This window comes from Amblyomma americanum, chromosome 6, assembly GCF_052857255.1.
Source record: "Amblyomma americanum isolate KBUSLIRL-KWMA chromosome 6, ASM5285725v1, whole genome shotgun sequence".
In the NCBI taxonomy this organism is placed as follows: Eukaryota; Metazoa; Arthropoda; class Arachnida; order Ixodida; family Ixodidae; genus Amblyomma; species Amblyomma americanum.
The window spans coordinates 22,150,519-22,255,695 of NC_135502.1; the positions used below are offsets into that span (position 1 = coordinate 22,150,519).

Below are 105,177 nucleotides of genomic sequence, written 5' to 3' on the forward strand. Positions count from 1 at the left end.
CGACTCGATGTGCGGCCTAGGCTTTATTTGAACGGATGGCGGTTTAATGCTTCTATAACATATTCTCTCAAAGGCGCGTTCGCTCGTGCATCGAGCAGTGCTATTCAGTGTGTAGGTGATTATTTGTCTCAACTTTAACTGTTTTAGTGCAGGAAAGCTTGGAGATTATTTCGGAGTTAATATACCTCGGACACCTCGCAGGCTACCGTTAAGAATATCGGACTGACGGTAGCCACGTAATGTTTGTTTGTAAATAGGCGAATACGATGCCCTAGAGTTACGCACTGTAACATGGTTGTGATCAGAATTTTGATGTAAGGTTAATAGTTTGGGTTGATTAACAGCAACCAAAAAAGGCATTTAAACGCTGTGTCGTGAGCAGCTACAGCGCCGCATGAGTCATTCGAATGCTGCTTGTTTTATATAATGCAAAAAAACAGCGCGAACAAACGGGGACTAGACGAAGAATACACAGGAACAAGCGCTGACTCTCAACTAAAGTTTAATCACAGGAAGCACACTTATAAAAGGAAACAGAAAACGAAAAAAACACAAAATCAGAAGGCATGTGTTACTATGTGATGTCCAGATATGCAACCTCACAGTCACGCAGGAGCAGGGATGGTTGGCTGACGCATAATCTTGGTTTCTTTGTCATGTTATACGCCTCGATAATTTCCCTGGTCAACTGGTCGGGGTGTTTGTACAAAATGTCAGTAAAATGCAAGGACGGAAAACATGATTGACACTCTCGGCAATGATCGACTAGATTAGTGGAGCGATTAGATTCTAATGAATTGAGATGTTCTCCGAGTCGTGTGTTAATACAACGTCCCGTTTGCCCAATGTATATCTGACCACAGGATAGGGGGATTTTATAAACTACCCCTTTGGAGCACGGCACAAAACTTTTAGCGTGCTTAACACCACAGGACGCTACAGATTTCTTGGGGTTGCGGGACTTATTTTCTACTGCTGAACAAATTTTACTGAGCTTATTCGGGGCCGAAAAAACCACATCAACTTTATACCTATGGGCCACATTTTTAAGACCATGAGACAGGCGAGGAAGGACTGCGAACTTTTTCCGTTTCTGTTCTTTCTGTGAAGACGGCAGCAATGTCGGCGCTTTAAGCTTTTTAATTATTTTATTGCAACCCAAAGTGATAAGCTCAGCTGGATATCCTGCTTCCTTTAGACTCTTAGCCTGATTATCAAAGCTTTCTTGCATAGCATGGTGACAAGATTTTGACAACGCAGATGACAAGGATGAAACAATTCCACATTTCACTACCTTAGAATGATGTGACTTATAGTTCAGCAGCGGTTTGTTGGCACGTGGCGCGTAATTCCAACACATGTGTCCCTTCCCCTCAGTCAAACATAAATCTAAAAATTGTATCTGGTTATCGACCGGTACCTCAGTGGTGAACTGTAAACCCCGTGCATTAGCTTTAAATGCTTTTAACACTGTAGACATGTGCTTAGCATAGTCCGTTTTTTCAATGAGGATTAAAAAATCATCGACGTATCTGAAAATTCGGTACGGCATTCCACACAAATCTTTCTGGATAGCTCTATCCACGAATGACAGAAAAATATCACTAAGCGCAGGCGCTACTTTAGACCCAATACAAACACCCGCTTTCTGGGTATAGAGTGTGCCTTCCCATTCAACAAAGGTAGATTTAACATAAAAAGACAACAGCTCAAGGAACCCAGATACAGCAATACCACAAACACTTATAAACTGTTCATCATTGTCCGAAGTGATGCAATCAGAAACAGCAGTCATCATTTCCTTGTGCGGCAGGGAGTAGTATAAATCTACCACATCAATGCTGAAAGCCGAGCATGAACCTGGGTTATGCGCCTGTAGAAACTTGACGACACACTCAGAGTTTGGTACCTTAAAAGGATCATTAATAGATAAAGCTGCCAAATGTTTCTGCAAATATCCAGAAATTTCGTGTTGCCAGGTGCTCTTTTCCGTCACTATGGCCCTAAATGGTAATCCCGTTTTATGTGTCTTAGCAGAGAAGAAAATCTTTAAACAGCTGCTTTTTGCCTTAACTACACTCCCTTTAAGTCGCTCCAGATTCAATTGTTCAAGCAATTGCACCGCTCTGCTTTTTACCTTCTGTAACTTCGCCGAGACCGGCTGAAAGTTCTTCTCGATGGCTACTAATGCTTTATCCGAAAATAATGATTCAGGTATGACTACAAAACACCCTTCTTTATCCGCAGTTACCAGTCGCAAGTTATTCGAGACAAGGAAGTTAATCAGACAAGTTAATCGGACAATGATGAAGAACAGTTTATAAGTGTTTGTGGTATTGCTGTATCTGGGTTCCTTGAGCTGTTGTCTTTTTATGTTAAATCTACCTTTGTTGAATGGGAAGGCACACTCTATACCCAGAAAGCGGGTGTTTGTATTGGGTCTAAAGTAGCGCCTGCGCTTAGTGATATTTTTCTGTCATTCGTGGATAGAGCTATCCAGAAAGATTTGTGTGGAATGCCGTACCGAATTTTCAGATACGTCGATGATTTTTTAATCCTCATTGAAAAAACGGACTATGCTAAGCACATGTCTACAGTGTTAAAAGCATTTAAAGCTAATGCACGGGGTTTACAGTTCACCACTGAGGTACCGGTCGATAACCAGATACAATTTTTAGATTTATGTTTGACTGAGGGGAAGGGACACATGTGTTGGAATTACGCGCCACGTGCCAACAAACCGCTGCTGAACTATAAGTCACATCATTCTAAGGTAGTGAAATGTGGAATTGTTTCATCCTTGTCATCTGCGTTGTCAAAATCTTGTCACCATGCTATGCAAGAAAGCTTTGATAATCAGGCTAAGAGTCTAAAGGAAGCAGGATATCCAGCTGAGCTTATCACTTTGGGTTGCAATAAAATAATTAAAAAGCTTAAAGCGCCGACATTGCTGCCGTCTTCACAGAAAGAACAGAAACGGAAAAAGTTCGCAGTCCTTCCTCGCCTGTCTCATGGTCTTAAAAATGTGGCCCATAGGTATAAAGTTGATGTGGTTTTTTCGGCCCCGAATAAGCTCAGTAAAATTTGTTCAGCAGTAGAAAATAAGTCCCGCAACCCCAAAAAATCTGTAGCGTCCTGTGGTGTTAAGCACGCTAAAAGTTTTGTGCCGTGCTCCAAAGGGGTAGTTTATAAAATCCCCCTATCCTGTGGTCAGATATACATTGGGCAAACGGGACGTTGTATTAACACACGACTCGGAGAACATCTCAATTCATTAGAATCTAATCGCTCCACTAATCTAGTTGATCACTGCCGAGAGTGTCAATCATGTTTTCCGTCCTTGCATTTTACTGACATTTTGTACAAACACCCCGACCAGTTGACCAGGGAAATTATCGAGGCGTATAACATGACAAAGAAACCAAGATTATGCGTCAGCCAACCATCCCTGCTCCTGCGTGACTGTGAGGTTGCATATCTGGACATCACATAGTAACACATGCGTTCTGATTTTGTGTTTTTTTCGTTTTCTGTTTCCTTTTATAAGTGTGCTTCCTGTGATTAAACTTTAGTTGAGAGTCAGCGCTTGTTCCTGTGTATTCTTCGTCTAGTCCCCGTTTGTTCGCGCTGTTTTTTTGCATTATGTATCACCAACTCGCCCGCTTATCTATCCTGCTGCTTGTTTAGATGATTATCATCTCGGGTCAGCATATGCAATAATGGCTTGTAAGAGAACATTGCCTTCCCTCTCGTAATTTCCATGCCTAACGCACAGTATCCTGGACTGCCGCAGTTAATCATTTTCGGTCGAAGTAGCGTGCAAAAGAAAAACAAAACTCAAATGCTGAAAAATCAAAGCTCGAATTTACTCAGTTCTCCCTGAAGCAAACACGTTGGTTCGTTTAGGAAGTTGCTTGATGTGAAAATTGAAAAAAAAAAACAAGGAGAAAATAGAACGGGTATGTCTCCCATATTTCTGCTGAAACATTGTCAATGCCTCGACACCAAACTTTTATAAGCTCACGTGCTTTAAGCAATTATACCTTTCGGACAGTTATGAGAAATATGTTATTGTAAGGTTTGTTATGGTAACAAGCAAACATGTGATTCCAAAGTAGTACGTCGCGTGTTAGATTCCGAGCCTTCCCATTCCTGGGTGTGGGCCACTTGCGATGCACAAAAAGGCTTTGTACTGCACCTGGCCTTAATTTCTTCATACCGCAATCCCGAAGGACATGCTCGCAAACTGGTCTTCGGTGAAGTGATCCTAAGACAAATAAAGTAAGATTTTGTATGACACAGCTTTACGGGGAACCATACAAAACACGAAAATGTATAGAGAGGGTGATCTTTCATAACTTGAAAAACATGACAAGTGTTAACACGTCAGCAGGCCCCAGAAAAGTCCGTAAGAGCTTTGCCAAAGTCGGACGTTGGAAACCGTCAGGATCAGTGCGCGCACCCCTGCGTTGGTGATTCATTTGACACCACCCATCCTCGTTACAAAGTTCCACGCAGCGTGATTTTTGCACGAATTTATTATCCACGTAGATATCGGGTATTCAAGCGATAGCTGCGTTACTGTGTCTAGGCACAGTAACGCCCGATTTTGGTATGAACCCTGCCTGACAAACACGTTCAGCAATGCGCGCAACAAGAAAGCTAGACCTGAATAGCGAGCAGCATAAACAGCGGGGGCTTCAACAGCGATAACCACCTCTTTGGCGTCGAGTTCGTGAGCGACGGAGTCCAACAGCAACAAAACAAATACGTCCAGAGATGCGCCCAACATGAAAGATAGACTTGCACCGCGAGAAGCATGAACAGCGTAGGCTCAAACAGCGAGAACCGCCCTTTTACAATCGAATTCGTGAGCGAAGCAGTCCATCTGTAACGACACAAATACGGCAAGCAATGCGCGCAACATAAAAGCTAGACCTATATTGCGAGCAGCATGTACAGCGGGTATCAAACAGCGAGAACCGCCTCTTTTGTATGGGGTTTGTAATCGAAGGCGTCCAACTGCAATAAAAATTCCTGCAGCAGTGCACAAGGTGAAAGCTAGACCTCCAACGCGAGCAACGTAAACATGGGCTCAAACAATATGAAGTGTAACTTTCGAGTCGAGCCTGCGAACGAGTCTGACTGCAACCACGTCGACACGCCACGAAATACGTGCAACATCAAAGCTGCACCTGCAGAATCTAGCAGAGCTGGCACGGTGGGCATAAGACAACAAGAAGCATAACTTTCGTAGCCTACGAGCGAACGAGTCCATCTACAACTACGCCAAACAGCATTTACTGCGAAGAAAGACTGCAGACGCTCTCGCTTCGCACCAAATCACCCGAAGAAAGAAAAACACGACTGACAACTTAAGAACGGCCACTCTCCTCACAAAGTCGCGGATCCAGATAATTATCGAAGAGTGCCCGGCCGGTCTTGTGCAGCCAAACCTTTCGGCGAGCCGCGTTGCGTTTTGCGCACGGAATTACCAAAAATCTTTTCCCACTGCCTCCTCGGTTGTTGCATCCATACGCGCAACAGAAGCTCGTCATCGCCGCAACGCGTAGACGCCGTCAAAGATGGAAAAGCACTTCCCGCCAAAACTGTTGCACAGAAAGAAAACGAAAACAGAAGCGCGGTTCCTACCCCCCGACAATGGCGCCGGCGTCTGCTGCGGAGCAAAAAAGCGCGCGCTAACACGTGACCACGGCGCCTCGGCCAGTGGGAGGCTCGATTATCCGGCGGCGCGCTAGGGGAGAAGGGAAGCCGGAAAGTTCAAAGCTTTGCGTTACTTATGCTTCATTGAGGGGCTTTAAGGGTGGTAGGAGACCTCACGAAATCTCGAAACGTGATGAGTAGTTGCTGCCGCAGATGGCGCTGTCATCAAGGGCCGTAGCAGACCCCACGAAATCTCGAAACGTGATGAGTAAGAGCTAACGCTCTTAAAAATTATGACATCATCAAGATAAACAGGACATGTCTGCCACTTCAGACCTGTGAGTACGGTGTCCATAATTCTTTGGAACGTGGCAAGAGCGCAGCAGAGCCCGAATGGGAGGACGCGAAATTCGTAGAGCCCGTCCATTGTGATGAAGGCGGCTTTCTCACGGTCCCTCTCATCGACTTCTATCTGCCAATAACCACTCCTGAGGTAGACCGAAGAGAAGTAGTTGGCTTGGCGAAGTCGGTCGAGGGAGTCGTCGATACGCGGCAGCGGATACACACCTTTCTTGGCCACACTGTTAAGCTTCCTGTAGTCGACGCAGAATCGCAGTGTTCCGTCTTTCTTAACAAGGACGACAGGAGACGACCACGGACTGCTTGACGCCGTCCGTGAGCATCTCTTAGACCTGTGTTTGTATAGCATCTCGCTCACGAGGGGACACACGATAGGGCTGCTGATGGATGGGTCGAGCTTCTTCATGCGTGATGATGCGGTGTTTAACAATCGACGTTTGTCGCACTTTAGACGACGACGTGAAACACGCACCAAACTCGTGCAAGAGGTCCTGGAGTTGCCTCTTTTCAGCGGCTGAAAGGCCTGGATTTATGTTGACGTCGTTGAGCGCTTCCCCGCCAGCTCCAGTTGTGCCCTCCTCGCAAGCAAAGCATTCGGCGGCCTCGCCTCCAAAGGTCACCGGAGCTAGTTTTCCCGATGAAGGCTCGAGGAACCGCGTTGCTCTGAGGCATAACGGGACCCAGAAGGCGAAGACCGGCGTGGAGAAGGCGAAAGCGACTCGCGGCAGGGAACTACGCTGGCGGGTGACATACTCTGCGATGTCCTGAGGGTGCTCTCCTGGTCGTGGACGAAGACTGTCCAGAGAAAATCCGCGCAGACTCATTTCGCGATAAGGGCACCGCCGGTAGAGATGTCCGGCATCACCACAGTGTAGAGGAGCGGGCTTTGATCCGGAGTGCGCCAGAAATCAGTCTTCCGCGGTGCCTGGCGCCGATCCGCCCAGTAAGGAAGCGGTTGAGCAGCGTGCACCGCGACCACTGGAGGGGTGTAAGGCGAAGGCCCAGGAAATGGGGCTGGGCGGCGCACGACGTCCGCGTACGTGACTGGCTGGACAGGGCCTGGGTACGGCGCGGGAACGGATGGGGCCGGCTGCGGCGCCGGCACGACCGCAGCGGCTTGTGCCCCGAATGCCTGCTGGACTTCCTCGCGGATGGCGCTCGTAACGGAATTGACGCGAGGGTTAAACGTTCCGTGAAGGTGCTGCAGCTCCTCGCGGACCACGGAACAGATGAGTTCGCGAAGGTAGTTCGGATTCGTCCTGTGGTCGAACAGGTCCAACGTGGACAGCATCGGCACTGGACGCAGTTGTCGGGCGTACTGATTGGACCTCTGCTGCAGCAATTGCTCCATGTGCACGGAGTCGGCCAGAAATCCCGCGGCGGTGTTGGGCGGGTTCCGTACGAGGCCGGCAAAGAGCTGGTCTTTTACGCCGCGCATCAGGTGCCGCAGCTTCTTTTCTTCACTCATGGCCGGGTCTACGCGATGGCAAATACGCGTCACACCCTCTACGTACATTGCAACACCCTCATTTAGAAGTTGAATTCGAGAGGTCAGGGCACGCTCCGCGCTCTCCCGGCGGTCGCTGTTGGCGTACGTAGTCAGGAGTTGACGTCGGAAGTCCGGCCACGTAGACAAGGTAGCCTCACGGTTCTCGAACCACGTGCGGGCAGAGTCTTCGAGGCTGAAGTACACGTTACGTACGCACCTTGGTAGCGTCGTCCCAGCAGTTGAAGGTCGCAACTCGTTCATAGTGGCCCAGCCAGTCCTCAGCATCCTCGAACTGGCCACCGTGAAAGAGCTGAGGTGTTCGTGGGGTCTGAAGGGTCAGATAGGCGGGGCTGGCCGAAGGTAGTCATAGTCGCGGCGGGCAGTGGCGTTGCCATGAGCGGAGTGAAAGTCGAGGGTCCGCCGTCACGAGAGAAGATCTCACGGGAACAGGTCTCGGATCCTCCGGCTGGCACGATGGACAGGGGTGGTCACAAGAGGCGTGCGCGTAGTCTTCCGCAGGAGAAGGGAGCATCGGTCGCATCTCCACCAGTGTCACGACCTGAGGAGCCGTGCAGGTAGGCGTCGGGGAGAACCCAAGACTGAGAGCTTTTAATTAGAGAGCCAGGGTCCAGGTCACAGAGCCAGAGCGCCTAGAGAGCCAACCACCGCATAGTCGTCGTGACGACTAAGCGCGGAGGCTGCGCAGCGCGTTAGGCACGTGGCAATATTAAGTTCACGAAAAACCTGCTCATAACTGCAGGTTGCACAGATTGATTTTAGATATCCAGTCTAAACCTGTGTAAGTGAGGTTGCATAATGATTAATTATAAGCTGCTCCATCTAAAAACAGATCTTTCGTATGTACAATTTGATATTCGAATTCCACACGCACGGTCAATAGGAAGATCAAGGTCAAAAATTCGGCAGAGACACTTAAAACCGCTTTTGTGTAAGAATGCGAAACGCTGTCGTGCTTCTTCGGCATTTTAACATTTGCGCGGACGACCATGTTTCACTTCGGGTGGTGCCGATGTCTGTTCATTCATTGCACGAGCACACACATAACCGGCCGCAATGAAATCCAGCGACGATGTATAACACCACCCACATGCACATGCGTATGATGCCACACGGAACGCTATACAAGGAACGGTTGCATCACAATTATGATACAAAAGTCTGGAAAGGCCTATAATTGAAGGGGCATATGTCATCGGTTCGAATACCTTTCCCAAGTTAGCCTCTAACGTGACTAGCACATGTAAGCTATATGCAACGAGAAACCGTATGACGCCTCCCGGGATGCTGTACAACAAACGGTTGTCATAATTTTCATATGTGAATGCCTGCAGCACCTCGTAATGTGCTGGGGGTTCATGTGCAAGACACAGAGACGCATCAGTGAGAGACTGAACGCTGTCACATATTCATATGCGTTTATTTTTCTCCAAAGGCTCCACTTGAAGGACGCTTAGTTTCTTGGAAAGATATGCGCGCGACAAGAAACAGCAAAAGGTGGAGAAAAATAAAAAGGAACACACTGCGCACAGCGCAAGCACACGCTCACTTTGTTCCCGTGCTAGCAATATAAGTAACACGTACACATTATACATATTGGCTGTTTAAAAAAAAATTACACCAAAGGAACAATTACTTCCTCATTTTTGAGTTGCACACGACTAACAAACACACTGCGGCTGATAAAGAGATAAGATGGAAAAACCGCAGAGACCTTGTATGAAAGGCGACCTGCCGATTACTGGGTCACCCAGTCAACGCACACAGAAGCACGCATACACACACACACACACGTGCACGCACGAGAAAAGTCGGACTAGCTTTGTGCTTTTCTTTTTTTTTTCTACAGCTCTGCATCATTGTTCACTGCGTGGGTAAAAAGGCGGGCAGTCCAAAGACGGCAACTGTGCCAGGAAGCAACAAGCACTCAGTTCGCACGGGCTGGTCACCTGACCAGCACGATTTGGAAATGGCAGCAGCAATGTCACAGCTTCTGAATTTTGATTCTCAGGAAACACAGAGTGCATGGCAGGCCCCGGACAGAAATTAATATGTGAAAAATAATGGAAAGGAAGTGCTGCTCGCATTCCAGGATACAATCGAACAAGCGCGGTGCTGGAAGCTCTATCTTTGCAGCTAGCAGAAGGAAGACACTGCGGAAGCCATTTTTTAAAAATCCCCATAAAGCAGAGAAGTGTCATTTAAGGTGATCGCACATCGTATTCTTTAATAATCCAGTAAAGCTTCATATGCTATCCAGCCAGAATCTCTGTCAGCTGAATGTAAATTCTGCATGCATAATGCAGATTTGTACCATATGGTACAGACCTGTCAGGCCAATAGTGCCTCAGATACCATAGAACAGCCAACGTGGAAAGTATGGGAGGCAGCCCTGTCCAGCTCGGCCCTTGAGGAGCAGCAAGCCCTCGTGAAAAAAGCCAGGGCGTTGGCCTTAGCCAATGCAATCTGTCTAAGGATCCGACCAACCTTCCCTTAATTCCCCTTTCTTTTCCCTGTAAATAAAACATTTTCATCATCATCATCATCATTGCGAGCTGTCTAGCTGGATTTGTTGCGTCAGGTGCTTCTCATATGAATTATTAGCAACATGTCATCGCTTACATTTGGGAAAGTTTTGCTGATGTGCTTGCATCGCTAATGGAAGTGAGTTAATGCACGCCTCTAAACACACCGTCATCACATCTGCAACACACAAATGTGCTCTTAACTTCTCGTTTCAGTAAGCAGCTCGCTGGTCACAGCCCGGCTCATATCTTCCATTATGTTTTGAAGCTTACTCTAATATGAGCACCTATGCCTGGCTTGAAAGTTACGATAAAAATAATTTATTCTGTATTCTCCCACCATACATCAGAAATGTCGAGCCAGCCTCACCTAAATTTTGCACACCCTAATAACAGCGGGACAGTAAATATTTCAACCAGAATACACAGCCGCAGTTTGTGTTTTTTTCCGGTGACAACAGCAGGTATGCCTGTGATGGAGTAGCATGTTGTTCAGCACTTATCCCATCCTAGTTTCCCGGATGGCTAGCAGTGCCACATTTAGAGCACCACACACGTGGGAAAGCCCCCTTCCAAATTATGAAAGGGGTCCACTACCACTAGACACCAGCATTTAATTCCACTAGACTGAATATCTGCACTCTATCCAAGTGTGTCTCACACAATCACAGCTTGTGACCGTTGCTAAAAACCATTCTGCCTAAGTATGATTGTAAAGAAAAAAGAAAGCTGCTTTTGGCGCTACAACTTTGCATTGCTCTGTTGGCCGAGCATATGGCACCTATGCTGCACAGCGGCAACCTCCTGGCCTTCAGTTAAGTGTGATTTTTTTTTCCATGAAACTCTACACAGCCTACTGTGATGCCATGCTGCTCAGTGATCCAGCCAGCAGGTAGCCCTGTTGTTGCACTTTTGCATTCTGTCTGGGGCCTGCCACAGCTTCAACGTGGGCACTCCCCGTCAAGTGCAGCCACAGAAAGATGCGAATCAGAGTAACAGATTGGGCACTGAATGAAGCACACGCGTGTACACTTTGGCAGCTGCTTTAGAAGAAGCAAAATAGCCAGCCATCAGGGGGCACTTTCGTTTCAAAATCTTCTCCGGGCAGTCTTGCACATCAAAGCTATGCACATAAGGCCTGCTCCTAAGGGTCCGAAATTTCTTCGCAAGGCATCATGTTTCATCACAAGGAGACAAAGAGAGAGAGAGAGATCACTTCCTGGAAGCAGGCGGAGAAAGCGAGTCAGGCTGACATTGAGCCGTTCACCGAAACACTGGGTCAGTATGGAAATAAAAACACTTGGACTGCAGGTACACAACACACCAGTGCTCGCTACCACCAGGAACAAAGAAGGAGACCCAACAAGACAGGCTAGCCATATGCATGACACGAAAAGTGCCAGTGGCAGGCAGTCACGGCAGACTGGCAATCCAGTGTAGGTGCTGACAGATGCGTCTCTTTTGACGATTGGTGTTGAGTGTACCACAGACTAATTTGGACTCATTTTCATGTAGAGTGGGCATTTAGCAAAAAATTTTAACACACTTGAGAGAGATATCAGTCTGTTTTGTCCAAAGTATACACAAGCAAGCATCACTTGCAGTAACCCTACAGCAAAAGAGCCAAGTTTTGAAAAGAAAGAACACTGGCACCACCTGTTGCTATGAAAGTGAAACAGCCACCACAGAGAAGTGACTACAAGTCCTTTGAGGTGGCTGTTTCACCCATCTAGCGGCAGACATCACCACCCAGCTCACTACTGCGATATTTCAATCCATGGTCTGGAGATGACACTTTGATCTGATAAGCTCTGAACAAAGCAGACATGCACCGCACCAAATGTGGTATGCAACAAAACTAACTTTCTTTGGGTGAAACCCCACTGCAATCCAGCTAAAGATTTATCTTGGTGACATTTGTTTTTATTACTCTAGTATAAACAGTAGTCAGCATTTTTTCCTTCAGTAATGGCTCGAAGCTGCTACGCATATACAGGGCTGCTTACAACACTTTCACAGATGCGCAACAACACCTTGCCAAGAACAGATTTCCAGTCGGCCATAACTGTCTAATGCAACATCAAAGAGACCTTGGTGCTATGAGATGAAATCATACATACCCATCATATGCACGAGAAAAGAACAAAATTACGATATGTGATCCACTCTTACCAGTGGATGGCTTGGGTATATGCGCGAATACGAGTCCCGTGAACATTCCTAAACAGGAAAACTCAGCTTGCCATGCACACTTGAAAACAGATCCATATATATTGCTGTGCAAAGGCCATCGCTACAGAGCGGCTCCTTCAAGACAAGAAGCCAGACAGGCGCAGTACAAACTATACGTGTACTCAGTCTTCGCGCAATATGAAAGGTTCATCAGCATTGAATATACGAGTACTGCATGTAGCAAAAGCATCTTGAATGTGCTACCTTGTTAGAAACAGTCAAGGTTATGTTGTAGTATTCTGACCAAACATTACCTCCCTCCATGTTCATATCTGTAACTAGGCCATTCATTTCGTTGAGCATGTATGCGAATATAAAAAACTTCTGTACACTAAATACACCAAAGCTATCATTACCAGCAGTGAGTTGAACAAGACTGCCAGACAACAAAAGAAGCGAAATTAAACATTTTTTTTTCAACAAACTAACACATATTTCATCAAATACTGTCACTTGCAGAATTTGATGTGTGCCAAACTAATGTACCCAACCAATCATGTGTTTGATAATCAACTGTACTTAGTGTTGCCAGGCAGCCACTCAGTTTAAAAAGTTGGCTGTTGACAAGTTTTGATGCACATGCAACACAAAGATTACAACTGGCCAATACACCCCTTATTTATGTGAACAAGCGCGATCCGAATGAAATGATGTCAACAACAAAACTGAAAATTTTAGAGCAACACTTGAGACCTTGAGAATTTTGCATGCAGACAGTCGCATTTGTCTGCTGGGTTTCCCTACAAGGCAAATGCGATCCATAACAGGCTGAATGTATAACAAAAGTGACACATCCTCCAATGCAGTTCAAAAACAAGGGCATATCAAATTAACTCATAGAGTGCTCCCCCCCACCCCAACACCTCTTCTCCCCCCTCTTGACACAATAGATCAACCTTTTATCTCTGAAATATCAAGCACTGATGACAGTCAACAAAGTGCCGCACACCTAAAGTGTTACACTCACAAGTGAAACAGACTGGCGACACACTTTAAGTCTCTGCCAGCACTCGCGTACAGGTACTGCGACCACCGCAAGCTTTACAAACATACAAGAAAATGTACCCCACACGCAGCTTGCACCTACCAACACAGCTGCTGCTCCTCGACAAGGGGAGCACTAGCACCTACCAACAAGAAGTGTGCCCAGCCACCATCACCTGTCGAGCAGGAGGCCCCAAAAAAGCCTCCTTGTCTCTGCGGCGCAGCTGTAAGGGCTGCAGGCACAGCAGTGCAACCCTGTTGCCGAGGGGAGGCCAAGCAAACGGCGCGCAGTGCACTTCCAGGACCACTCCGGAGCTACGTAAGCCTAGACCCCAGCATAACTGCCCACGCTAAGCTGCTCAGTCCTAAATGTAGGAGGCACTGACCCATGGAGCACCACCAGTGTGAAACCTAATCTACACATACCCTGCCATGTCGTTTCGGAAGCAGTTGGTCAATTTTCAACAGCCTAATGAGCTGGCATTTGAAGTCCCAAAGCCTTTTGCAGGAACCTTTCGCCTTTTGAGCAGATTTTACAAAGCTAATACAGTTTTCTGAGAGTTCTGAATGGACCTGCAGGCACAAATGCCGTATAAAATCGCTACCACGTCAGTAGGAAGATCAGAAAGAGCCAAAAGGCATATAGCCAAAAATCAGGACACATCTTCACACCTAAACTAATGCTTCTGCAGCATTCCCTGCTACTGAAACCAATTAGCTTCTGATCAGTAAAAATGCAACAAAAGCTATTGCCAGACGTGAAAGAACTGACAACTGGGGAGAAAAAAAGAGTTTCTTGTGGATCCCGCTGCCACACGCCTCATGTCGGAGTCCATCACCAAGGAATTGTAATGACATAACAGCAATGCTGAGCAAAGCCTTCTTAAATGTAACCATGGCAATAGGAAATGTGCTTGATGTCGCATGTCATGTATGTACCATACAGTGGGGCGGAAAAAAAGGAAGAGGGAAAAACAGACTGAACTTGGGCTCCTGAACACAAGAGAACACAAAACCCTCTGAACAAAAATCGAGAAATCAAGCTCTTCAGTAACGTAAGAAACCTACATAACAGCTGACCTAGGAAGGTGGCACAAACTTCCTTCCCATTCTGCCTAATAAGCAGTAAAAGCACCAAGCAATATGTTCTAACTTTCCATTAAAGATTTAAAAAAATAACACAAATGCGAGGACTGATTTTGGGCTGAGGCTAAAAACAGCGAGCGTAGTGTGTAGAACAGCACCATCTCCACGTCCTGACACAACTCAAGTAAGGCTAAACAAAAACTGAAGTGCAGCTATAGCTATGCTAGTCTGCTTGAGAATCTGTTCGATAAGAAAGCAACCAAGATTATTTAAAGGCAGCAAGCACGCTACTTTATATCAATATGACTGCCAGCAAAGAATGAACATTCCAGTTAGAAGCAAAGCCTGCACTGCAGCTGAAAGTGGGCGCACGCACTGAGTGGGCAAATAGTGAGAAGCCTCTACATAGAGTGCTGTAGTGCACTACACATCTCAACAGTAATGAAAATGGTCGCAGTTTTGTGAGAACCGAAGACATATGAACCCCACGACAGGAGATTTCTTTTGGAATTCCACAATAAAGAAACATACTGCTCCATTGCTCCCAGCACATACACATTTTTGTTTTTCCACCAACGTGTGTGTCAGCAGATGCGAAGAAAGCTTCTTGTTCCTTTGATGTCCCACGCATGTGTCATGCGTGATGTCGCACATCAAGCCAATTCTCACTAAAGAGCACAAATAAGAACGCACAAAGTACGACATGGATCACATGAGGTAATAAAAGCATTTGACAATTATCTATACCTGCAAGAGGAGAATGGAGCAGAGTGAATCTGCCTACAGGCAGCTAGCATAACTTTAAAAGCACACCACAATTTGTTTACTCTGAATGCAGCAAGAAAGCCATCAAATTTATTCACATAATGAAAACACTCGCATTTCAAACACTACCATTATTTTGTTCGTCGAAATATGAATTTTTTTTTTATTATACAACCATGCGTAACAAATGCAGCACCCAAAACTTTGTGCAGTCTTGGTCAAAAGTGATGAAACTTCTAGTGCTTGCAAACGAGGACGAACATGAAGACAACACATGCACTATCGCATGTGTTGTCTTCATGTTCGTCCTCATTTGCAAGCACTAGAAGTTTCATCATGACATACCAACTCGCCTGAACAGTCACTCTGATTGGTCGAAAGTCGTAAGGCCAAAGTGCTTTGCTTTTCGCTTCAGCCACATAACAGAGCCATTACTGCACTATTAAAGACCGAATGATCTTGAAATGCTAGCAGAAGGTTTCTTCTTGCGGTAGAGAAGCTTCCTGCTTGACTTGTGTTTTGAATGATCCACTACACGAAACATTCTAGGAACATTCATCTTGCTGCAGCTGAAAGCTGTGGCCTTAAGACTTTTGACCAAGACTGTATATTATAGAAAAAAAAAAAAGTGTTCGTTCTGCTAGCAAATACGACAGGGCCACTGCTGTTTTGTGGGATTATGCCTCAACATTCAGCAACACTGCGCTCCATCTACAGGGGCAAAGTGGTGGTCACATTGTGGCCCTGCTGTAGATGAAAGTAAAATCACACATGAGTGCCTCTTCTGCTTGCCTAGCTCTCTTGGATTAGGGAAAACCCAGATGTGCCAATCTGAAACCCTGGAGCTATTTTTTTTTTCTCCACAGCAAAGCTCACACCTGACATTCTGGCAGCGTGCATGGCTACGGACAACACTGAGGACCTCTAGGCCCAAAGGCAGTTGTGTTAGGTATACCACCTCAAAAGGAACAAAGGCCACTGTGCGCCAAACAGAGGGCCAAATCTGCATCCCACAGTTACCATAGACCAAAGCTAATGAGGCGGATGTGCATAATCAGAGAGACAACCTGGGTGCCCAATCCCATAGTACATCATAGGCAAGGAGTGCTAATCCACTGAACAGTGCCGGACGACATACCAGAAAGAGACTGAGATTCATTAAAGGAAGCGCAAGCGTCACAACAGCAAGAATGGAAAAATTAAGCCAAGAAGAGTGGCACTTGAATGCTTTCCCCTCTATTCCTCTACAGTGGGAAAATCTTGCTCCTGTGCTCACCAGCTGCAACAGAGCGGCATACAGTACGACTGTAATGAATACAATTAGAGGTGCAACAAGCCCAACAAATGGAAGGTAGCGCATTGCCTATTAATGCTTACTGCTCAAGTACCACATAACTTTTACTAAGATCCACTGGCCAAATTCTCTTGACGTTCCTAGTGTAAAAAACAAAAGCCTTCCTCTCAGTAATAGAAGTGTGGCTTGCAATTGTAGCGTGGTTGCAGAAAGGCAGGCCTAAATTTTTGATCTTGGCTATGCTGCAGCTGCTAAGCACATCAATTCAATTTGTTTGTTTTTTTCACATTTAGCATGCAGGCAACTTGCCCATGGGTGCTTTCCTACCAAGCAACAGCAACCAGCAGTAGCTGGTCATTTAAAACTCCTCTGCGCATCATTTTCTTGTAGCGATAGAATTTCTTTTCTTGTGCTACACATCTTACTGTGATTAAGCGGTGCAGAGAGCCAAGGGGCTTCGCTGCAGCTGCCAGAAAAAAAAAAAAGGCTATGCTTGCAAGCTGCACCGCTAGAAAAGCAGCCTTAATGAAAATGCCAAGTAAACACGGCACAGACCCGGGGGTGCACTGCGCCATTTGGCTGACGACAGCGGCGGAAACACTGAATTGCGATTCCCTTCAAAAAAGTGCTTCTCCTAAGAAGACAGTGAGAGATATATGCATGCGTGTGTGTGTATATATATATATATATATATATATACACAAACACACAGGTGTATACTGAAACAGCGCAATACTTCCAACTTTCCTAGCCGAGTGTTTCAAGGGGGGGGGCACCTCTTGGAAGCGCAAGGCAATGTGTGCAATAACGTTGTTGTATCACTCTCTCTCCCTCTAACGCTGCACGCATGTTTTTGCAGAGCTACTGTGGCACTCGGTGATGTGTTGCTAAACCTTCCTACTCCTCCTCCTACCTCCAGCGAACCACTTTTTTGAAGGAACGCCTTCCAAAACACACACCACTCGTGCCAACAAAGCAAGGCGTACTTCAAGCGACGGCACCACAACACCTACACACACGGCTGCTGCAGGGGCGCCCCAAGCAGCCACACGTGGGCAGACCTCGCAGCAGCACCCCTCCCGGTGTTCCAAGCATGGAGGGCAGAGGGCAGCCGCCAATCCTCGGAGAGAAAGTGAGGGGTGCGACCATGCCGCAGAGGTCAACTAGGAGGTGTCCTGTGGTTGCGGGTGGCGCTCGCGCACCCCGTTCCAACCGTTTTGGAAGCCGTTCTCCCGCTTGATGCCGTCACCTGAGCTTAGAGGTCGCAGAACGCCTACGTCATCGCTCCTGCAAAAGTGGTAGACGTACTTGCAATAAATCAGAGAGCCGTGCAACAACCAAATGCGAGCTATGTGCCTGGGTTCCTTCATGGCTAAAGCACCTGACAGCTAGAGCTTTTCCCATTGAGGCCACTTGTTTGGAACACTTTGTACCCCATCTGTAAAGTTCTCTTTACTTTCATTATATTCACTTATCAGCATCTGTTGAATGCAAATTTATTTTTATTTAGTTACTTGAAGTACCTTGCAGGCTCCTGTGGCATTTGGAATGGGCAGATTTTCAGCAAAAAAAAAAAAACAGCACAAAAAGAGACAAATACAAAAAAAAAGAACTACGCAGAAAACAAAAATATAACATTATGCAGATAACGAGCATACTAATGGTCATAAAAGACTTCACTATCTGTGATGGAGATGATGGCATTGGGAAGATCATGCATGCGTGTGTGTGCACGCGCGTGTGCATCTTTTTTTCGTTTTTTTTTCTTCTTTTCTCATGCAATCCAAACTCAGTACCAAAATCAATCATTAGCTCGAGAAGTCTTATTGAAAACTTCCTTTTGTGTACACCTCTCCCTCGCCTTCACAGTGCTGGTTTCTGCAATAAAGCATTCAAATGGTGTTTTTAGAGCTAAAGCTCTGCTTCAGGACCAAAGCTGCAAAAGCTGTGCCATTGCTGAAGCCTTGACCTTGAATAAATAAGTACATAAATAAATAAAATAAATATTGCCATGACTGGGATTCAAGCCCGCAGCAACGCAAACAGGCCAGCTTCGCTGGCCACTGCACAAGAGCACTATGCTGCTGGCGCAGCCGATCACACCTCGTGTTAAACTGCAACACACTCTCGCGCTGCGCATCGCGCATCGTCGTCTTCATCAGCTTCCACCTGCAGCTGCGGCACGAACAGATCGGATCAGCATAACCTCGATCAGAGCTTAACCTGAGTCTAATATCGTCGCCATATGTGCTGACGACCCAGCAAAGCAAAACCATGAGCCAATCAGGCTAAACACATGCTTTCGCATGTCTACTCGGTTTAGCTATGTTAAAACCCTACCATTTTTTGGACAAAGGCAGTCACTCTGAAACCTGCCTGCTTATGCATCACGCCACTACTTTGATAGCTGAATGCCTTGCAAGAAGCTATTCTCAGCAACAGCTTTTCTTAGCAATGAAGGGAAGGCTACAGAGGCGAAGCATCCGTAACTGTGTCATTCAGGTGTATAGTTTGGCCGCACAATAATGTGCCCAGCCGCTTGGAGCATTGCTCTCTCCGTGGTACCTTCACACCGTCGCTGGGGCAGCTGGCACCATCTGTGGAAGCTTGTCGTAACTAGAAGTGCTTAGAAAATTTGTTGTAATCAAGAACACTATTTTTTTTCCTTGTCTTCCAATGTTAAAAGTGCACAGTTGTGTTAGCAATATGCCTTAATAACAAATATTGACAATGTATATTAAGTTTTCAGAGAAACTAATAACTTCAAGTAGGGCTTATATTCCGTTGCGTGGGAAGAAGGGTTGTGCTTCAGCTCTTAAGCTTCCGCTCCATTGCCAGAAAAAGTTGTCATGGAGTATACAGTCGAATCCATTTATAACGGCTGCAGTTATAACAAATGCTCGCTTATTACGACAGAGGGCGGATCTACCATCAAAATATGCACTAAGGCAGTGACATTTGCATCTCAGATACAATGAACAAGTGTGGCCACACAACTCCATCACAGTGAACAAGGAGGCACTGTAAACTCGGCCCTGAGGTCTAAAACCCTTTCTCTCTGGAGAGGAGAACAACAAGCTCCTCCGTGACACACCCTCCCCTATTTCTAAGTAAATAACGAAACCCCCAAAAAACAATAAAAAACTACTAAAGTACAGGCTGTATGGAATGCTGACAAAGGTTTTAGCCAAATTCGGCCATCAAAAGGAGGCACCTAGCTAGCGCTGATGACAAGTGCAGTAAGCTTTGTGTTACCTTCCTTCAATGCAAAAGCTTACGACGACAGCGACCCGTGGCTGCCATGATGTCTTCGGGAAGATGCTTGCTTCGGGAGAAAGCAAGGAGCAGTGCTTTGAAAGCTATGTCTGAAAGCCATAGGGCTCCAGCCGATGCACAAATTTTTTTTTTGCAACGAGTGTGTTACTAGGCATAAATTTGCGACAGCTAGCCAAGTGGCTTCAAAAAATTAGGTGCAGTTTAAGTACTACTGAACCTCGTTAGAGAGCGAAAGCTCTGGTGTATCGGGCATGTAGTCATATCTTGGCGTCTGTAACGTTGAGTGCGTTCGCGCACTGCTTCTGACATGGCAGGACAAATGGGACCATATATGGGCACGAAAAAAAATTTGGTGGATAAAATGTTACCAGTCAGTTATCTGCCTTTGTGTTGCTCTGCGTGTCCATTCATTTTTCTGCACTATGTGAGGTCTCAAACCTTTTAAAGTAATTAACACTCCCCTGTTGACACCATGAAAAAGAACATTTCTCGCATTGCCACTGCTGGTCATCCAATATGCTTGATAGACTATTCAATGCCACTTAGAATGCATGAATAAGAACTCTCCGCATAAAATTACTGGGAACATTACTGCATACAGGTGGGCGGGAACAGTGGTGTGGGAACACTGCATCTGATAAAGCACATCAGTAGAAGCATAGTGACAGTGCAACAGGAGATCATAGTGTGCAATGTGACATGCAAAAATGTTCCTTTCGGACACATGCCCAAGAATGAGCTCTGTATGGCTCTAGTGTGGCTGCCAAGAAGGAAGGCCCAAAAACTCACGCTGCGTGGCGGCCGTTGCTGGCAGAAGTCGAGGAGCAGAGCTTCTCCGCCACGTCGTACTCGCGTGTATCATCCAGCTCCTGGATGTCGCCCGTCAGCACTCGCACCGTGAACAGCACAATCAGCTGCAGTGAACAACAGCACAAGGACGCAAATGTTTTCAGTCAGCATACTCTGCCTTGCTAAGGGGAGGCGGGGCTTTGAAATTCCAAAAAATGAGCAAAAAATTGATCTTTTTTAAATTGTTGTATCCACTCGTATGTCTCTTTTTTTATGCTGTTCTGAAGTTTCACTGCTGAAATCAACCAGGAAGTACTCTTATTAGCAGGTAATTTTTAGTCTTAGAATTTCGCATGTAACACTTAGCTACAAAACGAATAACTGCATTTTACCGCCATTTGATTTTCAGACACTGACTTTTGCACCGGAACTTTTTTCCTCTGCCAGAAAATTTCGCTTTTGCAATTTTGCATACTCTCAAACCAAATGTTTTGAAATGCATCAATGTCTGAAAAAAGATATACAGTCGATCCCAGATATGCTGAACTCAGATATAACGAATTACTGCTTATATCGAACCACCGGAACATTCCCTTGAAAATCTCGAGAAAAAGTATAGCAGTGTTTTTCGTGTTTATTGAACTCCCGTTCAGCAGAAAATTCAATAAATTGAACTCTGCACTGCACCCCTGCAAGTCATTCTTATCCTAATGGCACTCTCGTAATCACTTTCGCGCACAGAGCCTGGTTGGCTGCGCTGCCTTCGGCTTCTGCTGACTGCACTAGAGCTGTAAAGGCTGCTGTATGATCGTTTTTTTTCCGCATGCGTCCTTGCGACCATGCGCATGGGCACGTGAGGGCGCGTTGCGGATAAGGTGCTATACGATCAAGTTTGCTGCATTCGACCGAGCGGATGACTCCAGTGTTCTGATTGGCCCGCTCGTCAGTGCCGCCCATGCGACAGCACAGGCATGTGCAGCAGCAAAACACGAAGATATCTTGCCGTACGAATACACACACATCGATATTATGGCTCACCCGAGACATGTTTAGCTGTGATATTTTTCGTAGCAGGCAAAACCGGGATCGGCTGTGATAGCCATGGATCTCAGCGCGGCCGATTCTGACGTCCACAAACGAAGTCGCAACAAACTTTGCAACACCGCAGGAGAGGTTCTAAAACAGCGTCGCGGGAAACGATTAACGTTAGCGCTATTTCTACTTCAGAAAACGAAAAAAAGGCATCACACCGCAATCGTGACACAACTCATTCGACCACTAATCAGCTAGACTTCGCTGAAGACCACCCATATATGCAACCGTTCTAACTATGATCTAAGATTTTTGCCTCCTAATATTTGAAGAGTGCCCCCATTGAAAGTTACGCTATATCCTAACATGCAATAACGATTTCAGAACGACGACGCGATTCGTATTGCGAATTCTCGGAGCCAAGGATATGGGACTAGAACAAGCTACAGGTTAGCAGTACATATTCAATCGTTTTTAATTATATAACAGGGAAATTCACATAGCTAAGCTCAGGCGCAAGTTAAATCATCAGTTATTCAAACTAGCACACTGCAGTCTTTATACATGTATTATAATTGCCTTTATTTTGTAGCTATTTCATTAATCTATTCACACTTTAGTTGTCATCTATAAACGTTGCTTGTCACTGTCAAGTAAACAGGCCTCCTTGTTGTCTGCCCACTTAACTGTTATTGTAAAAGGCACTAATCTATTCATCGATATAAGAAGTGTATGTCTGAATTGTGCATGTATTAAAAATTCCATATTTTAGCACACTGCTGTCGAATACGAACCCAAATGCACGAGAAAATTACGACATTCTCAGTACTAATTTGGAATATGTAAAATCAGTTGTAACTGCAGCAGTTGTGCATTTCACTGAAGAGTGACCGTGCAACAGTACTGATTTCTCTCTGTAATGTTATTCGGTCCGTTAGAAAAGCCAAAATAGATAATAGCACAGTGTGGTGACAAAGGGGCCAAGCCATCTATCACTGTGCTGAAACGCATGGCTTTGCTTTTTCCACAGTGACAGTGGGCAACCAGTTAGTTTTATTTGAGCAGTCATTCCTTAGCTCATATTGCAATGAGAATTGCACAAGCTGGAATGCAGCAGTGCAAGCGAGCCTACAGAGTTGTGCTCAGAGCCAGTCAATGGTGACACATGCAGAAACAAGCTGGCATGTTGTCTGTACAACTCCAAAAAATTCTGAAAGTGCCTATGCGAATGAAAACAAAGTGGTTGCTTAGTACTTAGTAAAAGGCCATACATGCCTTTTACCTTCAGTGTAAACATAACATGATGTGGGAGTTGGTAAACTGGCTTACATCTGGACGGCTCCTGGTTGAGGTTGGGAAAGAATACTTCATATATTCAGGAAAACAGGATGCACTGACCATGCATAGTGGTTATCTCAAGCATAATTTGTAGAAATATATTTACAAGGTGAAAGTTGTGATGTAGCAAAACAGAATGAAATAAGAAATAAGCATTTAAGTGTGTGTAGGGTATACATGCATATATCCTCTCATATAGCTTTACAGTAATATTTAAGAATTTTTTCTGACCAGAAAAAAAAATGAGGGATTGTAACAGTGATTCTGGTTCCCAAAACAGCAGATAAAAGTGAGCGTTGTCTGCACCACTTGTCAAGTAAAAAATTCTGGAACGTGCTAGCTGTTGTTATTAGCAACATCTTCTGCAAAGTAAAGCTTATTTCATTGCCAGTTTGGTTTTCAAACTGCCAAAGTTCCGTTTAGGCATACCTTACGTTAAAATGACTTAGTTGTTATTCTAACTGCTTGAAGATCTTTGCCTAGGCTATGCCTACTTTTCGGCTTCATACAGGGAGTGTATGTGATTAAACAGTCCTAGAAGGGCTGCATGTAGTAGGCAAACAAATGTCTCGTTTTGTGGCCTCCTTTTACAAAATAATGCACCAAAATGATAATCCTCCTCCGGGCCTTATACGAAAACTCATGTTACTAATGTAAGGAAAACAGCAACTCTATGAATAAAATATTATTGAGTACAGGTTTGTGCCTTTCCATGCGTTTCACTGCCATCAATGTAAGAAAATCACATTCGCGCACAAAATTCACAGCAGCTGTAATCTGACTCCATTGATGACGACAGAGCTGTATGTGAAATTTAGCTTTATTATAGAAGAGAAGGAGGCACCCTTTTATAAATACTGTAAATGCTAGCCCCATAACATACCTGGCTGGCCATTTCAGATGAGGATAAGGATCAAATGACACACGCACATACGCATGTGACTAAGTCTCTGTGTTGCTTCGCTTAAAACAGGGTAGGATACAAGCACAAAGGAAATACTGACACATATCAGCTCATAATGGAGACGGGTATGGCTGACAGTAAAAACTATTAATGCAGTCCTATTAACATTGGCAAATAGGCCATTCTCGAGCACGCAGACGGTTGTTCTGGAGGGTAGGAATGTTGACATTGATAGTGGGATGGCAGACCATATAGCAATCAATGAAGACTAGTTAAATGAAACAGTGAAAGGAACATCATTAATGAACGTAAGAAAAAGGGAAGGGCCAAGTATGATATCTTTGGGGTCGCTCGAGATTCCAAAAAAAGAAAGGCAGGATGAGCAAGAGTTAGCATGGACCAACTGCTGTTAGCTGGCTAGGATCACTTAAATCCCGCTCAGAACAGAACGATGCAAGGCATTATTCTATAAAGGATTTTATCGCATGCTTTCTCAAAGAGACTAAGGTGCAAGTGTATGTCACGAAGAACGAAAAGTTGGCTATTGCAGGAATGCTTTTCAAGAAGCGTACTGATTTGGAAAAAACAATTTAATGGGCCACAACAATTTACCAGTGTGAAAGTACATAGTGTTTTTTACGATTAGGAATGCATGCTAGTCATAAAAATGGTGCAATGATTTGGTGCTTGTGACATTATCAGAACTAAAAAATTTACCACATTCTGCTATATGCAGCCATGCCTCGTTAATATCCACCGTGCAATATGATGGCTTGAATTATGGACAGCTTTCCTGGGGATGAAGCTTTATCAAAGCATGCATGCCTTAACATGGAAACTTGCTGTTTGGACAACTGAAAGGGTTTAAATGCACAAAGCCCACTGGGACCCGCATATTTTTGTCGTGTAATATGGACTGCAATGCGAACGTCTGGACTGTGGTAACCAGATACTCTAACACAGCGCAAGGGCTGTTAGAAGTGTTTGGCGACAAATACAGACTGAATCATATGGCTGTTGCACCCTGGAATTGCCCTAATACCACTTGCAGCATAGCGTGCAGTTTTTGTTAAACCTTGAACTGCCAGGCACGCCGACTCTCTCCGCTTGCACTTTCGGACTGACAAAGCACTTCTCTTTCTAGTGTCAAAATGATTGGCAATGAAAGGCTCGGCGACTCATTTCCTAACGCACTTTGTTCACTGCACAAATTAATTAATTAAGCCGCTCACTGCCTGTATAACCTTTTTGTTATAATCTCACAGCTGTTTGCTTGCACCACTAAGTTAATGTTTTTTAAACAGAGCACACGGCAAGAAGAAAAAAAACTACTCGAGTTAAAGCATGTCGGGCATGAGGAGAACTCAACACAGGTGCAAAGCAGGGAATCTGCAAATACAATCCAAGCAGTAAGGAAATGGGCTGAAATTAAATGTGATCTCAACCTCGACAGGTCGATGGTTGAACCGGCACTGTAGGACTTTCAGAAACGGCACAACATCAGCATTGCAGGGCCAATCACAGTGCAATAGCACATAGCACATTTTGAAAAATCAAAATAAACCTTGCTAACAGGTTTTGGCAATATGCACAAATATGGCCCTGTCACGACCATACGACAAATATGAACAGATGTGTGTCCACAGAAACCTATAGCTGAGCATTGTGGAAGGTGCAAACAAGCGTCTACATTCAAGCAAACAAATTTAGAAATGCAGCAAATGCAGAGAAGGCGAAGGAAATCTAGGAAGCATTCTACATTTCTTACAAATGCATTCTCATAGGCCCACCATCGCCTTCATCCAGCAGGCAAATAATGTTCATTGCAGCCAGTCACAGGTAAATGAACGCAGCATATGCATGTGTGCATGTGTATTGATGGCATATGCTTCTAAAGGCTTCGAGCATGTCTTACACAAGCCGGTACAGCTTACTTAAGAAGCGCTAGTTAACAACTGTTTGACACCAATAAAGCCAAGTTGTTGAGCACCTCGGCGACAGCAGTGTAGTGAAAGCAACAATAAATATGGGATCAGGTGCTGATTCCAAGAGTGCAGTTTCTATCTCGATTGTCATGGCTCACGGAGCACTTCGAAGATCGCTGCATTTTACCAATAGCCATGGCACCCACGATAATGCACTTAATATTGCAAGCATCTGTCTTAACTCCAACTTCTTTCCACACTGCTAAGCAAAAAATAAATTGCAATCACAGCAGCTTACTGAAAATGCTTTTCGTTTTTAATCACGATTCACTATTATGGAAAACTCTGTATGTACAGCTCTGATCCAGAACCAAAGTGTTCATATTAATAAGGCACAATTGTAGATGGGTTGCTTGCTTTGAGAAGCGTAAGCATCTGCTGTGGTCTTTTTCTTTCTTTTTCGGCATCAGATAAAATGAAATGCTCATGAAAAAGAGCTGCACTAGTGGGCCAAAATTAGAGACTTCTGCATAGTGAAACACCGGTGAATGAGTTGCAATAATGGTTTTTGTTCGTACATAAGTGTTCCTGATCTTGTGATAACATGTTACAACCCAAGCTTAACACTACTGCTTTGGCTCGGACCATGATCACATGCAGGGGAAATTAGATTCATTCAATTTGTCACACAAATATTTATTGCAGATATGGCCCACTTAGCCGGCAGGAAATAAAAAAAGATGCTCCAGATGTGAGAGTTTCCATGCACACCGATGTTTTCACACAGATTTCACAGTGCCACCGGCATACCATCATAATCCGGCCACTCATAGTCGCAAATTGCACTTAATGGAGCACAATGCCGCAGAATGCTGGCAATGCTTCTGTAGTCCCAGCAGAAAACAACGAAAACAACGGCCGTGCAGCGGAGGTCGTTTCGCATACGCAAAACAGAAGTTTCAGAATGGTCTCGTCGCACTCATGGCGGTTGTCTAACACAGTACACACGAACTCCGATCGATATCGGTGATGGCTACACCACAGCACGACTTATGCTCGCGATCACTGCAACCGGTGGAACGAATGCGACTCGCTGCAGAGCACGAAGTTCATTTCGTTACGTCGCACTCCCGACAGTTCTCAAACTCAGTACACGTGCGTGCACCCGAACCAGGATCTGCTGAGCAGCTCCAAGTTCATTTTAGCATTCAGAAAACAAGGCTTGCGTAGTAAGCTTTTCAAACATAATTATACTTGCAGGCAATATCACTAACTGACGCAAAAGCATTCGTTCCGACTGCAATCACTTTCACTACACCGACACGTCACAGCGCTGTGAAGCTTACTGTATGCACAGGAAATTCACCCTGGGGAGCTGCTTCTCGCTGCTGTTCGTGAAGATCGTCGCGCGAATAACGAACACTTGTAACTATCACGAACGATTCCAAATAAACACTTTGCGACATGGGCACTGTTATGTCTTGCGTAGACAGCGTAGGTTTGAAGGCCATTCGGTCAAGTCGGTGCTGACGGCGACAAAACAACTTGGGGGAAACTGCCGCTTGCCGCTGTTGCACACGGTGAAGCTCGAAGTCGCTGTCAATACTCGTAATAGTTACATGCCGCCAATATTAAGTCTTTCTCGGCACAGCTTCCACCTACTAGGCCCGATTTCTCACTCCGCATCGCGGGCGGCCATCTTGCTGAGGAGGCACAGCCTGGCACCACTACGCTGCTACGTCACGGGACAGCAGCCAATAGCGTGATGCAATTATCCACTCGTGCGCCAAAAAGTTAAAGTTGACCAACTTCGTGCGCACAGGCGGATGCGTTCATGCGCCCCATTGTTCGGCCCTCGTGCGCTGTCGCAGCGACGCGTGCACATGCAGAAAAAAAAGCAATTGTACACCGGCCTTAAGACTGCGTGACGAAGTGAACATGAAATATGCTTTGGAAGTGGCCTTTTGTATGGCGCGCTCATTATCAAGGTGACACTGATGTTTTGCGGGGAAGCCAGTGTTCGCTGCACTGGGTGTCATGCGGTGAAGCCAGTCTAGCTGACCAAAGGATTGCAGTGACTCTCGCATGGCCTGCTTTGCTGCTGAAGGCAACGCAGAAATCAAATGTGCCCCTTATTTTGTTTGAGATATTGCATTTCCAATGTACTGGTAACAGAATAAAACCAGTACATATGCTGGTGAGCATTGCTGTAGGAAGCAAGTGCGCCACTAGCATAGGTGCACCACATTCACGCTTCAGGGTTACAGATAAGATTTTCTGCCATGTTTTATATACCGAATTATCGGTATACCTGACTATTTCGCGATCCTCTTCGAGTTCGGTATATCCTGGATCGACTAAATGTATACTTTTGAGTGTGCTAAAGCATGTGTTGAAGTGCTGTGTTCAGAAGAGAAAAAAAAATTAATGATGCCTGCGCTTGTTATGTCAAAAAAAAAAATTCATTGATAGCAGACGCAAAAACTGTTAATTTAAAATAATATCTCTGCCCAATTGTTCCCTTTCTTACTCCCTTCCTTCACAGCACAATCCAGGTGGCTACCCACTCTAACACTCCGTTAACCACGCCTTTACTTAACCTATAACTACTTATAATTAGGGGTGTGCGAATACTGAAATTTTCTAATAGGAATCGAATACAAATATGAAAAAAAAAAATACCTTCAAGCATCAGATCGAATATCTAATTTCTGTTCAGCACAGAAAAAATATTTCAGAAATGATAAACAGGCAAATGCTGTTTCAAAATGGAGTATGGTGTTTGAAACTGAAATAAACAAACCTATACTGACTCAGCACCATATAAAAAAAACTATGTGCACAAAAATGTATACTGCTTGATTAGACAACATAACAGTATCCAACCTGCTAAGTTGTCAAGCAAAATGAAATCCATAAAATAAAACACGACTGGAAACTAAAACTACTGTATTTACACGATTGTAAGTCGACCTATTTTTCAAAATTTTAAAATCTGAAGTGGGAGGGTCGACTTAAAATAGAAACCAAAGCATCGCACCATAAATAAAGACTAGACAAACGAGATATCAGGCATGCTACAGTGTGGTTGCATTTTTGCTGCGTGGTTCCGTCGCATCACTCTTGGTGCTGGCCTTGAGCAGCTGCTATGTCAACGCGCAGAACCGGCATCCCCATCCCGCGCGAGGCGGCCGATGGTGGCTGTCGATAAGCAGCAAACTGGCACCAGCCCACTCCCCACACATGGCCGCAGACTGCGTCTGCTGACAAGCGGCAGCGATTCTATAACGCGTTCACATTCTACTCTTAATAGGCGTCGTCAAAGTTTTTTTTTGTTTACTTTCAACCCCGCACTCGGTGCTCAAGGGAGTGTCGACAGATGGATGGGCTGCTGTTACAATTGTGGCGGCACCCCCACTCAGAACCGCAGCGGTGCCGGGGACTGTTGGTAGCCAACGGAAGAGCCGACGCCCCTCGCGCGCAGTTTCTCTTTGGCTCTGACGCATTTGACTACTGCCAGCCGCGTTTCACGAGTTTTTAATGTAGTCATGCTTCGTAATTTGTGCTCCGGGTCCGGGAAGCAACCGGAGCTTGTTCACGGCTACATTCAAGATGGCTGTCATTCTTTACGCCGAAGAAACGAACTCACACCGGGCCGCAAGTGGGCAGGTGTGGCTGGTGATAAGCAGAGGCCACAGAACAGTGCTATCGCGTTCTATTACTAAAGGCCAGGCAAAAACAACCTCCAAGTCTGTCTTTTCTTTTAGAAACGTGATGTGGGGGGGAGTCAACTTACAATCGTGTAAATACTGTAACATGATGGCTAGAAAAACCTCACTAATTCAGAGCTCAAGGAACCAAAAGAAATGCCCGGATTATTTGAGGGTCGAGTTATAAAACGTCCCGCGCCAATCTAAAAAAAAAGGAGTGCCACACATGCAAAAATGTGGTAAAGCTTTATAGAAGGGTCATTGCACAAACACCGAAATGCCTGTGATGAGCGTGCACTTTTGCCATGTTGGAAGAACAATGCGGACGTGAGAAAGGGGAATGCACACTGATATCGGAAGGGTGAGAGGGCTTCTAAAAAGGAAAAAGAACTGATCAGCAACCAGCCAGTCGGATCAGAAAGCAGTGTGCTGGGTTTGGACGACAGGCGAATGCGCAGGCTGACGACTTCTGTCGCTGCGGGCATTAAGTATGTAACGCATTATGAAAGAATAATAAAACATGGCTCGTTTTCTTGTCTAATTGTTCAAAGCAGGTGGTCGGCCACCTTGTTCTCATCATGTGTCAAATGTGGGAAAGCCCACTTGTAGAATTTCATACGAGGTCAAGCCTAGCAGCGTCACAATGTGATCAGTCAACATGAAGAAAGCGAACAGGACCTTTGTATTGTTTTCCTGGCACCTTAAACTCGATCACAGAAAAATTTGCACAGATATTATGGTTTTGCCATGGTCGAATTTATGAAAGTTGGTGCAGTATACGATCGCTGGTGAATATTCTGGAATTTTCTGATGTTCGCAAATTCTCGAATAGAGCTCAGACCATTTATAACGTAACCGCTTTTATGCAGGATCGCATTGTATGCGGCTTTTTGTGACAACCGCCTAGCTGCCCAAGGAGTTAAATGTATTGGTGTACTGCTTAATACGCGGCAGCGCGTAACCGAAGACCGCATATAATGCGGTTTCTTGAAAGCCTGGCAGCCCGCGTACCAGTGCAGGCCCGTGGGTACTGGTGGCCGCGAGGAGCATGCTTCCCAGATTGCGCAAGAAGGGGGCAACAGGTGGAGCGGGGAGCGCTGTCAGCGTGGGGTTCAACGCAAGGCTGAAGGCAGGAGAAGATAGAAAAAAAAACAAGTCCCAAAGCAGGCGTTCTTCCTCTCACTCTCCGATGGGCCTCCATTGGGCACATTGACACTGATTGGACAAAGCTGGGAAGCACATGATGGCACGGCCAGATGAGCACGCTGGAGCGGCAGCCGCAGCCGCATGGCATGACGCTGCAAGCGCTGCTACCACGCGTGCGTGCGGCAGCATCTTTTCACGCCTGAGCCCATGAGCGCGATATGTGTCGTCGTGTGTAGCGAAAAGTTGACAACGTAGGCAAGTCTACCAGCCTCGGCTGTCTTCAGTTCAGATGGCGTCTGCGCCTCCGAAAGCCAGGAAACGGCAAACTCTCGAAACCAAGCAGAGCATTGTGAGGCACGTCGAGAGCGGTTTGAAAAAGGCTACGGTGGAAAAAAAGTATGGTGTCGCCGATGCTACTGTGTCCGCCATATGGAAGAACAGCGACAAGTTGCAACAACAGCTGCAGAAAGACTCCGCTTTGCTTGCAAGGAAGCGGATTCGTGCGTCGAAGTAAGAAGATGTCGCCGCTTTGTTTGCACGGTTTCGTGAGTTCCGGGCCCAGAGCGTTCCTGTGAGTGGCTTGATATTGCAAGCTAAGGCCAGGTGCCTTGCAAACATTTAAGGGCATGATGGTTTCAACCCATTGAACGGTTGTATTCAGCATTTCAAGGACCGGCACGAGATAAGCTCATCGTCACCGCCGACCCCGACGGCATTGTGTGTGAAGTAGCCGCCCCAGATGAAGACATCGTGGCAGTGGTGCGCGGTCGCGTTGAGCCTCTACCCAAGGATAAGCCTGATGAGGTGAGTGAAAGTGCAGCAGAAGTTTCATGCAAAGACGCGCTCTTAGCGGTTGCAACAAACTGCGCCTCCACTACGCTCAGAGAAACCTCAGCGTGCAAGCGCTCAAGTGCCTCACTGTTTTTGAAGATGAAGCCATTGGCAACGCAGTTCTGTCACAGCGCCAGACTAAAATATTGTCGTTCTTTCATTCATTACAATGCTTCAACAAAAAGATCAAATAAACTTCTTTGTTGCCTGCGATTGCAGTGTTGTGCGTCTGATGCGTTGTCAGGTGCACTTTTAAAGGTAGGCTGGCCGTTCTGAAAACACGAATGCATGGAAAACCTACATTTTGGTTACAGTGCAGTACCGTTTATAATGCGGATTTTTCCAACTCCCACGGTATGCATTATGAATGGTCTATGCTGTACCAATTCCTTGAATATGAACATGAACAGAATATCAAACATATTCTATCCGTTTTCAAAATTTCGAATATAGGCACACCTCTACTTATAATCCTTTGCAAACTATGCCGACTTGCAGTCTATGTGGCTTTAGCAGAATCTGACGCTCATCTCGAGCTATGCTATGAATCAAGTGTGAAGCATCACCAGCACAGACAGCGAATACTGCTATCGCTGTTTCGCACATTACGTAGCATGGTATAAGTATCAATTTTTGCCTATGAAAAGCGTGGGCACAGACTCGCACACATTATCGAGCAGTCTGTTTGTGGGAAGCATTCCGAGTGTGTGCTTCTCGTGGTCAACGAGCCATACGTTCGCGACCTCTGGTCTCCCACGCAACAGGAAACTCCAGAAAGGTGCTCCGATGCTTCTGATAGCATCTTACGACCACAGAACCCACCCAAAGACAACAAAGGTTGCAGGTGGCACACGGCATGAGCTGCATGCACAAGATGGTCACATGATTGCGGGTGAGCACATGCTCAACCCAAGAATACAAAGCAGACATTTCCTAGACATTTCTTTCCTAGACATTCAATGAATGGTCACTTTATCGCGGTTGGAAAAGAGCTAAGGCATACAGCCGACCAAACAGCCAACGTGTCTGTTGCCATTTGCAACAGCTGGTGAAACGGACACAAGAGGAGGAAGAGGCAGTTGCGGCACGTACCAAAAACCAGTAGAGGTTCATGAGCAGGAGCAAGGAGAGCAGCCCCAGGAAAAGCAGGTAGTGTGCCGGGAACACCTGCTTCACAAACAGGCCCGTGCTGGCCGCGTACATCACCTTGCGTGGGTAGTAGTGCAGCCGCATCAGAAACCTGCAGGTCAAGCCAGTTCAACCTCAGTCCATGTTGCTTTTTCCTTTTCTAACACAAAAAATGCACAGTCGTCCCAAGGCAGCAGCAAAATAATACTAATATTTTACTGTCAAGCATATTCTTCCTTTCATACATTCAATGCCACTGTTAAAGGGGCCACAGCACCCAGCATTGGAACTTAGAAGTATTTATTGCATTTTATTCCCCATATTACAAGCTACAAGTCCTCAAAATATGAGCTTGTGTTAATATATTTTTAACTGTCAACAAACTTTCAACTTTAAGTTCAGCAGATGTGGGAAGGGGGGGGGGGGGGGGGGGGGGGGGGGAGCGCGTGGGCACATTCCACAAGGAAAATTTATCAGTCGCTGGACTACTCGTCCATACTTGTGCCACCGTCCTCATTTCAGCAGTCCCTTAGCATGTCGTTGTCCAGTAATATCCTACGCTTTGCAAACAACTTGCACCCCAACACCGCCTGAAGCAGCCACCCATGCCGAAAGCATCTAACTGCACACAGCCTTCAGGAAAGCTCTTCTCACATTACCGGTTGGTGTAAGTTCATGATCTTATGCCACCAGCCACTCGTACTCACGACAGAGCAGGTCCTCGCTGCTGGCAAGAGGTTGCAGCTGCCTGGCAAACCATTGGGAATAACAAGCATGTCCACTTTCATTTTGGCTGTGAGGTAGCCTCGAAAGGAGTCCAACATAAGGAGGTTGGGAATGTGATCTTTGAGGGACGCCCATCACTTTGAAAGACGCCCATCATCGTTCCAAACATAATCGTTCCAAAATAACCGAATGCCGTGGATAGAGTCATACAGAAAACATAACTTTGTAACCAAGCTGTAGCGTCCCCACTTTCTCAATTTTCTTGGCTTTATTGGCAGTGCCATACTTGGTTTATGACTGTAAATCAACCGCTCTGCTTCGGACTTTCAAATTTAAAAAAAAAAAAGGTTGACTTGCAATTGTGTAAATATGGTATATAAAAAAGAACACAATAAAGTTTGATTAAAAAATAAGCTTTAGCACATATGTGTTGTAGTATGCCTCAGTGGAGTTGCACTACAGCACTACACACTCCAGAAAATTGTGCTGTGCACTGCAGCAAATTGCACATTGCATTCAAAGTGGGCTGTGTTTGCAAATATGGGTCATGTCTCATGAAATGTGGGTTGTAAGTGAGTTGTAAGTCTTCTCAGCTGGGAGAATATTCCTCAGGGTACCTCTAATGAGTCGCCATCAAAGGGGCCTGCACAGCGTGCCCGCCATATTTCTGTCATCATCGTAGCTTCTGGAGATTACACAGAAGGGTGCGGGGCGAGAATATTACCTTCTTCAGCCCTAAAATGGCTGCATTTTCCGTTCTATATAGAAGGCCATGGTGATCACGCAGCATGAAGTATTGCACAAGAGATAAAGGCAAGTGCTGCAGCTGCTGCCGTTCTTTTAATACGTGGGTGATTGCAACAACTGTGATGACTTGCTGCGACTCTGTTTCTGCCTAGGTGGACTCTGCATCAGCATGTGGCAGCATCAGCTGCACCTCCGCTTACTGTAGCAACTGGCTTTGCAGTCATCAGTCAGCTCACAGCTTCACTTGTTGGTCAGCTCATGCCTTTGCCTGCCAGCCAGCCTCTGACAGTCGCTCTGCCGCCAAAATGTGATGATCAAATAAGTTGAAGCTGGTACTTCTAATTGGCGGATGACCAGCGGCACTTTCCAATTAGAACAGCTATAGCTTGAACCACGCACAGCCTACCAAAGGTCTAGCACAACAGTATGAACATCCTTTTGAATGCTAAGCTTGAGCATTTCATTGTTTCCCCCGAAAATGTTGCACTATTTCAGCCAATTCTGCACGAGAAACGTGCCAGCTATTTATTCCAATATATTGCATAGCATAATGAAACTTACGGTGAAACTTGCTCACGAAAGGAGCCAGCTAGCGAACGAAAGTTAGGGGAGAGAAGAGTGGATAGTTGGGCTTGTTGGTTTAAAATCATTTTGGGAACAGCGCTAACACAGGACGGTGCTCTCACGGAAATTTGGTGCTTTTTGCAAACGTGTGAATAGGGAAGAGACTGAACGGATTGGATGTAAGATAAAACACCAGAATCCATTTGTGCAGTGTAAGAAAAACGTGTACGAAATTCCACTTACCTGTGGCAGGTGCTATGTGGGGCAAACTGGAAGATATATTAACGACAGGTTGCGCGAGCACGCTAAATCTCAAAATGCTACTACGGGGTCTAATCTAGTCATTCACCGCACCAAATGCAAATGCTCTCCCCTGCTTGACAAAACCCACATCATCAAGAAATATTTCAGCCAGCATGCTCGAGAAATCTGGGAAGCTTTTATCATCAATAAGAAAGATCACAGTTGTGTCAGTGCTCCGTATAACACATTACTTTCAAAAGAAATTGCTTTTCTTGATACATGCCAGCCGCCTCCCCGATGTGCCTTTACCCCTGTTGGTGTTATTCGTTTGTTTTCACCAGATAATTCCCCTTTTTGGTGTTGTTTTATCACCCCCTTTTCCTCCTTTCGAAATGAGCACGTGCCATTCACCTCGTCACTTACTTTCTTTTTATCCTTGACGCGTGCCTGTAGCAGTAAAAAAATTTTTACACTTGTTATTGTTTTTTCTTGTTTGTTTTCACCCGGTCACCCTGTTGTTACCCCTGTTCACCTTTTTGCCGATTCATCTCTAGTTAAGTTTCTTTTGTCATGAGCTGAGCATGTGCCTTTTTTCTTCGCAATCTTATCACGCACTAAGTTGAATCTGTTTTTCGATTGCAGGGTTGCGGTATGTATATATATCTGTATTTCTGAAATAAAGGCCAGTTGCTAGTCAGCGCCTGTGTTGTGTTCTCGCTCCATCCTGTGTTAGCGCTGTTCCCAAAATGATAGGGGAGAGAGAGCGCAGTCTCACCACGTGATGGCGAAGCAGGCGAAGGCACCAGTGGCCATGTGGTCATGCACGGGGCGCCGGCGTCCCGCCCGCACCTTGAGGTACACATTGAGCTTGGAGAACTCGAGCAGCACGTCAGACAGGTCGTGCAGCACCAGTACAAGGACGCCTATGTTGTGGCACCTGCACAGTGGCCAAGACCTGCTCAGTCACACACACAAACAAGGAAGCCACAAGCGCAGAAGCAAATGCACAACCACCCCGATCAAGTAGTCTAAAAATGGGCCAGCATTCTGGAAGTGTCCATGATGTGGGATTGTCACAATGGGGTGCGGCTTAAAGTGGCGTGTTCTCTTGCTTCAAAATGAATCGAACGCTGCCAATGCCATCTCTGGTCACCACTGTGAGAATTGGTGCCGTTAGTTGCACAGAGGTTCCCACTGCCATGGAAACTGACACAGATGTCTATAAGTGCTTTCGAATGCTTTAGCACAAACTGCCTACCATATTTACTGACGTAATTTATGCACTTTTTTTCTTTAAATTAGGGCTTCAAAAAGGGGGTGAGTATATTACACAGAGATTTTGCAAACATGTTCTAAAAAACTCTACAAAGGTAGTAATGCACAATATGTACCACGTGTTTCCACCTGTAAATTTACCCCTCCCAATGCGTACTTCTCGCTGGCCAAAAAAAAAAAAAAAAAGAGGCATTGACTTCAGATGAAAAACTCATACCCTCATCCACCCTGCCCCCTGTTATGTAGCTCCACGCAGAATGTCATGACGGCGCGTCCGCAGCTCAAAGCAATAAACACGCAATGATATTATTGCGAAGCCAGCAGTCGGAGGCAAATGGAGATTAAAGCTGATAAAACGGCTCTTTCACGGGCGGCCCGGCTTACCATAGGCAAACCGAAAGGCAAACTGTTCGGCAGTTTTGGATTGAAGTGCATGCCGGTGGTTACCAGAAATTTGCTCTCGCAGTTGTTCACCAAAGAAACCAACTACCAGCACGCAAGCAAGTCCGGTAAACGGCCCACAATTCATCCCCTTGTCACTCACATCTTTCGTAGCCGCACAAGACTGAAGTTGAAAAGAATTCCATTGAGCTGGCCTTTCTTCCAGCCAACACAATGACAGTGCTGCAGCCCATGGAGCAGGGCATTATAAAAAATTTTAAGACATTTATCGGCGCCACATGCTGGAAAGAATTATTTTATGCCAGAAATAAGAAAAGACGCTCTTGAGTGCGCTGCATATGCTTGTGTGTGCTTAGGAGCAAGTAAAAGCGGCTACAATAGCCAACTGCTATCGTCACGCAAGTCAAGCAAGCAGACAAGCCACCTGCACTCGGAGACTATGTTACTAGCATCACTGCTCCCATGTAGGACGTTCTGAAAGACGTATCCTTTGCGGACTATGTCAATGTGGATGCGAGCGCAACTGTCTGTGGTGCGTCCACAAACTAGGACATCATTTTCCATGTTAAATACATAGAACCTGTCGCTGCCAGCGACAACGACGAGGAAGATGACGAGGCACCAGTGAGGCCCTCCACTGCGGAAGTCATGGCCAGACTTAATGTCGCCTGCCTGTTCTTCAGTTTTGAAGCAGAAGAGGAGGCCTTCCGCCACATTCACTCTTTAGAGCAAAAAGTGCTTGCTGTTGCTTTCAAAGGAAAAATGCATTCCACAATCACAGATTTTTTGGAGCCATGCTCTGCTGCTTCCTGGTCGCAGAGTACTGTTTTTCTTCATTGCTTTCGTTAGTTCGAATTTCAGTTAATTTGAACTGAGATCGCGTCCACTAGCAATTTGACTTAACGAGCTTTTACTATCAGCATTCCCCGCTTCGTAGCATGCTAGTTATTACTTCCATTTCATGAGGCATCAAGCACTCACAGTGCACATGAGCTGCTCACAGAACAAAGGCCACCATTTCAGGAGGTTCAGATTTCACAGGTTGTGTATGCCTTTCGAATTCAGCCTTTTTCTGAATTTTCCATAAACCGGCAAATTTGAAACTGACGTCAAAAACAGGAAATAGATCAAAAGCAATACCATGCTATGTTATACAATTTTGCAAAAGCTTCCTTACAGAGTCTTTTCCTGAAATTTACTAAAAGAAAGCAGTTTTCAACCCTACTTCAAGCCTGAGTTTAGAGTACTGTTTGTAAAAAACAGTGTTAAGCCTAAATCTACCAGTGATATCAGGCAAACAGCGAGAAAGGCTTCAACAAAATTGTGGCAATAGAATTAAATATGTAGCCACAAGTGAGAAAAAAAAATGTTTTTTTAACATTGACATTCAATTTTTTTTTTATCAGCTGCACTCAGTACTTCAACCTTTTGGAAAGAAATAAAGCAGCTAGAAATCGCTTGCATGAGAAAGTGCTTTGCCTTTTACTAAGAAGGGGACCAGCTAACCTTTGTAACCTGGCAAGCAAAAGCAAAGCTGCTGGCTAAACAGAAATTTGTTAAATTGTTAAACTTGGTAGCATCCTATAGAACAACTGCACATTTAAAGTGTACCGTAATGCCTGGCAGAGCAACTGCCACCAATGTGTTGCACCTGTTCTCATGAAAATCCACTCTCCGATTGTCTGCCCCAAGACACACACGGAGTATGTGGAGTATTTTCTATTCTACCTCCTTGTGGTTTCTGGCTATGAATGCCTTTGAGATACATTAATAACAGCCAGCATAGAGCACTCCATATTTAATAATATTAATAATTGGTTTTTTGGGGAAAGGAAATGGTGCAGTATCTGTCTTGTATATCCCTGGTTACCTGAACTGCATAAGGGAAGGGATAAAGGAGGGAGTGAAAGAAGAAAGGAAGGAAGAGGTGCCGTAGTGGAGGGATAATTTCGACCACCTGGGGATCTTTAACATGATCGCACAACACATGGGCGCCTTAGCGTTTTTTTCTCCATAAAAACACAGCCGCCGCGGTTTTAAAAGCAAAAAAAAAAAGGCCAAGGCAATGATCACCTGAAGGCATAGGACATGCCAAGGAGCACCAACGTTAAGCTGTGATGACATAGCATGACGGCGGAGTCCTTGCGCCATAGGTCCTGATACACCACTGCATACATGCCATGCACATAGTAGCTTGACTGCACCGCATAGATCCACCAGATGTCCGAAGGGACAGCTGCCTCAGGAGACCAGCCTGCAAGAGACATTCTCATCTTACTGGTGTTGCCAGCAAACTGAACAAACACACCAACTTTCTGAAGTAAAGGGAAACAGAGGCTTAGCTGTGCGGCACGAGGGGATGTTTTTTGTATACTGCTTTGGCCTTACATAGCCTCAGAGAAGATGAAGCGTTGGCATGCTTACGACATGTGCACTCATGCCTTGGAGAGCATGGAAGGTTTGCATCGAGCCACGCCAGCGATACGCCATTGAGACAGATACCCAGACAAATGCAGTAGGATAACAATTGCACCTAGCAAGTGGCATATCCTGCACCTTCACCGTTTGGCTAGCACTTGTGCGTGTCTGCTCGTCTTGACGCCCTGTGCCATGTCAGCACTATAAAAGCGTTTTCATGCATAACTAGCACCGACTCGCCTAAAAACACTTGTGCTTCAGCTGAATTATATTCCTAACATGTCAAGCTCTTTTTATGTGTGTGTTTTCCTGGATCTATGTTCCAATGGTGCTCTTGGCACCAGCCCCATGTGCCAAGTGCGTTGCTGTCCTACTGCATTCGTCAGGGCATCTGCCCTCTTGCATCATTCAGTATTGTTTCCGGCTGAAGCCAACCAAGAGACTGGTTATGTGTCACCTAGACAGGCTAGTGAGGGCAGACAAAATCAAAACAATGCTTGCAATATGGCAGAATGCACTTGAGGAGGTGCTTCAAAACTTGTCTTACACAAGCTGCTCCCATTGAGCTCTGCAGTTAGTGACTGAGGAGCACATGCAAAAAAATATCTTTTAAACATGGAAAGAGATAGCAAAATAAGGGATTAGGTTTCACTTGTACTGTGACTGGTTATAAAAGCTGGTTTTGCCATTTTGTGTCTGAAACAAAGCAGCACAGCACGGAACAATGAACAGCATCATTTGGCCACTTTCTATCAAGAAAGTAAGTTATGCACGCAGTCTTCTAGTATTCCAAGAATTTGGCTTCAGCCACTGCTGTTGAGCCTGTGCAAAAAAATAAACAATGCACATATTCTGGAAAGCCAACGTCACAATCAACCTGAAAAAAAAGGGGAGGGGTTCTTTTGTAACACGGCAACGCATCCTCACAATGTCCACCTAAGCCTGAGAGAAATTATAAAAAAAACTGAGTAGAAAGCTCTTCCGCGCGAACTCTGCACGTCTGATCTGGCACCCTTAGGCTCACAAATGTATGGGGTTTTGAAGAATCAGATGCAAGATTACTGTTGTGAAACACCGATGGTGTTCACAGCAACAGGACATCACTATATTCAAAAAATGCTGGTATGGTATTCTACTACACAAAAATTTTCCAAGACCTCAGTAAAACAAAAAAATTTGCACAAACAATGCGCAACAATGCCTCTTGAAAAGTTAAACCAAGTCTTGGCAACATCGGTAGATTAGTGCCCAAACATTGCAAATATCATTTTTATCAAGTTCAGAGCTTGTACAAGCCAGATTACATAAAAGCAAAAAAGGCACGCAGCAACACCTTTCAAAAATTCGAAGTACTGCGCCCAGTCACAAGTTGATTCTTCACCAGCCAGAACTGGCCCATGCATTTTATGTGCAACACTTTCTTGAATGAGCAAGAGCCATTGAAACAGAAGGAAAACAGCGCAGTGAACATTGCAGAAATAGAGAAATTTAGAGAATGCCGTGCTGCCAGCCTATGTAAAGCTGCCATGTGCAGAGACTTCAGAAGCGCAAAGCTCTCAAGGTCATCATGCTATTCACAAATGGTGATGCCGCCATGTCCCAAAATGGCAGCTTGACAGCATGAAGAGTGACAAAGAGTAAGGTGGTGCCTCCTGTTTATAAATAATGTAATAAGGCCACTGGTGGGCCCTTCACTACAATAAGCTTAAAAGGTTACATATCATAAAAATGACATAATGCCACTTGCACTGCATGGAGGTGTAAATGTGGGAGGAAATCACAACTTCATTTGTGATTTTCTCGGTGCAGTCACCTTTTCATACAAGAAAAAATTCTGGTAGTGTTCAAGAAGAGCAATGTGTCAGCCTGGCATAGCCTGTTGTTTCCAATAATTATTTCCTTTTAACAATGCAGTGCTGAATTAATTAACAAGAAACTGCAGCTCATAACTATAGGCGTGACCATCGTACATTACAAGAGCGGATTATTCATGCATGAGAAGTGGAAAAATGTAAAACCAGGCTCCTAAAGCACATCATGCCAGCCGAACACAGTGCTTCGTTTTCAAAGTCAGGCTCTCTAAGGCAAGAGCACGATACAGCTCAAAGTAAATCTGATGCACACCTGTGGTCTGTCTGCAAAACAAAAAAGTGGACTGCTCACTGCCAGCTGTGCATGCAGGAAGAACAAAACAAATTTGTGTGGCATGCTCATGATGGCACGAGCCCTGTCAACCAGAGTTTAGGAGGAGATAGCTGACACTTGCGCCCACTCGCGCCTGGAAAGTTGGTGACGGCCCTTTGCTTTCAGGCAAGCCGAAGTTCAAAAAACCAACTGGCACATGCTGCATGCATTTTGCTGGCTGTCATAGAGTCCACAGTGCTGTTAATAGTAGTAATATTTATTTATTCTTCCATGTATGAAAAAGTACTGCACACTAAGCCAGCCAAAGCCTTGGCAGCTGTTAAACTGCTAAATGAAGGTACTCCATGAATTCTCTTGCTAGCCAAAGGGCACAATGCGTGCTGTACTTGATCCTGAAGTTTCATGTGCCTTTTTCAGTTGGAGGGCCCATGCACACGCTCACTGCGCAAGCAAGACAGCGCATATCTCCAACAGCAAAACCAAAATCAGCTGGCTTTTCTCCTTGTCCAGGCTAGGTGCAAGCATTGAATGCTTGAAGCAGGTTGCTTATCACTTGAAGGCTGTTTTTAGAGTGCAGCTCTTAGGCGCCTGTTCCTAGTTTGTGCATCATCGTTGTTGCCAGCACAACCAGCAGAGCTAAAGCAAAGCAAAGAGCAAAGCGAAACGACGCACTGCCTTGCCCAAGTGGGGAGATTCCTTGCGCAAAGATTGTGGGTGGCTTAATTGTCGCACAGGTGCATAGCTGATTATGTTTGAAGCAGCGTAAGAGGTACCCCAAAAGTCATATTCGCAACTTGAGTCAGTCATGAATCAGAAGTCAAACTATCAACCAACACATGCATGGGCATCTATGGGGTCTGTTTGTGAGTCCACGCCATTTACCATGGGAACAGGCAAGTGCTGCTCTGAATATGTGGGCCACGTGCCGTATGGGCCGAACAAAGACACGTCCTTTATGCCTTCAGCATTCCTACTTAAAGCAATGAGACAAGCACATTGCAACGTGTTCTTGCAGGGAGCAGCAAATGCGGGAGAGGACACTGCAACCAAGCAAGGGTTGCACCATGCCGCTATACACCTTTGAGGAGTGTTCATTCAGTGCGACAGTTTAATGGAGACCTTGAGCGGTAAAGCAGCTATGCCTCACAATATGCTCTTAAAGGGACTATGCAACGAACAAAAAGTCACTTGTAAATGTTTTTAATGCTTAGAAATGATGCTAAGAAGCATTCACACGAAGTATGAGTCTTCAGAACTGAGGTGGCAATTGATTATCAATTTTTAAAAACCGTGTTTTTTAAAATTCGCGGGCCGATTGGTGTGCTCGTAGTGACCTATTTTGGAACTAAAATCGTGAAACAAAGACATCACACTACCCATGACGTCACCAGGCCACCACACGCTCTCATTCGCTGGAGCCACGGAAGCCCCGACGTCAACGGGCACACTTCCGGCAGCCATCAAAATCGTCTGCTCGTGCCGCCGCGCGACCCTCTCGGGCAAGCACGAGCCAGGGCATTGCCTTCGCACATATGGCTTAATTTTCCTCTGCCTCCTCCTTCTGTCGGGAGTTCCGGAGCCACTCGCACGGCTCTTCATGCGCACGCATAGGGCTTGATGCCCATCGCGGCCGTAAAAGCGAGCAGTTGCACCTCGAGGTCCGGGTTTATTACTGCTAATTACCACAGATGACAAGCAAAGAAAACTGACGCGCGCCGCAATCCAGGAAGGCGAAGAGACTGGAGAGATGCCGCCACGCCGCCGACGCTGCTGCTGGGGGGCTAGGAGCGACAACCGGAAGTTCCAAATTAAACGTCAGCGGGTGACGTATTCATGGGCGGGGCCCAGTCCCAGAACTGTTTTCTTTATTTTTGTCTGGTGCTCCTCGTGTATGAGTTGAGAGGGGAGAGGAGGAGCGTAATTTTTAATCGTCTATATCTTCACTGTAATTGATGCTAGCTCAAAAATTCTTGCAGTGGGGTGACGAGTGATCGAATGCCTATCTCTCGTCTGCTTTACGTAATCTCAATTAATTTATTGCATAGTCCCTTTAAGTGTAGCTCAAGCGTCATCCATGTTTTCTGCCTCAAAATGTCGCAAAATCAAGCTGCACTCAAATTTCACATTAGGGAGTACCGTTATCGTTGGTCAATTTTTATAAGGCCACTGACCGCCCTCCGGTTGAAAATATTTTCTACCTCTCTGGTAGCGAGGCATCATCCTTGGAAGGCGCGGCCGCAAACATTTTTTGGAAAGACTCATTAATAGCATAGTTATGCTTCGCCGTGCTCCTTTCCTTCTGTTCCCTCCACGAGATTTTTCTCTCTCGCGCCTGGTCGAGTAGGCTCCACAAGGAAAATTTGCCCTTCCCCCTCTGATGTTACCGGGAGCCGTGGTGTCTGGTGGAGTACATCACATGTCTATGTCATGGCCCCGCCTTGAAAAGAATTCCTTTCTTGCTTTGCTACCTGGTATGTAGCATGGAGGGGGGGGGGCACGGATTCTCTGTTTTCTTCCTTGGGTCTGCTCACGGTGTTTCGTCGCGCTTTTTTTTTTCTTTGTCCTTCCTGGCCCCAGCCTCTTTCAGCCAGGGCCGTTCATTGTCTGAAGTAGCCTTGGATTGTGGACATAGTCATCCAGAGTGAAGTGTTCCGCAAGCCACCACATTCTTGACCGTTGTCTGGAAGGCCGATGCGTTGGAGCCAGACACAACTCAAGGCATAATTTTCTGGAAATCTGTGCCCGATCATGGTTCGACTCCAGTCGCTGCGTGCACAGCCAACGATGAAACGCCGTCGTTGCATTTTCCCCACACACTGAACGATCGAGAGACACGATCAGCTCGACCACCTCAACATGTTAGCGAGCGCATCTTTTCATATATCTTTGTTTTGTTTTTGTTTTGTTTTTTCAGTGACATCCCCAGTTAGGGAGCCTCCTTTTCATGCATGTATTTTTTTTTAGAGGCTTCCCCACTGTTTTACGACCGGAGGGACAGGGTCGCTTTTGTTCGAAACACACAGCGAAGCGCGGACCCAGGAACCGTCCAGCTTTTCTTGGAAATTTTGCATTTGCACTTCTCCGTGCGTGTTTATGCGTTCTATGTATTTGTGTCTTTTCTCTGCTCCTAAGTTCCTGTTGTCTTTCAACAGAGCCGAGAAAAACCAGGACAGTGGCAGTGTAGACAAGATGGACGAGCGTGAAGCAGTGTGTGTGCGGAGCGGCCGAGTGTGCGAGCAAGGGAAAGGCTCTACGACACATGACACGGCACACGCACAGAACACGCTGAAGCATACATGAACTGGCATGAGTGACTAAATACCTCGTTCTTGGAGAAGCTACGGAAAGGACAGCGGGACTCGTCCCACTTGCTCCCAGTGCCGTCTAACGGATGACAGTGCACTTATGTATCTTATTTTTGAGTGTTGAATACTACGGAACAATTAAGCAACCCATTCAGCATGTTTTTCTTTTTCGCTAATAGGACTCCTTGGTGTCCTGTGTGTTTTTACAAGCGTGTGTGTATAGTTTGGCATGGCCCATATTCGCAGGTAAAATAAAATTTTTAAAATTATTGAGCTTCTGGGCCTTTTCCATCAGTCAAACACCTTGTAATACTTCTTACAGCAATTTTCAGTTCTACTGCAAGTTTTCTTATCAGTGATAAAAATGAGGTATGGATACATACCACAGTTGAGGTCTTTTTAGGAGTAATTAGTATAAATGTGTACAAAATCAGTGGTCAGAATGATGTAATTAAATTTCTCAAGTCATTCTGAGAGCAATTTTACCATATTTATGCATGTGACGCACACACATACAGGTTGCACCTTACTATGGGTCCTTATTAAAGTTTATGGCTTATGTCCCCAAAAACTGCACCAACAAGAGAGAGAGAGAAACAGAATAACAGAAAGGTAGGGAGCTTAACCAGGCGATGCAATGTTCAGAAGGCAACTAAATATAGTTGCAATGTCAAATGGACACCGCGTCATGTGAAGCATTGCAACTGGCATCAAAGAAACGAACATACTCCCTGCAGACTTTTCAAATCGCTACCTTTATACAAGCCATGAACGCTCTTTGACACTGACTCCTTCAAAAAGTATGAAGCTCCCATCATTATTGCACCCCATGAAACAAGCCAAAGAACGCACCAACAAAACTTTTGAGGCCATATCAATCACTAAAACCAGGCATGCCAGCGGCAATACAGTAAAAACAGATGCTGCATGTTAACTTTTATGACGGTGAAAGGAGTGCCAAAATTCATCGTTTCAGAATGATCAGAGTTGAATTTTGAAGCCCAAAATGCTGAGGCATGGTATTCAAAAGATTCAAAACACAAAACTTAGCAAAGCTATAGCAAAATTTGCAGTAAAACGTGAAAATCTGTCTTTCCGTCAGGCTTAGGTAAGATGAAGAAAACTCAAGTGCTGGTGTCAAACCAGGTGCGAACAAATAAACGAGAGTAATGTTCTTTGGGGACAAAAGTTTCCAGGAAGCCTGAACAGCGCTCTAGGCATACAAGTGCCATTCCTACCAATGACTACCTGATTTCACTACCAGATGCGACTTTATCCACACGTGTAGTGGTCTCGAGCTAGCAGCTTATAACAGAACTATGAGCTTTAGTCCTCGTTCATATGCACTGGAGACTTTTGTCCCCTATTAGTACCTTTCAGAGCCCTAATATGAGTGTACCAGACATGGCATAAAAAGAACCCAGCTTTCCTCATAAGGCACCCAGCTGCCAACTGCAAAGTTTTTCTTGCTCACGCCTGCTTTTGACAATGACATAGATTGTCTCCTTTTGTCTTCTGTTCTCTGAAAGATGACTGTGGAGTTGGCAAAAGCCACTACCACCAATGCTTTCTGAAATATGAGGAATCACTCACCATCCCAAACGGAGAATGGTTGTTGGAAGAAGCGGTACTTCCCCTGTAGCACCACCACGTACACTGTGAGCAGCCACACGCAGCCATAGTAGAGGAGCTTCCAGGCACTCTCGGGCAGCTTGGCCACGCTGGACGGCTCTAGGGACAGCCGCCAGCCTAGAGGCTGAAAACAGGAGCAAACATGTTAGGGCGGGGATCTAACACGCCACCCCACTAGCCCTAAATATTTGAACCTTAGGTCGAAAAACATAGTGCCGGCAGCGCTTTTGGTTTCTTTTTCATCCATATCGCATCTCTTTATTGCCGTTCATAGCTTGACACCAAATGATTACTCATCATGAGTTACTTGCAAGACAGCAGCTAAGACATATTGTGTAAAAATCGAGGAGTAGTAATCTCCTCCCTTCACGATATCCCAAGCCATGAGTCACCGTTCGACTTTCGCTACATCTGAGGTGGCAAAAGAACAGAAGTGCTTAAAGGTGACTTGAGAGATGTGCTTCCCTTTCCCCTACTTTACAGTTTCTCAGCTACTTGCTCGTGGAAGACAAAAGTATGCCAGCGTAGCCCCCACATAGCGAGATCAGTCATCTCTGCGGAAAATGCCATAGTAGTTGCCCTAAGAATGACCAACTTGACCATAATTGTAGTTCCGTTAATCTGGCTGTAGGTATGCAGAACATGTGAAGAAAATAGTTGTGGCAAAGTTTCACAGCCATTCAACATAATTATTTCATATAGAAGTGTTTAAGACGTGCTGTGGCAATTAATGCACGTGTTTAGCCCATCAGTCTCAAGGTTCTCTGCAAAGTATATGGCATGTATTTGACAATCTCCTTCACTGGCTGCAAGCACTCGCACTGCTTTCCACTGTGTGACCTCTCATTTTAAAGTCATGTTTGAAAGTATCTGGCTTGTTTTTGTAGTTGTTGCCACAGTTCTGCACTGAGGATTACAAAAAATATAAATAGGCACATATTTATTTATTTCATCGCACACTTACAGCACCCAAAGGTATTAAAGGGCAACTCCGGTGTTTTTTCTACCTTCAAAAACTTTACTGAAACTTCCATGGTACGTTTCCAGAACTCCTCTGACCTTTTGTGATAAATTTTGATGTCGGGCAGCATTTTGTTGAAATGCAAATTAATTTTAAATTTTCCTATTTTGTGGCCTCAACTGGGACGATTTCAATGGGCAACCTTGTGTATGTGACATCAGAGTTCGCATAACTGGTGATATTCGCTCTGAGTCTGCTGAAGGACAAAATTTTGAGCTTATTTTCGGTCATTTCAGGTGAATAATCATCCAAACTGCCACTTATATTCACCAGTTTCGCTAATGAAAGCGCATAGGTAGGTTTCATGATGGAATCCATGATGACAGTTTAGTCTGTAATGAAGCCTTAAGTCTAGTGAAGACCCTGTTTTGGTTTCAAATTCTGCTCTTCTAAAATACTACGACTCGGTTTTTCGAGAAACGTTTTTTTTTGCGTGTGTCACAGAGAAGGGGCTCAGGGAATATAATGTTATTATCAACTCAACATGTCCAAAAATACCCACAGAGTTGCCCTTTAAAGTTGTATTGTTCACAGGTGTTGCACACTCTGCTACCTGAGATGATGAGTTATCTTTTGTGCACTTACAGACCACAGTTTTAGTTCATGCATCCTGTGTTAAGCAGTGCTTTGCAAGCCTTTCCTTTATAAACTGCCTGTGATGCTGTTGTTGGCAACCTAACTACAATTTCAGTTCTGAAGTGCCCTCGCCCACAACATGTGCACACACAGAACAGCTTTGCCGGCATAGTGAGACAGACAGCCATATGGTACCATAAAGTTGCATCATGCCACATAAGGCTCTAAAGCATCTATCGTTCATCACACACTGCGACTAATGGTTTGAATGTTTGTTTCATAGGTTGAGAGGTTGAAGATGACATCTGTCCAGTGGACTCCCAGGTAACGCACAAAGACTAGTACACACAACACACTGAAAAGCCTTATTACGCCACACTGAATTTGGCCCAGCAAATCCCTACAACCCTTATGGCATTGAGAATACAAAAGTCTTACCAGCTGATTTTGTCAAAAGCTAAACCTATTTTGTGGCACAAAAACAATAAAAACAAACAATGCTATGGCATAGGGGAAAAGGAAAGGGCTGCTGATCAGAGAAGAACTCTGTTTGGGTTCAAGAGTAGAATTCTTTTTCCCTTTTGCTTTTTATTACGATTTTTATTTTGTCAGACATACCACCTGTGCTTTCCTCCCTTTTTGTTTCTGCACTGTCTTTCGCATAAAGCTGCCACCTGTTACTGTTCTGTTATTAGGGGCACTCACATCCGCGTTGCTTACTTTGAGAGATGGTTTTCATACCGTGTACCATGCAATCAAGCATTTAATACTCAGCTTCACAATAATCCGACAATAAGGCACCAGAATCGAAAACGTGCTTGAGCTATACAAGGCATGATACTGGGGTACTAGCACAACATGCTAACTTTTCCAACAAGGTATTTGCTCAGACAAGCCATCTGTAACATACCCAGCTGGCATCATTTGCTCAGTGGAACAAGAATGCCAACAAATTAATGGCGCATGAGAGCATCACACTGCACCTCCCCCCCACAATGACTGAACTCTCTAGTACTACTGAAAACGCATTGACGATGGCTTCGATACAGGCACAACGCTAATCAACAAGCTTTTAGCATTCTGACATGACCAACTGAAGGAAAAGGCGCACCTCAAATGACTAATGTTAAAAAATGTGCACTAACGACTAAACTAGGATCGGGCCTGTGTCGCTGCGGCAGCCATGGGGGCCCTGGGAATGGGGCTCTGCCCACCAAGCTCACTAAGACCTCCACTGAGCAGTAAAAGTTTTTCACTTATTCATTCGAGACAGTGCCCTTGGATGTTACGACTATGAGATAATTTGTATACTGGAATATTTTTCAGGGTACAGATGTGCAACACTTCACAGGACAGTTCCGCTTACAAGTTTCTGGTGCTTGCACTGAGAGGCAAGCTACGCAAAATGCGCAAAAGGCGGTCCTAACTTGTTATGGTAAGGTATTTATTGGCTCAAAAAGGCGCCAAACTTTGGTGACACCCTACAGCAGCTGAGAAAACGTGCCTCACTAGGCCGGACCAACTATGGGTCCTATGCTACTTACAGCAACAGGAAATGGCTGCCTATTTTCAGTGTCATTACCAGAAAAAGTAATTTTTGAGGTCATTTTCGCTAGGCTTGCTCGTGTTACAGGAGTAATATTTTAGACTAAACATTTTCACCAGCTATACTGGCGTGTAGTGGTCTTTGTATGTAACTCAATTTTTCAGTCAAGCAGCCCTTTAAGGGCTGTTATTTGGTCTTGTTAATTAGACATTATTTAGCATTTAAGCATGCAAAGTGCAATGTGACCACATCAAGCCTTGTAGAACATGTGTCAAGCCCCTATTTAATGCTCACGACCTGAACACTACAGCGGCTGAGCCATCTAGGTGGGTGAAAAGTTCACACAGTGAAAATTTTCATAATACTCTCAGTTACAGGGCAGTCAGGTTTTACACCCAATATTGCAGACTTGGACCACAGTTCATTAATGCTAAAAATAGCAGTGATAACACTCTAACTTGCAACTTTTATGTGTGGGAAAAAATAAGGAAAGCAGTTTGGTTTGAGAGACCGCAGCACTAGGCAAGAGAATTCTTGAGAAAATGATGAACTCTGGGTAGCACCAGGATTTGGAGCAAGAACCTTTCACATGTGAGGTGGAAGATACACCACCAGTCCACAACAGCAGTGCAAATCAGAAAATGGTGAATAACAGGGAAGTAAGGTTTTATATCCAGTACTGCTTACTTGGACAGCTTGTTACTAACTTGTTTTTGGAAAAAAAGGAGGCCTTTATTACAACAGCATTACTTGCATCTTTTATACACAAAAATTTGGGGACGCTTGAATACATTTCTGCATGCAACCTCGCTGTTAAGGGCTAGTTATAACACATACAAACAAACATTCTCAAAACTGAAACAGTTCCATCCATAAGTGGTGAATCCTTCGTGCGATGTCTGCAGCAGTGTGCACAAAGTCCATACTGGTGCCCTCATTGCAGTTTAGTTGGCCTTTACACAAACTCACAAAGTACTCTGTTGAATGTCACTGCGTATGTTTCGTTCTGTACAAACACTGCAGTAGGTCCAAATGACTATGGATATACAACTTCTTTTCAATCATTTATAAGAGACTGCCATAGAAATAGCCAAAGCTAAGTCTCTGTCTACACGACACTAAGCCACAAATAAACCATCTGTACAAAATGCCAACGACAAAAAAATCTTCCTTCAATGAGCCTGAGGTCAAATCATTCATTCATGCACCAAGAAATGAGCAAAAGAATTAAGATGTGAAAATAGTGGTAGTAAATGGGGTTTAACATGCCAAAGTTGCATGTAGGCTATGACGGACTATGTATTGGAGGGCTCCAAGTGACTCTACACCATCTGCGATTCCTTAACACCCGCTGATAATCCCATAGCACACAGGCATTTTGCATTTTGAGTCCATCGAAATGTGGCCGCCGTGGCCAGGATTCCATCCTGCGAATTTAAGATCAGCTGCTGATTGCCGCAGCCACTATGCCATCGCAGCAGCTAGGGGTGAAAGTCAAGAAGTGGAAAGTCTGTCTCAGAATGACTCCTTTAGTTTCAAAATATCATGGTGAAAGGGGGTCACCTCTTTGGTATGACACAATAACAAGCATTTTCTCTAATAAGAAAAGCAGCAACATGGAACAGTATTAAGAAGAATAAATTATGAATAAAAACTAGAGGTTACCTTCCAACCATCCACACATCTGGCTTTTTCCTTGATCTAATAATGGCCAAATAAGCAAGCTCCAACACTGCTGAAGTCTCTTCGTTCTCCAATCAATGAGCAGCCGAGCATTACTCAGAATTCCCTTCAAATTATGTCATGGTATGGCCCTTTGTTTTTCGATTCTGTGGTTCTCAAAGACTGGGGGAGGGAGAGGGGGTTAAAATGAAGAGCCGTGTTTTGTTTGAAAATCCTGGCCTTTTATAAAATCCTGACACAGCTAAGGTTTTGCCTTGAAGTTACTTTCACCAAGAAAGAGAATCAGCCACCAGCAATCATTTCTTGCAAAAATGAGTTACCCAAATGAGAAGGTCACAGTAAAACAAGTTGCATTAAGGAGATGTTTTCCAACTGAAATGTTTCATTGTTTTGTTTTCATTTCCTGACGTGTGTGCATGCATGTGTTTTAGTACGAACTGCATTCACAATGCCAAGTGCTAAACACTGCACTGGTTCTTTAACCATCCTAGCTGTCATATGGAAAGCAGTGACATTAAAATAGTGTTTGCTAACGTAAAGCAGTGCATGGTACAATGATGGCAACAAGACATTACCACCTATGTCTTGAACTTTTGCCCCTATCAGCTCATGTTCAAAAACATCTTGAAGTGGACCTACACCTCAGGTAGCAACAGTGCACAATCATCAACAAAAAGCAGAGAAGCCATTTCTGAGATCGGTTGGGGACAGCCTTTAGTGTTCAGTGCCCCTTGCACTCACTTGGCAAATAAATATTCAAGCAGCTTGCTTTATGTAGGAACTAGGGTTAACCCACTTTTTATAAGATTTACTCAGAATGCTAAAGCATGAAAAATGAGTGGCTTTACTGGAAAGCTAAAGGCCCCATGGACTGAGTATAGCCATCCAATCTTTCAGCAATATCACACAAGCATCAAACAAATAGTCAATCAGCACCATATGACAGAGCAGACCAGTGAAACTGGTGAGAATATGTGTACACACACAAAATTCGTGGTGTTTACAGCCAGTTTCATATCTCCACTCCACCAAAAGGTTCTCACGTGAAACTCGCAAGACAATGCTGTAAAACTGAACAGCTGCGCACTCTCATCATTACTGCAAGCATAGGTGTCTGGCTTATGGGCTGGTATATTTTTACAGATGGAAAGGGAATAAGGAGGGCTAAAGATGATTGAGAGGACATTCAGAAACAGACTGTTCTCCTCCTTTGTGACGAGCTTCATGTTTCCTGAAATCAAAAGCACTCTCGTCTCCATTAAACAGGTTACCATACCCAATAATGTGCTGCACACAGAATGGGATACAAACCAGGCCTCATGAATGAAAGTTCAGCAGTTCTAAGTAGATCCTCAACCAGATTCTACATAACTAAGGTACAGCTGGCCAAATCGAGGAACTCTCAATCTAACATAAGAAAGGTGCTTTAATTCAGCCACAAAACTCTAAAAACAGACTGAATTTCAGTCAGCAAGCATAGCGATCCCAAGTTCTTAAACTAAGTTTGGTGATCAAGGAAAGTGTACAAGCAGCAAGTTAAAATGTCTCAAGTCTTGAAACATCTACATAGAAGCATTAGGGCCCAAGGACCTGCACGTCCTAAACTCCCCTGTGTGCAATCAAGTTTCCACCGCCACCAAGGCAGCAGAGCTAATACACACAATGTTTGTAGAACCCCCAGTGCATACAATACAAGATGACTACCACTAACCTGAAACTAAGTCTGAAACTACGTCACAATGTCTGCTGTGCTGATGATTAACAGCATGGCTCTAATAAATTCATTCTTTGCAGAGATACACAATGAATGCAATAATCCCATCACTAAGGTAACTATTACAGTGGCGCCAGTGTTTCTAAAAAAACTGACACAGAGCTATGTTAACCAGGAACAAACGGTTCTCATTCCTTGCATTAGTAACCAAAGTGCCCGTTTGATGGGCACTGTCACAGCAAAGAAGGCACCAAAGTGATGTAGAGAGGAAATATTACTGCAAATGAGAACCACTAAATGACCTAAAAAATACATTATGCAGTGAATGGAAATGAACGACTAATGAATAGCAGTTTCCCAAAAGTTTCCTCACCACCTGCCGCCTCAGGCTAGGGCTCCCCAAATTATCACCCCACAAGGCATTTGCTTCAGCTGATATATGCAAAGGCAGCAATCCTCCACCAACAGGCAGCTGGTATGCTTGCTTTATATTCTACTGCAGAATGAAGGTGCTGTTTATATATCTGCTACGTACAAACCATGACGGGAGTATGCCATGTGACTAGCCTGCTCAGGTTCCTGGATGAAAATAGCATCCATGCTCTTCTATAGTAAAGTGACAGCTCCATTTTATGCCATGTGGTAAGTCCTCAAAATAAAAAAAAAAGACTGGCCAATAAGAACTACCACCTGATGCCCCACAGCTGTGCCATTCAACCTATGATTGCTGAACTTTATGGCTGTAGCCGCAACGAACATTAAACAGCAATAACATGTGACGTCAACATGCAATAAAGTCAATAAAAGAAGAGGTAATGCCATGCCCTTTTTTTATTACACACAAACTACACTGAAGGGAAACACGCCAGGAATTACACACATAAGTCATGACACAGGCATATTTAATTAAGGGTCATTCACCTGTACAAATCCATCATGTATTTTATGAGGCCTTTCTTGCAGGAGTTTATAGAAGGATCAAGTGGTGTTTCAGTGATAGATAAAAGACAGTTTCAAATGATGCAGCCATTAACAAATACATTGTTAATATAGACTGTATAACAAATCTCTGTGCACGCTATCTGGACATGTCTGGGCTTTATGTGTTTGAAAACAGAGTCATGCTTATTACAGAACACATCTTTGTTGCATATTTAAAGCCAGTGGTTATATTGTGAGCCATTTTCTAAAATGCCACAAAATGTGGCACATGACAATTTTGGAAGTCATGAATGCCTTTATTCGAATTTAGTTTTCTTCTAGGTGGCTAGTCCCAAGGCAGATTTCGTACAAGTCTGAGCGACAGTTCCAAACGACCTAAAAAGCCTTTCTGTTTTCAGTATGCAGGTTTTTTTCGCCCCTTCAAAAATCCAGAATCCTGAAGTTCGGTTCGAAACACTGACTTCAAAAAATAGACGAAGAGCTTGTTGGTGTGAAAACTAACCTAACATTTACGTAACACACCTTTCGCACTGCATATAATGCATATAAAGCTCGATCTTCACTTAATACCTGATCGGTGAATTAATGGCAAGGCGCCTCTGGGCCTTTAAATAAAATATCAAAACAAAAGTCCATATGAAGGAATGTTTAATATGAGCTAAACCAGGTGATAAAACCATGCAAAACGCAACGACTGAAGCAGGTTTCACTTTCCGCAAGACAAAACCGGTATGCAAATGCACACAGCGGCGAGCACTTGACATACGGACGCAAACAAAAGCGAAGGCGCGGACGTGCGGGCCGTGTGCCCAAGTCGCCGCGATAGTGTCGCTCACTCACCACTCTGCACACTCGCCGCTGGTAATTTGGGCACACCGGCTGAACAGCTTATATGTGGCACATACCAGAACGCCGTTCGCGATGACGCCCCAGAAACCGCGACTACGTGTGATCGAATGCTGGGCCAGCGGTGGCCGAACCTTGCAAGACCGGCGCGCCGCAGCTAGCGCCGGGCCCCTGTGAAAGGCACCCCTGCCGACCCATGGCCCTCGAATCGGCCGCGGGTGGGTGGGGAGAGTGCCCCATCCACGGGTGGGCGCGTCCGGTCGCCTCGTGACAGTCGGCCGACCACGACGACGCGCGGACAGCAATGGTTGCGCGCGACAAGACAGCGCGGCGACCACGCCGTGACGACGGCAAGCGGCAGCAACAGGCGAGGGCAAACGCGTGTTCGCAGTTTCAGGGTTACCTTGAAGACACGATCGGTGAGCAGCCGCCTGCCCAGAGTCCAGAGGACGGCCAGCGCTAGAACCACGAGCAAGTCGTCGAAAGGAATGGGCCACGGCCGCCGAGGCCCAGGAGATGTGACGGGCTCGGAGGAGCCGTTGTTCACATACAGTCCGTAGTGGCACACGTTGTACACGCCTCGCAGCACATCGAGGTACGACGGCAGAACCTCCCACTGGCCATCGTCGCCGGACATGGCTTGACAGCACCGCACCACCCCCACAAACCCCGATGCGTGAAGCTGCTCGCACCCTGTACGCCGTGTCGACCCAACGAATGCGCCGCCGCTCCTTCGGGCTGCTCGCGAGAGAGGGCGCGGTCGGCCGTCTGGGGAGCGCGCTTCCCTGCGGTCGCCCCTTGCATCAACTGCTACCGCGCGTCGGCGTGTTGCTCCTTCTCTTTCTTTCTTTTTAATCGGAAGCGAGCCGCTGCCGAGAGCTGTTTAGCAACGGGACGCGGTTCGTGAATCACCCGTTCGAAAGAGAGCAAGCGGCGCGATCGCGCACTGCGCCATGACGCCCCTTCACGCCGAGGGGGCTCCAGACTGGAGAACGCGTCACGTCCTTCAGATTCCACTGCACACAAGGACAGGGCGCCTGAAGGAGGAAGCTATTAACGCAGCGTATCTCTGCAGTCGTGCTCGATTACTGCGTCTTCTTAAGTGATTGCTCCACAGCTCACAAGAAACAGATATTAGGACGACAAATATTGGTCAGGGAGAGCTGCATAGGTATACAGATGCGGGCACTCTTCAAATCGTGACAGCCGACACCGCTAGCTCAACACCACGTGTAGTACAGTACAGCGCCAGGAGGAAGAACGCGTGTGCCAAGTGCACGTGTGCGCGGCCCTCGGCGGCCGATGCGAGTCACGTTGCCAGCACCGCCGCGCACAATGACCCCGCGGAGCTCGGCCACAAGTTCAGCGTCGGCGAGCTGTGAACTTTCGGCCCGTAGAAGCAGCGGCAAAACCCGTACCCCCTCGAGCGCCTTCCGAGGCGCGCGTACGCACGCACACACAAACCGGGAAAACGGCTTCGTGCCCCTGGTAACGAAGCCGTCCTTGCAACGCGCGCTACTATACCGCGCACTTTACCTGGAACGATAGCGATATTATGCAGCCTCGTCTTTAATTGAAGCTTCCAGGCCTGGAAATTCGGATTTAACTACGCGCGAAACACGAAACTTGGTGCGTATGTATGGAATATATATTGTAAATAAATGTTCGCTATTACGTTCCGAGAAGACAAGCACCTCAGCGGGGCCAGCTACTTTTACCGACTGCATGTGGCACTTATTTCCTATGTGCATGGCATCATGAAGTCTATTAACAGCAGGGCTGTCGTTGAGTCAACGTAAATCGCCATGTGCTCTAGAGAATCTGCTGTCAGTGGAGTAAAAGCTACGAGCGCGAGGTGTCGGCTTTCAAAGTGAGTAAAGCCGAAAGTTGGGCGAGTTGGTGAACATTCGTGATGTAAAAAATAGCGCGAAAGAAACACGAAAGACGGACAGGACGACGGAGACAAGCGGTAACTCGCAACGGAGGTTTATTGCTGAATGTACAGTACGTACGCAATTTATGCATGGCACCATGAAAGACATGAAACAAACAGGTCCCCTCGGGAACCGAGTCAAAGGTTAAAAAGAAACGCATGCAGCACGTGCAACTCATCGCTTGGGGAAGAGAGATTAGCGTAAAGACACTTAAATAACCTTGCGCGGCGGAGACTAAAAAATTATATTCACAATCTCCAATGGCAACTGATACACTGATCTGGACAGTCCGTACGTGCACGGTTTCACAATTTCACAGCAAGCCGTGGTGTCTAAAAAGGATGGCTGTTCAACGTGACCCACTGAACACAACAAGTCTGTTACTAGTCGAAAATATGCTATATCGATACTGATATGACATATGCAACTCATTTGTATAACAACTCGAGTTTTGCGAAACATACAGATCACATTCTATATAGCTGTCAATTCTTTTCAAGGCATGGCGATGTGTATAGCAGACTTCTAATAGCTGGTGTAATGCTCCGTAAGTTTTGTGATATAAATAAGGCGCCTTACAATATATGTGTTTCGAATATTGTTCAAGAATACCTGGTACATGTGGTAAAGAGATATACAAGATTTATTGTACGTTGATCTTGGGGGGGGGGGGGGGGGGGGGATTATCTTAAGTCTGAATTAGCACTTCGTAACAAAGGCCGCTATCCATGCAAGCACGCGAAACGTCAACGAATACAAACTCCGCTTTCACCTCACTCACTACCCGAAAACATTCGCTCATGCTCATATACCACGCCATAGTGGCGGCGGCCTTAAACGCATGTGGAGAACTAGCGATCAGCCTAGCTATGTGCTGTATTTTTGTGGCTACAAATTTATTTTACGTGTAGTTTAATTATCCCTGAATTATTCAATTTCCCTGATTAATTCCTGAATACCCAAAATAAACTCAGAAGTAAAAGCTGTTTCTGAATAACAACTTCTGTTTTTCTAAATGCCCGATAGAAATGCTGTGGACACGGGTAAAGGTTACTTAATTATTGCTGACAAAAAATATCTTCTTAGTTTGTACTTTCATGCGCTGCTTTCAAGTGCTCGCGAGCCAACTACACAAGCATACTGAGCAGTTCTGGACAAATTGAGCAGACATGGGAAGGGAAAAGAAGGGCTTGTTGCGTACACATATTCTTTATTTCTCTAAAAGAGAAAAAGGCCCTTGGGCGAAAAGCTACTTCCCTAGCAGCACAGCTAATCGGCCAAATATTGTAAGAGTATTGGCAAAGGCCGATCCTACAAAGAACCAGAGTGAAACCATCCATTTCCAATACTACCTCCAACAGTCAACGGAACAAAGCACTTTTGAGCGGGAAACAGTTTATGAACGCAGTTTTTCCGTATATTGTAAGGTCTCACTATAACAATCAATATATGAGCAGATCTCCCGTCAACAGGAGTTAAACTTCCTCTCGTCCCCCCCCTATCGATGGGGACGTCTTTTAGCAGTACGAAGAGTACTTCAGGTCTTCGTCCGGCGACACGTTGCCGGTTGGGGCAGCAATTCCAGCTTCTCAAAGCAAAACTTATTTATTAAAGACGGCACTGACATAAAAAGGCAGGTGAGTAAAAGGCAGTTTAAAAAAAGGCTGTTAAAAACGGCCGAGCTTGAGACTCGGCGCGCTCGTCCCAAAATCGTTGTTTCCCACGGGTTTTAAACCCTTCGATACTTGGGCGGAGCTTTACCAAACCAGCTCTCGCCCAATCTGAACCAATAGCCATGCAATGTACAAGTGGGCGGAGCCCAGTGGACCCCGCTCCTCCTGGAACGTGCAGGGCGCGTGACTCCGCGTACGCAGCTCGCTGCATGCACATTCCATCGATTGCCACGCATCGGATTGACAGCTAAGGAATGTCTTCCGCGGGACATGATCGCTCCTGGTAACAGGTGCGGGGGGGGGGGGGGGAAGGGCATTGTCCCCGTGGGCTGTCGCGAGCCCAGTGGAATGCGCAGCTCTCACCCTAAGCGGGCGTCACGCCTCGACGTACATTCCTCGATTCCCCCCCGGGCATGACCGCTCCTGGTAACAGGTGCGGGGGGGGGGGGGGGGGGGGGGCATCGGCCCCGTGGGCTTCCACTTAACACCTCCCCACCAAGAATGTTGGGGGGACACTTGCTGTACAAACAACATACCGAAGCCCACAATATCACAAAGAATCCGGGCTTCAACAACATACAAAACGCGCGAAAGCACAGGGGACCCGGCCTCCACTGGTCGCTGTACCAACAAAAAAATGTTTCTGCGTCCTACTAACAATTGGGAAGAAAAAAAAAACATGCTAGGGAAGATACCTTCAGGCATGCGGACGCAAGCACAATTCTCAGTTAACACATTTCAGGTACAGGACGACAAGCAGAAATGAAATCTTCTTGTAAAAGCATTAGAACAATTTCACACGCAACAACATGGAACGGAATACCGAATGAACAAAGCATACATTGTCTCCAGTTCTTATGAAGTGGCATATACACCTCAACACGATCCCGACGAGGGCAAAACAAACCTAATGACACGGTGCTCTTCGTCACACATTGATTAAATGTCACAAGGGGAACAGTTCACAGAGGACACAATTAGCCAACTGGAATGAAACTGTTCGATCACTTTCAGAGTCACTCTTCACGTTCCCCCACTCTCACTCACTGCCCCATCGTGTGCTCGAGCCACAAAGAATATTTACGCCTATCGCAACCTGGCAGTGGCAAAGTGGGTTAAGGCTATGGCCATGATGCATTTGTCCCTATCCCCCAGGATCGAACATGTCTGTTCGCACGAAAGTGTACATTGCGCGCTTCAGGAAGCACCATTCTCGCATTCGTCCTGCTCTGGGGTTGTCTCTCTCATCTTCCTCGAAGGAGAGGCCGACCGTCTGCGCATATGGGGGGCAAGCCTCCGCGAAAGGCTTTAAATGCTCTTGTCTAGAGAGCCTCCTAGAACATGTCATGGCCAGCTCACTGAATTCATCAGCGACCTCTATTTTTGCGATCCGCCTGTCGCCCAGATCCGCAAGGAGATCGCAGCATGGGTCGCGCTTCGCCTCTATCAGCGGTAGTGTAACTTCGCTCCTTCCAGGGCATGGGGTGAATCCCCCGTCGTCACTGCTCTGATTCCCCTCATCTAGAGCCAATATTATTGCGGCGCTGAACGAGTCCGAGTTTACGGGCTCTGAATAACCTCGCATACCCAGCCGTGCTGCTGTCTTCTCCGACGTCGTTGTAAGTGCTGCGCATGCCGTTTGAACGCGAACGCCCATGCCGCTTTCGCAACTCTCTGCCCGGCATGCTGGTGCTTCAGCTGGCAACAAAAGGTCGCACGGTGCAACCGGGCCGTCCGAGCAGTTCGTGCCGTTGCGCTCATCAGTGCCATTAACACCGCTAACAACCTGCTCGGCTGCCTCGCCAGAGTTGACCTGCACAGTTTTGTCATGCGTCGAATTTTTGCCGGCCACGTCTGTGGAGCTCACTTCCACCTCGGGAATAAACGGCTGCTTTTCTGTGTCGACAATTGAGGTTGACTGCACAACGTGCGGCTCCTCGACGCTGCTGATCGCTGCACTATCTGCAGGAACCCGGGATTTTTCTCGACTGCTCACAGTAAGCATCGATTGAATGCCGCTGCCGCTATCTTCGCTAATCGCCGCATCGATCAGCGTTTGATCAGCGTCGTTCACGATGATAGGGCATGGCTGTGTCTGTGCCGTCTTCGGCAGTACACGTGCCGCTCTCTGAGAGCGTTTCTGTTGCTTAATTCTCATTCTCTCCTGCCGTAGCTTCTCTTCGGCTACCGCCAACTGGCGCTTGAGGTCTCGAATAATGGCGTCGCCTCTCTCCTTTTCTATGGCCCGCTCGGCCTCTGACATTTCTGCGCGCTCAGCGCCATACTCATACTCATCATACCCATAGCCACAGCCACTTCGCCAACTAAATGTAGCCATTGTGCCTTGCGTAATTCTAACCCTACGGCTCAAGCACTCCCGAGGCAAGTGAGAATGGGGAAACTCACTCCATTGTCGGGCTGTCGGTCATGGCACTTGCTTCGTGGCAGCAGCAGGTCCCGTCCTGAGGCGCAGAAGTGCGGCCGGAACCGAGAGCTCGCAGCAGGCTCACCACGTCCTCCCGGCCGATGAAGCCGCCAGCCACAGGTGCCGCTTAAGTCGCAGCGCTTCGCTCCGTAGGTCCGCTTCTCTCGCTGTCAGCGCTGACGTGGAGCCTTGACTCCGAGGCCTCGCACCAGGGTATCGCCTCACTTGGACCTTTGTCCCCGGGGCTTCTCACCAAGATGTTGCGCCGTCAATCTTCCGGAAGGTACTGCTTCCAACCGCTCTGCAGGAAGCCGCTCAGACGATCCTGGTCACGGCACCAGTTAAACTTTTCTCTGCCCTCCTACCGATGGGGACGTCTTTTAGCAGTACGAAGAGTACTCAGGTCTTCGTCCGGCGACACGTTGCCGGTTGGGGCAGCAGTACGAGCTTCTCAAAGCAAAACTTATTTATTAAAGACGGCACTTGCATAAAAAGGCAGGTGAGTAAAAGGCAGTTTAAAAAAAGGCTGTTAAAAACGGCCGAGCTTGAGACTCGGCGCGCTCGTCCCAAAATCGTTGTTTCCCACGAGTTTTAAACCCTTCGATACTTGGGCGGAGCTTTACCAAACCAGCTCTCGCCCAATCTGAACCAATAGCCATGCAATGTACAAGTGGGCGGAGCCCAGTGGACCCCGCTCCTCCTGGAACGTGCAGGGCGCGTGACTCCGCGTACGCAGCTCGCTGCATGCACATTCCATCGATTGCCACGCATCGGATTGACAGCTAAGGAATGTCTTCCGCGGGACATGATCGCTCCTGGTAACAGGTGCGGGGGGGGGGGGGGGGGAAGGGCATTGTCCCCGTGGGCTGTCGCGAGCCCAGTGGAATGCGCAGCTCTCACCCTAAGCGGGCGTCACGCCTCGACGTACATTCCTCGATTCCCCCCCGGGCATGACCGCTCCTGGTAACAGGTGCGGGGGGGGGCATCGGCCCCGTGGGCTTCCACTTAACAACAGGCTTGCTTTTTTTTTGCTATTTACGTTTTTGCGATCGTCAAAAGCGTTCTGTTATGATTGTTTTTCTGGCCATGAGGGGCCGACGCAAGCGATTGGCATCCGAGAACTGTCAACAAAGCCGACAACCTCGCGACGGCTGCATACCGGATGCCCTTTTCCCTCCATCGCACCTGCCGGCCACTTCGGGAAGCGATGCGGGGTCAATGCCCGGCTTCTCCTCGACAACGGCGCCAGTTGGCCTTCCCTGAAAGCCGTCGGTGGAGCTCTGCCAGCGTCTCGAGAAGATCAAGGGGTAAGCGGAGTCCAGTCGTCATGTTTTGACATCGAGGGGAGCGGACACCGCGTGGCCTTCCGCAAACATGCAAACCTGCAAACATTGCGGATTTGACCAATACCACCTAGAAAGTTATCTAGGTGGTATTGATTTGACTCGTGGAGATTCCTGTGTCTGCCCCACGTAGAGGGCACCCTCCTCTCAAGCTCAACACATGACGGGGGCGTGTTCCGTGTGGAGAGAGTGCGTGATCTGCCACAGTCATGGTGTAAGAATAATGTGAACTTGGACACGCCTTCCTCAGCAAACCCGGCCTCCATCTAAGGATTTCAGGGAAGAAAAACCCTATAAAACTCGGCGCAGTATACGGCCGAGTAGCGCCATCTCATAGAGAGCTACACCTCCTCTAGAGGTCCCTCGCATCAAGTATAGCTTCCTCTCAACGAGACTCTTTCACTGAGAAGCACTCTCAGTTGTTGTATGTGTACATAATGTAAATAGTTGTATAAAGTTTTCCTTGCCGTCCTCCTACCCAGTCTCCGGCCATGCTACCCGAGTCGCAACTGCTCCATGCGAGCGATGGAAAAACTTTTAAAAGATTTTGCTACATATCGAAAGAAATGATCATTACCTACAATATTACCATAACAGTATCTTATATTTTTTCAATGTTCAAAATATTTGTCCAAAAATATTGGGCATGGGAAGCTGCGCGTCGTCTCGAGATTCCACATTGCTATCGAGAAGCTGCGCGATGGAGTAAAGATCGACCGTTACATCTATGTTCCATCAGACATACATGGATTTCGGACAATGGCGACCAAGTGCCAATATGTTTCAACTACCGCGCTGACAAACCGAAATTTTGCTCAGGTCTGAAGAGGCTATGGAGAGCATTCATTACATTTTGTCAGCTTCCTGGGGCCGCATGCATATCATATCATATGTGTGGGCCTGCTGCTGACAGAGCGCTGCGATGCACATCACTTTAAATTTGGCGGCATATCGCAGCCAGTGCTAAGGTCCGGTCGCCAACTGCCCAGTGGCCGGGTCGCTTCCCATACACGCTTGAAAGCCGCGGGTATATATGAGTGACCACTGACAGGGGGCGATCAAATGGACGTGAAATGGACGATGGAATGCGGCCCCTGCAGAGGGCATCTGACGATTGCGCCCACCTACTCGTAGATTCCAGCGTGACGGAGAACGCATGAGCTCGACATGTCGCTTCGAAGCTTGTGGGTGCGGCGCGCATTTCGCTCACCTCTTTTCGAAAGCAAACGCTGCCATGCAGGGAGGCACCCCGGTTGGGGTGAGGTGACATCATAGGCGTGGGAGTGATGCAGTTGGGGAATCGTTGGGCAGTGCTCGAGAAAATAACCGCAGCTCATGTCCGAATAATGTAGCTGTACTATTTTCCACTTTTATTAGTTTCTCCTCCGTCGTTCATGGCGCATCACATACTCCAGCAATATCGGTGTCGCCATCGGTCACTCGACATTCACAGGACTCGACAATCCCTCGACAATCCCATACCATCTGCGACTGCCTTCCTGCACAGTGACCAAAAATGAACCAACAATGGGTGCAGTTTATAGAACTGCAATCCGTGATCGGGTTGTCTTTACTACAGAGAAATAACTCCCAATCTTAATATCATCAAAAGCTAGGACTATTGTTACATCGCTTTTGTAACATTTTAAAAATATTAATGGTAAATCTAACTTACCTGTATTGTTTTGTAGAACAGCGATATTGGAGGTCTGTAACGCGCACTCAAGGTTTGCCATATATAGCTCATCTTTGGGGTCTCTCCAAGAAACCGGCCTGTGGCATCTGCGCACCGTCTAAACCATGCCCTTCTGTCTAATAATAGCCCTGTCACAGGGCACCGCAAAAGCCTTTGAGAATCAGGTCCTTACATCCAAAGGTGTAAGGAGTGCAGTTACACGGCACAAATGTTGCGCCTTCGCCGCTAAGGGCCTTGGAGGCGAAGGCGTTCATCAGAGACCTTTGGAGCCTAAAGGCACGGCCTTCGAGATGGATGGATGGATGGATGGATGGATACGGCTGAACCCTACCCTGAACCATTTACATCGGGCGGTGGCTCAAGCCACCTAGCCATGTCTTGTGAAATTTTACTCCTGTCTTGCTTTTAGCCACCAATCAGATAACCTTCGGTTGGTTACTTCTAACCTCTTAAAATCCACTTTCCCTTCACTATCCCTAAACCCCAATGCCTTGGGTAAGTCAGCCCCGCTGCTTTCCACTGTAGGGTGAAGCCCTTTACAGAAAAGTATCAAGTGTTCAGCCGTTTCCTCCTCCTCTCCGCACGCAATGCACAAAGTGTCTATCTCCTGGTACCTGACTCTATACGTCTTAGTCCGCAAAACTCCAGTCCTGGCCTCAAACAACAAAGAGCTTCCCCTACAATTATCATAGATATTTTCATAGAGAACCTGCGGTCGCAGTGCCATCAAGCGTCAAAAAGTAAAAGCAATAAAAATATAGATACAGCCAACAATCTTTGAAAACATTTTTTTCTAATACGTGTGTCTAGCTTTGCTTTTTGCACGGGTGTTTATATTTTATGCCCAGATTTCGAGACAGTGAAAGTGTTGCAGCAACACCGAGCGCCCCTGGTGGCCAAGGCAATACACAAAACCTGCTGCTGCTGATGAGACTAGCTGTTGCAGTTCTTTTAAGGAAGCAATTAGAATGAAAAAATTGTCTGAGCTCAACGAATGAACAGAATACACCATTTTAAAACACTCACTTCAGCCGCCTCGAGCACAGCAGCGGGTGCTAAGCCTGAACGACTGTCTCACCTTTGGGCTGCACCGTGTAGCTGCGTCGCTGCTCCTTTTTGAAAAAGATGCTGTAAGGCCGCCCCTCTTTTCCAGCTGGGTACCAGGACTCCGGCACACGCGGAAGCGCCCCCCCCCCCCCCCCCCCCCCCCACTAACGACGTGGGCTATCGTCGGGGAGGCACCCGCAGCGTCCCGCCGTGCCTTGTGAACAAAAGCGTATTCCCAGGAGGGCCGTGACGGACTCCGCAGTACTCACCAAGAATGTGGGAAGACAGGGGCGATCCTTATCTGGTTTCCCGGAGCGGCAGACAAACCTCTTCATGCTTATTAGCTGTGTCCCGCCATAGGTAGTACGGCAGCTTCGTTCTAACGGGTGACGCGGATCGATGATGGGTGGCAGGGTGCCTGACGCAAGTCGGATTAGCTCCGAAGGAAGAGCGTGTGGATACTCTTACTTGAGAGAGAGTGGTGGCGTATTTGTTTTTGATTTAGTTTGTGTTGTTAACAAGACCCTGTGTTCGAGGCTAAGCCCAACCCAATGGGTTGTCCCCATCTCTCATGATTATTTTTGATTGGAGAATTGATGCTTAGGGCGGGCCACTGAAAAAGACCGCCCTTAGTCCTTTGTTAATTAAGTGCTTAAAAGCGCACGTAAACGGATGCAGTCCCGTCCAGTCTGAGCTGGGGCTCCATGCTTAGCATGTAGCGTGATGCTACTTAGGCTCTAACCTGCCGGGTCGATGAGGAAAGTAGCGCAAAGTTTGTTTTGTAAATTCATTTCTGCTTTTTCCAGTTTAACTCTCTGTATATGTATGCTGTAAATATATGCTCTGCTGTCATCATCTACAAGCTCGCCTCCTGTCCATCTTCCAAGCCAAACGACACTAGAGGAAGGGTTCGTGAACCTTCCTCGAAGAAACGAACGACCATTGAAATTCTACTGATACCTTTGCTGGAAAGGCCTTCTAAGAATGCCGTGTGACGGGGGTATTAGAGTGAACGGAAATTGCTAATGATAACATATCCAGTTTACAAGTGCCGGCTTCGCTATGTCATCATCAGCCTGCCCTACGCCCACTGCAAGACAAAGGACTCTCCCTATACCTCCAGTTAACTCAGCCCTCTCAAATTAACCCGGCCCCTCTGTATATTCATCGGCAAAGTTCTCATTAGCTCCAAACCTGTCCGCGGGGCTGTATTTCGATGGAAGCGAAATGCGAACAATGTCTTGAGCAAACACCAAGTGGTCAAAATTGATCCAGCGTCCTTCACTACTGTGTGCCGTTCTCCCGGCTTTGACACGGAAGACTTCGTTATATAATAAATTCGCACTAAACTCGCTGATTACGAAGTCAGAAGCGACTCCCGCCATAACAAACTCCACTTGATCAAAGAGCAGGTGAGCCAGCTGGCTATCTGCCAGCCATTCTCTCGGCTGACGGCAAAATAAACCACTGTCAGCTCCGCCGCATTGCGGTATATGTACTCCATCGCACGTACTTGAATAAGAATAGAGGCTCGTAAAACTCATCTGGTCGTGAGGGTCACGGCAGCCTGGCAGCGTTTTAATTCCCTGTCACGAAAGCTGACCGCCGTTTCCCATGAATGACTGTAATGGTCGTAAGGCGCTAAACTATGCAACGTTGTTATAACCACTATCATCATTAACATCATCATCATCATCATCATCATCCGGTCGGCGACATCCACTACAAGACCACACAGGCCAAAGGCACATGCCTCCACATAGCCTTGTCCCTACCTGGCTATAGTCTTGTCATCCAACCCCAGGCAATATCTAATCTAATCTCACTACATGTGACTCGTATGCCCACAGCCGCCTTTCCGGTGCCTTGTTCTATTGCGGTTATCGGTCATGGTATTTATTTATTTTTATTTACAAATACTGCCATCTCAGTATGAGACATTTCAGAAGTGGTTACATAGAAAAAATAAAGAAAATTGCAATACATAAACACTTGTTCGACAAACTGCTCAGTTGGTAGATGTCGCAACGAGCCATAAAGGTTATTCCACATCTCAGCTGTGTGCGGGGAAAAAAAAATTAAGGATATGTGATGTGCGGGGTTTAATACCTCAAAGCTGCACATGAGCGAAATCACTAAGTGAAATCATCGCTTAGTTACTGCAACCAACAAATTTTTACGAAACGTAAACTATGCGAGCATGCAGCGCAATCTACCGACATGCAGTAATAATGACGATTAACTGTGATCGAGAACCGTGTTCCCGAGCATATACCGCTGGTTTTGTGCCTATTTCTCACATGGCCACAGGCGGGAAAATTTAGGTGGGCTTATGGCTGAGCAGGAAGAGATTATGTCTTCAATTGTCGGCAGGTTAATTTCTCACCTTTACCTCACCTTATATATATATATATATATATATATATATATATATATATATATATATATATATATATATATATATATATATATATATATATATGCAAAGTTGAGAAACGCTTCATTTAGCCATAGATTTATTTTGAGTCGACGTTTCGGACAAGACTCCTTGATAAAGGACAGGCTGTCTGTCTCTCTCTCTCTGTCTGTGTGTGTGTGTGTGTGCGCGTGTGCGTGCGTGCGTGCGTGCGTGTGTGTGTGTGTGTGTGTGTGTGTGTGTGTGTGTGTGTGTGTGTGTGTGTGTGTGTGTGTGTGTGTGTGTGTGTGTGTGTGTGTGTGTGTGTGTGTGTGTGTGTGTGTGTGTGTGTGTGTGTGTGTGTGTGTGTGTGTGTGTGTGTGTGTGTGTGTGTGTGTCGCCACTGATCGCAGTTCAGTTCGGGAGTCCTCAGGGTACATGATGGCAACCATTATATTTGATATATTTGGCACAGTATCTGGGTGAGATCAACTCCCGGAATCCGTTCGTGTTTAGTCAATTCCATGCTGAAGGGTGGAATCGTTGCAGAGCACAATATTGCATGACTGTGGTGATTTGTCCTCTATCAAGAGTGGTCGAGTGCACCCTCCACATCGCAGGGGGTTAATTTGGAGGCGTTAGCCGGGAAGCTAACGTTTTTAGCTGTTTACCCGCCTCTCGGTACCCGAAACATATCATGTATCACAACAATATAGTATTCCTCTGGCAGCTTCTGGCATCAGTCTCTTTGGTAACTGTCCACAATTAAAGCACCTCTGCAGCCATTACGTTTAGCACAGCACCAGCGGGGACAAATATCCAGTTTAGAACACACTGCATACCGGTACGGCACGTAACGTATAAGAAAAGCTGAGAACCAGGCACCAGGCCCATGTGAAAGCATATAGAACCGGTGGGTTCTCGGCGACACTATAGGGATCGAACCCTCCACCTCCCGCATGCGAAGCGGATGCTCAAATCATAGGGGTCTTCAGGGCGTTCGGTGGCACCCGTCTGGGGACATTTTTTCCTACTTCGAAAATGGGGACGTTTTTCCGGGGATGTTTTTCAAGGGACATTTTATCCGGGGACGTTTCTTCCGGAGACGTTTTTTCCGGGACCCATTTATAGCACACCGGAAAACTGAGACTTCCCGCTGGGGCGGACGACACTCCGGCCATTGACATGCATATCGTCACGCTTCATCTTTTTTCTTTTTTTCCTGTTGTGGGCAGCGCGCAATTTGAAGCACTCGCAAACTGTCGCCGCTCAGGAAAAGCGTGCAGCATTCATTGGTGAAGATATATGTAGAGTTGTAGCGACCGCAGCTCACCATTTGAATTAGCTAAGGACAGAAAAAATCCACAGGGACACCTAATTACGTATGTGTTGGCAATGATATAGCATTAGAAGTTGTGTTTGGGTTGGGCGGGCCCCTACACGTCTGTTTAATCAGACATCTTTTAAGGTTATCTAGATGATGGTTAGATGTTTCCTGGAAGGTGCCTAGAGGCGGCGACACGGACGCAATGAAGATATACCGAAACGTATCATTGACACGTTCTGTCTGGTGACGTCGAATTCCTTACAGCCAATGGGAATCACCCGATATGGTGACGTCACTTTGCTCCAGCCAATGAGCAAAATTTATGACGACACCTTTTTTTTTCGATGATGCTTCTAATTCTATCGCATTAATATATTTCTCCAATAACAACAAAGAAGCCGCGCACACGGAAGAGCAGTTCTTGGTCGACGCCTTCTTGGATGTTCAGCTCACGGAGCCGGCAGACAATGAGCCAGAACCTATACGGGCGAACAACTTCGTAATGCGGCCTGTGACCATATATGTAGCTTCCAGTGTAGCGGGTATGCATTATTTAAGGTCGCGGTTCGACCTTTGGGTTTGCGCTCTTTCCACTCACTGCCGTTTTCGGGCTTGCAGTGGCTCCTCGTGACGTTTGCAGGAAGCTGACCAATATCCGTTCGCGGCGAACTTAGGTAGGCGCGTATCGCGAAAGATAGCAAGGAACTTCCACAGGAAAGGGCAAAGATCTTTTCGAGCGGAATTGCATAGGCGCTCAGGGATGGGCGTGAAAGCGTAACATTTCGTTCAGATATTATTAGGAACGTGACCTAACTGAGCTGGGCGGATTTATTTACACATTCCGAAACGCGTTGCGGGTGACGCGTGCATGCATACAGCAGAACACCGACGCGCTCTGCTGCTGACGAGACGAAATGCTGAGACAGTGATGCACGGAACTTGCTGGACGGATGTTTACGCAACAAAGGCGCAGCGAGGCCGGCAAGCAAACACAGTGTAGCGACAAACACGTGCCCATATAGAGAAAACAGCTGCGGGACGGCAGGATGCCACCGAAAACGGCAGCTTCGCTTTCACTGTCGGTCGTCAGAATCGAAAGGCCAGCCGGCATTCGCGTAATTCCGCCCCGATGAAGAATCTGCAGTGCCGCCTTTCCGCGCCCGCCTCGACAGCGTTGCGTCAAGGATATCGCGTGTCATGGCCAGTCGTGTCGCGCGGTTGCGGCTCAGATGGCTGTTCCATTCTAGGCGACCGAGAAAGAAAGCGCCTGTTTCGCTTTTTCCGCGATCCCGACACGTGCAGCGCCGATATTCAGTGACGCCTGAGTGAGCTCCAATTCAATGGATGAGCTGGGGAGAAATCTCGGCGCACGTGGCCGCCATGAGCCTCTTTGTTGCCTCTCTGGCTGGCTCTCGAAATGGTCACGTGTCCCCAACTTGTGGCGGGAAAATGCGAACTTTAGAAAGGCGTTTCTTTTATGCCGTCGTGTTTTAATGCGATAGCATATTAGAGTTCCCGTCACATCAAAACCCCGCTGGTGACCGCAATGAAATTACCTGCTTGGTCGAGGTAGTAATTACGTCACATGTGCCACTTGACCACCACAGCCCAACTACAGTACGCCGTTTAATTCGAAAATTCATCACCACTGGAGGAGCTGGAAAGATGCGGCAGTAACGACATCCTACCGGAAAGGGCAAACGCAGACGAGGGTGTCGAGGGTCGGGTAAGTGGATGACGTGATAAATAAATACGTAAATCAATAAATAAAGCATTATAATGCCACCAGCGAGATTCGAACACGCGGCAGCGTGAACGGGTTAGCTTCGCTGGCCACTCCACTTGACCACTACGTCATCGCCATATTTTATTTTCTTAATTGTACTACGCCATCCCGCAGCCGAACATTCAGCGTGTTGAACTAGCAGTCTCTCGCGCTGTGCTTTGGATGCCGCCGTCTTCACCACCTTCTAACCGTGCGCAGGTCAGTCCGGAACCCAGAGGACGCGGGCAGCTGCACGAGCAAAATCCAAATTCGTACGCGTGGCCGCTTTGGACAGTACACACCGCTATCGCACTTTTATGCTCTGTCGTGCAGTTTTCTTGAAAACTAAACAGTTCAGTATGATAGCTTATAGCAAATTGCGAGACATCTCGAACAAAAACGTAATTTAGTATGATAACTTATAGTAAATTGCGAGACATCTCGAACAAAAACGTAATTCATTTAAAAATTCCGACGTTTCGGAGCCGCCTTGTCTCCTTCCTCAGGAGTGAGGGAGAACTGTTGATTCGCGACTGGGGCGGAAAATAGTGCGGTGTTGTGAAGGGTGCGAGAGAGAGAGAGAAACGGGCGGGGGGAACGTCTAGTTGGTGTCTACGGCTGTAAGTCACGGTCGTCTTTCTTGCACTGATGCGGATCAGCCCATGAGTCCTCAGTTTTACTGTCATGATGTCAGAAAACTGCGACTTCGGAGGCCGGGATGTCCCTGATGTCCCCGTCGACCAACTACACGTCTTTGTGATGAATGGACAGCTTGGAGCCTGCTACTTAAGTTCACTGTTCTTGTTTCTTTTTTTTTTAGTCCCAATATAATCTTTGTACCTCTGTGTCGCGTTCATTAACGCGACGTCTGCGCCGAGCACCTGAAGCCGCGTATACGTGAATGCGACAGGAGGGCATCGCATCATCTTTTTAGCGCATCGCATTCATATAAACGGTGATAATGCGTTAGGAAAGCACATCGCATCAATGCGCCAGACGGGCCTAGATCGAGAATGGCAAGTCGAATTCAGCGGCGAATGGAAACAGGTTTGGAGGCGTCCCCCTCCTCCCTGTTGTGGCTATATAATATCCCCCCACCCCCCCTCTCTAGCAGGATAACCACGCTGTAATAACCGTGCGAATAGCAAAGCAGACTTCGCTCAAGATGGGGGTGACTGGACCCCTCTTTCGCGTGAAATGGGTGAAGGGTCACTGTCCCGCCAGACTTGATGCGGTACGTGTAGACAGTAGCGCATCGGCTCCGTGAGATACGACAGGAAATGCGATGCGCTACCGTCGCATACATGTAAACGCGGCTTGAGACGACCCCAAGGGGACGGACCATAATGGTGTTCGGCGGCCAGACCAGCCTTTCAGCTCTGCAGCAAGGGGCGCCACTGTGGAGCGCCGCTGAAGTCAACACGCCGGACCAGTGGCAGTTTGAAAAGAAGGAGCCGACGAGAGGAACAGAGAGAGCGATCGAAGCTAGCGAACGAGACGAAGGAGAGAAAAGCCGAAGACCGGGCCGGCGCCACGACCTGAGAACCCGGGGTCTAGCCGTTGCTTGAGTTCGGCCTCCGCCAACGCGTCCCCATGCGTGGCAGCTCGGAGTAGAACGGCCAGCCGAAGATGAAGGCAGCGCAAGTGCAAGGAGTGCTCAGCCTGGCCTCGGCAGATATAAATGGAGCCCTTCATCGAGCCCGTGCTACGTCACGGCGACGCAGTCCCAGTGACGACGAACTCAAGAAGTCCCGTAAGCGATATCAAGATAGATTGAATTAAGTGTATCTAAAATTAATTTCTTGATTCTGTACTTCATCATGCTCAGTGTGAACCCAGGACCATTAATTTAATTGGTTTTTTGGGGAAAGGAACTGGCGCAGCATCTGTCTCATATATCGTTGGACACCTGAACCGCGCCGCAAGAGAAGGGATAAGGGAGGGAGTGAAAGAAGAAAGGAAGAAGGAGGTGCCGTAGTGGAGGGCTCCGGAATAATTTCGACCACCTGGGGATCTTTAACGTTCACTGACATCGCACAGCACACGGGCGCCTTAGCGTTTTTCCTCCATAAAAACGCAGCCGCCGCGGTCGGGTTCGAAAACGGGAACTACGGATCAGTAGTCGAGCGCCCTAACCACTGAGCCACCGCGGCGGGTCCAACCATTAAGAAACCGGTTCATCGCAGCAGCGCCAGGCGCTCAAAACAGTTCAGCCAGCAGTATGGCAAAGCACAAATTAGAAAGGTTTATATGTGCTTACAGGTGTTGTAACAGGCCAGCTGTTGTGGCATATAGAGCTAACTGTACGCCGTTAGGCTGATCACCTCTGCTGTTCGGAACGAGAGAGCGGAAGCAGGACACAAAACAGATGTACTTGTGTGCCACTTTCGTTCTCTCGGCCCGCAGCAGCGTATACCGTCACAGCGCAGTAAATGGCTCACGCATTATAAACGAACGCTAATGTATGCAATTGCAACTTTTGTGCTTACAGTGTTCAGGTTGTCCAACCGCGTGGTCAGATTACACAGGAAACAATTAAAAGGAACTCGCAGATCTTGAGGAATTTTAACTAAACTCCCAGTTTTTTATTTCATTCATTTACTGCAACTTCATTAACTTGAGGTTCCATAATAATAATAATTGGTTTGGGGGGAAAGGAAATGGCGCAGTATCTGTCTCATATATCGTTGGACACCTGAACCGCGCCGTAAGGGAAGGAATAAAGGAGGGAGTGAAAGAAGAAAGGAAGAAGAGGTGCCGTAGTGGAGGGCTCTGGAATAATTTCGACCACCTGGGGATCTTTAACGTGCACTGACATCGCACAGCACACGGGCGCCGTAGCGTTTTGCCTCCATAAAAACGCAGCCGCCGCGGTCGGGTTCGAACCCGGGAACTCCGCAAAAAGCAGGGACACGACACAACATAAGCGCTTGTGTTCTGTGTTGTCCCTGCTTTTTGCACTATCCATGGAACCTTATGTGAATTACCCACTAGCCCGAACAATCACCCTTAATTAACTTTACAACTGTTTGAGAATCGTCAAATTTCATTTTGTCTTTTGTGAGGCTTCAAATTTCACAGTTTTTGTTGAATATATTGTGCCGTGAAAGCTACACTTTTTGCTTTGAGCAGAACGCGCGAAATCCAAAACGTTTGCTTAGATGCCAGTTTTTTAAATATGACGCGGCTGCTTGCCTTTTTTTTTTTTTGCGCAGCCTCGGTAGCTGTGTATCAGAGTGCGCGCTGTGAACTTCACTAGGAGAGATAGAAAACATACAAATGCCTACCAAGAAACAGACCGCTCAGACTTAATTTATCATTCCAGATACCGTACTATTCGGTGTGTGTCCTTTATGCTCTAGAACTGAAGTTTTTGGCACTCCTCCGAAGGTTCAGAAATTAAAATTACCACTGAGTATATTCAGCATGTAATTTTGAAGTAAAAGGCGCCTCTATAGGTGCACTGGCGACTGCAGTACGAATGCCCAGCTTCATTCTTGCAACACTTGTATCTTGTATGCTTGTTTTGCTTACAATTTGCTGTACTGATTTATATGTACATTGTTACGTTTCTTACAACTTGTTTATATTTGCCGGAAAATTTATTTATCGTAATGTGTTATTCTCGCACATTTTTATATTTGTCATTCTTTCCCTGTCTAATGCACTGACAAGAGCCTTTAGGGTAAATAAAATAAAAAAAGTGTCAGCCCCTACTATACCTATACTTTTCAAATGAAAACTATTTGTGAGCAACAAATATTATAAGCTTATGAGCTAGGAGCTATAATGAGCTTTAAAATATTGCTACGAACAAGACGACAACGAAGCAGGCAGTGCATGGCGTGGGGCCAATCCCTCACTGCGGGTTGGACCACTCCAGCAGGCCAACAACGAAGCTCTCGCACTAGGCCTATCGGTCATTAACGCATATGTCATGTTGTCATCGTGTAGTCCCATTCTTTGGCTTGTCACCGCATAGCAGTATTATCTCATAGCTGCATAATAGCTTATGCGAGTCATTATGAGCTATTGCGAGTTATTTATGAGCATTTTCGGCTATTTAGGAGCTATTTATGAACGAAGGAGGCAAAGAAAGGCAGATGTTACGCAAGACTAGTAATTAATGAAGGGCATCTCATTTTATAAACAAGAAAAGAACAATCTCAGAAGCGCTGCGTGCGCCAGAGAAAAAAAAAAGTATACACAAAAATACAAAGGACGTTGAAGCTGCGCATCTCCGCCTAGGGCGGCAGTAAATCAGGTGGGAAGAGGAGATTACGAAGCTTGCGAGGGTAAGGTGCACGGCCGCAACTGGCATGGGAGGGATACGGGAGAGAGGCACTTGTCCTGCAGAAGGCAGAACGTGATCTATGCTAGGTCCTTCATTCGTCCACTGCTTGCTGCTCTATACACCTAGAGCAACACTGACTCACGTAAATAACATATTTCATTTCATTTATTGATCCCTTAAAGGCCCGAAGGCATTACATAAGGGGGGGCATATTGGTTTCCAACGGCGATGATGGGAACATGCATAACAATAAAAAGAACAAACATACAAACAAACATAAAAGGGGTTGTAGTCATATCAGGGTTTTCCAGCGAGTGATACATCATTTAACAAAGATATGTCAAGCAATACTCGCTACAAAAGAGCGCAGAAGTGATCAAGATTTATGTGAGGTGAATTTTTATTTTCTCGCGGAATGTTTTGTGATCAGTGCATGCAGCGATGTCGTTAGGCAGTGAATTCCATAGTGCTATTGCGTTGGGGAAAAATGAGTTGTTGTAAGCTGACGTGTGGCCACTGATGCGGGCTATCGGGTTACCGTGACTAAGCCGGGAGGACGTTCGTAGTGGGGCGGTTAATAGAGCGTGCCGTGATCTTGTGTTATGATAAAATGTATGAAGTAAGCATAGGCGGGAAACGACGCGGCGTGATTCCAGTGTTGAGAGACCTACAGTGCTGGCTAAGCGCCACCATCGATACACGTATGTGTTTGCGCCGCACCTCTACAGCTGATAGCAATATCAGGACGTATGTGTGTTTTTTTTTTCGCTATCTCAGCCAGCACGCATACGCTTCTTTTTCCTTTACTTGCGAGCATCAGCCAAATAGACGGGCAGATTAAAGCAAATCCTATACACTTGGGCTAAGTAAAGATAAGTATTCCTATACCTTTAGAAACTTTTGAAAAGCTGCACAGAAAGAAAGTGATAGCTTAAGGTATGTATATCTATATGTGGACACCTTAATTTAGGCGAACAAATTTTTTCAGGACCACAACTTGCCTTAGCTTTTTTTTTTTTGCGGTAGCTAACATACAGAAGCAACTACTGCACTGCACATTAACGTCAACAGCAGCAGCAGTCTACTGCCATTTTGTATAGCATACCCTCATTGACGCGTAAGCGTGAAAGGAGGAAAACGATTAGCAGTGAAACAAGAAGAGGAGGAGGTCAAAAACAAGACAAGATGGCGACCAACATGGCGATGGATGATCACAGCTGGCTAGACAACGATGGCTCGATTCCGTCGCCCGCTCCCTCCGAAGCCCGCCAGGTAGACACCGCTCTTCCGCACGTTCCCCGAGTTCATTCCTCCCAGATAACAATCGTTCCCTATCTTATCCACACTTGTTATCTGCACTGCCTTGTGAAGATGCCGCGTAGTCGATGACACTCAAACCACCGTGAAACCGAACAGTCGCGCGATAAACCGTCGAACTCGGCGTGCAGCCGTCTACAAAGCAACGAGTACTCAAGTAGTACACACTTTTTCCAAAGATATACAGACTTATGTGGCTGCGCTGGGCATTAGGAGGGCCCTTGTAAATTACCGAGCTCTGGAGGGGTGAAAAGGGATACATTTTCTTTCACGTTTGAGAGGGTTGGAGTATAGACGATGCAAAACCATCCACGCTGCACGGCCCAGAGGGCCTTTCAGTTTTCTTCAGGGTTAACGAGTGACACATATAGCGCATGATCGGCCAACCTTGAAGACTCAAGCTCTTTTCTGCCAGCAGGTAGAAAGGAAGACATTTCGGTTCCGAACTAATACAGCGCCGCGGCACGGTTGACAACGGAGGAAGCCTCGTATGTCCTGAAAACCGAGTAGTATACCAGCTGCAGCATTTCCATAGAGGGGTACGCGACGTGGGCATCACGCCTTACAAGCTACCGTTTAGCCACCCCTATGAAAGATGCTTCGCGCCAGATGGCCAGCCAGCCGTCTAAAAATACAGATGCCCCAATCGACGTGCTCGTCTGTCAGACGAGACACGCATACGTGTTTGCTCTGAGCGTTCCCTGGCCACAACAATCATGGCAGGTCCTGTGGAAGGTGCTGCTGCGGCGAAGCCCGATCATCACCCGGCGCTTGTGGGTCTGCTGCGGCTGCTGTGCCCTGGTGGCTGTGGCAGTCTTCGTGGCGGCCGTCGCCACTGCTGTGGTGCGCGGCTCATCAGCGCCAAGTGGCCTCAGGCGGACAGGTCAGGAGGGGCGCGGCTTGCTGTTCGCGCTGGAGGCCACGCGCTGCAAGTCGGTCGCCTGCCAGCGCTACGCCCGCGAGCTCAGCGACTCGCTCGACTTGAAACGACAGCCGTGCGAAGACCTGTATGGCTTCGTGTGCGGCCGTTGGCCACAGCAGGGCGGTTCGGTGCGCTCGCGAGCTGCATTCGACGCCAAAGCGCAGGCACTCGCCTCGGCGCTCTCCAACCAGGAAGACGGCCAAGTGGGCGCCCTCGTTCGCGCGTGCTTGCGGCGAGACGTTTACAGAAACGGTCTAGAGCAGCTGGAGCAGTTTCTGGGGGAGCGAGGCTTGCCCTGGCCCCGCACACTGACCCGCCCATTGCTCGAAGTGCTCATAGACCTGTCAGCAAACTGGAACTTGCACCTCTGGTTCCGGGTGGATGTCACCGCTGGCGAAAACCAGCGGCCCACCGTTCAGTTCCGACGGAGTCCTGAGCTTGTCCAATGGATCGACGAGCAGCATATGAGGCAGGGCACCGACTACGACCGTTGGATGTCGAAGGCCTTGGTGATCTTCGGAAAGCCCAGCCATAATAGCAACGCCAGCATGATCCTTCTTATCAAGGCCATGGACAATCTGATCACTCATCTGATGGGCGCCGCGCTGCAGCAGTGGCAACCACCCGTCGTGACGTCGGTGGGGAACCTGTCGCTATACGCGCCGCTGGTTGCGACGACCGACTCCTGGCTCGACGTGCTCGTTCGGAGCTTTGTGCTGCCAGAAGGCAGTGCTCTCAGCGGACGAGACACCGTCCAGCTGTTCGACCGCGACGTGCTTCAGACAAGCCTGTACCTGATCGGGCTAGACTCCGAGACGGAGGCACACTTGGCGCTCAGCGTGGGGCTCCGCGTCATCGAAATACTTGGCTGGATGGTTGAGACGAGCCTTGAGGAGCCGCATGGCGCTGCTGACGGCTGGAGGACGCCACGTTGTCTCTCGCAGGTGAGCAGAAATCTGTACTCGACATCACGCTAACGCTTCAAGGCGGCGTATCCATTTGTATGGACTATCAGCAGAAGTGGGACAATCGAAAAAAACAACAACAGGTAGACTTAGTGTTCGTAATATGCAATTTACACGACCAGCATGCATACAGCTTTCCTCTACGGAATTACAGGACGCGGGAATGACAGGGATATAGTGATTAAAGTCATCAAAGTATGGGCAACGGAACGATCTTTGCAGGCAGTTTTCTTGTAGTGCAGCCCGTATTATGCCCCTTCGGTGGTAAGCAGGGGTTCCGGAAACTTTCCTGGAGTGAGGGGCAATACTTTAAAAGTTTATTTATTCTATTTTTCATTTAAATATAAATTTGTTTACATTTTTTTTTATTTTGTACTGTTATAAAGCCTGAAACAAAGCACAAATGAAATGGGAAGTTTTAAAAAGATGTACACGCGAGGAGTGTTCGACTGCGTAGTCTGTTTTAGTCCTGCTGACAATGCTCACGAACACAGGTCGGTCAATCAATACTTCTGTTGGGACAGGATTGGTTTAGGTTTCTCAGACGAAATGCTTTATGACTGGCTACGAAGCCAACTAGCTCAGCCCCAACGTGCTTTACATTAACAACGTCCCAGAATTGAAGCGTGTGTCAGCAATCTGGTCACAGCGCAAGAAGCTGGAGGACTGGGTCGGGCACTGCCCCTTCTGAAAAAATGTTGGTGAGGCAACTTTCAACAGTCCCTTATGATAAGCGAGTATGCCGCTATAGAAATTTTGTTCGCTTGCATATAGTTTATCGTCATAAGGGGCAGTGCCACAGAAGCATCATGCTTATTCACCGTGCCACGTTGTGAACTTTCGCAGACAGATCCGACCTATCCTTGGCCGAAGACAGAGATATATACTCGTACTGCTTTGACTTTGGTGCAGAAGGCTTTCCTTCCTTGGCCTGCAGTTCATAATAACACACATGTCGGCATGATAAAGCCGCACATTTGAAATTCACGGCCGAAAAAATTAACAGCCATTAGCAGCTGTTGATTCGTTTACCGGAAATGGCATCGCTTCCGGTATTGTGATGCCACTTCCCGCGAGTCAGCGATTGCGTTGAGCCCGAGCTAGTGCCTTGTAATGGCGCTCGTCTCGACTGTGACGTCTGTGGAAACTGTATACGTGCCTATACCCTGTACATTCCTTGTAAAGAAAGCAAATTTACTGAACTGCACGCTTCGGCACGGAAAGGGGCAGCTTCAAATGGCGCCTAATGAGCGACCTCCATCTGCCTGATTTCTACCATGCATGACAGGTGCAGCGCCTGGTGGGGCCCGCCTGGCACGACCTCCTGCTCATGCCGCACCACGACGGCGGCATTGTCGAAGCCGTGAGGAGCGTGCTGCAGCGCGCTAGGCCCCCACGCCTTGTCCCGTCCGGAGGTGCTGATATTGCTTTTGAGTCATCCTAGATAACGATCCTCGATAACTTAGAGGTAGATCGATATTTAAGAATTTATTGTATCGGAGTAAAAACCATATAAGAGTGAAAACAGTAAGATACAGAAATTTTCGTAAGAGAGATACCTTTTCTACACTCGGCGCACGTAAAATACTACAAAAAAATTCAAGTGATGAGCATGTTTCGAAGGATGTGGAGCACTGGTGGTAGCAAGGTATTATGTAAGCAACGACTGCCTATGAGATTTCCTCCCGGGTAAACATGATCTCTGATGATGCCGTGGTATGCCGTGCACGAAGTCTGCCGCGTTCACCTACTGAACAACGAGAATGCAATTTCAATCCATGTGTTCACCAGTTCTGGGTTCACATTCCGAGTTTCGATCCTCTTTTTTTTGAAAGAGGAGCAGCCGAATATTTTCTTTTTATATTAATCGGCCTCTAAGTTTAGTTGACTCCCGCCGAACAAGATATAGCTTGTCCCCGTCCCACCCAGGCTTGTTGTTTCATGGCCACTCCTGAGCAAACCGCACAGTAGCTCTGGAAGTAATCATATCGCAGTCGTGTGACTTGCAGTCATCCACACTAACCCCCAGGGCCAATTCAAGCGGCCATCGTGCGCGTACAGTGACGTCATTACCTTACACAAACCGCATTTACATGAATGCCGCAGAAGTCGACTCCAGTCCCATTTTTGAGGGAAAGTGCAAAAACATCGAGGAAGCGCGTAGCGGACGAGTCACGCCTTTCCATCTCATAAGCTGCTCTTTCTCTCGAAAAATCGGCTCAAGACGCATTCTGTATCATTCATGTAAACGTGGCTACATACAACGCACGCTGCTACTATTGTCACATTGCACGAGCGCTCCTTCAACTGTTGTACTACTTACACGACACCCAGTGTACCATATACTCTTGTCCCAACGCAGTGATACACCTGCACCGGAACGTGTCGGAGGCCGTCGCGTCGGTCGATCCAAACGCCAGCTTCTTCTCCACCTGGCTGGCGCTCAGCGAGGCTCTCGCCATGGAGAGGCGAGACCCCGACGCGCCGTTGCTGCTGGAGCCGCACTCGTGGCTCTTCCCTTTCTACCACGAGGAGCTCCCTCTGGCGGTCAACTTCGCCGGACTCGGAGGGCAGGCCACCCGGCGGCTCCTGGACCACGACTCCTCCGCCCTCTTCCCGGAGAGCTGGCAAGACCGCGAGACCCTGCTCGTGACGCTGTCGGCCATGCGCCTGCTGGGAGGAGCGAGCGCCGAGACCGAGCGCCTCTTCTTCATTGCCTCCTGCCGCACGCAGTGCACGGGCCTCGAAGGGGCACTAGGGTGGAGGCGCCGGGCCGTGCGCTTCTGCAACGAAGCCGCCATGCGTTTGGCCGCCTTCAGGGACGCCTTCCGCTGCAACCGCCGCTTTCCGGCTGCGAAAAGGGCGCGAAGAGCTGCAACTTTCCTGTCGCCGAGTGCGTGATCGTTCGGACAGCAGTGGCTTCCGGAGCAACGTGGCATTTCGGCGTCAGGAAAGACGTTTGTGAGCGTATTAAAGTGTTCCTGCTGTGTGGAGGAGAGCGCGCCTTTATTTGAGATCAACCCAAGGCGTATTTATGTGCACACATATTAATGTACAGCAGCGTGAATAAAGAAGCAGCTCGTCTGCTCAGAAAAGCTTGCGATATATGTAGCCTTGCGAGTACATGTGCGTGATAACTGCGGTTGCGATGTAGCAAGGAAACGGGAACGGTGTCACGCGTTCGTATGGGGACGGCGCCGTTGACGACAGACGTCCACTGAAACGAGCTCTCTAGTGGCCAAACCTGTGCCCACAAAGAATAAAACAACATGGCAGCAGCCATCATGGCGCTGAGTGGCCGTCGTAGTCCAAAATCGCCATCGATCGCTGCCGATGTAAAGAGCTCTGTTTCGTTGTGTCTCGAGGAATAGTTATTTATTTTTTATTTTACCCTCAGGGCAAAGCATTACAGAGGGGAGTGGGTCATACATAACACTGAAAATACAAACAACAGCAAAGAACATTAAATTACAACATAGATAAGTTAGATTAAGTGGTCAACACAATATATAATTCAATAGAAGCGGTAACAGCAGACCTAAACAATACAGGGTCAGGAATTGTGGCAACTGAGGAAGGAAGGTGGTTCCAGTCATATGATGTGCGAGGAATAAAAGAATCCGAGAATGTTTTAGTTTTCCATGTATAAATGCCTACCTTATGTATGTGATCGGTGCGGCGTGAAATATACGAAGGGGGAAGAGTAACTCATAGCGAATAGACTCATGATCAAATATTTTGTGAAAAAGGCACAGGCGTGCAATTTTTTTATATTTTGATTGACACTGATTTTTTATATTTTGATTGACAATATGTTTTGATTGACACTGACAAGCCGAAATTTCGCTTCAGTCTGAAAAGCACTCTGAAGGGCACCCCTTTCTTTAAGAGTACTCAGCCATTGCGTATGTTTACATTCCAGCGTGACGGAGAACGTGTGAGCCTGAAACTCTGCTCATTGGGTGCGCACATTTCGCTGACCTCATTTCAAAAGTCTTACGCTGTCCAGGAACGAAGCAGCCCATAATAGACAGGGCGTCACCCTGACCTGTATGGGTGGCGTTACACGCGCGAAAGTTATGCAATTAGAGTACGATTGTAGCCACACAGGATGTGAGCGACACAGGCCGATATGAACCCAGGTCCGTCATCTAGCTCTTTGCCAGGTTTAAGCACCAGTACAACACAAGCCAGTTTCCACGACGGGACTCCAAAATGATTGAAGCAGCTCAGAAGCGTCTTCCTTTTGAGATGGAGGTATTGTAGCATTTGCTTGGGGATGGCATCGGTACTAGGTACACACCGGCGTCGCAGGCCGCTGAGGGCCGTCTGCAATTCTATAAGAGTAAACGAGGCGCCCATGACAGAGTGGGACGAAGCATGAGGAGGACAAGACTGAATTCCATGGTTTTCAAGTTCAAAGACATCCGCAAATTTTGTAGCGATAGCTACATTACGGTAGCATTTAGAGCCTTCAGTGTGGCGGCGCCGCCAACCTGTGGCAGCGCCACCATGCCGTCGCGTGGTTGGTCACGTGGTGCGGAGCAACTGCCGGCGGCGCGGCGCCGTGGCTGATCACGAGGTTGGTCGCGTGACCAGCCACGTGGTGCGGAGCAGCTGCTGCTGCCGGCGGCGCGGCGCACTTGCGAAACCGAGCTGCCACAGCTCTGCGCATGCGCCGTGTCAAGTGGGACGAAGATGAAGTAACGCCCAGCGAAACGGAGCGGCGAAAGACTGACTTTGCAATTCAACTGAGCAAGTTCCACTCGGCCAGCTGTATCTGTCGCGTCACTCCAGGTTTAAGCAGAGCTAAACCACCGCCAATTTTTTTTCTGCCAAATTCGTAACAGACTTCTGCTTGCGCAACGCACAAAAACGAGCACAGAAGGAATTGCGATCTCTACAGTGCATGGCTAAACGCGATGGCCAGAAGAAAGCGAGGCACTTCTGTCGTGCATGGCTCGGCTCTGTCCAGGCTTGAGTGAGCAATAGAGCGTCTTGGGCTCCGGAATAATTTCGGCCACCTGGGGACCTTTAACGTGCACTGACATCGCACAGCACACGGGCGCCTTTGCGTTTCGCCTCCATCAAAACGCGGCTGCCGTGGTTGTGTTCGAACCCGGGTACTCCGGATCAGTAGTTGAGCGCCCCAACCACTGAGCCATCGCGGCGGGTAAATTAATATTTAAATTCCGCTACAGTGGAATAATTACTGGCACAAGAAGGCCAACCCAACCTGTAACTTACAAAAACATCAACCTCAAAATAGTCGTAGCTCATATCCAGGCCGGAATAGCATATCTATGCTGGTGATCAGTTATATTATTTTCGCCCCTCATAAAAGAGTCGGAAGAAGAGTCGGTATATCATATCGGCTGCGCTCTTTGTTCATACTAAATAAAAAAGGATTGAATGTGGTTGACAGCTTTGGGAACTAGCTTTCATGTGAGCGCAGGTTGTTTTTTATGATGGAGAAATAATTACAGCTAGGGCTGGCAATTGTTTTTCCTTCTGCAAAAAATAAATTAATTAAATGTTAATGGCAAATTTAATGCACCTACATTGTTTTGTAGGCCAGCATTATTAGATGACGATATCAGTATAGGGAAGTTTTCAAGCCAGAACCCGAAGTATGGTGTTATGTAGTATCTTCATACGTGATATTTCTGACTAGCTTGTCCCTTATCTCGAATAGCGAACGGGCCAAACTCGTTTCGCGAATCCTTTCTATAAGCGTCGCCTTATATATATATTATATATATATATAATATATATATTATATATATATATATATATATATATATATATATATATATATATATATATATATATATATATATATAATATATATATATATTATATATATATATATATATATATCCATCAGCTAATTTCCAGCTAGGCTCCAGTGCCGGCGCCAATTGGGGGAGCGAGAAGAGCTACTGAATAATCTAGTGCACTCTAGAGGCGAGGGGTGGCGGCCGCCACCTCAGAAATTCGGTGGGCCACATAAAAAAAGATCCGACTGCGGCGTTTAGACGCTTATAAGGGAAGACGTTATGCAATGTATCCCGTATTTCGGTCCGTTGGGTGGAGAGTGAATGCATGATGCTGCTACCGCAGCATTTTATTATTTTTTTTATAATTATATAAGCAGCAATGCGAAGATACATCACACCTATCTAAAACCTAACCCCTCTTCTCCCTCGCCGTTCCTGCTAAGCTCGTGGCCAGCCACGGCGGCCATGTTTTCGCTTGAAAACTGACCCCGAAAACTGAAACTTCGACGCTCCTCACGAAACCCCAAGTGGTTGAAATTGATTCACTGAGTTCCACTACGTGTACCGCTCTCCGGCTTTCATACGCCAGGGTTCTTTAAATAATAAATTCACACTAAACTTGCTTTACGTAGACAGAATAAGCGAAGCCCGCCATAGCAACCCCTACTCGATCAAACAAGCGCGTTAGTCAGCTGGCCGGCCGCAGCCAGCAGCTCTCGGCTGACAGGGAAATAAACCAGCGTGAGGTCCGCCGGATTCCGAATATGTTCGGCACCGCGAGCTTTTGCATCACTGGCAGAGGTTCGTAAAACTCGTATCTCGTGGGGCCCATGATTGGCCGGACCACGGTCTCGTTGGCTGTCACGAAAACTGACTTCACTGTATATCATGAATGGCAAACGATCGTGAGCCGCTAAACTGTGCAGCGCTGTTATCACCAAGATCATTGTAAGGCCGCCCCTCTTTTTCCAGCTGCGTACCTTTGCAGGAAGCAGGACGCCGGCACACGCGGGAGCCGCTCCCCAGTACAAGCGAGAGCCCCCGAGTGCATACGGGGAACGAGAAGGATTGCTTGACGCACCCCCCCGCCCCCCCCCCCCCCCTAACGACGTGGGCTATCGTCGGAGAGACACCCGCAGCGTCCCGCCGTGCCTCGTGAACAAAAACGTATTTACAGGAGGGCCGTGACGGACACCTGTCATGGCGGACAGGCAGTACTCACACAGACCATGGGTGAGTACTGCGGGTGGCGGTGTGCCTGAGGGCAGTCGGAATAGCTCCGAAGGGAGAGCGTGTGGATACTCTTACTTGAGAGAGAGAGTGATGGCGTATTTGTTTTGGATTTGGTTTGTGTTGTTAACGAGACCCTGGGTTCGAGGCTAAGCCCAACCCATTGGGTAGTCCCTATCTCGCATGATTATTTTTGATTGGAGAATTGATGCTTAGGGCGGGCCACTGAAAATGACCGCCCTTAGTCCTTTGTTAATTAAGTGCTGAAAAGCGCACGTGAACAGATGCAGTCCAGTCCAGTCCAGTCTGAGCTGGGGCTCCATGCTTAGCATGTAACGTGACGCTACTTAGGCTCTAACCTGCCGGGTCGATGAGGAAAGTAGCTCAAAGTTTGTTCTTTTGTAAATTCAGTTCTGCTTTTTCCAGTTTAACTCTCTGTATATGTATGCTGTAAATATATGCTCTGCTGTCGATCATCTACAAGCTCGCCTCCTGTCCATCTTCCAAGCCGAACGACACTAGAGGAAGGGTTCGTAACCTTCCTCGAAGAAACGAACGACCTTTGAAATTCTACTATCATCATCATCATCATCAGCCAGGTGAGGTCCAGTACAGGCCGAATTGGCAACCAACCCATAGACCTCCATTTAGCCTTGTCAGGACCGATAGCCACGATCACCTTATTCCGCGAATGCGTTATCTAATCCCACCCCCCCCCCCCCCTTAGGGCTCACTTCTGCATTGCTTCCGTTGCTGCTACACCGCGATTATCGGCTCTGCTTCGTATATGACACAAAACGCTATAATGAGCGGCATGCATTCAGCAGCGTGTTACAGTATCGCCAAAACAAACTGCACAAAATTTACGAATGTTATAGTGTAATGCACCACTTCAAACTTATGTTCTGAAATTCAAGGTTGAACGCAAAGTATTTCGTACAAAGCGAGTGAGTGTACTATTTAAATCTAGTAATCATGACTCACATGTTCCTACAACAGCACGTGCAGATTAAACAATCCCAACTAGTCGAGATTAATCGTTAATCCTCCACTACGGCGTTCCTCACAGACCTCGATCATGCAGCTTCGGCACGTGAAACCCTACATACCACCTTTACCTGCAGCATGAATGCAGCCATTGCGCCATAACACAGGGAGTATGATTAGTAGCGAAGTGATGCATGACCGTGAGTAGGCAAATAAACCAGCGCTGACTTTTTGATTGCTGCTGCTGTGACAGAGGGTGTCGAAGTCGCAAAGATCGTCTCTATCCGAATCTACATAAACTTTTTCTTCTTTTTATTGGAATAAAAACTGCCTGTAGTGTGTTTTGCATACGTTCACAAGTAATGAACAGGAGCAATAATCAATATTCTTCAAAAGTAAAGTTCAAGACCATGTAATCTGCCGAATCAGAGATCACTCATTTGCAGTGGGTTGAACTGTGTGGTAATAAGGTAAAAATTAGTTCTGAACGACTACAGTTCTCCCTGGTATTCATCGACAATTTTTCCCTACTAACCACGTGGCCAATGACGAGAAAATTCAGGAGAAATTACGGCTGAGCGTGAAGAACGCCTGCCCCGGAAATGAGAATTCGTATTCAGGTTCGGTTCTCATCGTGACCAGAGATACGCGGTGGTTGGTTTTATTTTCCTTAATGGACTGTGACACACCCTCCTTATAGGATATAAGGCTGCGAGTGGGGGGAACTGGGGGGCCGCTAGTCAGATTAGGAGGGAATTCTCGCTGTGCCGACGGGTAGCTGAAGGCTCCATTGCAAGACTACGTTGCACAACGTTTTAACGAGGCTGCAAATTGCCTCGGGCGGCTAAGGGCGTCATCACGAGCATATTGCAGCAATTCTTTTTCCGGAAGTGTTTTATTTTGCAGGAATTACGAAGAGCCGAAAGCCTCCTTTCAACAGACCCGTGGCTCTCCATCACTTCCAGTCACTTAAAGCACGCCGGAAAGCTGCGACTTCCCGTCCTGGAAGGCGGACGATACTCCAACCAGCACGAGCCAGCGACGCATCATGCTGCGCTTCATCCTTTTCTTATTATTTGCTGTCGCGGGCAGCGCGCAAATTGACACTCTCGCAAAGCTTCGCCAGTCACGAAAAGCCTGCAGCGTTCTTTACTGAAGCTGCGGACAGTTAGCGTTCACGGCCAACCAGCCGAATTCGCAAAGGACATAAAATAAATGTTTACCAAAACAACAACAAGAAAGCTGCTCGCACGGAAGAGTAGTTATGTATAGGCTGTTCAAGCGCGGAGCTTGCAGACAATGAGCCACATAACCTTGCGTGCCAACAACTTGGTAATTCCAGCTTGTGAACAGATGATGCCTATTCTATATAGCTTTCCCTGCATGGACGTGCATGCTTTAGTGGGAAAAGGTCAGACTGCAGTTCGGGCCTTTTTGTGCGTTTCTTAGCTACTCGATTCCTCTGCAATTCTTGTTGGCGCTCTTTTTTTTGTTTCAACTATGAACCCATACCAACAAGCCCAACTTGCAGACCTCCTTCAGTACTTTATGTAGGCGAGTCGCGTGAGGGATGTCGAGAATTTCGAACGGCTATGGGAAAAGGCTGGACGTGCACGAGGCGTAACATTTGGTTCTCGATATTCGTAGGGTGCCTCGATGCCCGCTCGTCTCAGGGCACCCTAGACATTTGATAGTTTTATCACCGCCGCACGGTAACCATGGTACTACGGCAAATGCGGCCGTACGGCAAATGTGGCTATATGCAAGCCTGGCAACGGTAGCAATGTCAGCTTGCCGCACCACTGTGCTAAAGCTCTCTAGTCTTAAGAACCGGTGGTTCCTAAGACTATGCGGGGTGGTTTATTTGCCCATTTCAAAACGATGTTGCTTGCAACACTAGCATGGTATCGGAGATCCAGTGTCTTTAAACGCGCTCTGCTGCTTGCAGTGCGAGATGAAATGAGTATAATGAGTTAAAATGAGGCTGTCACATACAAAGGCTTAGTCGAGACGAGAAGCTAATTCAACAAGCCTAGCGAAGCACGCGACTTGGACGGATGATTACGCCACAAAAGACGCAGCAAGACCTGCGCCTAACAAGAGTAGCGACAAACACAGGCACCGTACCAAACCATAGAGAGGCAACCGCTGTATGACGATGGGGCGCCGCAGAGGCATCAGCAGCTGTGTTTTCACCGTCGGATCGATCGAAAGGCCGGATAGCTTTACGTGATTTCACCCCGATAAAGAATCTCCACTGCCGCTTTTTCGCGGCCGCGTCGACAGTAATGCGTCGACTAGGGATATCGCGTGTCATGGTCTGACGTGTCGCGCAGAACTGCGGCTCGGATGGCTGTTCCGTTCTAAAGGCAACCTGGCGACAACAGACTCGTTGGCGGGTGAATATTTTTCGCGTAGTGAAGCAGCTGTCGAGCTTTATGCTGCGGCATCGATCGCATTTTTATTTGAAAAAGATGCCTTCGAAAGAGGCAAAAGAGGTGAAATCCACTACGAATTAGCTCGGACATTATGCCGATAGCATGCTTTAAGACGGCTGCGCTTCAAGCACACAAAAATGAAAAAATGTGCTTCTCCTCGCTATCCTTTCCCTTTCACCTTCGCCGGATAGAAATTGTCGCGGCCGGCAACATTCTTTTTCTTTCTTTTTTTCCTTTTTTTTAAAACAAACCACTACCTCCACCACCCCAGTGGTCCAATGCGAACCGATGTTCCCAGTGCCTGCATTGTGCCGCTTTCACAATTTGGCTCGTCTCACAGGTCGGTCACATTAATCATATTCCTAACAGTAGGAGAGTGCTCGTCCTTTGTGAACAACGGCTTCGTCAGAGCATGGCTCTGCAATGTCCGCACGAACGCAGTCATCCGGGCCGCATCTGGCCATTTTTGCATCAACGACGCGTTGCCACAAATCTACATGCAACTGATCATGGTGTCTTCGACACCGTGATCTACCGTACCTGGGCCCATACAGCAAAGTAAGTAGCGCAGCGCACGTGCGCAATGATTGTAACAGTCGCACTCTCTGCTGTCTGGCTCTGCCTGAATGTGGTAGCAGCAGAAAAGGTGAAGCCGACTTGGCAGGCGACGCACACCACATGACCAGCAAGGCATTCAAACTTTTCAAATCGCTGCAGCTATAGCTGATCCACGACCATGCACACTTTTGACGTTGCCACTGTCTCACGCCCAGTGCGCATTTGCTTCTATCTGCGATGCTTCTCTCTGCCGGCGCACCCTCAGGCTATGATTGACCTTATAGGCCATCGACGTGCGCTTGGCTGGCGGTTACTTGTAGTTTCAATGTTGCCTTTTCCTTCCTTTTCTGGGTCGACATATTCTTTCCGGATGGTGCCGCCGCGGCTGAAAGACGCTCTTCGGTCTCCGCGTTAAGCTGGAAGCACGAGTTTTTCGGTTAGTGGGGCGAGTTTACGGCGCCTCCTCGTTCGCTATAAACGAGTGGCGCGGCCACAGTTGTTCGTTTTATCCGAGACGAGTTGCTATTGCCTTAATGTATATTTTGACGGTAGCACAGCACTCGTTCGTAATGAACGAGCGTTCGTTATATCCGCGGGCGTTGTAAGTGGTCTCGACTATACGTGAAAAACGATAGCGGTGCTTTTGAAAGTACGTCGTGCGTAATATTTCATCGCAACGTCTAATCTGCACTCTGCTGGTTCTTAACATGGTTTGCATTTTTGCTGTCTATTTCTCGTCTGACTGCTACATGCGGGAAAACAACGAACTATTCACCTGCTGGCGCACACTGCTCATCAGCAAGGTTCAAAAATTATACACCACTCTCCTGAAATCTCCTGCTGAAGACATATACAGATGTCGCCACAATAACATGGGGTACGTACGCTTCCCGTTTGAACTTTTCTCACGCTTTCCGTTGAGAAAATACGAAGGTTTCTTGTGGTTGTGCGCGAGTACACCAACGGCATCTGCTAGCAATGGTTTTAAGCATCTCCTTAATTATTTTCTCTGCATAACGTGGTTAGGCGTGAGAGAATTCTGTCGCCGAAGCCGAAGACTTACTACCGGAGACGTATACTGGTTTACCGGACCCCTCCAGCTGATGCGCAGTGGCATTGTTGGGGCGAGGGGGAGCCACTGCGCATGTGCCGCCGGCGTCCGGTAAACCGGTATACGTCTCCGCTAGTAGTTCTCCGGTATGCTAGAAACATCCATTAAGGCCGTGACTGCACAGTTCATATTCGCTGTGAACGCATAAAGAATCACTTGGTACTTCACCAGAAAGGACATGTTCTGTTCAAAGGTGAAACGAAAATTTCCTGGCACTTTTGTAATTAAACCATGAGGCTACTTGGGATAGAAGAGATTCAGATGAAGCCCGATGTGTTTTCTTTCAATATGGCTGTGCGAAACTCTCCGGCAGCATGCAAAGCAGGAAAGCCGCGACATTTACAGTAGGGCATTTTCGTTTTGCGTATCGCGTTTTTATTCTTTTCTAACAGTCTCAGTAGGCGGCCCATATTCTTGCCGAATAGTCATCTGGAACCCATGTAGTACATGCTAATGAGAAATTGTGCCTTGTTAAAATAAGATTAAAGTGCAAGAAAGCCACTGGTTTCCAGCCGAGAGCCCGCCGCTGGAAAACAATATATTCACTACGGTAAGCCTTTCCCACTGAGCATCGCCTATGTGAAACTATTTTTCACAGCCAAGCTGCACGCGTACCGTGCCAGTGCCACCTATAGTGTGCGTGCGCGCGCGCGTGTGTGTGTGTGTGTGGCAAATTATTTTCCAGAACGGTACGTACCACGTGAGTGAGGTCCGTAGTCCAGGACTTATAATAAACTGCACATCTCCAAACAAAAATGTTAACTTTAACCCAACGTTTCGAATCCTGGCATATCCAAACCACCCCGAACAATATCAACAGCACAAAAGGAAACCTGCCCCAGTATATGCCCAAGGACTTCGCTCTTCAACGCAACGAAAAAAAGTCGCCATTCAGCACTTCCCTGCAGTCCGCCAGCGTGACTAACAGCCTAAAACGCTCCCCCTCCCCTGCGTCTTGCGCGACAAAGCTGTCGTTCTTTTCACCCCCCCCCCCCCTCCCCTCCATACTTAAAAGACGCTAGCTACTGCCCTCAGTCACCACCCCTGATGAAGGAGCCGAGTCGGCTTCGAAACGTTGGGTTAAAGCTAACATTTTTGGTTGGAGATGTGCAGTTTATTATGTCTTCAAACCCAACCAGACAGGTAAATCTGTCAAAATGTTTAGTTTTCAATCTATCAGTCCAGGACTGCAGTGACTTCGGCAGTCGCCTAGGCCCTACACACCAGATCAAGCCATGGCCCTGGAACGTGTGGTCGGTCAGCCGTTCCTGCACGATGCATTGGTAAATTGTTCCATTAAACGACAAGCAAGCAAGCGTCAAGTGTTGTTGACCCTGCACAAAGAAACGGCGTGGTGCACGGAGCTCTTTCCGGCGACGAAGAAACCCATCCGCATCGAGAGTGCTCCGAAGCGTCAAGCCGGAAATACTCGGCAAAACCGAATGGCTTGGCTCTAGCTTGTTCGCTAGCCTTGTCTTTAAATTTTCCTTTTTCTTTATTTTTTCCGCGTCCCTTTCGCGCCCTTTTCGGCAGACAGCGAAAAGAGGCGTTGACGCTGTGTTGACGCTATCCGAACTGGTATTTATAGAAGCCCGTGCCTACTAGCAGCCGTTTTCTCGACGAAAGCTTTTTAGGCAGCGGGTGAGACTGGTTGGTGCTTGAAAGGCCGAAGTTCCTCGACGGCACAGTAAACAGGAGCACATGCACAGTGGCAAGCGTACAGAAACGGCAGACCATGCATGTACGGAAACTGATTTTGCTTTCAGGACGTTTTTCTTCAGATGGACTTCCTGTATATCTTCCTCGTACATGCTACACAAGCGCTCAGACTTCCATTTTGTGTGCGTGTGTGTGGGGGTGAGTCGGGGGGGGGGGGGGGGAACGTTATGAGTTCAGATGCCTCTGAGCCGCTAAACCACAACTGCAAGAACCCTCTTGCATCTCCGCCGTTAACTCTTTTTTACACATTGGTTAGGGTCCTGTTGTATCGTTGCTCTTGCATGACAAGTGTGATATGATCGCTTTGTATATGTGGTATCAGGGTAGCCGCTCACATTTTGTATTTTACACAAAATTTACTTACGCTTTGGATTCGCCATGCCTGTATGGCCGCAGGTGTCTCGCCGAATCGAATGCTTTTCTCAAAGGCCATCGTTTTATTTTGAACAATGCAAATTTTTGTTTTCGTCACGAACCTGCTCATAACTGCAAGTACGCGTTTCTTGCTAGACTATTCGCAGCTTTGCGATCTCCAGCTGGTTATACCCAGCTGTCGTTGAGCGCGGCTATAACGTATACATTTATAGTTACCGGCGCTTCCTGAAGCAACGGTGTTAGTGCGGTGAACCTCACGGACAAACACTTAAAATGGGTGCTTTTTCTTGCGCCTCGCCCCTTGGAATCACAGAATATATGCACTACTAACGCAGATAGACCTGATACGTACGTATGTACAGTACAGTAGTGTAAGAGATTTTTCTTCCATTCGCTGCCAAAAACCACACGCGGCCTTGTAACACAACATTCAGTTGAGAACGGTATCTGGTCAGCACCCTAACAGGATCTCAATAGCAGTTGTTCAGGCTGCCTGTGCGCGTCTTGTCTGAATGTTTTTTTTTTTTCAGCGTTTTTACAATCGCGGAGAGCGAGCAGCGATAATACATCACTGTGTTCACGATGCCCGTGTTTTTGTCCCGGGCGTTAAAAAAAAGGAAACGAACTGTAAGTTCAACATTTTCAAATACTAAAGCAATGCGGTAGCAATATAGATTCGAATACTGACACCAGCTGACGTGACGCTGTTATCGGACTGCTGCATTGTTTGCGCCATGCTGACTATAGTGGATAAGGCTGCGCTGCTATACACTGAAGAGAACGGAAGCGGGATACGAAACAGATGTGTTTGTGTGCCGCTCCTGTTGTGCTGTACCGCAGCCTTGTGGCGCGCACCGGGAACAAAGGCTTATAAGATTAGGCGAATGCAAATATATCCAGCACAGCATGCGCGCTCTCAATGTTCAGGGCGTTGCACCTGTAGCCGCGTTGTCAGGACATGTTACAAAAAAAATAAAAACATAAAACTGTGAATCTTACTAACGTGAAAAAGTAACTAAGCCATGACTTCTTTTTCCGTGCTATTTTATACATACTTTATTGATTGACTACAACTTTTAAATCTATCGCGATTCGTCAACTTTCGCGTAAGGTGCTGCAAAACTCAAATGGATCCAACTGTCCATTTCACTGTTTTCGGGCTCTTAAAGCTCTCCTTCCTGCTGTAAGCAAAGCGCCCGAAATCTAAGAGGTCCTGTAATCTCCTGTGTTTCGAACACCCCGCGGTTGACGCCTCTGACCAGCATATTTAATGCAGCTGCGGTCGCTACGCGCCGGGCTCACGAATACCCCTGTAAGTTCGTTCGCATATGCGGTGCTCTTTGAGCACTCGTTCAAGCATGGTTCAAGCGAAAGAAAACATGAAAACAAATTAATGTATACAGTCACCACTAAAGTTTTGCGGGATGCATCTGCTCGAGTACATATAAACCCATTGCAGTGCTGCTTACCTCGTATGCGTGAGGTGCGGGGTTCGATTCCCATTGACGCCTGGTACCCCCGGTGATACAGTATGTACAAGCTTTCCTCTGGCCTGGTTCCGGGCTTATCAGTGGTGACACGCTTGAGAAATGGGTTTATGCCCCCACCTTGCGAAGTCGAAAAAATACCTTGTGCAGTGACGCTCCTTGGCGAAAGCTGCCCTTGTGCCATAAAAATTCATCATCATCATCACCATCATCCAGCGCTGCCACACGACCCAGGCGCCTGGCATTGGTACCAGCAAATGAAACACGTACGTACCGTCATAACTGCAGGAATTCCAGGCAACCATAGTTAGCGCAACGGCACTGAAATCATTTTTTCCCTCACGCCCGCATCTCATAAACATTTTCTGCCGACCGCGCAAACCAAATGAATTTTATAGCGTGAGCTACACTGGCCGGGGTTGAGCAGTTTCGCGTGGCTCCTGGAGAGCCGTGCTGCGCATGCGCGAGGAGCAGTGACGTCACATGGCGCACAGCTGGCGCGCCGTCATGGCCGTGGCAGACGCACTGGCGCCAGTGCGTGCCCAGCTGTGCGCCTCCGTTGCGCAGTAGCCAAGACTGACGCTGCGCCGGAGCCGCTTGATAGCGCCTCTCATTTTCTGCGCATGCGGAGAGGTATCAGTGGGGGTATACTAAAGCGGGGTGTTTGCCGGTGTGGTATAGCCATGGAGAAGGAGAGCGAAATTGCTGCTCACGCTACGTATATCCTGGCATAGCCGAGCTAAGTCACTGCTCATTTTTTTCAAACAGAATAGGCTATCTTTCCAAAAGATTCTCCATTTGGGGCGTGTTCTTTAACGCTTTACGACTTTTAAAAGCAAAACTGTTCGCGCATCTCTGAAAGTTCATCAGTTAAGAGATTAGCACTGCCTGATTACAAATGCAATTTCGATGTAACAATGTTTCAGGCTGCGCTCACGACTGCCAACGTGACTGTTTCGTCTTCATTCCCGCATCGTGTCAGCTCCTCCCCTTTCTTTTTTGTCCTGGTCCCGTGTTCTCACGTTATATGAGGCATGCCGCCTAAGCCAAATACGTATACAAACGCCTTACAGCATTCGCCAAGCGCATGCGCTGTAGTGTGAAACTACAGCGTTAACGGTGCGTAGTCGCAGCAGTAGCAAATTTAGCTACCTAGAACTAAGGACGCAAAGCTGCATTAACGGATGTTGCGCAGGGCTTGTAACATCATCATGAAGGGCACCTCAAATGTCCTTCGTGCGTCCATGGTTTAGAAAAGGACACCAAACAAACGAAGTTGCAGCTGCGTATCTCCACCGGGCCCCTGCTTCGCCTGCTCGCTGCCCCTCTATACATATATGTGGGTCAACTCTGACGCACGTAAACAACACACACACAAACAGCGCTGGCTGGGTGCCGCCTATATACGTATCTGTTTGCGCCGCATCTCGAGCTGATAGCACAATCAGGCCATGCGTTTTTTTTTTTTCACGGCAGTCGTGTATATACATGCTTCTTTATTTTTTGTTTACTCGAGAAAGTCAGCCAAATAGACGTGCAGAATAAAGCATATTTTGAGTACTTAGACTAATTAAGATTAAATATTTCCTGGCTTAAGAAAGTTTAGAAATGTTGCGGCGAGAGAGTGGTACAATAGCAAATTAAGATGGCTTAAATTTTGCGCGGGTGGTTGTTGTTGTTGCCTCAAAAACGATGGCACATGCCCACGGTGGGGGATTGGCCAGGGTTTGGTGCAGATCCAAACAGGAAAAAACGCATCCAGGTTTATCTCAAGCGGCTCATGAACATAGAGGAATCTGAGAGAAAAATAAAATCAAATTTTGAGGAAGTCGGAATGATAATCGAGGAAACAAAGTTGTGTGGGTTTAATAATTAAATTTTAAAGAATTAATTAGAAAGAAAATAATTTTGAGAGAAAAGTAAAGGCATCGAAAAGTTAACACAAAATCCTCCCGGTTTAAATAATGTATACTTGTGAAGACGCTGACACACCTGCCTAATGGCATGTCCTGTCACGGTTGCACCGAAGGAGAGGAGGACGGGAAGAGTAAACGGCAGCACTAATTGAGCGAGAGGATTTTGCAAAAACTGAATTCTCTGCCGTACAAACCGCCGGCAGTAGAGGATGAAATGATCTATATCGTATCAACGAGCCGCCGCAGTGGCTGAGTGGTTACGGCGCTCGGCTGCCGGCCCGAAAGACGCGGGTTAGATCACCGCCGCGGCGGTCGAATTTCGATGGAGGCGAAATTCTAGAGGCCCGTGTACTGTGCGATGTCAGTGCACGTTAAAGAACCCCAGGTGGTCGAAATTCCCGGAGCCCTTCACTATGGCGTCTCTGATAGCCTGAGTGGCTTTGGGACGTTAAACCCCCATAAACCCAACCAAACCGTTTCAACGTCCCTGCATGACGCACGTAACATGTGTCTCCGCTTCATTTTTTTTTCGCAACACTGTTTGTATAAGCTTAGCCATCGCTAATTAGTTGCTCATCAACAGCAGCAGCTAATTAAATAATGTTAACAAGCAGTAGCAGCGCATCTTGAGCAGTACGAGAGTTCGCTGCATTTTTTTTCCATGACCCTAGTGGATGCACGCGTGGGAATTGAGAAGAGCCAAACGGGAAGGAAGAGAAGCGAAAAATGACAAGCTGATTATTTATTTATTTATTTATTTATTTATTTATTTATTTATTTATTTATTTATTTATTTATTTATTTTTTCCTCAATCTTCAAAACATTTATCAATTATTCTTTTTCTAGCTTTCATCCATTTCATTATTACTGTGCGATTCCAGTGAATGTTAAAGAACCCCAGGTGGTCTAAATTTTCGGATCCCTCAACTACGGCGTCCCTCATAGCCTGGGTCGCTTGTTCAACCCCAGGAACCAAACCACCACTCTACATTTTCCGCCTCATGCCTCTTTTCCTCGCAATCGCCTCTGTGATTTTTCTTGGCATTCACCATCCAACCCTGGTCAATCCCCACCCATAGGTATACGTGCCATGTCTGCAGAGGTCAAGAAGAAACAGAAAATATAGAAGATGAGGGCCGGCTGCATGAGCAACGACCACTCGATTCCATCGCCTGTTCGTTCTGAGGCCCGCCAGGTAGAGACACTGTGCTCAAGCGGGCTTGCCCCTTGTCCGTTCCTTTCAAACACCGATCGCTTCGTATCTTATCCACCCTGGCTATCAGCACTACTTTGTGGATACGCCACGCAGTCGCTTGTCACTCAAACCGCCGTGAACAGGTTCGGGATAGCTCTGGAACCGTCAAACACACAAGGCACAAGCAAAGCACTGTCAAAGTTATGTGCAGGGCATCGGGATTGCTAGCTAGTGGTCTTTGTGGGGGAGTTTTTGTAATCTCTAGAACTCCGAAACTCTGGAGGGGTGAGATATGGAGCACTGGCGGTGCGAAACGAACCATAGACTGTGCACTGCGCGACCCATGAATTAAGTAAAGTCGGTGGCGTGTATGTTTCTGAAAAAATGCACACACGCGTCATGCCAGAAAGAATAATAATAATAAAAAAAACTCCTGACTTCCCTCTCTCAGTGGCGGGGAAAAGGCCATTCCCATGCCCGCATATGGCCCGTATAACTCATGGCTCACTTTAATCACATTTTACTACACGAGGAAATTTTCCATTTCTCAGCATTTTCTCTGGAGGTAGAGAAAAAGAGAATAGCTTCATTAAACAGGGTCTGGTCCGACCTCTTAGTACAAGGGTATTATCATCCACTGCCACTCCATCGTTGGGAGCGGATAAATTTAGTTAACCTCCAATTGGAACTAACTTTAAATCTTGAAAGTTGCAGTTAACATGGATGTAAGTACTGTACAAACTGGGAGCTCGGATACTAGCAGCGCTGTCACAGCGAGCCCGAGTGAGGTCAAGCTATCAGCTGTAACTGTCTGAAACCTAACTATCAGTTCTACCATCTACGTTAACCCTATGGGGCGCGCGATTGTGCCATAATCTATAATCCGATAAATCTAGCGCGTCTGCGGGGACAATTTAGGTCTCTAAAAAGCAATTTGTTTTTTCATTGAATATGCATTCACTGTGTTACGAATTTGCACAGTGAGTGAAAAACTTTTATTGAACATTTGCGTAGTTCGGCGGCAGCAGGATCCGCGTCGTCTTCATATCAGGGATCCCGGATCCCGTCTTCGCAAGGTCGGGCCCTCATTCCATGCAGGGCTCCGCTGAGCCGCGCTGCCTCGTAAGCGTGCTGCACCAGGGTCCTTTGGACAGTGAGCTCGCTGCTGACGAGCCGGCTCTCCCATTGCTCCGCACTTGTGTGTTTGTGTTGGTGGAATTTTATGTTTCGCTCACACTCCCATGTGATGTGGTACAGCGTTGGTACCGCCCCGCACCACGGGCATGTGGCTCTGTATTGTGTCGGAAACATCTTGTTTAGTATGTGTAAATTTGGAAAAATACCCGTCTGCAGTCTGCGCCACCCGGTAGCCTCTTCCTTTGTTAGTGCCTTGTGTGGCGGAGGATATTTATACCTTAAGCCCCTGTATAGGACCAGGTGCTCTGCATACCCCCCGTCGCAGGCTCGGGTGCAAAAGTCGTCCGGTAATCCCGCTCGGAAACTCATCGCTCGAGCATGGCCGTCCGCTCTTTCATTTCCCTTAATACCTGCATGTCCGGGTATCCAAACCAGGCTGTGTATGTGTTTTGTGTCTGAGACACGCGCTTTTCTGAGTATGTTCATGGCTGCGGCACCTATCCTTCCCCTAGTGCAGTTCCTACATGCCTCTTTCGAGTCTGCAAGTATGTTTAGGGATTTGTTTCCCTGGGAGCCGCAAGCGACCGCTAGAGCTATGGCAACCTCCTCGGCTTAATTGTGTTGCGTCCGCAGCCTCTGCCGCTGCACAGGTGATCAGTTCTCCCTGGTGGTCGACTACTACAGCCGCGGCCGTGCGCTTCCTATCCATCAGGTACAGCGCCGTGTCCGTGAAGACCGTGTTTTCCAGATTGGCTAAGCCTCGCTCGATATACTCGGCTCTAGCTTTCCGTCTTCCTTCGTGCAGGTTCGGATCCATGTTCCTGGGCAGGGGTGCGACCCGAATGGCTTTTCTAATTCCATCCGGGACGTCCCTGTGCCTGTCAAGGCGCTCTTGTGTTTCCACCCCTATTCTTTTCAGCAGTTCCCGGCCTGTTGGCGTGCCTCGGAGTCTCGTATACTGTGCCCTGATTTGGGCCTCCCTCAGCTCTTGGAAGGTGTTACTAATCCCTAGCTGGAGTAGTTTCTCGTTCGGTGTGTTCCTAGGTAGTTGCAGGACGGTCTTATATTCCTTCCTTAATATTACATCTATCTGTTCCATGTCGGCTTTGGTTGGTATCTGGTAGGGCAGTGAATAGGTGACTCGGCTGACTATCAGGCTGCTCACGAGTCTGAGCGTGTCTTCCTCTTTCATGCCGTACCGCCTATGCGAGACTCTGCTGATCATTCTTCCTACCTGCTCTGCTGCTTTACTTATTAGGCTGATGGTGTGGCTGCATTTCGTGCTTCTTTGCAGCCACATACCTAGCACCCTTATCATGTCTTTCTCTGGGATCCTCTGCCCTTCCAGGTAGACTTCCAGCTCCGCTTTGGTGGGATGTCTTCCGACTCTCAGCAGCTCCGATTTCTCGGCTGAGCATCTGAGGCCTCTTTCTCTGGTGTACTTCTCCACGCACGCGGCTGCTTCCTGTAGTCTGTCCTCCTTCTCCCCCAGAGAGCCCTGGGTGACCCATACCGTGACATCGTCGGCATACATCGCGTGTTTTATCCCTGGTATCCTCTCGAGTTGCCGCGCAAGCCCGATCATCGCAACGTTGAATAATATCGGTGAGATGACCGATCCCTAGGGAGTGCCCTTGCATGGTGTGCCGAAAGGGTCGCTTCTAAGGTCTCCAAGCCCGACTGTCGCAGTTCTATTGCTTAAGAAGGCCCTGACATAATTATGGACTTTTCTTCCGCAGTTGGTGTTATTGATTCCCTCCATGATGGCGTTGTGGCTGACGTTGTCGAAGGCCCCCTTTATATCGATTGCCATGACCACGTTTTCCCCTGCTTTTGGCATCGTGGCTAGAACCTCCTCCTTAAGCTGTATTAGGATGTCTTGGGTGGACAGGTTCGCTCTAAAACCGTACATGCTATCCGGGTATAACCTTCCTCCTTCCAGATGTGTTTGAATTCTTTTGGTGATTATCCTCTCGTAGAGCTTACTTAGACATGATGTTAAGGAAATGGGTATGAGGTTTTCGATCGATAGCTTTTTGCCTGGCTTTGGTATCATAACCACCATTGCGTGCTTCCACTCTGCCGGAACCGTGCCGGTTTGCCAAAGCTTATTGAGGTACACCACTAGCTGGTCTATGGCGTTGTCGCTGAGATTCCTGATTAGTGAGTTACTGATTTTGTCTGCTCCCGTTGCCGTGTTCCTTGTGGCCGCTCTTACCGCCCCGATTACCTCTTCCTTGGTGATAGGCCTGTCCATGTTTAGATTCTCTTCGCCTTTATACTCTTCCTTGTAGCTTTCTATCTGATCCCTCCCGCAGCATTTTATCCTAACTTCCTCTAGCAGCTGTTCCTCGGTTCCATCATATTGATGTACCAGTCTCTGTAGCGACTTGCTGCCTTCGGTTTTGCTTTGGGTTGGGTCCATGAGGGCTCGGAGAATCTGCCACGTCCTAGCCGTGCCAAGCGTGCCATTCAGCGAATTACTGAACAGCTGCCAGCCCTGCCTTGCCAGTTGTATTGCATATTGCTCTGCTTTTTCAGTTATCTCAGCGATTTTCCTTTTAAGCTTTCGGTTTAGCTTCTGCCTTTTCCAGCGCTCGGTAAGCCCTCGTCTTGCCTCCCATAGCCCGATGGGCCTTTTATCTACTTCCGGTGTTTGCTCTGTTCTATCCACAGCTTTCGTGTATCCCTCCTGGATTTGCCGAAGCTTTTGACTCCACTCCTCTACGGATTCGATTTCGCCCTCTATCTGCGTGCATTGCACCCTGAAAGCGTCCCAATCCGTGATTCGTGCCGTGTCAATCTTCCTTTTGACCCCCTCGGCCACCATGCAGGTTCTGACTATGTAGTGGTCGCTACCCAGGTTCTCGAGAAGGTTTTCCCATTCTACCTGCTTGTTGCCTCTTACGAAGGTGAGGTCCGGGCTCGTATCTGGGCTCACGCTGTAGCCTTGTCTGGTTGGCTGGCTCTCGTCGGTTAGGAGGTTGCACCCTGTGCTCTCTGCCGCTAAGCAGATGCCACGCCCCTTCTTGTCATCTCTGGGGTAGCCCCATCTTGGGCTTTTGGCGTTGAAATCGCCTGCTATGAGAAGGGTGTTTTGCCCTGCTAGTCTCTTCGCCTCCGCAAAGAGCCTGAGGAAGTCGCCACTTGTTTGCCTCGGCGGACTATATAGGTTAACTATTAGGGTGTTTTTGGCTTTCGCTTTCTTCTTGGGAATTATCTCTGTGATTATGTGATCTATGTTTGTGTCCTCTATCTGTTTGTGTTCTATGGCCACCACCTTCTTACTAATTAAGGTGGCAATGCGGCTGCCCTCTTGACATGTGTACCCTCTGAGTTTTGGTGTCGTGTTGTTTGTTTCCTGTAGTAAAATAATATCTGGTGTGGTTCCCCTGGAATATATGTACTGCTGCAAGAGGCCTTGCTTGCGTGCGTAGCCTCTGCAGTTCCATTGCCATGGCTCTAATTGTTGATTTCGCTCAGCCATGTTTGGTTAGCGCTACTCGTGCTGGGGGTTTCAGTGCTGAACCTGCGCTCGTTAAAGAGCCTATCCCTCGCATCGTTGGTTGTTCTCTGCGTGGTTTGACTCTTAACGTAGTTCCTGAAGCTCTGCTCTTGCATAGCTACCTTCTGCTGTGTCTGCTGCATTTCGCTGCGCATTTCACTACGCATCCCCTGCATTTCGTTGCGTATCTTGTTGCGCATCTCCTGTATGAGTTTCATTATTGGGCTGTCCGTCCTTATATCCTGTTGTAATTCTTCCTCAATCTGTGTTGGTGGTGTTGGTGTCCTTATTGGTACAGTGTTGTCAATGCCGTCGAGGAAGAGCCGCGCACGAGGTGTACTAACAGCAGGCGGCTACATTGCGAAACGAGACGGGATAGGATTCTGCCGGTCGCCTTTCTTTTCACAGACCGAGATAATAACCCACCATGGGTAAGTGCCATCGCTTCTGAGGCAACCACAACGACAAGAAACCAGAGTCACGTATATGTACATTAGGCGGCAACGTCTGTCTCTTATTCGCCGTGGGTCGAGATCTCGGTTGCTGGAATAGTATTAAACGCATTGGGAACGTGATGAACGTAAATGTAGTACTACTACTGTAATGATCACCTGCGCACTTCTTTTTTTCGCGCAATATCATTGCGAGGTTTACAAAACAGTTACTTAGACGCGCCTCTCTCTTGGGGCACCGCTGCCAGCGCGTGCGAAAATAAAATAGTTCAAATGGAGTGATTAGATAAGTTTTCCAGTGACTCTAAGACGAACGTGCAGCGCCCCTCGCGTCGCGCTCTGACCTCATGAAGGCCACAATTCGCTCTGCGTGCGGCGCCCGTCAAACAAGTTCGCACTAGGCCTCGCAGCGCGTGCATCGCAATAAAACATCAGTTCGATGCCCGACGCTGTTGGGGCTGGTCCTTACTCGCCTTAGCTCGGACAGATTTGGTGACAACGGACCTCGCCGGCTTTGCAGTAGAGTTGAAATCTGGGTCAGTTGGTACATGTTCAGGAAAAAAAAAACAGTCTAAAGACAAAACACAGCGAAGAGACGAGGCACACACACGATGACTGTTTATTTTTTTTCAGCTCAGTCATAAAAAATAGACATGAAGCTTAGTTCCTTCTGCATAAGGTAGACAGAAGGATTGCTGATGCAATCATCCCCTTGCATACTAATAAGGAATGCAGCCGCCGCGGTGGCTGAGTGGCTATGGCGCTCGGCTGCTGGCCCGAAAGACGCGGGTTCGATCCCGGCCGTGGCGGTCGAATTTCGATGGAGGCGAAATTCTAGAGGCCCGTGTATTGTGCGATGTCAGTGCACGTTAAAGAGCCCGAGGAGGTCGAAATTTCCGGAGCCCTTCACTACGACATCTCTCAAAGCCTTATTCGTTTTGGGACGTCAAACCCCCATAAACCAAACAAATAAGGAAATTAATGCCTCGAGAATTTCGCGCTCGACTTTTTCCTTGCCTCTGCCAACAATACTGACATTAGAAAACAGCGCGCGGGTAACAGCCGCATTCCCGGCAATGTCGAGGCAACTTAGCGCCGTCAATGGGGGACACAGAGAGTTGTAATGCTCTTTCAGTGTTTCATTAATACACCGGCCTGTTTGGCCAATGTACACTTTTTCACAGGTCAGCTGAATCCTGTATACCCCACCTGTGGCACAGGTGACGTAGCGGTTTTCATGCTGCGTCGAACAGACCGGACGATAAGTCCAGCCACGTGCAACACGTGAGCACAGGCTTGAAAGCTTGCAGGGAGCACAAAACACAACTTTGACGCCCTGCTTTCCAGGGACCTTTTTGATGGTGTGGGATATTTTATGCACATAAGGCATGACCTTCAATATTTCTTTCTTCAACTGTCTTTGCGTGAACCCTTATAACGTCTCATGAACGTTTCTGCCACTGCCCTCAAAAGCTCTTTCGGAAAACCAGCCGCCACCAAACGTTCAAACTGGTTACCGAAGCTTGCCTAATTCATGCTGTGCATGGTGGCAACTGTTTTGCAGTGCATTACGGAAGCAGTTCGTAGCAATCCCCTTCTTGACAACCTTAGAGTGAGCTGATGAGTACGGTAATAAGAACTTCTTAGTTCTAGGCATGAAGCACCAGCAAACATGGCCGTCGTCACGAAATGTTATTTGAAGTTATCAAAACCTAATCGAGTGGTTAGTGGGTAGTTCACACGTAAAACGAAGGGCACTCGAGCAAGCTCTAGCCAGACGTCGTGTGTGTGCCTCGTCTTTTCGCTGTGTTTCATCTTTTGACTGTTTTTTTTCCTGAACCTTTACGGCTCTTTCGCCACCAATGGCGACGCGCACTAGGACGCTCGGCCCGTGTGGGCTCCGCGATCAGCTCCGGCAGCGCGCTTGATCGCGGAGGCCACGCTCGACCTACCGGCGCTTCGCTGGCCGCGGTCCAACAAGTCAGCCTGCCGCCATTTTGGCCCAACAGCCCCAACGCCTGGCTCCTGCAGATCGAAGCGCACTTCCGCCCGCGGCGCCAGCGGACCAAGTTCCTCCAAGAAAAATGCAGGGGCTTTAGTGTCCAGCCCCTCCACTCTCTCCTCCTTCTGCTCTCTCTTGACTTCTCTTCTTATACTCTCTCTCTCCACTAAATTTCACTATACTGTAACGGGCTTCAGTTGCACCACTTGGGTTGGGACCACAGCAACGGCTCTCACCGTAAAAAACAGGTTCGCTTTAGATAGACAGAAGATGAATGAAATACAGCTTCTCACAACATGTGCGTTGCTGCATGACAGCGCTTGATCACACTAGCGCGATGTTAAAAAAGCAAGATTTCACTGCGAGAAGAACCGGATTCTTTCCGCATTGTAATTTCGCTTAGAATTGATTTCGAGTATGGTGCACACGACGCGTGTTCCAGGGAGGGAACCGAATGGCTTGTGAGTAAATACGCATGGCACGGGGAACAAAAGTTCTGGAATTCATAAAATGTTAACCAGTGATAGCAAACGCTAAACCAAAGTTACAATTACCTCGTTCTGTGAAGATAAATTTGTGACCTCATCACGTACTATCAAACACAATCAAACTTTTGCACATTTCTCTGCATAGAACGACACAATCTCGCGCAGAAGCTATGTCGACGTCCTTGGCTATTGTGACGTCGAAGTGTAATTTCCGTGTTTAATTATATAACTAATTGCACCACACTGACCAAATTTTTCCCGCAGTGGGATCTCATCACACACTATTTAACACAACCAAACTTTTGCACATTTATCTTCACAGAACGACGTAGTCCTGCGGAGAAAGTTTTGCTGACACCAAACTCTGGACATAGCTATCTGATGCTTTCGCATTAATAATATGCTTCTACGCGCGAAAGTTGGCGATGTATGGATGGAAAAAATTTATTGGCGACAAATTTAAAATGTTCTTGACCCTTACGGGTCACTGGGCGCCGTGGTCGATCCGCGGTCCGGGATACCGCACTTGACAGCTGCCAGCGTGGCTCGGCGTACGAGAAATCGTTGCGCTTCCTCGTCCTGGCTGGCTAGCAAGCGCAGCCACTGCGTCACACTCGGGTGTTTTTTTTTAAGGCCCTAGGTCTGCCTTAGGGCAGGTCCATGTGACATGCTCTAGTGTAGGTTTACCCTTGCGCCACGGACATTCGTCTGCATATTGTGTAGGGAAAATCTTGTGTAGTTTGTGCAGGTGCGGGTAGGTACCGGCTTGTAGTCTGCGCCAGTCTACCGCCTCCTCTTTGGATAGCCTTTTGTGTGGGGCTGGGTAGCGTTTCCACTGACCCCTGTAACGATCGAGTATGTCTGAGTACGTGGGGGTAACTGGGTCAAAGGTGTGAGTCTTTTCAGAACGACGTAATCGTGCGGAGAAAGTTTGAAAATTGGTAGTTGGGGAAAGGAAATGGCGCAGTGTCTGTCTCACATCTCGGCGTACACCTGAACCGCGCCGTAAGGGAAGGGATAAAGGAGGGACTGAAAGAAGAAAGGAAGAGGTGCCGTAGTGGAGGATTCCGGAATAATTTCGGCATCGCACAGCACACGGGTGCCTTTGCGTTTCGCCTCCATCGAAACGCAGCCGCCTCGGTCAGGTTCGAACCCGGTACCCGGGTACTCCGGATCAGGAGCCGAGCGCCCTAACCACTGAGCCACCGCGGCGGATAGAAAGTTTGCTGACACGAAACTCGGGACATAGCCATCTAATGCTTTGGCATTAATAATACGCTTCTACGTGCGAAAGTTGGCGAGTCCTTTCCGGCGACTTTTCCATGCTCGCATACCCTCCTCCGTCACTCGCATCAGCGTATACCAGTTCGGAGATGGCTATTCGTTAGATTCTTTCAGATGTCAGGCAGCTA

The 105,177-nt window shown here is 47.2% G+C and overlaps 2 protein-coding genes across 2 annotated transcripts; one reads left to right on the forward strand and one right to left on the reverse strand.

The window, feature by feature from the left end:
* Positions 1-8,935: 8,935 nt before the first annotated feature.
* On the reverse strand, positions 8,936-55,105 carry LOC144136440 (ceramide synthase 1-like). The gene is made up of 7 exons (XM_077668760.1): positions 54,685-55,105; positions 45,915-46,077; positions 38,527-38,707; positions 35,552-35,713; positions 32,461-32,608; positions 20,483-20,607; positions 8,936-17,704 (listed from the first exon to the last, which is right to left on the reverse strand). The coding sequence occupies exons 1-7, from the start codon at positions 54,916-54,918 to the stop codon at positions 17,581-17,583; spliced, it is 1,137 nt and encodes a 378-aa protein (XP_077524886.1). The 5' UTR covers positions 54,919-55,105; the 3' UTR covers positions 8,936-17,580.
* Positions 55,106-75,365: 20,260 nt separating this feature from the next.
* On the forward strand, positions 75,366-80,439 carry LOC144094591 (uncharacterized). Its single transcript, XM_077628510.1, has 4 exons — positions 75,366-75,452; positions 76,221-77,363; positions 78,673-78,799; positions 79,747-80,439. The coding sequence occupies exons 1-4, from the start codon at positions 75,366-75,368 to the stop codon at positions 80,283-80,285; spliced, it is 1,896 nt and encodes a 631-aa protein (XP_077484636.1). The 3' UTR covers positions 80,286-80,439.
* Positions 80,440-105,177: the final 24,738 nt, after the last annotated feature.

Coding starts and splice junctions, on each gene's coding strand:
- LOC144136440 (XM_077668760.1), bottom strand. CDS start 54,918: ATGTCCGGCGACGATGGCCAGTGGGAGGTTCTGCCGTCGTACCTCGAT. Junction 35,714..38,526: donor GGCATGTCCTATGCCTTCAG/GTGATCATTGCC, acceptor GCCACTGTGCAG/GTGCCACAACATAGGCGTCC. Junction 20,608..32,460: donor TGAACCTCTACTGGTTTTTG/GTACGTGCCGCA, acceptor TGTTCACTGCAG/CTGATTGTGCTGTTCACGGT.
- LOC144094591 (XM_077628510.1), top strand. CDS start 75,366: ATGGCGACCAACATGGCGATGGATGATCACAGCTGGCTAGACAACGAT. Junction 75,453..76,220: donor CTCCCTCCGAAGCCCGCCAG/GTAGACACCGCT, acceptor CAATCATGGCAG/GTCCTGTGGAAGGTGCTGCT. Junction 78,800..79,746: donor ACGCCTTGTCCCGTCCGGAG/GTGCTGATATTG, acceptor GTCCCAACGCAG/TGATACACCTGCACCGGAAC.